Source organism: Python bivittatus, unplaced genomic scaffold, assembly GCF_059951505.1.
Source record: "Python bivittatus isolate LINGU-HERP-01145 unplaced genomic scaffold, Pbiv_v1 ctg000570_np1212, whole genome shotgun sequence".
In the NCBI taxonomy this organism is placed as follows: Eukaryota; Metazoa; Chordata; class Lepidosauria; order Squamata; family Pythonidae; genus Python; species Python bivittatus.
Window position 1 is genome coordinate 2,342,200 of NW_028277097.1, and position 133,717 is coordinate 2,475,916.

General features: G+C 38.0%; 3 protein-coding genes across 4 annotated transcripts; 2 read left to right on the forward strand and 1 right to left on the reverse strand.

The window, feature by feature from the left end:
- The first annotated feature begins 2,414 nt into the window (after positions 1-2,414).
- Positions 2,415-44,350, forward strand: ANKRD55 (ankyrin repeat domain 55). Its single transcript, XM_007441056.2, has 12 exons — positions 2,415-2,457; positions 9,141-9,263; positions 12,780-12,910; positions 13,795-13,904; positions 18,148-18,208; positions 19,251-19,379; positions 20,297-20,481; positions 22,589-22,756; positions 25,295-25,956; positions 26,983-27,084; positions 31,907-32,131; positions 44,022-44,350. The coding sequence occupies exons 1-12, from the start codon at positions 2,418-2,420 to the stop codon at positions 44,348-44,350; spliced, it is 2,265 nt and encodes a 754-aa protein (XP_007441118.2). The 5' UTR covers positions 2,415-2,417.
- Positions 44,205-88,447, forward strand: IL6ST (interleukin 6 cytokine family signal transducer). The gene is made up of 16 exons (XM_088152883.1): positions 44,205-44,362; positions 53,521-53,601; positions 54,851-55,165; positions 56,045-56,177; positions 56,579-56,739; positions 57,137-57,288; positions 59,947-60,100; positions 61,324-61,406; positions 63,116-63,335; positions 65,042-65,218; positions 67,360-67,461; positions 68,064-68,210; positions 69,403-69,543; positions 74,236-74,332; positions 75,915-75,996; positions 76,727-88,447. Exons 2-16 carry the CDS (start codon positions 53,535-53,537, stop codon positions 77,420-77,422), a joined length of 2,727 nt encoding a protein of 908 aa, XP_088009009.1. The 5' UTR covers positions 44,205-44,362; positions 53,521-53,534; the 3' UTR covers positions 77,423-88,447.
- A 1,229-nt stretch (positions 88,448-89,676) lies between these two features.
- IL31RA (interleukin 31 receptor A) lies at positions 89,677-121,369 on the reverse strand. 2 transcript variants are annotated; one of them, XM_088152885.1, is made up of 16 exons: positions 121,281-121,369; positions 114,546-114,634; positions 113,061-113,181; positions 110,148-110,299; positions 108,612-108,754; positions 106,768-106,933; positions 105,660-105,739; positions 104,363-104,579; positions 101,608-101,790; positions 98,588-98,689; positions 97,941-98,087; positions 95,376-95,516; positions 94,768-94,861; positions 93,505-93,571; positions 91,741-92,028; positions 89,677-90,763 (listed from the first exon to the last, which is right to left on the reverse strand). In XM_088152885.1, exons 2-16 carry the CDS (start codon positions 114,631-114,633, stop codon positions 90,275-90,277), a joined length of 2,478 nt encoding a protein of 825 aa, XP_088009011.1. In that variant the 5' UTR covers position 114,634; positions 121,281-121,369; the 3' UTR covers positions 89,677-90,274. The 2 variants fall into 2 exon arrangements, 1 of the variants encoding a protein (XP_088009011.1); XR_015798292.1 differs by having other exon boundaries at positions 90,624-90,763; positions 91,449-92,028.
- Positions 121,370-133,717: the final 12,348 nt, after the last annotated feature.

Below are 133,717 nucleotides of genomic sequence, written 5' to 3' on the forward strand. Positions count from 1 at the left end.
CACACACACACACACATAATAAAAAGCATATTTAATGTAGGTGAATATATATATTTAATGAATATACACATATTTAATGTAAGCAATTCTATATATATTTCTTCTGTAAACCGCACAGAGTTGCTTTCAATGAAATGGGTGGTGACAAATTAGATATATAAATTAAATAAATAAATAGAAACGCACATTTTTTTCATGAGAAATAATGCTAATATGTTACATTAGGAAAAATTGTTTGCAAACCCTGGGTTCATTCTTTTCTTGGAAAAAGAAATGAATGCAAATGTCTGAAGATACTCAGAAAAATGCATACAAATTTTTGGATGATTTTTTAAAAAAGAAATTCTCTAACTAGTATGGGAATGGCAGAAACTGAATATAAGATAATCTGAAATTGGGAAGGAAGGAAGGAAGGAAGGAAGGAAGGAAGGAAGGAAGGAAGGAAGGAAGGAAGGAAGGAAGGAAGGAAGGAAGGAAGGAAGGAAGGAAGGAAGGAAAACTGCTGTTGACCAGTTTGCCAATCCTTCATTTTCATGATGTGTTTCATGGTGCCTTACTCTTCATGTAAATATCCACACTTCACAGCATTGAAATGAACAGATTTAGAAATGATTTCTTCTTCTGTGAAAGAGGGTATAGTCTTATCATCATTCCAACTACTACCTCTACTATAAAATGCCAGGGAAAAAACTATTATTAGTATGAATAAGATTCGAGGGTTTTTTTATCTGCTGTAATATTTATAATACTTATTATGATTTATTTCGTGAGTTGCAGCTCTTCTTCCACAGTGTTTATAACATTTCAGTAGATCAAACCAAAATAAATTTAAAACTAAATAGATATGCAGTGTGATCTTATACACATTTGTATACATTTGAAATCAATGTGATTTTAGCTTAATGGGTTTATTCTAAGCATAACTAAGCCTATCAAGAGTGCTTAATTGTCTTTAGTGTTATTAGTGGAACTGTATTCAAGATATTGTATATCATTACTGTAGAAAGTAAGGGAGATGACCTTGATGAAGATATGCAGGAACTTAGGCAAAAGAGGCTGAAACGTTTTTGAACTCCAGAACAACGAGGTAACATTCAGAAGTGGCTCAGGCAGACACCTCCCTGATTCACTGAACTATATGGAGGAGGAGGAGGAGGAGGAGGAGGAGGTACAGCTCAATCAGGCTTGCAAGGTTCTGTTATTACAGCCAATCATTATAAAAGCAGTTTTAGCCTTCCTGTGGAGTCAATTTCCTAGTCTGTTCTACCTAGTGGGGCTGACATCACTGATCCTGTTTTTCACTCAGTCAAAATTCTTACCTTGTTTTCTTTTTATTGTAAAGTCTTTAATTTACAGAAGGAACTCCCAAATCTGGCTTCAGATCCATTAGAGAGGTGTGTAACTGTCTTCATTTGTTTCTACTAGAGAAGAAACCAAGTTTATAGTTCATGGACTCAACTTCCCAAGCCTCTTGGAAGCCCTGTGGAATTAGTGCCACCCTCTCTACCACAATCTCTCTACCACACCCTCTCCACAATCTCAGATCAGCACACACCCCTCCATATCTATGGAGTCTGGTCCCTGTAGTCCAGCTACTGGGGGAGCAACTGTTTGCTATTGCTTGTGCCATTGCAATACTTCTGTTCTTCTTGCGAGGTGGATAAGTGAGGACAGCTGCCACCACTGAATTGTCCCATCCCTATCCATTTACATACCACAATCTAGCCAATTTCACATCATCACCTCTTGCTTGCTGTGGCCTTCTCTGTCCCCCCCAAAAGAAAAGACAAGTACCCCTTCAGCCTGCAAAAGATGGCCTATTCTTGGAGCAACCTGTGTAGTAATGAGCAGTGGCTATTGTATATATTATATTATATATTATATTATATTATATTATATTATATTATATTATATTATATTATATTATATTATTAGATAGATAGATAGATAGATAGATAGATAGATAGATAGATAGATAGATAGATAATCTTGAGAGAGGGTTTTTACTCTTTTTGCCACCACACATACCCCATTATCTCTGTAATAACCACATTAGTATTTAAATGGCATTGCAAGCTTTGCACATGCTCGGTCTGATCTTGTGGATTCTCATTCATCCACAGAGATTGCAGTTTAAATACAGCGTTTTGAGAGCTGATGCTGTACTACCAGCAGACCCCTTCTTAAGCAAAGGAGTAAAAATGCTTGAAACTATAATGCATTAGGCTATTTGCAAGACTTCTTTTTAATTGGATCTGTTAGCCGTGGAGGATAAGGTTCCCATTTTTGTCTTTATTAGGAAGGCAGATTTAAATCAAGGAAGGAGACAGGCGACAGCAATTGCTAGACATGCGTTGTTTACTAACAAAATCTGGCTCTAGGGATTTCAAAGGCTAGGGGAAAACATGCAATCAGTCATGGATTTTAGCACTTCGTCAGTGTTTGATCGTCAGAAAGGTAAGATAGTTGTTTTTCATGCTAGGATTCATTCATGAATACATGCCTCCTATCCTGTAGTTGTATTTCATGAACACAGTACAGAAAACTCTACGTTGCATGGGGGAAATCTGGGGTAGCATGAATTTCAAGTCAGATCGTCCAATTTGGTTTTCTGGACTTGTTGATTTTTAAAGCAGGTTCTTTCTGCAGTTTGTTTTAAAAGCAGCTATTTAAGTCTACCACATAAATTGTTAATTGAAACATATGTATTATTCAGGGGGGACCTGCCTGTGCCTGACATTTGTTCTCATCTTTGATCTATGCTTTTCTGTGTCATTCAAAGCCTGTTTCCCATGTTTTGTCATAAGTAATCAATTGTGTTTCCTGATCCACCTAAATGATTATGGAACTACAAAATGAAAGTAATAGAAAAATTTGGGGCTGAAGACATTATTTTCTTCGAAGAATTATTTAAAGTGGCCATTTGGGTATGTTTGTATTAAAATACATAATTAAGATTCTTAAAATAAGCATACATACCTTTTTTTCTGAAACAATTAACATGGATGTAGTAACAATCTCTCAGGAGTGGGAGGTGATTTTTTTTCCCCAATTTTCTGCTTAAGGTCTTTATAATTGTCTACAGTAAATGTTCAATTCTATTTCTTTTTTAACTTTTCATATGACTTCTTATACTAATCAAAGGATTAGATTTCTACTATGAAAATTTTTGGTGCTACTGCTTCTAGACTCTATTAATTTAGTTGGTGATATGCGCCCTCAGGGATCCTCCAGTTCCAAGGTTACTCCACTTAATTCAGTCAAAAGGGCAATTTCATGCAAGGTTTTGGACTTGTCATGGCATGGCTAAGAGTGAAGAGCATGTTGTTCATCCATCGTCATCAATGAAGACCTCGACACCATGTTTTGTTTTGTTTTTAATTTTTATCACGTTAAGACTAGACATGGTGTGACCGAAGATGACTGATCAGGCCAATTCAGACACAAAATGTTCTCACCTATGTTAGACAGACATGTGTAAGCACTGCAGTTGTTGCACTAGTGGTGGTCTTATGCAGCTCACACTTATGTTGTGCTTCAGCAGTGCGCCTTACTTCATAAGCTTGACAGCCCTTGTGGATGAGACCATGCCAGGTAGGACAGTTTTGCGTCAGCATTTCCCAGGTGGTCATGTCTATATCAAGCGACTTCGGGGAGGCCTTAAGGTGTCTTTGAAACATTTCTTCTGCCCTCCATATGATCAGCTTTCAGCAGAGAGTTCCCCAAAAAGGAGTTGCTTGGTATGTGCTCGTCTGCCATATGAGTGACATGATCTGCCCACCAGGTCTGTGCTCTCATCAGCAATGTGTGGACTGAGGGTAGACATGCTCTAGATAAAACTTCAGTGTCTGGTACTTGTCTCACCATCTGATGCCTAATATCCTGTGAAGACAAGTCATGTGGAAATGGTTCAGCAGTCTTGCATGCCTTCGATACACAGTCCACGCTTCACAGGCATACAGAAGAATAGTAAGTACTATGGCTCTGTAGATCTTCAGTCTTGTTACTGAACTGATTCCTCGACATTCCCACACAGTGGAGCATAATCTACCGAAAGCAGAACTCATCTTTGTTATTCTGCAGTTAACTTCTGCATCAATAGCCACTGCTTGGGCGAGGGTACTGCCAAGGTAATTAAACTAGTCCACTGCCTGTAGTTTCTAACAGTGATTTTGGATTCTGTGCATGGTGCATGAGCAACAAGCTGGTGCATGACTTCAGTCTTTTGGATGTTGAGTCCAAAGTTGCCACAAGCTGTGGAGAATTCCTGACTGATATGCATCTCTGGTTCTGAGCCAGCATTCAAAGCACAGTCATCAGCAAAGAGGAAGTCTCTCAGAACAGTTTCCTTCACTTGGGTGAGAGCTTGAAGTCTCTCAGGTTGAAGAGCTTCACATCCACTCTGTATTTGAGGTTGATATCAGCATTACTATCCCGGAAGGCATCACTCAACATGGCAGTAAACATCATGCTGAACAGTGTGGGTGCAAGCACACAACCCTGTCTGACGTCTTTAGTAACTGGAAATGCCTTAGAGGATTCTCCGCACCCTGGCCATCATGCCATCACGGAACTGGCGTACCATCTGAATGAATTTGGCAAGGCAGCCAAACTTCGACATGATCCTCCATAGGCCTTGTCAGCTAGCAAGCAGGTTCTTTCTGCAGTCTGTTTTAAAAGCAGCTATTTAAGTCTACCACATAAATTGTTAATTGAAACGTGTATTATTCGGGTGGGGGGGGGCGACACCTGTCTGTGCCTGACATTTGTTCTCATCTTTGATCTATGGTTTTCTGTCCCATTCAAAGCCTGCTTCCCATGTTTTGTCATAAGTAATCAATTGTGTTTCCTGATCCAAATAAATGATTATAAAACTACAAAATAAAAGTAATAGAAAAATTTGGGGCTGAAGACATTATTTCTTTGAAAAAAATTTTTAAAGCAGCTATTTGGGTATGTTTGTATTAAAATAAGATTCTTAAAATAAGCATACATACCTTTTTTTCTGGAACAATTAACATGGATGTAGTAATAATCTCTCAGGAGTGGGAGGTGATTTTTTTTTTTTCAATTTTCTGTTTAAGGTCTTTATAATTGTCTATAGTAAATGCTCAATTCTATTTCTTTTTTAACTTTTCATATGACTTCTTATACTAATCAAAGGATTAGATTTATACTGTGAAGTAACATTACAGACTGACATTGCTCTAACTATCTTTATAATTCCCCCTTCTCCCTGCCATTTCAACATTTCTTGTTTTTATTATTTTATCTATATTCTTGTTTTTGGTGCTACTGCTTGTAGACTCTATTAATTTAGTTGCTGATATGCACCCTCAGGAATCCTCCAATTCCAAGTCTTCTCCATTTAATTTGGTCAAAAGGGCAATTTCATCAAGGTTTTGGACTTCTCATGGCTAAGAGTAAAGAACAAGTGTGCATATGAATCACTGGATCACACCAAGGTAATTACATAGACTACAATGTTAGCAGACTAGGACCTTGTCTCCAGATACAGCCAGTCACACACTAAAAGGAAATTGACAAACTTGATAAAGATTTCTCTGTTCCCAGTTTCAGAAAGGGAAGTGTCCCCATTCTTAGCAAAGACGACCATATGCAGTGTGTGTACCCAATGCACTCACTGAGTAATTAAAAGCAGCTTCTATATAATTGAAAAGCAGAGAAGAGTTCTTGGACCAGTGATGTAATTAGCAAGTGGCCCTCCACTTTTGATTTTATCAATTAAACAAACTCTCATTTTATAAATTCCCCAACTATTCAACAAAAACTTCATATAACAGAATTGGACACATGGATTAACATTTGTAAATGTTATTGTTGTTTTCTTTAAACACAAATCTCCTCTCTTGAGTATTCAAAGAGAAAGGCAAGTTAGAGAAGCCAATCTTTTGCACGGCCCACCGTCCTGCTGTACCTCATTGACTTCAATGTTTCCTTCACTGCACCCAGTTTTATGCTGGTGTTTTTTTCATGGCTCACCAATACCTGCGTATTACATGCAGTGAAGCCAGTGTAAAGCCAATGTATACAAAATAACAATATGTGGTGGCCATGCAGTTTGCATGAATTTTTTTACTGCACCCAAACTTCACTCCTATTTTATTTTATTATTTGATTTTTCTATGGCTTTTATACCACTTACTTCCTGAGGCTCTCAGTGGCTTATATCCACCAAGAATCATAAGGTTTAAAACATAAACATTGATATTGCTCAAGCAAGACATTCTCATGGTCCACTCAGACGGAGTAGGCTAATCCTCAACATCACCAAACGCTCTCCTGAAGCTCCATGTTTGATGTTATATGAATAATGGAATGACAGCGATGGGGGTATGAATAGCAATTAAGAACTTATACATCTGATTTCCATACATTCATATTAAGGGCCCCACACATCCAAAACATGTAAGACTATACAATCCAGATTCCTGACCACTGAACAAGCAGTTATACACATGGTGAGGGGGTTTTCTGAATCTTATTATGCACGAGAGCAGCAAGAACAGATTGAGCATTGAGAAAGCCATTGCCATAGCACCCTCATCGAGAGCCTGGTAGACTTACCAGCAGAGTGGCAGAGAAAAGTAACAATGATGCTTTGAACAATGTGCCAACAGGTTAGAACTATGATCTATATTTTTCTTGGAGAATAATTCCAAGTCATTGTGGAAAATATGTCAGACCCTTGGGAAAGTGAGAGGCCTAAAGCTGTCACCCACAGTGGATCTCTTCAGGTCACTCTAATCTTGTGTAGGTGTCCAAGAATGCTAAATGTGGATTCTGATTGAGTGATGTCATCCTTAATTAATCCTGCTCCCCTTTCCCTATAACGCCACAAAGGAGATATTTTTCACAGGGAATACATCTTGTGCAAAACAGCCCTTGATCTCAGAGTTTTACCTATGGTTCTGCTAGCCTTCATATCTATTTCTAAAAGGCCAGTAACTAACGTTAATAAACGATAATGGTGTCTTTGTATCCTCCTCCCCCCCTCTTTTTTTAAAGACAGATTTAACTCATTCCTCCTGTTAGGTTTAGACATTAGCTTTCTGCAAGCACCCCCTTTTTCTTTTGGACTGTTACACTGGCCAGAATTGTGTTATGGGAAGACAGGAAAACAGGAAAGCAGGAAATAGATGCATGGCCATCCTGGGGGGAGTATTATGCATGAATAGTTTTGCTTGTTCTGGTTTCCTTCTCCCTCATTAAAGAATATGTTTTTATTATTGTATTTTAATAATTATTTCTAGAGAGAATCAATCCATCTGGTACTAAGCGCTGACACTGACTTCATGGCACTAAAACAATCAGTCATTATCATTTCATTGTAAACTTCACTAAAATTAAAATTAAAAACTGTATTAGAAATTATTTTGAACTGCATTAATTAAAATAAAGAATAAACAAACTCCACTATCAGCAGCAGTGAGTTTTAATACATTCTTGTATAATTCCATCATTTCTGCACATGGAATAAATTGCTGCTAGTTGCCTAAAGGTCCAGAGTGAAGCATAGCTGGATACTTGTGTGCAAACATGCCCCTATTGCCTGATTAATGAAAGCTCCTGTCCAGTTAATTGAAGTGATAGGAGATAATTGCAATATGCTCACGATGCTGAAAATGTGTATGAAAACATGGCCTAAGAAATAGGTTGACTCCGTGGCCCACTTTAAAGAAAAACAATATATTGAAGTATCCTCTGAAGAGACATCCAGTTGAAGCCTGGTTTAAAGAAAGTAAAGTATCCAGCCATAGAAAAAGCAGAGACTATGACATAACATTCATTTGCATGGAATCTTTCTAGCTGCAGATGGGCTTATGTTCCGTGTCACAGGCATCTGCATTGTTAAAGTGGCTGAAGAACGTAGCCTCAGAACCTGGTGTTGGGTATCTCCTGTTCCACTCTATGACCATGGTCTGTGCTATGCCAAGAGGTTCCATCTCATTGCCTATGTTTTTAACGCATACAGAAACACAGTGGGAGAAGCCAACATACATAACATGCTCCCTGCAATCATAACTGTAAATTGCAATCACATAATATCCCAAGTACATAAAACATCAATGTGCATGGAGCCCTGCACAAGCAAGACATCCTTTGCAGATGGCTTCCTGAAAATGCACATTCAGTGAATATTGCCAATTGTGTAGTCCCGTTCCTTCCTCTTCCATGAGTTTATCTTTCAAGTGGAAAAGAGATAATCACATAGTACACTCTAAATATGAATATTGTTCAAAGACCACAGTACATAGGACTGGTTTTTCTCTAAAGTGAAACATTAGTTGCTAGGTTACCTTTTGATTTAATAGCAAAGAAGGCAGACCTGCCACTTTGTTCTAAAAGGAATTATCCTAAAATCTCAGAGTTCAGCAATCTTGTTGTCGATTTCCCCTATGCAGATGCTATAGAATTTGAGGATATCTCAGAGGTAAAAATCACAGGAGGAACAAACTATTGTTTGCTATCCTCCCAACTCTCTAAGCTTCTTCTTTTGCACAGGCCAGTAAAACAGCTCAAGAAGAGAACAGACACAAAGACTTAATGGAAAAAAAACCTGCTTAACCAACCAACATGTGGATGAAGATGAGATTTCTCTGAAAGAATCAAACAGGCAGAACCTGAAATATTTCTGTTTGTGGAAAAGCAGGAGACTCCAGAATGGTTCAGACTTTATTACAGCCTAGGGTGCTGAAATCCAAGTTTGAAGATCTCTGGAGTCAAATGATCATGGATTCTCCTTCCTTGTTCTTCTCACTACTGTTGGTATAGCTTCCTTCTGATCTTGGCACCTATACTACATGACCTAAATATGGGACAGAAAGGGATTCCTAAATGAAGAGGCACCTTAGCTTCATCTATAGTAGATGATTCACTGCACTTGCATGGCAGCCTTGATAGGAAATGGAACAACAGTTACCGGAATGCTACTTTGAAAGTTGATGCTTTATTGTGAAATACACTTGTATGGTTTTTTTTTTTTTCTTTAGTAATCAATAGTTATGTAAACATCTTAAATTTGAAAGGAAAACATTGTTGTTTCACTATTAAACATGGTTATTTCCTTCTTTCCAAGACAGGATTCTTCATTCTAATGTAAACTTTCATTTTCATAGGCGATTCAGCAGAAGAAATTGACCTAACTCTGGTGTATCAAGCAGCAGCTAATGGGGATATTAATACTTTAACTACTGTCATCCGTGAAGATCCTTCAATATTAGAATGCTGTGATAGTGAGGGTAAGGTAGCTGCAAATTGTAGCTAATTCCTATGATGTTATTCTTTTTAACACCACTTTTGATATTCTGTTACTGAAGAAAAGTTATTTTTTTTATTATGAGAGTCTTTTCTTTATTCACAGCATCATTGCACAATCATTTACTATATTTCCTGTCCAGCAAATGTGTTGTCAGTACAATAGATCTGAAATAATAAGTGACTGCACACTGCAATTAGGCTGAAATAACAAGGATATATCAGGATCATACTGATCCTGAAGACAAGCGAAAGACAGTATGTTAGACAGGTTGAGTCTGCTTAGTGGCAATAGGTATCTCCAGTTTTATCAGGGCCCATTATAAACTTTCTCAACTCCTCTGTGGGGGGAAAAAAACAAGGGTTTGATAATGGCTTGCACTTAGACATGCATATCTTCTCTTTAGCATCACAACCACAGGTTGTTGTTCTCTCAAATTGGGCTAGAGAAAAGGATTGGCCCCAAATCACCCAGCAAGCTCCATAACTGAGTACAGAGAACTTAGATCTCTCTGGTCCCATTCAAACACTCTAACTACTAACGTACAATGGCTCCCACTCTTGAAAAAGTATAGGAGTAGGTATGTGTTCCTTCAGAACCCTTAGGAACTGTAGTGCAGGAACTTAAATTCTTCTGTGTTTTGCATCACAACTGGCTGCTGACATGTAGAGTATCTGCACCTGTGGTAGCATGGTAGCAACGATAGCAGTGACACCTGTCAAACTGTGATACGTGACATCAGGAACTCCACTCCTGATTAGTCTAATGATATTAATGGACAGTATGCATTATTGTCCAAAGCAGGAATTGCAGCAGCAGAAATAGTCATAAGAAATGCTGGGAAGCATCTAGTTTGGACCAGCTGCTTCCAGAAAGTGAATACGAAAATGCTTTTCAGTGCCCAAAGCCAATGGGGTAGAAATTGGCAATGAGCATATTAAAAAACAGGGCCAGACGGCATTTGCAATTCTTTATTTTATGTCTAAATATTTAATGATATTTAATTTCAATAATTCCAAATGACACATTTGAAATTATATGTAATTTCATTGAACGTTGTGGGCACAGTGGGCAAAGTGGTGATATACAATTTCATGCAAGTTAGTGGAGCCAAGATTTCCAGAGTGTTTGAGGCATTTGGGGTTGAAGAACTGAGGTGTTCAGGTACATTAAGCCTGAGTTCACATCTCCTTTTAACATGGTCTGTTTTGTGGGGCAGAAAATAACCAGTTTGAAGGTCATATACAACTGAGTCACAGCTTGCTGAAAAACACTAATCAGTTAAGATGCCAAAGGAGTAAGGAGGAAAAGACACATCTCAGAGTTTTGTGGCAAGCCAAACGTCACACTTTTCAACAGATGAAGCAACTCTCCAGTAAGGAGAAATATACAATATATCTGGGCCTTATTGATGTAAAAATAATTAGGAAGAAAAAGGAGAAATTAGAAGATCTTCTGCCTCTTTTCTCATACCACAATTTGAGGTCATTCAAGAAAACAGAAAGTAGGAAACTGATTGAAGCTCCATCTGTTTTTTATGTGCATCATACACACAACACACATTAAAAACAGTTTTGATTGCATCAACACGGCTACCATCTTAAGTTTTTTTTTTAACCATGCTCTGTAGATACCCCTGAGTACTTCTGAGCTTCTGGGTCACATTTTGGAATTGCCTGGCATGCACAGGGCATATGTGATACACAAAAGAAAACTGAAGTTAAAAAAAGAAAGAAAAACAATTTTAGTACTTCCCCATATCTGAGACAGATCAAAAATCTAAGCACCAGAATAAGTAATTCCTCATGCCCACAAACGCTACTGTGTAAGATTTGTCAGCATTTTTAAAAGCCTTGCCTGAAGGGGAAAAAAGCAATTAGAACAGCATAAATAAACATAACTATGCCTCACATTTCAAAGTTTTGCTGTTGATTTATTCTGTTCACTTTCTATACAGTTTTTAGTCAGCAATCCTTACAGGCAAAGATTAGCATATTAATAGGCAAAAGATAAGAAGGAATATGTTATTTAGGACAAAGGGATGGTTTATGAGATTCTAGAGGGGAAAAAATAATGGCAAATAGCACGACAGATTGAATAGCCTGGTATAGTGGCTGTTGGTGTTGTCCAGTATCTCTGTGTTTTCAAATAGGATTTTGTGTCCAGTGTGCTTGAGAGCATGTTCAGCTACTGCAGATTTTTCTGGTTGCTGTAGTCTGCAGTGTCTTTCATGTTCTTTTATCCTGGTCTGGATGCTGCGTTTTGTGGTCCCGATGTATACTTGCCCGCAGCTGCATGGTATGCAGTATACTCCTGTGGCGATGAGGGGATCCCTTTTGTCTTTTGCTGATTTTAGCACTTGTTGTATTTTTCTGGTGGATCTGAAGATTGTTTGGAAATTGTGTTTTTCCATCAGTTTTCCCATGTGGTCTGTGATCCCTTTGATGTAGGGCAGAAATACTTTGTTGGTGGGTGGCTGTTTTTCTTCTTCAGTCTCAAGCACACTGGACACAAAATCCTATTTGAAAACACAGAGATACTGGACAACACCAACAGCCACTATACCAGGCTATACCGGGAAGCCACTGAGATTCACAAACACCAGCACAGCTTCAATAAAAAAGAGGAGAGTCTAAAAATCAACAAAACCTGGCTACCAATCCTGAAAAATACAGCCTGCAAAAGGTCAACGAACTCAGCTCAACCACCAGGATGTGTGAGCAGCTCACACAATGAACATACTAATCACCCCCAGCAGCCACTTGTTAACAACTCAATGGAAGAAAAAACCCTGCCTAATCCCCGGGAAGATACACACGTATTCTGACACCAAAACAAGCAGCCACTCGTTAACCCAAACCCCACACCCCGCTAACTCCTCCACCACACACCTCCAATCCCCCCCCTCAGATCTCTATAAATACCCACAAAAGGGTCACCTCATCCTGGGCACAGAGAAAACTGCTCCTGTCTGTGCTCCTGCTCTCTGAAGATGCCGGTCACAGATGCTGGCGAAACATTAGGAAACAAAACTTCCAGAACACGGCCACAAAGCCCGGAAGACTCACACCAGCCATTTAACAGTTCATTCATTTGATATGTATCCCATCTTTCCTTTGGATTCAACATGGCATATGTGGAACTTCGTTCTCCAATTAAACCCTCACAACAGCCCTATGAAATAGGTTAGGCTGACTATAGTGACTGGTACCAAGTCACCCCATGAATTTCTGTGGGTGAATGTGGAAATGTGGAGTTGAAACTGGGTGTCCTTTAATCTCTACCCTGCAGTTGGAATAGACTGAAAAACTGCAAGGGAGATTTGGAAACAGCATTGTAATAAAATAATCCAGATAATAACTGAGGTTGGGGTTTCTGGATGTGTAACAAGCCTTTCATCAATATAAATTCCCTTTAAAAGAAGTGCTTGATATATCACTACTGTATTTTTTGAACTAAAAAATGGTTTCCTGTTTGTATCTTTTTTTCCCTTTCCAAGGCTGTACCCCCTTGATGCATGCCATTTCAGGACGCCAACTTGATACAGTGAAATTGCTGCTAAAGATGGGAGCCAATATTAATACTCAAGATGCCCGTGGGCGCACTAGTTTATCTCTGGCAACCTATCTGGTACAGAATTTCCTTTTCTTACACATTGTTTTGGGGAAGTGTTGAGCTGAAATAGAGAAATGAACATTCTTTATTAGAGCCAGTAGTTAGGCCTAACAAAAGAAGTTACTGATTAAATAAGACATAGAAAATCATATTAAATTTTACTCAAGTTTTTTTTAAAATATAAACCACATAATCTTTTGAAGTAAAACATTCATTTTGACCAATAAAGACAACTCTGTATTTAGAGAGAGAGAGAGAGAGAGAAATATGTTTGAAAATTTCTCAGGATATGTATAATGTGCTATTTTAGTGATGGAGCTACACTGGAGGTATATTCCAATTCATTTCTTTCTCTTGGGTTGGGTGTGGAAATAATTCAGTTAATTTCTACCAGTATTGTATTGTGAACAGCACTGACTACCTAGAGGCTATAATGTCAAAAACTATCCCCCCCCCCACCAATCTTCCACTGCCTCAATGCTATCCTTCTGTGGGACAGTTAAATAAATCTACATGGAAAGAAAAGGGCAAAACCTCCCCCAGCTCATGTGCATTGCCGTACTCTGTAGCTCTGACCAGTAAGATTGTATAGGATTTTTTTTAATCCTACAGTAAAAACAACAATGAAGAAAATTTGAGAAGGATCAGCCAGCCAGCCAGCCAGCCAGCCAGCCACAATGGTATTTAGGGTATCAGCTAGGATGACAATTACCCAGTAAACAGGATATAGCCTTGGTTTGTGGGGTTACCTAGCACTGGATAATGCATTAGTTGCTTGCCATGTGTGGCACCACATAAATGTGCCCACTAATTTGGGGAAGAAGGATGGAAATTCAATGCAGAATCTTTATTTAGCCCCCAAGATTTTCAGAGTAAATGAAATTTTGTTCTATTTTCAGGGATGGCTTGAGGGTTGTGTTAGCCTGCTAAGAAATGGAGCCAGACAGAACATCCCAGATAAAAATGGAAGATTACCCCTACACGCTGCCACTGCTGACCCCAATGTCAGGTATCCTTCTTGAAACTACTCAGAGATAATTATTGAATAATGTTTCCTTGTAATTTGTAGCTTTTTTATTGTATGAGTAACAACATCTCCCCTAGGCAGTCCATACATTAGAATAGGATTAGAATTCCATTCGATTCTACCCTGTCTGTCTATCTGGGTAGCCTTTGAGAAACATGGGATAAACCTTGGCTGCAGAGTTAACATGACTGGTTTCTAAAAGCAGACTTCTTCACCCCAGAGTCCGCTGGTATGATGTCGGATTTGGAAATGTGATTTCTCCTTTGTCAGCCTAGAATATGGTGGCTCATTAGGCATTGCCCCTGCCAAAGATCAATCAAAATGTTAGTCATTATGCTTTTCTGTTAGTCTTAAGCATCCTGTGCTGTCAGTTAAATACATAAAGAATTGCAGAATTTCACAGCTATCATGTTGCTTAATTTAATAGGGGTTTGGAGCAACAGGCCTCATTTATCCTCCTTTTTCATTCAAAGAAATTTCTGAGGCTGTTAATGAGGGTATGGCCAAGAGACATCCATGTATAACCTCCATTTGTTTCACCTGTTGTTCCAATGTATAGGATTTGCATCTGCAATGTCTGCAACCTGCATCAACATGCTACCTCTGTGCACAAATCACATTTAGTAACAAACCTGGTTCTTACAAACACACAAGAGCAAATACACTTTAAATGCCTTATTTTCCCAGCTAAGGAAACAATGATGTGAGAGAGGATCAAAAAGCACTTACCCTCATTAAATATAAATGCTCTTTTTTCAACGCTGCCTCAGAAGTGATATGTGTTTTTTTATAGAGTAGAGTTCTGTTTTTGAAGGGTGAAGTAATGCAAGTTTAATTTAGAAATAAGCAGCTCTAAAAAAAGGCAGTTTTATATAGCAGCCAAAGGGTACTAAAAAGGGAGTTGAAGTCCACTCATCTTAAAGTTCCTAAGGTTGAGAAACACTGCTTTAAAGTATAGCCATTGTCTCCAATTTTCCACTGATACATATAAATATGTACATCTGTTCCCTTTTGGGGAGTTTTATTTTGTTTTGTTTTTCATTACTTTTTGTTATTGTTGCTGTGGATTTCCTCTTTGGCAGGGGCAATGCCTATGAGCCACCATATTCTAGGCTGACAAAGGAGAAATCACACTTCCAAATCCAACATAATACCAGCGGACTCTGGGGTGAAGAAGTCTGCTTTTAGAAACCAGTCATGTTAACTCTGCAGCCAAGGTTTATCCCATGTTTCTCAAAGGCTACCCAGATAGACAGACAGACAGACAGATAAGACATTAGATTATATAAAGCAGTACTCATAAAGTTTCGACCCAGAGTTCTCAGTTGAGGCACAAATGACCAGTTTTGAATTATTCTACTTTGGACACATTATACAAAAACCTAGCTCTCTAAGGTTTTTGTAACCTAGTCTCTAAGGCTGGGAAAGGTGGAAAGAAAGAGAAGACAATGACTAGCAGCAAGCAGATAGACTCAGTTACAGCAGTGATGGGTGCCCCATTGGAAGACCTGAAGGACCAGGTTAGGGACAGATTGTCATGGAGGAAATCTATCTATGTGGTCACTAAGACTTGGCACTGACTTGATGGCATGTAATCAATCACCCATAAAGTAATCAAAAAGTTGCACAAGTCCTATAATTCAGTGGATTTACTTACACACAAAGCAAAAACCAAAATCAAATTCATTTATAATTCCTATAATTATTTACTGATTTTCTTGAAGCAGGTAAGGAGTAACAGTGTTAGCCAGAGATAAGAACTTGGTGCCTTAAAGATCTTTTGGACTTGAACTCCCTTCAGTTCCAGCCAGCATGATTAAGAGCAAAAGATGTAGAAGTTACAAACCAATACGTTCCCTTTGCCTGGTATTATTTGTTTTATTCTGTGCAATTTATAACTTGAATTAGGTGTGTACATTATATGGTACATACATATACATCAAATGTTGAGAGCTATGCGCAAAAATAAGTATTCTGAGGAAACATTTTTGTGTGATTGATGAACTGATGAAAATTACATGTGCAGCGACACATGACATTTAATTCACCGTTTCCATCCACATCTCTGAAATTATCTTATTGTCAACCATTTTGTTAATTTCCTGACATCTTCATTTTTCTTTCCACATCAGTTGAACGGTACACTTTGAAGTTTTCAAGACAACCACGACAGCACTATTATTAAATAAAATGTCCATAGAAAATAGACTGGTGATATTTAGAAAAGAAATAGTAATTTGCTTTAACAGCAGAACACCAAGATCCCTGCAAAATAAAATTTCTATAATCCCCATGGTAACAGGTAAACCTCTGGTCAGAACGGAAGTATGCCAGCTGCTCATCTCTTTTTCCATCAACCCAAGTCAACAAAATTAGTTCTTCTGAATATGATCACTCCCTTACCGGAAAGTATTGCTGAAGTGCTTCTGTTCTTCAACCTATATATTTGTTTTTCTCTTTATCTCTGCTCATCCTGGCTATTACAAGTAGAAATAGGAAATCTGACTGCAGACTGGAATAACAAGGGCAGTACGGCAGTGATACGGGTGATCATGAGGTTGATAGTAATCATAATACCAATAATAATTTTTAAAAATCAGCCCTAAGACAGCCCAGACTAAATGCCAGAAAAGCTGCCCCCTGGCAACTGTATAAATTCTGCAGTTGAAGTAAATATATTTGTTTATATTTACTCTGTAATGTTTATTTTGTTTTTTATAATCATAGGGAGCCATGAAGGAGAGAGAAAACCTATAACTTGCCATTAGAAATCTTATTTCACCTCCCCTGGCTTCTGTAAATTAAAACAGACTTGAGGAAGGAGATTTTTTTTTTACTAGCATCTTGAAAAAATGCTATTTATTTATTTATTTATTTATTTATTTATTTATTTATTTCTATGGCTGCCCATCTCATATACATGACTGTGGGCAGCTGATAGTTAAAACAGGATAAAAAAAGAATGAAAATACAACCAATAATTATAAACATACATAATGTAAAAATAGCAGCCAAAAACAGTGTCCCACAATCAATATAGCCAAGAAACCCATATTATCAGGGCCCCAGGTTTGCAGCAGAACCTAGTTTTTAATGCCTTGCGAAAGGCTAGTACAGCCAGGGCAAATCTGATTGAATTTTAAAATTATTCAGGCAGCCTTCCCCATTTTGGTTCCCAATCTATGTGGTCATTCCATCTGCAGATTGTAGGCACTGAAAACTAGCATATCTGGCTCATAACAGATGGGGATATTTAAGGTTGTTTCCACAAAAGGGCTTTGCAGCAATTCATGACCAGCTCCAAACCTGTGCAATCATACAACACTTTGAGACCTGAATTAGTGTTTTTCCCACTCTGGTGTTTATTTGAAATTAGAACAAAGCTGGTGTTTTTTTTTGCAGGATTACAGCTTGCAGATGGTTTATTTTCCCATTGTCAAGAAAGAGAAGGTTGGAGACTGGTCAATAATTATCCAGAATTTCTAGGTCGAGCAATGGCTACTTGAGGAGACTGTGCACAACCACTGCCTTCAAGGCAGGCAGTCATACTCTTTCTCTCAAGGATACATTTATCACTGCCCTGACCCAATCCCCAGTCACCTCCCTGGCAGCTTTCATGTTCAGGAGGGCCAGAGATCCAGACTACAGGTGATAGAGCCAAGGCCTCAGAGGACTCTTGTCCATTTCCTTTGGACTCACCTCAGGTAACATTGCAAGATGTGATCTTAATCACCTCCTCAGGACGTGGCCAGTTAGCATCTACCTTTGAACAGATCTGAGCAATTTTAATACATGCATATTTATACACACACACACACACAAATACTTGTATAATTCAGCACATCTCAGATATCTAATATAGTGAATTGTACTCCATGAAAGTTTATGCCATAATAAATATGTTAGCCTTTAGGATAATAAAATGATTTGTTGATGTTGCAGTTAACAGACTAAAAGAATCACTGTCAAGAGTTTAACAAATGAGGGAATGCTTGCAATGGGGCTATGTTCCTTAAGCCATTAAATTGAAGGCAGTCTTATGTAAGTTCAAACATCTTGATTTAAAAAAGTAATTCTTACCATTTATGTGGTTCTGTGAATTCTAGAACCATATGTGGTAAAATAGGATACCATCTAAGAACATTTAACTGCTACTGAATTTTGTTTATAACTTATTGGATTATAACATATTCTAATGTATTGGATATAATTTTGTTCTCCATAGACTGTTATCTGTATTGCTTCAGCAGTCGGACCTAAGTGAAATTAATCATCAGGATAATGAGGTAAGCAAACAAACCTCCACCAAAATGTACTGAACTATGTAAAATTAAGGCAGATTTTAAAATGTGGCCTCTAAGACAGTGATTCATGCTAAAAGATCTAAAACCAACTCACACCATTTAGCATTCTGGTGAGCATTATTTTCTGCAGACAAATGCATCATGTAAGCAAAAAAAAAAAAAAAAAACCCAGCTGCCCTGTTTGTAATGTGTGCAGTGTGCCTTTCAGTTCCTCCTAAGCATCATTTGATAGGCAAATGAATGACAGCAGGGAGAGCAAAAGAAATAGGACAGTGGGAGAGATGGAAGAAAGAAAAAACCCTTTAGATCATGGGTGATTCACCCTTTTCTAGCAAGGAGAATCCTCTGGCTGTGATTGCTAAAAGCTGATAGCAATTTCCTACCATTTTTAAGTGGGAAACTTGAAAACCATAGTGTAAATAGGCTTATTACAGTTTAAAAAAAACAAAAAACAAAGGCACTCTCTCAGATTCCTTCTCCAAAACTGTCTCCGTTCAGTTTGCAGGCCTCAACCCCCACCCCTAAAATCTTAAGTGAGCTCTTCCACATCGGAAGGTAGCCTCTATTGTAGACAAAAACCTCTAACCCCATTTACAGGTGGAAGAGTGGACAAGAGTCCACAAAAGAGTGGGCATACAGTAATTATTTCTGCACTTGACCACTGAATGGCATTACAATAAAAGGTAATATAGAAAACAAAGTTCTGAAGGCAGAGCAACTACAGAAAGCATGAGAAACTCTACCACGCATATTTTTATCTCTACCCCATTAGAGCTATTGAAAAGAATAGAAAAATGACACACATTTTTCACAAAGCACCTGCCATGCCAAAACAGGGAGTTCTGCTTTGTTTAGCTATCTTATTCTAGATAAGATAGCATCTGAATCTTATTAAGATATCTGATAAGGTATCTATCTTAATCTAGATAAGAAAAGGGTTTTTTTCCCTCTCTATGACCAATTCTGCCTTCTAGAGAAGGTATGCGTTACCAAAAGCTCTAATGGTTTGGGTTGTGATTTTCAGGGAATGACATCACTCCATTGGGCTGCATTCCACAATCAACCTCAGCATGTTCAGACATTGCTGCATAAAGGAGCAGATCCAACTTTGGTGGACAAAGATTTTAAAACAGCTCTTCACTGGGCAGTTCAGGTATGGAACAGTTGCTAACAATGTAGTGGCAGAAGTGTCTCTTTTGTCTCCATAATGTGAAACCTTGGAAGGGGAAGGAAAAAGGACTATAATCCTAGCCACAGCAGAATCTGAAACCAGCCCAAACCAATGGGAGGAATGTACACAATGGCTAATCCAGCTGTGTCTCACGCCCATCTCACTGGGCATGGCTCATAGAGAACAGTACAAAGGCAAGTCATTCTTACCTCATTTTTTAAATTTTTGTGAAACTATTTCAACATCAATTATATTCATATCCTCACTTTAGCATGCAAAAAAGGGGTTAACCTTTGCAAGAATTGCTTTACTATATGACTATGTTTAAATTCAAGAAATGTAAAAACACTGGCTTCTGGTTGCAAAAAGAAAGGAACTGAGTGCAGCTTTCTCACTCTAGCTGAGATCTGAAATTGCAACCATGGGTCTTGGGTAAGGCTGAACTGATATTACCACATGGTGTTGTCAGGCAAATGTAAGCACACCAGGGCCCCAGATAGTCCAGGGAGATTAACATTGGCACTAACTCCCTTTCCCCCTTTTTAAAAATGTTATTAATAAATTAGGACCCAGCACTAAGAAATGTCTCATGCCATTGCCATCTCTAAACTTCTCAGCCAATTTCCAAGATAATATTCTTCTGGTTTTATTTCAGGGCCCAAAGGCCTTTTCAGAAAAGTAATATGGCTGCAGCTGAAGTCTTATTTAAATTAAACAAATTATTGAATGGGTTAAAAGCCAGGAACTTAAGGAGTAATCTTGGACAGCCCTAACAGAGCATTTTTATAGAAAGCAATGTGAGTACTTTCTGAGACACGGAGGGCAGAAGTGCTACAGACCTAGAATTTGTTTTTAGCAATGTTGGTAACGTCTTCTCTACGCGTGTGATTGCTTTTCAGAGTGGAAACCGGATCCTATGTTCCATTATCCTGAACCACCATCAAGGCCCGTCAATAATAAACTATGATGACGAGAACGGGAAGACTTGCATTCATGTTGCAGCTGCTGCAGGATACAGCGACGTTATTAGCGAGCTGGCTAAAATCCCAGAATGCAACCTGCAGGCGCTGGACGTGGATGACAGGTGACCATGGAAACAAAGAGAAAAGCTGTCTGGGGCTTTGCTTGCTTAACCCATAGTTGAAAGAGGGTTGGCTGCTTTCTAATGCCACAAGGCTCCTAATGAAAGAGCTTCTCTTTGACCTTTCTTTGTTCAGCAGCAACTAGCCAGTGGGTCCCCTAGTCTGTGTTCAGCTAAGGAAAAAATCAAATATTATCGAGAGGGATTTCTTCCTTTAAATGGTCACCTGTTTTTAATGAATGGCAGAGCTCATTACACATTACTTATTAAGTCATGATGAAGAAGGCGGCTTCTTTTGCAAAACTTGGATTACAGGGAAAGGGAAAGGCTTATATTACATTGTCTAACACTGGTGAGCCACTGGTAGACCCTTTCCAAGAACCCTCTTAAGCATTGGGAAGAAGATTTCCTTACCTGCATCCTGCTGCTTGGAAGAATTGTCAGAAAGTAAAGGGAAAAGGAATGTGAAAAAGAAAAAAAAGGAGCCTGTCAAAAGGAAGGGGGTATCTCCACCCACTTTTCACTCCAGTCCTACTCACTTTGGGTGTCAGCGCTGCTTAACCGTGTAATATCTCCCCGCACGGAAATGAGGCCTTTAACAGGAAAAAATGTTGCAGAGTAGTGCACCTGTCTAGGTCAGTGTTTCTCAACCTTGGCAACTTCAAGAGGTGTGGACTTCAACTGCCAGAATTCCTCAGCCAGCCATGGGAGTTGGTCCACCCCTCTTAAAGTTGCCAAGGTTGAGAAACTCTGGTCTAGGTGATCTTTAGCTCCAGCATTCTCATTTTAGAAATTAAACCTTGTTGTCAATTAAAGATTGTAGTACTAAAAACAACCATGAATTTTACTTCTGTGTTTCTAAAAGAAAAATCACAGGGAAACTATTGGGGATTTTGTGTGTGTGTGTGTGTATAAGAGGAAGGTTAATACTTGAACAGTAGAATGCAGGATGGTTTAATCCTTGATTTTTAAAATATTGATTTAGCAAAGTTCAAACATGTAGCATGAATTATTTGGAAACTGGGAAGCTAAGCAGGTATAGACCTGGCCATTCGCTTGGATGGAAAAACAGTGGAAGCCCTGAGAATATGATACAGAAAAAGAAATATTTTTATTTAAATTATCACACTGAAAGTTCAATGTTCAAGTATTTGCACATGTGGCAAAACATTAATATTAGTACAAAATCCTACTGGCCAATGCCAAATTATATCAGAATGAGAAGCCTCTCAACATAAGCTGTTTTACTGAACTTCAGGTTTCAAAATATGCTTAACTTTTTGAATCAGAACAACTACTTGGAGGCTATCAGAGAAAACCACTGAGGCACCTCACATGCAATTGTTAAAAAGATCTGATCTCACTGCTCCCAAGAAAACCTGTTTTATAGGTTGTGGTAAGCTGTACGGTTGCCATTTGCCTCTGACATGCCTGTGCAATGAAAGGAACTGATACCGTGCACCAAGAGCAAAATTTGAAAGAGCTTAACTTTCAGTTTAGAAATTCAGACTTGCCAGCAGTACACGATCAGGGCTGGCTGGCTTGTGATGTGGTGGCTATTCATACAATCCCCCTCTCAACCACCAACAAGGAAGCTGGGAGGCTGTTCCATCTTACCCCCACTTTAAGAAAAAAAATCTACAGTGATATGATCAAGTACAGAACCATCATGAACAGGTTCTGGTAAGCTTCCCAACTTCTATCTATTTCTACTTTTTTAAATCAATCAATCAGTGTGACATCAAGATGGAGGAAGATGGTTCTTTACCTAGAAAGAACTCATTTTTGCAGAGGAAAGGCCTCCTCAGGTCTTTGTCTTGAACTAAAGAAAAGGGTTAGTTAATCACAGCTGTCAGGAGTTTCATACAGTAACTGACATGGCTGAACGGAAGAGCGTGTTAAATCCCACGTAGGACCCAGGTCTATTTAGGGCTAAAACCAATCCCCTTGGATTTGACATGGTCAGTTAACCCCCTTTAAGAATTCTCATGACATGGTATCTCCCATCTGACCCAGTTAAGCATGTTGTGAAAACAGGAACATTGTCTTATCCAAATCTGAATTTAAACTACCCACTGCTATATGCATATTTTACTTTTTTTTTCATCAGGACACCTTTGCATTGGGCTGCAGCAGCAGGAAAAGCTGACTGTGTTAAGATTCTGCTACAGCTGGGGGTAGAGAGCAGCCCCAGGGATATCAATGAGAATACACCCCTGTCATATGCCCTGTTTTGTGGGCACACAGCATGCATTGCACTGCTCTCTCAAGAAAACAGGTAAAGTCCTGTCTTTCTCCTCCCGGCAAGCCAGACCCAAATTGCTGAATATGAGCAATCTGCAATTTATCAGATGACTGATTATGCTTTTCATTGAGGGCCATTCCAAGTAGTTATCACTTAATGTAACATGTGTGCATATTCAATGTTTTCCTATTTCTGTTTTTGAACTGGACTATCCCAGGGGTAGTCCATCATGGCTATCCCAAACTTTTTACTGCCTGGGGCAAAAGCTAAAATTCTTTTCTTTCGAAAGGAGGATTCTAGAACTGATGCACAAAACTTCTAGTTGTCACGTCTTGGGATGAGGTTCTGTTAAGTCCTTTGCGCAGAATGTTGGAATCTATACAGTATATCCTTTTTTCAAGCACCACCTTCTGTGGTTTGTTTCTTCTTTTATTCTGTATTCCATTGTTGGTACAACCACTTTTTACAGCTTTGAGCATCCAGGTACAATATAGCAGAGGTTTTCAAACTTTTTCAGGCCACAGAACCTATTAGTTTAAAAAAGATACGGAAAGCTCTAGTGATAGAAACTTGGCTGTTCCCCCCAGCCCCCAGCCCTTACTGTCTCAGAGAACCACATCAAAGTTCTGCAGAGCAGTTTGAAAAACCCTGCTATACTATATAGTATCAGTGGCTCTAAATGGAGATATGAAACCAGCCTCAGTTGATCATTATACTTAATAACTCTTTAGTGCACATTTTAAATTAGGTTCAATATAATAAATTGCAGTTTACAAAACAGAGCTTTTCCAAGAATTAAAAGCACTTTAATGAATCAATATTTGCTGGTAGATATGCATCTTACCTTTTTTCTTCGCTGGAGTACCTCGTCAAATAGATTTATTAGCCTTTAGTAGGACTTCAAAAGATTTGCAAAATTTAACTGGCAAGTGATTGGTGCAGCTAGAAAATAATATCTATACTTATGCTCTATCATTTCAGAACTAGTTCTTTGAAAAGCTATCATGTCCACATTAGTGACCGTCCACTTGTTTTGAGTATTCAGATTTGATTTGCTATACACAATGAGATTAATAATCTCACTTCAGAATGGACTGGAATTTTGTTCTGGATGAAAGCCACCATAATCACTTACCTGTTCTATTAAAAATCTAAGAATATACAGTCATCTAAGAAAATAAACTTTTTGCATCAGTTTTCCCTAACCTTCTGAATGTTAAATATGTCTCCCTCCAGTTAATAACTATAATTAGCATTATTTCCTGGGTTGTTAAATTCAACAGTAGAAATATTTAATCCACTTTTCCAAAAACACTGTTCAGGCTCAACAGTGTGGAGTTGAGCTTAGGTGCCAGATTGTTTGAGTTCACCTTCAGCCATGGAAACTCACAGGGTGACTTTGCACCAGTCATTTCCTCTCAAGCCAAACTATCTTGCAAGCTTGCTGTGAGGAATAAAATGGAGGAAGACACCTTCAGCTTATGGTGAAAAGGCACAATATAAATCTAGTTAATTGATTAAAACACATGTTGGCTACTTAGAGATTGCTTAAAAAAAAAAGATAAAACAAGAATCCCTTGCGAGCATTATATGGGTACTGTGCAATTTAAAATGTTATTGTAATCCTCTATGCAGCATCAGATTTGTATCCTGCTGCCATGTTGGTGGAGTTTTACTTTTATCTGGTAGCCACTTAGCTAGTGAGCCAGGTCCAAGTTCTGCTTACACTGAAGACTTATTTGCCCACACTCTCTCTATATGAACATTAGGTGAAAGAGTTTTGCCTCTGGTTTTGTTCCTCCTTTTGATGACTTCTCCTTTTTACTGATAATGTCTTAAAATGTATTATTTCTCTAAGTTATTTTATATTTGGTAAAGTGCTTCAAGATGCTTTTGTACAGTAAGCAATATACACATATATTTAATCATCATGATCTGTATAAGAACCTTATTGATAGATGGATTGATTTTACAACATTTATGTACTGCCCAGTTCATACTAGTCCAGGCAGTTTACAAAAGTAAAACTAAAAAATAGAAATTAGTCATATTAACCAAAACCTCAACAGCAAATATTAAAAATAAATGACAACTGATCCACAAGTCAACAAAACCCATAAATATTGGCCAAGTGCTCAATTAAATAATGCAATTTTCACTGCCTTGTGAAATCGCTAGTGGATGAGAACTGGTTATGGCTCCAAAGCAGGTTATTCCAAAGCATGGGGGTCCCTACAGAGAAGGACTTTGGGCCCAGGTCCCCCTGATCTGATGCAGGGATAGGATCCTAAGTCTTGCCTCCATACATACACAAATAGACTGGACAGGTTCCACTTGGAGGAGACAGCACTGGCACTTTGAATTGGACTTGGAAATATTTTTCCATGATTTTTTCTTACTTCTCCACTGAGCACTATTGGTACAGCACAGAATTACAGGTATGAATATAAATTAAACTGACGCTAAAGGTCTCTGGAGAAAAAATTCCATCCCTAATAACTCCAGATATTAATCTTTGGTCCTAGCAATAAAATTCTAATGTTGACACAATGTGGTTTTCTTTTCTTAAAGACCCGAGTTATTCCATCACGTTTCCTCCCAGAACAACAAATTATCGAAGAAGGAAGGGAGATTCAGTATGCTTAACCAAATCTTCTCCTCTAAAAAGAAAAAGGGGGATTGGAAGGCAAATTTGAAAGAGAAGAGTAGAGACAGATCCCAGAGGGAAGAGACCTCAGAAGTAGATGAGATTATCACCACATTTGACTGCATAATGGATTCCAGCTATAATTGTTCATCCAAGGAGTGTATGAAAGCTACTGACCTTAAGAAAAGAAATGCAGACACCAAGAAGTACCTCATTTCAGAAAATAATACACCAGATTACAATGGCTTTCCACCAATCAGAACACAAAGTCTCCCACCCATAACTGTGAGTCATTCTTTTTTAACATCTTCTCACACTACAATCTCTAGCATGAATATGGAGAGTGATTCTCACAATTTTGCAACCTGGTCTCAAAAAAGCAGAAGTGAACATGATTTATCAAGTCAAAGAAGCAGCCAACAAGCTTTGGACAGCCCTTGGAAAGTTGACAAAAACCAAACATCCAAATATAAAGACTGGACAACCATGCCTTCTGATAATAAACTGATAGATGGATTGTTCCCAAACAGATCTCATCATGTGTTATGCCCTCCACATCTTCCCCATCTGTCTAATTTGTCACCAGGTAATTTTTTTCCACACTATGTTTATTTGTCCAAAGGAATTCTGGGTATGCTGAAAATAATTGTATCACAATATATAGCAGTTTCCAGATTGAAATATCCAAGTCTTCTACATCGGACAGTGACTTTTCCCTTAAGAAATAGGAATTAACTCAGCCTCCAAAGGTGCTTATACAGTAGTTCTTTTTCAGACAACTGTCAACGATGGTCCATTTTGGTCCTTAAAACCCTATATACCTGTCCACGCATTGCACTAAGTCACCAAGAAACCATGGTTTATTCAATAAACGTTATTAGACTGGTTTATAAACTATGGATTTGCAAGCAACAAGTTGAACTACAGAATACATTGAACTAAATAAATTGCATTATAGATTAGTAGGATATATGAACTAGCCATACACTTAATGCTCTCAGAGCAGAGTTAAAATGAGAGCAGGTTGGTTTCACATGAAACTCAGATAAACTCAGTTATGTCCACTGATAAGAAATAGGATACTTAGGTTTGTTTGAAAAGAAGTGGGCAATCTCTTCTGACTGCATTTAGAGAACTGGACTAACCTTAGTGTTATTATTTTATGGTTTCAAGGTAACAGACAAAATAATTTTCTTAGATTTTTAGAATCTTTTGTTGTACAGTAACTTTGATTCCCCTATTGTGGTTCATATGATTCTTTAGTTTGTATAGGGTACAATATGAATTATTGAGCTTAATTTAAAACAAAAACAAAATCCACCTTTAGCAGGTACCCAATAATTCTAACTTTTGAATCCAGCGCTGTGTTTTACTGTACTAATGCAGGATTAAATAAACTTTTGTAATTGCTAGGAAAGTAATGTTTTGTACCGTCTAATAAGTATTCTTTATGCAGAGAGATCATACTTTGTACTAATCATATGCTAGGTGGAAGTAGAGAAAGAATACAGATTCCCCAATCTCTTCTCAGTCCCATTCATATATTGTTTTCTACGTCTTTTCAAAGGAAACTTATTTAAGTGTGCGTGTATAATATTTACTTTCTTTTTAGGGAAAAACTTTCAGCAGACAACTTTAGAACTTCCCAGAGTAAAAGACCTAACAGCTGTAAGGAACAACTTGGCCCCCATAGTAAAACACTGTGAACAGAAAGGTAAGAACGATGGCTTCTTAATTTTCCCTTAATGGAGAAAAATATATAATATAGATGATGCAAGATATAATACCTTTGCAGAGCTGCATTTTTCTGATCATTAGAAAATTGTCTATGACAGGACAGGTCTTCTGCATTTATCAGCTGCACTAACTGACCACCTCAAGCCTAAGACTATGCACTCTCAAGAGGAACCAATGTGCAGGTTGCTGTTTGCAAAGGTTTACGCAGGCTACATGTGCAGCAAATTATTGTTGTTGTTGATTCAGTCACTTCTGACTCTTCATGACCCAGTGGACATCATTTCACCATGACTGTCTGCTGGTATTTTTAAAAAATGCATGTAATCTTATGTTTGTGCCATTACTGATAATAGGTAGCTACTTTGAGTTCTGTCGGTCTCTTTTTCAATGGTCCTTGATTTGTCCAAGGTGTTCTCAACAATTTTCTCTCCCTTCCCTTTCCCATTCTTTACATGTGTGTATATTAGCTACCAATATCTTATCATTCATAGGAGGGCAATGAAAGCTCTGCAGAGACCGTTGCAATACATGTCCTTCATGTTCATTTACTACACCAGTGGTTCTTAAATCACCCCTTTTCCCAGTCTCAAATAATGTTATGACCCCCCCCCCCAAAAAAAAACAAGACTGTTGTTTTAACACAAGCTTCTTGCCAGTGGCAGATTCCCAAACTGGATCCTCAATTCATAAACAAGCAATTACAAATTGCTGTATTACTCCCAGGATATGCCCATATTACCCCTTAGGGGTAATTACCCCCAGTTTAACAACCACTGTCCTAGACATTTTACTAATTTAGTAGTAATTACAATACACAACAATACAGCATTTAATGAAAAACTTACTCCAATAATAACTATTAAATTTACAAGATATATATTATGAAGGGCACCTAGTAGCAAATATTAATAATACAATGCTAAACTATAATAATGCTAAGGTCTCTCTGTATAAATTCAGATTAATATTAATACTAAAACTACAAACTATGAAGTTTAATGAATTAAAAACTATTTGTTTCTCTTCATTTTTTGCTGGTACTGTTTTAAGTGATTCTGTGTTAGAAAACGCTACTGGCAGCATACTCTTTAATACTTCTTAAAATACCTTTAATACCTTGTAAACATTTCTTTTTGTTCCGTTTGAGAGAGGAGTTTAAAGAACTACATCATCAACTTCTTCTCATTGTTCTCTGAACTTCTCCTGACTTTCCTTTCTCTGTTCAGAGGAACTGAATTTAGCAGAACTTGGGCTTGAGGGTGACAATGCTCAGCCTCTTATCTCCAACTGATTATCAGTGTTATGCACTCATGTTATATTCTTTGACTACCATGCGCTTCTTCCACTTTTTCTTTTCTTTTTTCTTTCTTTCTCTCTCTCTCTCTCTTTTTCTTTTTCTTTTTTTATTTCTGCATTTCAGTCAAGGGCAAACATGGTCATCTTTCAAAACCCAAACAGGAATAATTTGAAATCTCCTCAAAACATTTCTGAGAATCAGTAACATTTAAAAGTTAGTGCAATTCTCTTTTATCTGTGATAACAGCCCCACAGTATCTCTCAGATCGCTCTAAAACCCCAGTCATTTCTGGAGCTGGGTAAGGAATGCATAATTGCTCACCAGTTTTGCCATCTACCCTCATTCATCTCATTTACAGTAATCTGCAATATCATTCTGTTCAGTTGCAAAATATGGGACAAATTTCTGTCTTCCTTCAGGCCCTGAGTCACATATAGTACTTCGGTTTCAAGCTCAGGGAAGTTAGAGAGAACAAAATAATTCTTCTTTAAACCTACTCGCTCCATTTCAAGGGAAACTTACCTAGGTGCCAGTTAAAGTGCCCCTTTAAATGCAAACAGCAGCTTCAGAGCGATTTTAGTTGAAAATCTGTATCAGAGATTATGAAATTAAAATTTCCCTTTCTACTCTGCATAGGCCCACAGTTGCTGTTACCGCTATTTATATAACAACATGCAGCTAATGTCACCTGGTAGTAACTATGAAGGGATTTGGGTTTTTTAGTGTAGTGGAAAATAAACAAAGTTATTTATTCCTAGGCTACTCTAGGCACATACTCACCCAGAACTGCCATTTCAGCAAATAAAATGTAATCGTTTTGCATGTGCTCAATTGCTAGAGGTATTTATTTATTTAACTCCATTTATATGGATGCCCATCTCATCAGCATGACTCTGGGCAACTAATAATTTAAAAAACACAACCAAACAACAGCATAACAATAATCGGCAACCAGGATAAAATTATAAACAAATATCCAACATCAGCATAACCATCTCATGGGCTCAGCATGGTATGGTCCCAAAAAACAGGCAACAGCACTGAAGACTGAAATACAGTAAGACAAGAATCTCAAGAAGTCAGAAATGTGAGGAAAGAATCACCACCAGGATGAGAAATATCTGAAATCTGAGCTACATGAACACTGCTGCATTGATTTAAAAAGCAACACAACACAGAACGGAATAAATAGATGGATGAAAAGATACATTCAAGTCAGAAAGCATACCTAGACTATGAAGAATAGATGAAGCCTGGGTAGGGAAAGGACAGCCAAATCCACAGGTCTGCTATGATACCCCCTTTTTAAAATCAGAGATACATTCTTAATGTAGTACACTCTTAATGTGGTAGGAACAAAAAAAAGCATGCAGAAACTTCAGAATGCCCTCCATCTTGTCCTCTCAGAACATTGATGGTATAGAAGATTGCTAGGAGACCTCTTTCTCCACCAATCCACACAGGGGAACCCATCTTGGGCCTGAGACAATTCCCAGGGACCATAGCATTAGAGAGCCTGTGAACACTACATGCTTTTACACAACTTGCTAAGTAGGTTGTTCAGCTTCAGATAGTGTTGTGACATGCAAAATGAGGCTGCAGTTAAAGCAGTTTTATTGCAATTATGTTTTATGAAGCTGCAATTAAGATATCTTCTGGCAAGAGTATCAACAGTGAATACTGAAGCAGAAAGATAAAATTAAGATCAGCAGCATCAGTTTAAATATCTGATCCTTTTAAAGGAATACCAGCTGCATGCAGTGTGTCTAGGAGAGGGGATGTGCAATCCAGATCAGGACTGTGGCAAGCAGTGAGGAGCAAAGTCTTGCATTTTCCTCCTGCTATTTTATTGCCAATTCAGAAACATAGAAAACTCTTATACTGAGCAGACACTGGTCCATCTACCTCAATGTTTATGCCCTGAAAGATAGTAAGGGGTTATAAGTCACCCTGTAATTTTCATGGCTAAGCAGATATTAGAAGGCACATCTCAGATTATGACATTTAACCCATCCACTGGATTAAAACATCCAACACTGTTCTTGAAAATTAGCCTGTTATCTGCATTTTTGATGTAATTATTAAACTGAAGTGTAGCACAGATAATCCCTTGACAAAATGTATCATCGACTTTGCATGTACTTCTCACAATTGTTATCATAGTGACAATTTTAACACACTTAGAAATTATTTCATATATTTCACAGCCAATTATGCAGCCAATTTCTTCCACTTTCACTTTCATTTCTTTTGAATGCCAGGGCTGCACTGGGATTTTCTGTATAGGCAACCAAAAAAGAAATTCATTTAGTGATTATATAATTTTTTAAAAAAATAAAAGTAATTCTAAAATAACATTGATCATACACTGTAACATCTCCAAGTGCAAAATAAACCTACCAGCTGCAGTCTGTGGATCTACAGATGTGCGCAAAATGTTGCTTTAGTATTTATATACATGCAAGTAGCAAGAACTATGATCTTCACTCACAGATTTAAAGTTCTTAACTTTCAGGAGAGAAGAGAGAGAGAGATCAAACCTTCACAAAAGAAATTAGGTCTGCAAATCAAATTAGATCTTTATTACAGTCATAGACCAGCATAAGGAAGGTGGAGTACAGTCATTAAAAAAGTATAAAGAATATATCAAAAGTGAAAAATAAAAATCTAAAAAAAATATGAAAAGCTAGAAGATATAAAAGATATATGAATTAAAAACTAAAAATGTATATAAAAAACAAAAATGTAAAAGAAGGGGTATGAGCATTAGATGGGTATATGGAAGCCAATAGTTGAGTATGGTCACCCACACTCTAGCCTCCACTTTTATGAAGCCTTCCTCTAGTTGCAGGATAGCATCAGAGGCCCAATAGGGACCTGAAGGGCTGATCTTAAAAATTGTACAAGTTCTAATGGTGCAGAATTGGACAAGGGGCCCAGCTGGCCACCACAGAGTTCTGTTATTGGCTTGGCTTCAAATAATTTGAGAGCTGCAGGTATGTAGTGGCCACCTCTTATCTTAAGGTATTTAAGGATGGCAGATGAGCTCCTCTGTGCATTTTCAGCAACATAGTCCCCATAGGCTTTCCTACTGCTGGCAAAATGAAGGACTACCCCCAGGTGTATAGGTCTGCATGGCAAAAAGTAAAACTGGTGACAAAAATAAGGACAATGACAAGCAAGAGTTATAGGAGTAGGTAGAACGCAGCACTCTTGCAGATAAGAATATGGGAACCAATTATCTAATAAGGTGGTGGGCTTCTTTAGATGTATTAAAGCAGAAGTATTAGGGAAGGGCTTTAATTTGGGGGTTGGATTTGATGGCCTAAATAGGTTCCTCCAGCTCTGTGATTCTGTGATTGCAGTGCTCTACTAAGAATGTTATATATATTTCATACAAAAATATATCCTCCCTCTTGCCTTCAGCATTGTTCACTTCAATTTACACAGCCTGTATTATCTATTATTTGTTTCTGATGTCTCTCTTTGCACTCTCTTCCAGTCCAGCTATCACCCAACCAAGCTCCTCAAGGTACCAAAGAGTTGAAGATATTGTCTTTAAATTCATTGAGAACTGGCACATCTATTTTGCCACCAACATTTGCTACCAAGTCCACAAACGCAGGACTTTCCCAGTACTCATTCTTATCACTGCAATCAACCAAGCCTCTCCGAACTAGTAAAGTCCTGCCAGCCATTCCAAGCCAGAAAGGATCCAGCTTCACAAGTGAAATGCTTGATCAATCACATTATGACTCAATCAGTGACCATTAGCCTATAAGCCCCAGGTGGTGGAAGTGAATAAAAAGCACTAAAATACTAAACACTTGCTTTCCAATCCACCGCTGGAGACTTAGCAAATTGATATTTTAAAAACTAGGGAAAAACCAACTAAAAAACAAAGAAAAGGAAATGCAACTTCACTTTGCTTCCTAGATTTGCTATAGCTGCAAAGTAGTCAGACAGTACAAGTCTAAGAAAGCCCAAGAAGTTTCTAAATATGAAGTTCCCTTATATCTGATCAGTTAAAAGTCTTTCACCTCTAAAGTGTTGCTGATTTCAGTAGAAGTTAAAATTTCTTTTCTTCTCATCACAACCTGAGTAAATAATGCTGTAACATAATGAGAATGAATGTTGCTATTTTCTCAATTCTAAATAAACACCAACTTAACATGGCTTGATATTTCATTTCTTGTGCTAGGAACTATTGGCTATTATGACCTCCATGAGTTGAAAATATTGACCACATGAAACCAAATAACAGCATTCTTCTCCCAGTAATTTTAACTGCAAAGAAATAAAATGCATAAATCAGCAAATGCATACATCCACCCATTTAGTGATTTTCCATGCAATCATTTTAAAGGATCATCAGCTACTCTTGTGTGTTATTCACAGCTACTTAATGCTCATCTGCACTTTCATGATCAAATACTGCTGCATTGTTCCTTTTGCTACAAAGACATGCAAGGCACTCTTAATTTATATATATATAGCAGTATTTGATCATGAAAGTGCAGATATATATATATATATATATATATACACACACACACACACACACACACACATACATACACACACATACACATACACACACATAATTACATATACATACATATAATTTATACACCAATATTCAGCCAACAAAGATATAAGTTTTGTCAGTAGACTTACAACTGAAAATAGACCTGATGATCATAAGAAGTGAGAAGAAAACATTTGTTACTACCCATTAAAAGTCCTATCACTTATTATTGCTTAACAGTGCAAGAATTCACTGAATTTAAAGGTTTGTTTAAACTATTCTCAAGATCAATATGTTGAGTAAAACAAACTGCTAAACACATGTTCAATATCTACCAGCATACCAGAATTTCAAATTGATGAGCTGCCACCAAGGAGAAAACCACACCCCTACCAACATTGGCAGGGCAAGCCACTGTATATAAACAGGCAGCAAACCCCACACTCCCTAGCACTGATGTTACTTAGTTGAGTAATGAAACGTCTGCAATCAAACAACCAAGCTCAGAGAGCATCAAGGACTCCACAGTTCAACCCTGAGCTACATATATTCTCTTCTATGTTCATGTGTATTAGCATTCTGATCGCTGCATTCTGCACTAGCTGAGCCTCAAGATTAAGTATAAGGATATGGCATAATATGATTGCTGGATTTCTTTGCTGGAAATTGTCTATTCTACTTTATCATTTCCCACCGATATCTTCCATTGGGCTGTACAAATCAGACCATTATATCTGCCTTGGCTTGAGACTCAACTGCTCTCCAAAAAAACAAAGTATGCACATGTGTTCTCTCTCTCACACACACGCACAGAGAGATAGTTTGTTTATACTGCATAAAAAGGGCAGTGGCCTTTTTAAGGTTCTCTGTTGCAGGCTCCAATTGGCAGGAATGTTTTAATGACTCAGTAACAGCAGGAAACTAGAGGAAATCAAGCACTGAAGTAAAATAGTGGGAGACCCATTGTTAAAGCAAAGAAGTGCTAGTCAGCCAACTGGGATTTCAGAGCCACACAGCCTGTCTTTATGATCCTGGGGCTAATTAAAAGTTGTACCGGCAAAAGGATGCATTGGTGTTCACAGAATGGGGTTTGGGAACAAGTCCCCATTGTTCATCATGGCAGATAGAATACTTGGTTCAATGAAAGAAGCATTTCAAGCTTCCAGCCAAGTAAATGAGTCTGGAAAGCCTTTCTCCTCTTCCCTTATATGAGATTGGCTGAATCCAGTTATTCCTGAGGTACCTGAACATGAATACTTTACATTAATGCATGCCATTTATCCTAGTACTGATGGCACTAAGGTGGAATTTCTTCTAGATCATAAGACATAGCCTTTTAAAAGCTTTTCTTGAGATCCAAGGATTAAATCTAGGAACTTCTGGAGGCCAAACATGCATTTTACCTTGAATTATTCTCCCATCCTTGGACAATTAGTGTAGGTTAAAACTAAAATTTATAAAAATTACAGCCCCAGTACAAAATTTGGCTTTGAAAACATATTTGAGATCTGTTAGTTAAGGACAATCTTCCGCCCCTCATAAGCTCCAGAATCCAGCAGTGGATTGACATTTAAATATTTGGCCCAAAAGACAAAGTTCTTAAAAACAGTCTTGATGTTTTGAGCTGTGGTAAACTAACAAAGCATAGACTGCTGTGTGGCTTTCCTTTGCTGATTGTGGTCCTTGGTTCCAGCTCAGATTAATTTCCTGGGAAATGCGAGTGCTTTGTTGCCAAGATCCCTGACCTTCTCATCAGCTCTGCTGAGAATGGTGATATAAATATAGATGAGTTTGGCTTGTAAACTGAAGTGGTATCTGGAAGGTCAGATGGGAAAATATTTTTGTGAATATATTACTCTTTTGGTGAGTAGACTTTGTTATTTTAAAAAAGTTTCTTCGGAAGCATTGTATTATTTTTCTGAATGCTTCTTCCCCTGAAATGCTACTGCATTTTCCTAACTAGTTCCTTGACTTTGGCACTGATAAATGATACAAAGGGTGGAATTAGAGTTACCGAGCACAGCCAGCTCAAGAAACACCTTCTCTCTGGTCCATATGCAGAAGCTAACTGGTCTGATAGGTGATAAAACAGCCATGGGATAGATGCTACTCTGCCCTTCCATAGTATGCAACATTTTAGGAACTCTGGAGAAACAGCTCAGAGGTCTCTCTTTCTCAGATAGTTTCAGTATGTTTACCCAATTTATGCCTTCAGCGTCTAGTTGCTCACCTTGCCTAATGTTAGCGCCAGTCCTACTCTGAAGGAACACAGGATTTTCAGTTTGTTTCCATTATAAAGTTAATGAGATAATGCTGGAAGGACAGTTAGTGGGGGGAAAATATTTTGCTTTTTCCCAAATCTGCAAATGTGCCATGATACCAGAAATATGTTGAGCCTGTTAAATTTATAAACCAGAAATTGAGCTTCTAGTAAGGGGGAAAAAAGGTGGTGGTGGCGGGGGGGGGGGGGAGTTCAATTACTGGAAAGAGCTATGGGTACATGAGATAAACATCTTTCTGGTTAAACCTCTTCTGTAAGTACTTATTTTCCTGTTAATGTGGCAAATATAATTTTGAAAACAAGTGCTAGTGATACATTTTGTAAAGTCTATAGTATGTTCTCCCTTTCTACTCCAAATCAGAAATTATCAAGTTTCTGGTTAGCCAAGAATAATCTCGATCTTCTGGGATATGGGTGGAAATGAAAGAGCTTCTAAATCAGTTTATCTAAAATCCAGAAAATAGTGCTAAGCAGCAGAATGCAGGCCATTGCTGGCATCTTTCTCCCTAGCCAAATTGATATCAGAAAAGACGGAAAAGCAGCAAAGGGATCCAACCCACTTGACTAAAGTTCACAATCCCCAGTACAAAGAGGGGAGATGGATCATAATTCTTTGCATATAACCATTATTTCCATAAACATATTACCTTTGACCACTATTAAATTCAAAGCTATTACTTTGGAAAATAACTTGGGGACTGATTTACTATCATATGGGGAACTATCTAATTTAACTGTTAAGGACAATCAAGTTATAAAAAAGACTTGCTTTGCATCACGGGACAGTATTTTTTCCTGGCTGATGCAAATTCTCCAGTACATACTACAAATATTGGGCAGAAATACTGAAACTATCTCTAAAAAAGAGAGACAAAGAGAGAGATGCTTTTTCTAGCCCTGGTTTGGTTTATTAATTCAAAGTTACAAGGTGTGGAATAGCATGTATAGAACTGTTAATCAGAAAGGAACAGAAATTCTTCAGTAACGCAGTGATGGTTGTAGAGCAGCTGGGACTCATTCCACCGCGTGAAACTGCTGCGCATGAAACTGCTACTGCCCTGAGACATTCTGATGGGGCAGAACTTAAGGGCTACAGTCTTTGCCTTCCTTTTAGCTGGGCAGTAGCCTGGGGAAAGCATAAGATCAACCAAGGAAAAACTACTAAATAAGTCCTACCTATCAACTTCTATCTATCAACATATCAAATGGCTGAATTCCTTCACACTCTTGGTATTGCTAGGAGATCCTCATATGGAACTCACCCTCTCATTTCTCCTCTGAGATGCTCTTTAATTTTTGTATGTACATAAATGCATAGAGCTTGGGATGTTGGGGAATATTAACTACTTACTTTACATTTGCAAGAGCAAGTCTACCCATTGTTCAAGAGCTGTGAGACTTTGCCTTATTTCCAGGTACGTAGTTTCTCTTTTCCCCTTGAAATATCATGAAACCCTGAAAAGCCATAACAATCTTGTGTATTGTATGAATTTCCTTAACTGGGCCAGTTTTGACCATTCCGAAGACTGGCAAAAATCTGATTTCTAATAGTAATAACAGTAACATAAAAACAGTCTTTTTGATGCAAAATAAACATCTTACAATATGCATGTGGAATGTTTGGTACATAACATGCACAAATGCATCAAGTTTTAAACAGAAGAAAAGTCTCTTAGCAGGAAGTTTCATTGCTATGTGGGCATAATCTATCTTTAGCATGATACTTCACACTAAAATAGGAAGAAGACTCAATGCATATTTCCTTCCTATTGACAGTGATGTCTGCATTAGTTAATGCTAGTACAATTCACCTTCACCCATATTAATGTGATCATTTATCACATTTCACTTAAGACTCGTACTGTGCTTTATAAGCACAAGGCAACTGCTGCCCCTGTGAGTCAAGAACATCCACTTCACTTCCAAAGGGGTGCCTGTTGCACACAGTTCTATGTCCTGCAATTTTTTATTTACATACTGGAGACTTCAGAGCTGTCAGACTATTGGATACTATAAAACAAGAGTAGGCAACATTCCTAGATCAGGGGACACATATGGGACTTTCAGAACATGTTGTAAATAGCCTTACAAATTGACTACCATGTAAAAAGTTTGCTTGCACACAAATTGTTATAATGGTTACGAAAATGGGGGGAAGAGGGGACCATAGGCCATTTCCAAAGATGCCTGTGGAATATATGGACCCTGAAACATTCTTGTAAATGGAGATGATACAGAAGACTAGCATTTTGCTTATGTCTTGTACCAAAAGATTTACCATAGCCAAACAGTCCAAGGTCTGTAGTACAAGAGGGACTCACAGTAAAACTATTAGGCAAAGGCATAGCCAGATCCAAGGACCAAGACAAAGTTCTAGGCTTGGAATCATGGTTCAGAGCTTAGAACACAACATTCCTAGATTCAGGAAAAGATTAGAGTTTCCAAGAAATCAGGTAAGGTTTGCAAAATAAAGCACACCATGCTACAACAGCAACAGCAACAGCAACAGCAACAGCCAGTTTGGTGTAGTGGTTAAGGCACCAGGCTAGAAACCGGGAGACTGTAACTTCTAATCCTGCCTTAGGCATGAAATCAGCTGGGTGACAATGAGCCAGTCACTTTTTCTCAGCCATAAGAAGGCAATGGCAAACCACTTCTTAAATCTTGCCAAGAAACCTGCAGGGACTTGCCCAGGCAGTTGCCAGGAGTCAACACTGATTCAAAGGCGCACACACACACAAAAAAAGAAAACTGGAAGCTGCTTCAGTGTGTGAATGCTGTTGGGAAGAGACTCAAATACTAAAAGCTTATGATCTCCCATCCAAGTGGAGCTATCACTAGTTGGAGAAAGTAACTGTTCAGAACTCCCACTACTCCAAACTCAATCACTAATCCCAAGAGACTCTTCCAAGCAACCTAGCACTCCTTTCTGCTACAACAGTAATATACTTATGAACTGGGCAGCCAAATCTGTGTTTTAGGCTCAGAATCCATGGGTGGTGTGTCTAATATTATGGGGCTTGGCTCTTCTATGCTGCTAATTCTGACACCCTCAGAATCAAGACTGATTGGTGTCTCCTCTGCTTGTTTTCTTCCTTTCTCAGATAAAGATTTGTTAGCAGAGTGCTTTGATACCTGGAGATGCTGCTTGAGTCAAGACACTTTCTAGTCAGGATGATACTTCAAACACGGCTGACACTATTCTTTATACAACATAAAGAAGGATATGGCATCATATAGAGACTTAAACACAGAATAACTTTAAACATTGCAACCAACTGACAAAACCAAACAATACACTATAGAACACAGTGAGTTCTGGGTGACAATGAGCCAGTCACTTTTTGTGAGAAGTTATTTGTTGCTTATATGACAGTGTACACACACTAGTCTAACAAGATCCATCCGAGAAGGCCACAACACCTTTGCATTATTTCAGGAGGGGAGGGTCTTTTGGAAATAGTACAAACCAGCAACAAACCAAGTGTTTTTAATCTTCCCAGTGTTTCCAGGGAAGCTTTTATTATAAAAAAATTAACAAAATTTTCTACCTTACCACTTATTACTAAGCCTATACTATCTTCCACTGTACCTATACTCACATCTACATGAATATCTTATTCCTAAACCACCCATTCTTCTTTGTTGTTTGAGTTTACAGCAAAGTCTTTAGGCACCTTTGGATTGGCTTCTGTTGTTATCAGATGATACTTCTGACAGTTAGCTTGGCGGTTCCTCAGTCTGTGCTGGGGTGAAAAAAGGAAGGTGCTTCACCAGCTGCTGGCTGGCTGCAGTATCTCAGTGTGGCTGCTGGAGTGGTGAAGCTACTGGGCTCTGCTTATCCTTTCAGCTTCTCTGCTATTACTTTGGTGAAGCCCAAGACTGCTCCTCCTTTCCCATCAGTTGTGTGTTGAGCTAACAGATGCAAAGTCTTCCTTTCTGCTCTCCCACACCACACAAATCTTCCTCCAAACACACCTATATGCTTTCTGCATTTTCCTTTATAATTAAAAGCAGGTGTGGTACAATGCCCTTCAGGCTGCCTTAAAGTCCCAGGGGAGAAAACAAAGGGAAGGAAGAGTCCATGCTGGCCACTGCAAGGCTTTCCCTTCACAGTCAACTTCTCATGAAAAAAGAATCTATAAGCATGTGGCACAGAAAGTCTTGGATAGAGAAGTAAATGTCCATGGATGCAATGGTGTATATAGCCACTACATCAGGCAACCAATAGTTTGTTCCTCTCCCAGTGCCACCTAAACCTGGAGTCTACTAAAATTCAGTGGTTCAGTGTGATAGTAGTGACACACAGAGTACCTTAATAGCTCATTATAATAGACTACTAATTCCTCTTATAAAAGCATAGAATTTCAGTTAAAACTGAAACCGATTAAATCGTGCATGTTGATTCTTTAGTCATTCTCTCAAGTTGCTCTTGCTTGCAAGAATTTATGGATGGGAAACAATCAGAATAGGAATGGCCACATGTGAATTGTACACATACCTGAATTTATCATCACTGTCTCCAGAGCTTTAGAAATTTTCTATCCAACTCTAAGTATGTGTTCTCAAAAACAATGATTTCCCAATTAGGTTAGAGCCAGTTGATATCCATAAAGCTTGCTAAATAGGGTGGGAACCCCTAAGCAATAATGACAAAAAATAGATTTAAGGGAAATATAGCAATGACTGATTCTAGACAATAGCTGCTTGGCTGGGAACATATAACTAGATGTTAATAAACAAATTGGAAACCATCAGGCCATGTTAAGCAGAAGCAGAGATAAGATGGAAGGAGGCACACTCTGACCGAGAAAAGGAAAGATCCAAGTACAACAAGCAGGACTAGGAATGGTACATAAACAAAGGGAGTACATGCTGCCAACAGCATCCAGTAAGTGAAGGAGGCAGGAAGGGGGCACCTTACTGGAATAACAGTGGGCTATCTTTTGAGTCCAGTGATAGTACACAGCTACTACAGTGTTGATAATGGACAAGGAAAACAGGGGGAAAATGCAAAAATCATAAGGAGTTTGTAGCATCTTGTGAACACAGCCAATGGGACTGAAGTTACATTACAGTAAGCTAACTGAAGTGATTTATAGGCAATGCCTAGGTGGCAGCAACCTTTAAGAGCTGTGCAGAAGAGGAAACTTCAGGTACTCTAGCCTGCACAACAATTAAAACTGCAAAGGAAGGGTCCTCAGTTGAATTCCGCCATCCCAGCTGTCGCTTCCCCAGTCTTGCACTTTCCAGAGGTGGCTCAGCTCCCATGATGCTGACTGAGAGAGCTGCACTCCAACATGCCTGGAGGAACCAATCTGAGGAGCCTCATAGACAATTTTAAACTTTTTGAACTACAGGAATTATGAAAGTCTAGTAAAAAGCTGAAGACAGTAGTGGCAGGACATGTAATCTTTAGCTTTCTGTTAGCTCTTATATAGCTATTTGTTTGGGCTTCTTGCCTCCTCACTAAGTTCTAGTCTGTTCCTTAGAAGCTAACTTGCTTCTAGGGAATCACAGAATGAGGGAGAAATGAAGCCTACTTCTTAAGTACATATATCCTAAGAACAGAGGGAAGGCTACTCTCTCCAAGAAACTTGGCCAGTTCCCAGTATGTTTCCTTCAAGGTAGCAAGACAAAGCAGCACAATATGGCACACATGGAGATGGCTGAAGATTTCATCTCAAGTTCAAGTGGTACTGGGGAAGTATATTTAAATCAAAACTTCACAATCTTTTTCGAGATAGATTATGGTGGTTATATTGGCTTTTGAGTGGCATGCCAGAGGTTATACTCCCAAAATAGTAAACTTGTTTTATTTTCATTTTAAAGTAAATTTCGTAAATGTAAATGAATTAAATAGTTAAGATGTTTACCATCATTCCCAAGAGTTGAATTTTTGTCACATTAAAAAATGAGTTTTGTTAGCTGTCCTTAGTACTTCCCAGTAGAAAAGATATACATCATATAAACCAACTAAAATGACAGCTCAATCAAAACCTTTGGAAGGGCTTTGATGGCTGCACCCAAGACTGGGGGAGAGGCACAGGCAGCCTATACATTCCCAATTTTGATGTATCTGGAAAAGTATCTTAGGAATTTATTTGGACTAGTATTTTTTATTTTAGCTAAAACATAACAGATGCCTGCAACAAATAAAAGCTGAAGATGTAATGTATTACTAGGGCCTCCAACAAGTCACATGGGGTGCCAATCATCTCCAGAAGGGGCCATGCTCTCATGAATTTTTATTTTGAAAGAAATGTTTAAAAAATGGGAAGCTGGCATACTGAAAACAAAGCACTGAGAATTATCTTTCACTTCCAGGAGTGCTTTCCTGCTCCCAAGTAGTTTTCTGAAAAATAACAGTGTGGCTGCAAAGATGAGAGTCGATGTAGAAATGGGAAGCCTCCAGTGGAAATAGGAGGAATCAGATAACATTGTGGTGAATCATTGTTTTACAACTGATAAGATCCTCATGAGACCCATCTTCTGAATGGACGAAGTCCTCCCAGCTGCTGTTTAGCCAGAGCTGCAAGTGAAACAATACTTCAGCAACACACTCAGCATTGCAATAATTCCAAAAGGACTAGGAGGCCCTGAATGAAGATAAATCCCATCTGAACAATTGAGATTAGAATTACATTTTTTAAGATTCCCTGCAATGCAACAAATGTGATATGGAAATCAGTAAGAAAATATAAGGCAGATTTTTCTGTTATGTATGACTTTTAGAAAGAAGACTACAGGGATAATTCATCATACATATATATACTATTGGCAAACTCATTTCCAGAGATGGGTATTTTCATGCCACAAAGGGTTATAGAAGAGAAAAACACTGAAGGGGACTTGAGCATCGCGTATGCTCCACGAGCATGAAATGATGCTTGACTGAGGAAAAAAAATATATAGACTAGCAGGAAGAAGTGATGGAATGAACTGTGGGTTGGCTGGTATTTCATACTGTAGCATCCCCTTCCAGGTGAGTTGATAGTTCATTGCAAGAGTAAAGAAGTGATTTGCCACTGCCTTTTTCAAGATACTTTGCAAGTTCACAGTCTAGTCTTATGGCCCTGGCATTCCCTAATGGTCTTCCCTGTCACAGGTTCTTTTTTAAACCATGTCCAAGTAGATTGACCCAGCAGAGACCCAAAAGCACTGGACCTGGGACCAGGTAGTTTATTTATATCTCATTATAAGGGCTGGAAAGTTTTTTTTTTGCAAAGCAAAGGTATTGTATAAAGTGATGTGTAAGACTTACAAATATATGGGGTCCTCCAAGACCCTCTCAGGGGTCCACAAAATCAAAATTATTTGCCAGCCTATGTTGAAAAATACATTAAAATCCCATCAAACAATCATGCAAAGTGGTGGCAGCAAATGCATCAATTTTAATTTTTAATAAAGTATTGATAAATGCAACTCATACAAACAAAAGCTCTTCTGGGGTCCTCATAATTTTTAAAAATGGGAAGGGACCATGAAAAAAAAGTTTAAGAAACACCACTCTATTCTATTACATTTCCTCTATCCTATAACCCCTTCTATCACCATTACAATTATACATCACTGTTTTCTTCTTACACAGCCTGTTCTGTCTCATTTCCTTTCTCTCTGGGATTTCTTCTGCTTTTTTTCTTCTCCATTGTTGCTTTTTAATGGCCAGCAGGTAGAGCTTTTTACACCTTTCCAAGTTGTGCTTCTCCTTGCTGGGCCTCTGTAATTTTTTTTTTTTTCCTCTCTGGACTGTCCACTCCCTCAGAAGGGAAAACACCTTTTTTCTTTTGGCTGCCACGCATTTCTGTTCACTGGTTGTTGCAGAGCGTCTGACACCTGCCCCGCCTCTCCTCCTACACCTGTGTCAAGGTTGCTGCTTTATTAGCTGACACTGGGGGAAAGGCTCAAGTGGGAGGGAAAGAAGGCAGCACAGGTGCCTCCAATTTTTTCAAGCAGCCTGCACCTCCACACCCTCCAAGCACCAACCAGGCTGGAATTTGTACGGCCGGAGCCCAGAAAGTCCGTTGGGCCTGCAGCTGCTCAGTGAGGATAGAATTTATGACTCCAGAACCTTCTGCACCGAACACACTGCAGTGGCTCTGTGGGGTTATGTCTCTTCCCCCCCGATTATGCTCCTTTATGTAAGGGGGATGATGGCTGAAACATCTGTTCCCTCTTTCTCTTGCAGTTCCTTCCTTGTTACCCCTTTTTGTTCTTTTGTCCATTTGTCACTTGTTTCTGTGAAAATATTGTGCTATATAAGGAGGTTAGTGGTACAGTATTAGTTTGCTGCAGTAAACCTTCAAAATATTGAAGAATTATATTTATTAATGCTGTAACATTTCATGTAATTACAGATCGAGTCCATTTCTCTGATTTGCCATAAATGGATTATCCCTGACCCAACGTGTTTCTTTTGCATCTATGAATCTCAGACTTCTCCCTTGCCCACTTCCTCGCCTGCTTGTGTCTCACCTTTCCGAAGGCAGCCAGACCCTTTTTTGGACATTCATAAAGCAATTCATTTCTTTCGAATGCTATTTTTATTTGCAGTTCATGCAAATTTAGCAGCTCATTTAAAATGCGATTCATTTCCTTCGAATGCTGTTTTTATTTAGAGTGTGCAAATTTAGTAGCTAAACCAAGCCAGTCCTGTAAAATCATACTGTTAATTGGAAATTAACAATCGGGCTCAAGGGCTCAGTCTTCCAATTTAAGCGCCCAAAGAGGCGAGCGCAACCTCTTTTAGCACGTGCAACGTGTATGTTACTTCAGCCGAGCCTATTACCTAACCCCCCACTCGATTAGATGGTTCGACCTCCCATGCGCAGGCGCTGTGGCTGCAAGGAAGACCCCAGTCGGGGCCCCTTCCCCTACGGCGAACCCCTCCCCCGTCGCCCCCCTTTTGGGACCCAAAGCTCGGAATCCTGGCAGCCAGAGACCCGTTACGGGAAGCACCTCCTCTCCGTTTGCCACGCCCATCGCCGCACGTGACCACCATGCCGGCCAATGGCGGCCCGAATGGGTCCCTCGCGCACGCCGTGTCGCTGCAGTTATACCCGAGAGACGGCGCCGAGACGTCTCCGCCGCTGGGCTGGAGGGCGATGGTTCGAGGCCTGCGGGTGTGGCGCAACTAGCCAGGCGGAGTGGTGAGTGGCGGAGGGGAGGCGAGGCGAGGGGTGTTGAGCGCTCGGCCCCGCTCCCCGGAGCCCGCTTCGGAAAGGGGAGCGCGAGAAGGAAGGCCGCCTGGGGCAGCCGCTGGGCCAGGCCGAAGGGAGGATTTGGCAGCTGCCCAGAGGCGGTGGAGGGGGATCCTCCCTCGACCCCCGGGGCGGGCGCTGGATCTTCTCCTCCTCCTCAGGCTCTGGGGAAAGGAAATTTCCTCTGGCCGCAGCGACGCCCGAAGGAGTTCAGAAATCTTCCTCGACGCCCGTTAGGACCGCCGGGTTCGGACTGCCTGCTACGTTTTAAAGGTTTCTTAGGTCAGTCCGTCCGAGAGCGGAGCCCATTTTCCGCTCTCCGGATCTGCCTGGTGCCGCCGTGCTTTTCAAACCATCCGCTTCTAATTGCAGCCCTGGGATCAAAAGCGGGGAGGGGGAATTTCCCAGCTTGTGTGTGTGTGTGCGCGCGCTTTTCTGATGTGCTCTATGTGTGTGTGTGAGAAAGAGGGGGGTGTTTGGGGGATTCCACCTCACACTCTTTATCTCGGGTTCGGACAGAGTTGAGCAATGGTCGTCGATCTGAACTAAATAAACAGTACTGACTCCTGGGTATGATTACGGTGACCATATTTTGTTGGAAAAACTAAAGGACAAACCTGAAAAAGGGGCAAATCTGAAAGGGGTTCTTAAGGATACAAAAATGTAATTGTATGTGTTTGTAACTTTGCTTTGCAAAGGAAAATTCAGTACCAAGGAAAACTTTACAAAAACACATATTCTAATAAATATATCTAAAAAGCTATGAAGTTACAAGAAGCAAGTATTAAAAAGGATTTCTGCAGTCCGACTGTGCACTAAGTGGTACCATTTGTACTGTAAAAGTTAAATGACTAAAAGGAGAAAAGTGAGTTTTTGAAAAATAAAGGACAGCTTTCTGAAATAAAGGACTGTCCTTTCTAATAAAGGACATATGGTCACTGTAGGTCTGATGCATGGTAGGCCTGGAAGGAGTGACTTATTGTGGATATTGAAGAGGTTCTCCTCAGTTCGCTTCTTCTTTCCTGACATCCTTTCCACCTCAGTTGTTCTGTTGAAGCAAAATAACCTACTCATTTGATCTAAAATCAGACAGGTAGCATGAATTTGTTCATGGCTCTCTGTAGCCCTGCCTGTCTTTCTGTCCTAAACTGCTTTCAAATTCTGGTTAGTCTTCTCTGGATTGTAGTTATCTGCTGCTTCCTTGTACCCATATTGTCTTGTATAAGTGGAAACCCTGAGTTGGGGCTGTATCTCATAGGACCACATGAATGCATAATGCAGGTTAGATGCACGCACTGCAGTATATCACATATAAAAGTCTGGATGTCAGAAGAAGGATGTTTCTAGAATTCGTTCCAATTACAGCCCAATGTTCCATGTTAAGGAAGCGTTGATTTTTGGGTACTGAAGCATCTGCTCATTCCTCCCAGCTATACAAGCTTTATCATCAAGAGCTATAATGTAGCTCTGTACAACGTCTGTATCATTTGTATTTCCCACCAATTAAAGTCCAGCACTTATAATTGTACTTAATCATATATTTTCTTTTTTACCTTTGTTTCTCTTCTTCCTCTTATTCTCTTCTGTCTCCCACCCTTTCCAGATTAAATTGGCTTGTAATAGTAAACTCTGTATTTTTTTCTTACATTAATGTAGGAAAATTTCATGTAAATGGCAATTATGTATTGAAATCGACAAAGAGCTTGGTAATTGGCAGTACTGTATATAATATCTACCAGTTATAATACCTTTTGAAGCACCACATATGATAGCAGTGATCAGCACTGAGGTTTAGTTTAAATAATAGTCAAACTGCATCATATGGGGAGAGTTAGTGTGCCCAATAAGGGAAATTCCACAGAAAAATTTAGTATTGTCACTTAAGGTAGTATGTGAGCATCATTTCCTTCATGCACATTTCTTGGCAGACTTGACTTGTATCTTGAGACTTCTTGAAAACAGTAAGGTTTTCTGGAATTTGATGCCTATTAACCCACTCTTAAGTTAATTCTTTTCTATAAACAGTAAAAAAAACTGTAGCAGCAGCCAAAACAATTTTCTTAAGGAAATTCCTGAATTGCTCTCAAAACACATACAAGGAAGCTTTTGTTGTTGTTGTTCCTATTTTGTTTAACATCCTGTTACCTTTTCACTGAAATTATAAACATAATATCCTTTGCAAAGTCACCCTTTCTTTCCAGCTTGAATGCCTCCAAATGTAAATATTTTGGAAAGGAAGATATCTTATAGTCATATCAGCAAAAAAAGTATTTGCAATTAAACTTATTGTAACATAGGGTTAGTATCTAGATATAGATGAAACAATTTTCATGTAACTCTTTTTAGTAAGGTAGAGAAGATAAGACTAGATTACTAGTCTCGGTCACTCCCATGCCACATCCAGCCTTCCCTACTAACTATAAGGACAATATCAGTCAGTACTGGCACATTTTGGCCAGTGTGCCACAAGTGAAATCAAAAGCCAGCTTTACCTCAAACATACTCACTCTGCTCTATGCAAGGTAGGATCTCTGATTTGGAGATAACCTTATAAACCAACAAACTGTTACCCACATTTAATGTATTTATGGATAAATGTATAAGAAATTGCTGTGGAATTGGAGGTGTTTTGGTTAGGAATGTGAATGTGCGTGTACTTTAGTATACCTATGATGTATTGTTGGCTGAGAATGAGTGATGTGCAGCAAATCGTAGTCTATATAATACAATGGGGAGTATTGATCTGAAAATCAGGATATTTCAGATGTAGCTGTATTTATTATGGAAAATGGAGATGTGTGCTCTCTGTGTATATATTGCTACAATATTTACTGAAGATGGGAAATTAGACGGAGAATTTTTAAGGCATGCAAATGCTGAGAGAAAGGTAGAAGGTAGTATGTGGTCTGTTTTGAAGAATAAATGTTTGTTGAAATAAGCAAAAATATTTATAAAAGAACTTGTTTCTGCCCACTTCATATGGAAGTGAGAATTGGATATATCAGCAGGAACATAAAAGCAAGTTGAATGCAGTTAGAAGGGGTTAGTTAAGAACATGTGGTAAAATGATGAGATATTGGTTCAGGAATGAGTCAATGTGTATTAACTACAAAAGTTAGTGACCAGTAAGAGAGAAATTTCTTTAGCTGGTTTTGTCATGTATGAGGATAAAATCATAGAGTAAATACATGAAGGATGAGAGAATGATTTGAGAAGAAGGGGAAGACTGAGAAAGTTGTGGTTTGGAGATCAAAAAAAGAGTGAGAAGTTTAAGGAACAAAATGCAATGGTAATCAGTGAATGAATGTAGTGAAAGCAATGGTGGTTTGCAAGGATAGAGAAGAATGAAGAGGTGTCATGCAAACTAGGTTTAGCTATATGTTATTTTCATGCCTCATGCCTTTAATTTTTTCCCATTCTTTTCTGTGCTTTGGATGATGTTGCTCGCCCTGAAAGGGATTAGCATGAGGGGTATATATGTATGTATATGTAAATATAATGCTCTCCCGAATCCAGTGAAGAAATGGATCAGATGCATCTAATTCTGCTTAAGATTTAGCTTTTTGAAACGTTTATACCATACTTGCTATTTGATATTAGACAAGCTAATTGCCCTACATCTGTTTCTTTTAGGTTTTAGAAATACAGGTAGTCCTTGACTTACGATCACAATAGACAAGGTGGTCGTTAAGTGAGGTGTCATTGACCACACCCAATTTTAAAGCATATTTGCAGCAGTCATTAAATGAATCACGTGGTTGTTAAGTGAATCACATGGTCGTTAAGTCAGTCACATTGATTTTGCTTGTCAGAAGTCAGCTGGGAAGGTCACAAATGACAATCATGTGACCGCAGGAAAGCAACCGTCATAAATACATGCCAGTTGCCAAAACGCCCGAATTTTGATCGTGTGACTGTGGGGATGCTGCAACGGTCATGTGAGGATCGGTCATAAGTCACTTTATTCAGCACCATCATAACTTCGAATGGTTGCTAAACAAATGGTCATAAGTTGAGGACTACCTGTAGTCAATTTACTATATCTAAGGTATCCATAGGACCTATGTATAATTCTTATAATATGCATCTTTTAAATACTAGTTTCTCTGAATATTGAGAATATGTATTCATTTCTTCAGTGGAGAGATTTTCATGTCCTTTAAAAAAAGGATTAGACATTTACATTGTCGGATAAAAATACCAGTTTCAGAACTGAGGTTGCACAGGAATCAGTAGAAACCTTTACATAATGAAAATCAGAATTTTCAGCAACTTTGGCTTGCTGAGAAGGAGCAAACATGCCAGTGCTGCTTGCTCACTACATCTGTGGGAGCTTGTTTTGTGGCTTATTTATCATGATGTGCAAAGCAGTGTCTTAACTTTACTCTAGGTTGACTCCTGGTCTGCATGTCAAGATAAACGAAAGAAAGAGCTTATGCAAGTTATTTAGCTGCTTATACTGCAGGACATAATAGTTTGCTGTGATATGAGAATGTGGTCATGTATGGTTTGCTAACTGCACAGTGGCAGATAGGAAAGGGCTCCAGAGGGTTACCACCACTGCCCAGAGGATCATTGGTTGCCCAGTGCTCTCCCCTCTTTGGAAGAACTTTATAGTTCCCGCTGCCTTAAGAAGGCTCAAAATATTCTTAAGGATCCATCCCACCCGGGACATTCTTTTTTTGAACTATTACCATCTGGCAGACGGTACAGGATAATGAAAACAAGGACCAATAGGCTGAAGAATAACTTCTATCTTAGAGCTGCAACTATACTGAATTCTGTCGTATAGTGCAGTATTAATGCAGCATCAGGGGTTGTGCAATATGGAATGTGAAGGTTGTGTTATATGTGTGTTATGTGTTTTATGTGTTTTATGGTATTTATATTTTTAAAGCTGCACTGGGGTGGCATTAATTTTGTTGTACAAGTTGTACAATGACAGTAAAGATTTCTATTCTATTCTATTCTATTCTATTCTATTCTATTCTAAAGGAATTTTATTAGAGAATAAATATACTTCACCAAACTTCATGATCCAGATGTAGTAATCCTACTACTGCTACTCCTAGAAGACAGGGAAAACTAATACTGTATTTTAATGGAGGGCTCAGTATGGTGATATGTGGCAGAAAATACCCATTGTTACAGGAAAGTAATATAGTGAAACCATGATTTAACAGAGCAGTTGGCAGAAGGGACTACCTACTATTTCCAGTTCTTTATTAAATTGCACAGTATGCAGTAGTACCTGATCCAAATTATGTCATTTGTATAGTAGATGCAAATGATGTATATTGCCATGGAAATTTGGTCGGTTGCTTGCAAAGTCTGCTGAGTTGAAGTTTTGCAGTAATGCAATTCTAGTTGAAATATCCCAGATTAACAAGTCCATATAGCTAAGAGTGCAACAGAATATTAAATGTGTTTCTTATGTTCTTAATATTAATTCTATACAATATTTATTTAGTGAATATCCCAGGTAATGTTTTTAAAAAATTGTGTATTAAAAGATTGTGCAGAGTAAAATGGATAAGGGGGCATTTTTTCATATAATATGGGCTTGTTCTGTTATTGCCCCACTTTGATTAACAAAGATGTGAATGTATTTTTTGAATTCTATGCCAAAAACTTGGAATTTTGTCATTATGCATGGGGTGGGGATGGGAATAGTCAGTTTTGGGGATGGCTGGTTCCCTAGTCTTACCTTTGACCAATATTATCTGGTCACAGGCTGCAATAATACCACCATCGCTTGGATTTTATCATATTTAATAATTGTATTTTATGCTGTATTATTTATGTTTTTATTGGTTTTAAATTGTTTGGTTGTGAACTGCCCAGAGTCCCTCCTTGTGGGGGAGTTGGGCGGTGATATAAATTTGATTTATAAATAAATAAATAAATAAATAAATAAATAAATAATTTTACTGTGTGAAGAATTATGAATTTATCAAGCCCAGGGGGAATAGCAAAAAACAATACTTGTTACTGCGGGAAGGGTAACAATATCCCAGATTTCTAGTCAGACTATAGACACATGTTCCCTTTCTTTTTATAAGATAGCTCTTTGTCATACATACATACACACACATAAGCACATAGTATTACCCTGCTGTTCTGTGTCAGAGTAAATAGTACAACTAAAATAGTTTATTTTTAAATTACTTTAAAAACCAAAGCAATTAAAGGCAAGAGATTAAAAAAGGAACTTTAGCTAAACCTAGTTTACATTAACTCCATTTGGTCTACCTCTCCATACCTTTCTATCCTTGCAAACCATCTTTGCTTCACCACATCCATACATAGCTTCATACATTGCCTTTTGTTCTTTAGGCTCTTTGTGTAATGGGAAGAATGATTACTATTCTGTGTTTAATCATTTGTTTAAAAATTAGATCATATATTTTCTTGTATGCAACATAATTTTTATTGTCCTTTTTCCCTTTTCAGCCTGTTATGTGTTTTTCATTTCTTTTTTTAATGTTAAAGCAAAACTAAAAATAATTTAATATAAATTAATAGTGATACCTTGACTGGGGCTTTTTGTGAATTCTCAGGATTTGATGAAAAGTCTGTGCAGCAAACCATTTCAACTAACATCCCATTTTGATTTCCCAGCCACATTCCTTATCAAAGCCAGCCCCCTCCCCCCTCCTCCTCCTAGCATTTTCCCACAAGTGCAGGGTCTGTTTTTTGGATCAACGAACACCATGTCACGCAATTGAATACAGCAACTGGGTAATCTTCATGTCCGCATCAATTGTGTCCTGCCACCTTTGCTTTGGTCTTCTGTGCAGGCATTTGCCATCCTCCTCCCTATTTATCTCATGTTTGTATAGCCACCCATCTCACATGATGACGGTGGGTGGCATACATAATAAAACAGTCCAAATACATAATAACCATTAAAGCAACCAATTTAAATTAGAAATATAAAAAACAAGAATAAGGTACAACAATTTGGGATTCTAGACTGCAGAGTAACTGAACATTTTTTCCTTTTCTTCTGTATTCCTGAATATTACTTACTACCAGGGACACCTGTATGAGGTAGATAGGTTCTACGGCACCTCCTTTTCTTTTTCAGCACTCTTTTCCAGCATGTATCCTGCTCCACTTTCTCAACTTCAAGCCACTCTTGTGATAATAAACCTTCAGCAGTATAAACACTTTACAGTCTAGTTCAGATTGTACTGAACAGCCCACGTTGTTCTTTATTAAAATCATAGGTCTTCAACATCCACAGCTTTCTTAGTTCATCTTGGCTGTAAGCTCCATTCCAGTTTTCATTTCCCAGAGTTGTTCTGGTAATTTAAGATGCTGACTCTATTGCCAGACCAGTAGCCCTTTTTCCTCTGGGAATTTTTCCTATGTGAAAATAATTTAAACCCCTAATCTCAGCTTCCGTTATCAACAAACTAGCAGAAAGTGTCGATTTGGATTTCTGGGTGGATACTGAGCAGGCAGTAGGGAGCCATGACTGAATGTAGGCTGTCACAAATATAATAATAAAAAACTTGGTTGATTCTGAAGGGTACTTATTTTTTTCAAATGATTATCCGTATGCACTTACTGACTCTATTTGTAAATTCACAATTGAAATATTTACAGCAATAGATTAAAACAAAAAGTACATGTTATCAAATCCCAAATCACGGTGAAGTTATCTACCAGATTGTCACATATTTCTCTTAATTTTTTTCTTCCCCGTTGAACTGTGTCGATTGCCAGATAAAGAAACGTTCTGATGAGTAGAGCAGAATAGGATGGTATGCCTTGGATTATTTAATTATTTACATATTTATTTACTTATTTGATTTATATCCTGCCCTTCATTCTCAAGGCAGCATACATAGAGCTCCACTCCCCTATTTTTCTCAAGCAACAGCTGTGTAAGATGAACTGAGAGTGAGTGGCCCATAGCACTCAGTGAGCTTCCATGGCTGAGAGTGGGTTAAAACCTGGGTCTCTTCCTGCTTCTAGTCCAACATCTTTACCACAGCACTACATATTTGCTGTTACAATGTAGGGTATTGTCAGGCAATTCAGGGATTTAAAAAAATCTTGGTAGAAGAACATTTTTAGCAGAGTTCTACTAGTTGCTGTTTTGCTCTGCATTCTCATGATTAGACATCTGTTTCACCAGATGTATTGTATAAACAGAAAATGATAGATAGATAGATAGATAGATAGATAGATAGATAGATAGATAGATAGATAGATAGATAGATATTATTTGAAGGAGTACTGTACTGTTCTTTGTGAGGGCCTGGAAGGATGAAGCCATGTTGACATAAAAAATTATATATAGGATTCCAGGTAGAAGACAGAAAATAGGGCAGATATGGAGTAGGGGAAATTGCTGAACAGTTTGACAGGTTCACACATTTTATTATATACAGACAGTCCTCTACTTATGAAGTGCAGCAGGGATTGTGGCTGCTGCCAAGTGAGGGAGGGTGCGTGAGTGGCTGGGGAGGCATGGCATGAGCACAGTGAGGTTCAGGGAGAATGTGCAGGTGGCAGGGAAGCATGGTGTGAGTGCATCAGGGCTTGGGGAGGATGCACAAATGGCAGGGTGGTGCAGCATGAGTGCAGCAAAGCTTAGGGAGGGGATGTGGGTGGCCAGTGTAGCATGAGCGCAGAGCGGCTGGGGGAGAGTGCACGGGTGGGGGAGACTTACCTGAGCGACTTACAACCTTCCATGCTGGCTTCCCCATCGACTTTGTTTGTGGGAAGCTGGCAGAGAAGGTCACAAATTGCCAACATGTGACCTTGGGACACTGCCGCTGTCATAACTGCAAGCCGGCTGCCAAGCCCCCAGATCACAATCACATGATTGCAAGGGTGCTGGGACAGCCAGAACTTTGAGGACCAGTTGTAACCACCACTCATTCAGTGTAACCTTGAATGGTCACTGAACAAGTAGTTGTTAACTGGAGACTGTGTGTGTGTTTGATTTTGTCTGAAAAGTCTTTCCTATCATGTTTAATATATTTACATAGCTGAGGCATAATTGAACCTACCCACTAGAAGATACCTTCATAAGAACAAATTACTGATTCAGCATTGTAAAAAGAGATTGCATAAAATATGTTTTACAGTGACTTGGATCAAGATGTTTTCAAAATGGGGCTTGTCAGCGCATGGTGTCTATATTCTCCTAAGCATTTACTACTTTGGAGGTAAGTCTGTAAAAACAATGAGTTGTAGATCTGTGCTGAACAGGACTGTGATTGTGTATAAATTACATTAGTGATTTTGAGTATTAGCTTGCAAGTTAGATTATAGTACAAGAATACAGGTATAAACAAAATTCTGTCCTGTATGATATAGGACTCAAAATTTTCTACTCTGATACTGTAGTGGTTTCTGGATTAGAAACTTTTGAATAGATTCTATCTCAATTTTATTTATTGAGGCAAAGTCAAATAAAATGTAACGACATGAGACAATAGCAGACTGATTAATAAATGAAATAAAGGACATTAACTGACTTAAGTCATGGCTCAGATTTAGCAAAGCTAAGGGGACGATAAAACAAAGAGTTTGGGATGTAGGTCAAAGAGTGATATAGGGCTAACCACACAGTTTTTAAAATATGGATCCCCATCACTCTCTAGTTTCTTATCTTTATTTGGAGTCTCCCAAATTAAGAACATTCTCATTGTCATGTTTTGATGAGCTGCCAACAGCAGTGATATAATAGCCTTTACAAAAACAAAAAAGACAACCAATGAAAATCTGCATCTGCCCTTGCAGATTTGATCAAGTGATTCTTTACCTTAGTCTTTCTATGCTGCTCTTACTTCAATGTCAGTAGGTCTACTCATTTTAATATGATTGCTTTGGTTATCCTTTTTTTTTTTTTTTTTGAATCTTGAAATAATATTAAAAGACCAAAGGAAATGTAACACTTGCTCGCAGCTGGTTCATTACACTCTTTAATTACTCGTCCCATTCCAATTCTGTAATAATAATACTATATTATTCTAGTTCTAGAAGAACTAGATCCTAGAAGACAGAAGAGCTTAATTCATAGCATAATGATAAATTCCAAATAGGCATTAATACAAATAGCAGTTTAAAGCCATGGATGGATGGATGGATGGATGGATGGATGGATGGATGGATGGATGGATGGATGGATGGAAGGAAGGAAAAAGGTACAAAATTCACCAATTGGCAAAGGGAATGTTCTGTTAAACTCCAGAATATTTCTTCTCAAGACCATGTAAAATTTCTGCCCCATTATGTTTTGAGAGTGACTTGACAGTTCATCCAAGACATCAGACTGCCCCTAAACAGAGAGGTTGACTTTTCTAGTGTAGTTTTCAGAAGGCTATTGCTGTTTTCTGTCTTGTTGTTGTTGTTCAAATTATAGCAATAATAGATATGTTCTTCAGTGGAAAAATAAAAATAAATTTCTCTCAGTTTCAGATGGATTTCTGAACATGTGTGGCTATATCGTCCCAGAGTCTCCAGTAGTACTGTCCACTGGTTCTAATTTTACAGCATTTTGCGTTCTCAAAGATCCTTGTCCTCCTTATGGCAGAATTCGTGCTGAACAAGTTATCTGGAAAACTAAAACTACAGTTGTCCCTAAAGAACAATATAGCATAATAAATGAAACTGTTTCTAGTGTAACATTCAGAGATACTTCTATGTTGGTTTCTCCTCTGACTTGCAACATTTTACTACCAGGGGATTTTATTCAGAACATCTATGGAATTCAAATTCAACAGGGCTGTAAGTTATGTCCTTTAATTCTTCTGTGGGTGGGAACATGGAGAAAATTCTACACTAAATGTAGAGTCTCTTGCTAGGATATATTAAATTATGTATCTTTTTAAAATCTTCCTGTTGGATGTTGTTCTTAAATTTTAGCTGTAATACTTGAATACAAAAGAGGACAAGTCAGGATAACTAATATTTGGGCAAATGTATTGACAAATGAGAAATGCTAAATAATTTTTCACATATTTGAGTACTATATAAAAATGAAAATATAATTTTTGTCCACCTACACAATCTAAGTGTGTTTCCCGAGAAAGTACTTTTAAATTGTTAAGTAAAATGCAGAATTTTCAAGTTGTCCTAGGTTTCTAGAAAAGATTGAAATACTAGTAAGGTACAAAAAGCTTTCGGGGTTATACTTGCATGTAGTTATTTTTTTTCTTCATAATTGTTAATGAAAAATCAGTAGTTTGTTAAATATTTAGCAGGGATTGGGTGTGCAATTTAATATTTTAAAAATATGGACAGTTTCCATATATTTGCTATCGTTACTCTAACTCAGCTATGCTATTAGTTATTCTGGGCTTACATAAATGAAAAGATATTCATGCAAGGATCTTTCTAGTCTCCCTTCTTTGCCTCTTCGGTTGGATCAACAGCCCAACATTGATCTTTGCTATAGGGGAAAGGAATGGGACTTGGGAATTGCAGATTATCCATAATATTCCAGGCCATGATATTTAGAAGTGATTTTAAACACTTCAGAGAGACTTGAGAAGGGTGCATGAAGGAAGAGGGGATGAAAAAATTATCTGCATAAGTATTCTTTCATTGTCACAAATTTTGGATCCATTTTGTAGCTGAATTAATTTTTGCTATGTTTTTATGCAGTTCCTCCCGAGAAGCCTACAAATTTGAGCTGCATTGTGATTCAAACACAAGTGACAGCCTTTATTCAACAATGTTCCTGGGAACCTGGAAAGGATACATTTCTAAGCACTAATTATTCTTTAAAGTCTAGATGGTAAATATATTTTAAAATGTAAAGACCGTGAGCTAATTTCTTAACTGATTTTTTAATGTGTGCGGTGAACTTTCAAGGAATTCCTAGCCTTCTCAAGCTAATGGGTTCATATGGCAAACATGAAACATTTCATGCAGCCATAAATTGTGGGATCAGTTACCCTGTGAATTGTAAGCACTTCTAACATAGCTTGTTCCAAGAAATGTTCCAATTTAAGTAAAGGGAGTACTTAATGTAATTTTAAGCTTGCTTCTTAGAGTAAATTTCATTTAGTTCTATGGAACTTACTTGTGATTAAATATGCCTCAATTATGTGTGTATGCTTGCAGATATATTAATGCTAGCATCAAGATATTAATATATTTAATGTATTAAAAACCTGCTCCCTTTCTTTACTGTAGGCCAAATAAAGAATTTCCTGATTGTATACCCCAAGACACTAATAATTCTTGTACCACTTCTTCTGTCGTCTTCTATGTCACCCTGGAAGTATGGGTGGAAGCCAAAAATGAACTTGGGGTAGCTGAATCTGACCACATTGAATTTGATCCCATAAAATATGGTAACTATGCTCATTTCCATTAATTAATGTTAGAGGACTCTCATTAATTCTTTGCCTTGGCACACAGAATCTCTTCCTCCCCTCCTCCCCCCACAAGCGGGCTAGATTCGAAGAAGAAAATGTGACTCAGAACACATGGGCCTGTTATATGTAGCATTTGTCAACAGCTCCTTGAAGCAGCTGAATATTTTCCTGGGCTCATGCAGCTGCCGCTTAGTCTCAGGAAAAGAGGCATTTGGTTAAAGGAATTGCCAGCAGGAGCTGTGACCACATTTGTGCATGCTCCATATCTCTTAAAATGTAAAGAACTATGTAGCCCTAATTCCATAACATTGGGGTTGAAATTAATTGAATCTGTGCATTCAATAATGAAACATTTTTCTCCCTTTTTTCCTAGTAAAACCTCTGCCTCCACACAAGCTGTCCCTCAATTCGGGAGAATTTCCTAGAATCCTAAAGCTGTCATGGGAAAACAGATTTAATGAATCACCACAGGAGCTGAAATACAAAATTCAATATAAGACTTCTGATAGCACTGTTTGGACTGAGGTAATCCTATAGTTATTTTTTATTATGACATTTTCTGTTTTACTGTACTTTTATTCTAAAAACTGGGACACTTGGACCATTTCAGTGGGAATTATATTGTTTTAAATAGCAAAAAGTGGACCGCCCAGAGTCACTTTTTTGTGAGATGGGCAGCATCTAAATTTGATTGATAGATAGATAGATAGATAGATAGATAGATAGATAGATAGATAGATAGATAGATAGATAGATAGATAGAGATAGATAGGCAGGCTTCGTTTACAATTTGGGAAATATCTTTAAGTAGAGGAATTGCAAACTTTATGTCATGAGATATGCTACAAAAATTAAAATTGTTATTGTAATTAAAAGCTGTCTTACAAAGTTTTGAAAGGTTTTGTAGGGTTAGTGTTAGCTTCAAAAGGATGCCAGCTTAATCCATTAATTTATTGATGTATAAACATATATAACATATGATACAGTCATGTGAAAAAGTAAGTACATCCCATTGACACTTTTCAGTTTTTCAACATATAGGTAGTCCTCAGTTAATGATGGAAATTCTGGCACTTTGGTTGCCCTTGTAAAGTGAATTACCAAGGTAATTGGTAATTCAGGGTACCAAGAAATGCCTGCTTGAGGTTGTTTTTACCAGGTATTAGAGCCAAGGTTGTATTTATTTTTTCCTCAGAAGGAAATGGTGTATCTGTTAATTTTTTGTTGAGTAAATGATTGCAAAGCCAATTTTTCATGGTGTTTTTGTTCAATTACATCATCTTTGTCTTTACTTACTGTTTGAATGAAGATAACATATTGATATGTCCACATGTGTTAAAAAAGAAAAAACTACATGCAGTGTATTTATTTTTTTCACATAACTGTAACTGCTAGGAAAATGTTGCAGTTGTATAGGTATATTCTTTTTATGCAAAATAAAAGAACACCAAAAAAATAGTCATTATATACAAAATAATAGTGTGATTTTTAAATAAAACATTAACTCTTGATCATATTAAATAATATTAATTGGTCTTTCCACTTCATCATTAGAGTGGAAAATCATAACCGGAAAATATAACCCAAGATTGGAAGTCCAGAGTGACTGTTTCTTTCCAATCTTCTTTGCTTTCCCCTTTGCAGAATAAAGTTATAATTTTTCATGCAATGTTCAACTGAAAAGTCTTTCACATTTTGAAACCGCATTGATCTCTGTAACACATATTAACATTTTTGTGAGCATCAAACCAAAATGGAATATTAATTGTACAAGCCCACATCATATAGGGGTCATTTCATATTACACTTCCATTTTGTCCCAACCCTTTTAGAACATTCTCTGAATAAGCTGATAGCTACAGCTAAGAAAAAGAAAATCTAGGAATTTTCCTTGCCTTTAAAAAGTTCTTAATATTTTTTCAATCTGTTTATCAACCTAGATATACCTCTAAGTAGATATATACATCTCAGACTAATTTTAGCTACATTTATTTTTCCCCAAGCTAAATTGAAAGTATAACCATCTATTTATATTGATGGTCAGTTGTGTTAAAATTTTGATGAATTTGAAGTTCAAGGTAAGAAAGGTTTCTTTGGAAGAATTATTCCCAAACATTTGGAAGAACTCAACATGATTAAACCATTTATTACAGATTTTCAAGATACATTAGAACCTTTGGAAGTAGGTGTGATTTACTCCAACCCTAACTCTAACCTGAGAAATATCAAACCCCTTGATACCAATAAGTTCTTGTATAGAAGATACATAACTATAAAAAAGACATCATGATATAATAATTTATGCTCAATTCCAGCTACAGGTATACCCAAGATACTTTCATTTTGATTAATAAGAGAGGCCAGTGGTTTCTATACAGTACTAAATTAAATATAAGAGGAGACAAAGACACCCCCAAGAGGTTCCATTGACATCTTGTTAAAGACATTTTGTTTGTAGTAACCCTAGCACAAGTAGAATGTCTCATGTAAAATAAAATAAGTAAAAATCAAGGAAATTCACATTTAGAGAAACCTATTTAAAAAACTGGAAGTGTGAATATCCAAGATGCTCTCATTTGCTGCTTGCAAGGTTTCTGGGTATATGGCTAAAATATTAATAATTGATTTTATGGATCTTGATCCTTTTATAAAATCAGATTGTATGGGACAAATAATGAAATATACTATTTTAATCTACATGCCAATGCAGCAGTCAATATTTTTGAATCCAGACTTAACAACGAGACTAGACAATAATTTGAACAAAGAGTAGAGCCTTTACCAGCTTTCAGAATTACAGATATATGATGTTTGAGGCTGGAAGATTATTTGGAAAGTTTTCATTATAAACTTCCAGTAATACCGGAGCAACAAAATCAAAATATCTTTAGTACCATTTTGTAGATAAGCCATACATGCAAAGAATTGCACCACAAATCCTGTCCTTGGAATGTTTTTTTAAAAAAAAAAAAGCTAAAGGAAGTTCTTCTGTTTCTCAAAAACTATCAGCCAAATTTTTGGTTTTTAATTTTTTAATCATATCCTAATATGTGCTGGTACCTGAAATTTATGAAAAATTAGAAAGTCACTATACAAATAAAGCCTTTAAAGAGCAGCATATAATGTGACAATTTTAAAATATGTGTGAATAATAGCACTTATGACATTCGGCTTTATTTTCAGATTCCACCTGAGGATACAGCTTCATTGAGAACTTCCTTTACTATCCAGGAACTAAGGCCAAATACACAGTATACGATTAGACTGTGTTATGCAGTTTATTCATCAAAGTACTGGAGCAATTGGAGTGAAGTAGTTGGATTCACTGCTGAAGACAGTAAGTAATATTTAATTGTTTGTTCACCTGGCCCCAAGATGTCAAAACATTAAATAGTTACATTGCATCTACACAAGTTACCTTTTAAGCTGAAAAAAACCTAAAAGAAGATCTATAACACCATGAACATGGGGCCTGAAAATGGGATGATAATTACTGTCAAGCATGGAAAGTCTGATACTAAGAAATCATTAATACGGTCTCTGAAATTAGTAACTATCTTTGCTTCAGCAATCCCCGTTGGTTTTGTAAAACATACAGTGGTACCTCTACTTACAAACTTAATCTGTTCCGTGACTCTGATTGCAAGTCGAGTTGGTCACAAGTCAAAGTTAATTTTCCCATAAGGTTCAATGTAATTACCGTTAATCCGTTCCGGCGTCCGCGGCCACACACCAGGGGTGGAAAAATGGCCGCTGACCACGCGGCAAGGAATAAAAATGACCGCGGACCACGTGGAATGGGCGGAAAATGGCCGTGGACCACGTGGCACGGGTGGGAAAATGGCTGCGGACCACGTGGAATGGGCGGGAAATGGCCACGGACCACGTGGAACGGGCAGAAAATGGACGCGGATCTGGTTCGTAAGTTGAGGCGAGTTCGTAAGTAGAGGTAAATTTTTGGGGCCGGAGCTGGGCATATCTCGAAAAATTCGTAAGTAGGGGCATTCGTAAGTAGAGGTACCACTGTATTCCTTTGAGGATAATGCGTTTCACATCCAATTAGAGCTTAAGGGAGGTCAGATTGACGGAGATTGAAGATTAGAAGATTGGAAAAGATGCAGAACAGATAACACAAAATCTTATACTTGAGGGGAAAAAATCAGATATTATGGATAAAATCATAGAGGCTGAGATTATATGTCTTCTGCATATTATACAGCATTTATTTTTTCATTTAGCTTGAAAACTGATACTGATAAATAATCAGCCACAGATTATACAGAGAAAAGGACTTATGGGTGAGGGGTGCTTGGTGCACAGTATTGTGGAAATCTAATACTTTGTTTTTAATTACTTTAAGTGCTGTCATAGGGTATTTAACACCCAACCGATTAAAATATGTAACCAGTATCTGGTTTTATTGCTAAACAGTCATTATAATAAAGCATATGTCAATTTGACCTAAGTCAAATTTTTAACTTTAATAAATATGCATTAAAAAGAATGAACAGTAAAGTACAACATCTAAAACTTAGATGTTTGGATTTTATTCTCTGTTAGGACCATCTAAAGGACCAGCTCTTTGGCGTAACATTAAGACTTCTGACTCAACAGGAAATTGGACTTTGAGACTTCTCTGGAAGGTAGAAAAAAGATTATACCATAAATGTCTGGCTTTTGGTGTTCTTGGCAACAATATGTATTTTTCATGATCTAAAATATTATCATATTGCAAGTAGACACAAATCTATTCATTTGGATAGATATAACAGTAAAAACAAAACATAGTTTTGCATTTGGTCTAAGGACTGTCCTTGGCTTTTGAGTGAAATGAAACTATACTCCAAAAAGTAGCTAGGGTCAGGACAGGTCTGTTTTTGATCTGATTTAATTACTCCCCATATATTTAATCATTTTCTGTCAACTATAAAAATTACAATTCAGTGACAACTTGGGTGAGGAGGGAACTGTGATAACCTCACCAAAGGCGTTCCAAGATCATGTACACCTCTCTCTAGGTGTGTGAACCTCTTCTTTAAAATATGAAGAGGTATGTAAAGTTTTCCTAGCCATTGTTGCTGTGTATTCTAAAGGGTCAAGTGGCATGCATGAATCCTTCAGTACAGATATAAGCATATATTTCACTTGGGTTGTAGCAGTCTTAAAAGGTTGTTTGAGAAATCTCTTAGAGTTTGAATCATAAGATAAAATACTCTTACTTTGAGTGAAATTTCTTGAAAAAACAATATAGGATTGATGTCAATGTTTGTTGAAGCTGGTAATGAAATCATGTTTTATCCTACTTGTACTACACTTTAGTCAATGAAATGTAGTTAAAAGCACCACAGTTAATGAAGCATAATTAGATTATGCTTTGTTTCAAGTAGATACAGATTACCCTATTGCTGCATGTAAACTTCCCTAAGACATATTAACAGTGATCAGTAAAGTCGAACGTATATCACAGCTGTTAATTTGATTCCTTTGTAAACATTCTCAAGTCATTCCTATATATTAGGAGTGTGTATTTGTAATTCTGTTTTTTGTTTTATAATTTGTTTTTTGCTAGTTTTAATTGATGCTCATATATTTATGACCATTATTTCTACTGATTACGTGTAATAAACAGATCATGAACAACAGAAAATGCCCTTTTGGGAACAAACTCTGTGTAATAGTATGTGGAAATGACCTTGGGAAACAGTGGGGAGAGCCACAGCCAGGACAACAGTCAGTTAAGAGGCAGCTGAGCCTGCAGAAGGAATGGGGGCATGGCAAACATTTCAGAAGGGACCCTCCCTAGTTTCTTGAGCTGTAAAGGTGAAGGGGAGAAATGTACTTTCAGACTTGCAAGACTCTGCTAATGTAACCTTACAGTAAAGTAGAGCTAGTACTTCTGGGTCAGCTTCTTGTCTGGACTATCTTACAAGGCTGACTTCCTGTTAAGATATTCCCATTCAATCTGTACCTCTCTCCATTTGATGTATTGAATTCTGTTCCAGTAAACAAAGTATTTGTGATTTCTTAGGTAACATTTTTCCCTTTTTTACCCTTTAGATCTTGCCTAGGTTAGAAAAATACTGGATTCATTCCACAAGCCTTTGAGGGCATTTCCAGTAAATTAAATTTTTCATGCAATAGGTCCCTGATTCTTTTCCTGGGAAATCTACTTGTAAAAGGATCTTGAGCAACAAGTTTGGGAAATGCGTAAATTATTATCTTAAATTATTATGATCCACAACTAGTTTGGAATAGAAATGCTGGGTTATATGGATCAACATCTGGATTTGTATAAAGCACTTTCTTTTATTCATATATCATCTCTAAATAAAATAAATCTACTTTTTATCAGGAGTTGAATCCTTCCGAAGCAAATGGAATAATTTTGAAATATGAAGTATTTATTTCAGGAAGACCACCACTTTCTTTTCCAACTAGATATTACACTCTGAATACCACCCAACTGACTTTAAATGTACAAAGTGGGACATATGACGTAAGCGTTACAGCATTTAACAAAGTTGGTAAATCTCCTACATCAGTTTTGTTTATTCCAGCAACTGATTCAAAAGGTAAAGCTTTTCACTTAATTTGATGAGGGGAAAAAAATTCCAGATATTAACATTACACTAGACCACTTTTGTTTTTCTTATGGGGGAAGTCCAATCTGATTGAATAATTATAGTACAACTATGTTTTGTGTTGTTTTCTGCTTTCCAAAGATCATTCCTCTGTCCAGTACTCTGCGTTGTCTTTGTTCACTATGCTAGGTCCTTACCTTGCTATTTTGTTCTGCTATTAAATAATGTACCCTATATGATAAGGGGTCTCTGCTTTTTAATATTGCCATTTTGAAGTTTAAAGTTAGTATAGTTGCTTTTTTTTTTTTTAATTCATGCTATTCTGAGTCAGTTAGCTACCTTTTCTGGTAGCTCAGTATTCAATAGTAAAGCATCATTTTATTGATCTTTCTAGGTACCGGGGTGGTATACAGCATTTCACCTTATAGTATGAGAAATGTATCATGGCTTTTGGTAGAAGTAGTATAAATGTATAACCTAGCGCCCAGTACTGTGACCCTGGCATGAGGGACAGCAGAAAGTCAGTGGAACTCAAATAAACACCAATGTTTATGGTACATTATGGTACAGGAAGGATACTAAAAGTGTGAAAATTAACAAGTCAATCTAATAGCTTATCAAAGCACTCCACCGGAAATAGCACTGAGTGGTTACATTACCCTTTATCTTTCTGTTAATTAATCTTAAATTAACCTTAGATTTATTTTAATTTAAAATTAATCTTAGATTTAATTTTATTTATTCAATTAATTTTGTTTTTGTACTGGCCCATCACTCTGTGGTCTTTTATAGAGAGTGGCCCTTTTTTCAGCCAAGAAAAAAGTTGTACTGTGAACTTCGGACTGACCTATAAAGCCATATGTTCACAAACATTCATGATTTTTCTTTAGTATGTGTAACTATTACAGTTTAATTGGAATATTTCATCTTACTACTTTTAAGTTTCCACCTCCATTTTTTCTCCATTTATATACTTACTACTTTAAGTTATTCAGACTGATTTGCTATTTAGAAAAGATTTTTCTTCTGTTTGAATTGACTGTGTTTAAAAAAAATGTCTTCAAAGATAAATAAATTTAAGGAGAAAGTTCATCTTTATTGGAACAACTTAGCTGTACCAGTTATTTTGATTGGTTCTATTAGGGAATAGATAAAGTATTCCATTTAAGTATCTTAAATACTATGCTTCTTGTATATACAAGAATCCTAATTCATATCTATTAGAATGTCTCAGTTTAACAACTGGCTTATGACATTTCTCAACATAGCTATAGGTACTCTGTACAGTACATATTAAAACTTACTTTCCATTCCTAAAATACATTTGTTGCTATAAGGGTGCTAGATACTGTCACGAGAATTGAAAAGTATTTTAAACTATTGAACATAACTTGTCAGATGAGAACAGTAAAAGTGCTTTAATTTAATATCTGATTTCTCTCTCTTGTTCTAAGCGTTAAAAAGTCCTTGAAATCCTGTTCTAGTTCTAATGTTTTCTTGATCTGTGACTATACCTCTGCTCCGCCAAACATCCATAAACTGGATTGTTTATAATATCTCTGATATTAATTATATATATATATATCAAACAAGATTCTTTAATTGAATATTTATGCTAAAGTTAGGAACTTTTTAGAATGCTAGAATCTATGCTTTATATCTCTTGCAGAATTAAAGGTATTTTTTTCTAATTTCAGCTTCTGTGAAAAATGTTGTTGCATTTCCTGAAGGTGGCAAACTCTGGGTAAATTGGACAGCTCCCAAAGAGTCAGTCAGTAAATACATAATTGAATGGCATGAAGCATGTAGCAATTTAAGCTGCACTACTGAATGGCAGCAGGAACCTGGTTCAAAACAGAGAATATTTCTAAAAGGTAACCCATAGGGAATTACCTGTTATTTATACAACACAGAGAAGAACTGTTTAGATGCATTTATTTCCTTTTAAAGTAAAACAAACTCTTATACTTTACGCACATACATACATGCCCACCAGGCTATACCTTTTGAGGTAAAATACATTATGCAATGTGCAGAAAAGAAGTAGTAGTAAACAAAAGAGGTCTGAAAAAGAAAATATATCTAAATCTGTAGGCTTACTAGGTTACCAGCCTTAGTCACCCATGGGACAAGCATTATCCTAACTAACAGCAAGAAAGTGAATTTTAGCACTTTTTAGCCAATACACCACAAGCACAAAGAAGGCATCTTCATTCTAGTCTGTGTAAGCTAGGATCTCTAACCTGGAGACTGCCTTGCAAGCCAACATACTGTTGTAGAGTGGGAAATTCTTAAGAAATTGGAAGTATTTCTGACACTTTCAGTGCCAGTCTCACAACTGCATCAATTAGCAGCAGGGGAGCAGGAATCTTCATGTTACAATTACCTTTTTCCTCAGTACAGACTTCATTCCTGAACGACGTCATCCTGACAAAACAACTAAAATGGCTTTTCTGTTGCCTGACAGAATTGTGACTTAATTATGACATAAGTATGTTCCTCTGCTGTTCAAACTTCCACTGTATGCCCTATCGCTTTGCAAGTCATTGAATCTAAAAGAAATTTCATTTTGATTCCTTACTGCAGATGCCACGTTCAGCAGCCTGATCAGAGAGAGGGCCTATAAAATAACATTAGGGGCATAATTAAATACGCTGTGTCCTAGAATTTTGTCTCTTCCTGTGGAGCAGATTTGAAGACTGATTCAGTATTTTAGAAATAAATAGGATTTTCTTGGAGCAGGCTGTTACTTAAAACTTGTTATTCATAAAGCTTGCCAGAATAAATTTTAGTTTTTAGCATGACATTCCTTTTATTTTAGCTGCTAAGTAATTTTCATTGCTGGTAAAATTCACATGGAAGATTTTTTGAACAAATATTCCCACATCCGTTCTCTGATACTGCAAAGTGATGAATCCTTGAAATCCACATTTCCAGTTAATTTCTGTTGTTGGATTTTGTTTTGTTTTATACAAAGGAACAGTATCAGTTATTAATAAACCATCAGTCCACTACAAGTAAAATTGGAGAAGTAGGAAAAATCCCAGGTGTTCGAACATTCTCTGCATTCACTGTATTTGACAAACTAAGATAAGATGATTACATTGTGAATTTTTGACGTAATTCAATCCCAGAATTTTGTTTTTAATATCAGCAGTTAGTCCTAGAATATGTATGGTAGAATTGTACTTTTGCATCAGCAGAACTCCAGCAACTGCAGCTTCTTTCTTCCATTAACCCAGAGGAGAGATTGCTTAGCGATTGAAGAGTTTCAGTGTGAAATTATAAATAATGGCATTGCTACTTTATCAAGCATCTTTTTTTATTGGCATCTTTTTTAATCCACCCCTACATTCTTATATATAGTTTAGAGGTGACCCTGCTGTTCTGATCATATTTTATTTCCTGTTTCCCCAATCTAAAGAGAAAAATTAAATCATTTATGTATTAAATGATATACCTTCCGTGATCGCTTTTTCATCAAAAGCCAGCAGTGATTTCCCACCGAATAATCTCTCTTTCTGCTTTCCATCATGCTACCTTCTTCCTGCATATCCCCGGATCTTCAGAGAAAATAGTATTGCATGAAAAAGTAATGTATTTGTCTAGTAGATGGATTAGAATGGTGCACATACCACCAGAGCTAAATTTGAAGAAATGCAAGTTGTTTTCAGGCTTTATGTACATTTATGATGATTATTCATACCCTGCCTTCCAGGATAACAATAATCCTAAATCATCTTCCAAGCAATATTAAACAACTGTAAAAAAAAAAAAAAAAAAGCGTTTTCAAGCATTTCTCGTGAAGAAGCACCCACATTAACACAACTACTTGCTGCTGTATCTAGCGGTGCCTCAGGTTGTTTTCCAGATGCATTTTAAAATAGTTTCCAAACAGTTAAGTTAAATTTCTCTCTCTGAAGGACCCTGTAGGGTTTTTTTTAACACAAAAATATGTGTTTTTATTTATTTAATTGAAAATTTGTCAATATGACCTGTAAAATTCTTTCTTTAGGAAACATAGAGCCATACAAGTGCTACATAATAACAGTGTACCCATTATATATTGGTGGTCAAGGAGAAGGAAAATCAACCCAGGCCTACCTTCAACAAGGTGGTAAGTTTACTATCACTGCAAGTGCTTCCTTGAGGATGTCATAATACAACAATTGGCTTATTATGACATTATTTATAAAACGTTGCCTAATCTTCATCATGAATTGATACCAAGGAGGAGTACAAAACAGTGAAGCTAGATGAATTGCATTAGCTGCAGTCATAAAATATGATCGTGAGAATAGAAAGAGAAAGAAATGGGATGCAGCCGCACGTGTTCAAAGAGAAGCCTGGGTGAACGGTTGATGCTCCAGGTGAGACAAGCCAGATATTAGATTGCAGGGCCTTAGGGGAATTCAGATGTAGGCCTTTACATATTAACAAAAGAACCCTGAACGGTTTGGTGGTGTCGTGGCAGCTAGTGCTGCTCCTTCAGAAAAGTTAATATAGTCCTAGTAGACTGTTCTTTAATAGCTTAACTTCAGCATTTTGCTCTAGGGTTAGGGTTAGAATCTGCAGAATCCTAAAAGCCAGCTTCAGGTAATTTCTCACTTTTTTATTCTGCATTTAAGCTGTTGTGTTCCTTACTTCATAGAACATGTTTATGAGAGAAGTAGTTGTTGATCTTCAGAAATAACTTATAAAAATACTGTTCATTAATAGTGCCTGCTAATGGACCCACTGTTCGAACAAAGAAACTTGGAAAATTTGAAGCTGTTTTAGAATGGAACTCTCTTTCAGTGGAGGAACAAAATGGGTTTATCAAAAACTACACTATTTCTTATAAAACAGTGACTGGAGTTGAAAAAGGTACTTGTATCTCTAATTTTTAGTTATTTGAATGATATGTTAGCCCGTGGTTTCAAAGTTTAAGCTTTACTTTAGCTTTACCAGATCCAGGCTGCAAAACGTACCCCCAAAAGCCACTAGATGGCAGCAAAGGGATATAGAAAGCTTACTCTGGCTGCCCTCTAGAATTTTGTGGATCTAGATTTTTGTGGATGATCCTTGTCAGTTGCATCTTGTACTCGAAGAGTCTTATGCACAAACAGCCCTGTAATATGTTGTAGCTCACAGTCACTTATGCCTTGGTCACCTCTCGTTTAGATTACTGCAGTGTGTTCTACCCTTGGAATTGCCCTTGAACAATATTTGGAAGCTTCAGCTGGTGCGAAACATGGCTGCATGGGCAGTTCATGTGCGCCCCTCAGTTGGCACACATTATACCTCTGCTCTGTGGGCTGCATTGGTTGCTAGTTTGCTTCTGGGTGCAATGCAAGATGCTGATGATGACCTATAAAGCCCTTTATGGCATGGGGCCAGGTTGTCTGAGGGACTGCCTCTCTCCAATTATGTCTAATCCCATCTGGTCCGGCAGGAGAGCCTTTTCTGTCATGGCTTCCGCTCTGTGGAACATCGTTCCCCCCCCCCTTCCTCCCCAGAGATCAGAGTAGCCCTGACCCTGTTAGCTTTTTGCAAGGCCCTGAAAACATGGTTTTGCCAACGGGTGTGGAAACCCAGGAGTGTAGTAGAGCCTGTGCAGTGGCTGTATTGACTGTGAGGATGGATGTGCTCACCTCAACTATGAATTTTGAATTTTCTGATATGGTTTTATATGGTTTAACATTATTTTTATCATTTAAATTATCCCATTGTTTTGCTGTTTTTATATTGTTTTTAACTTTATGAACTGCCCAGGGTCACATATTGAGATGGGCAGCTATATAAATTTGATTAATAAATGAATAAAATATTACATAATAATTGTAATAAATATATTTTATCCAATATATTGTGTGCATATTATATGCAGTATTATTATATTACTACAGAATATTTTGATAGAATTAATAACATTAGAAATGAAGGTTGAAATATATTGAGATCAGACCTTCCTAATCAGCAAATGTTTTTATTTAAATTAAGATCTTTGTTATTAGAGAAAACTAGTTTGGATAGATTTAATGCAAAATATTATTAATCCATTTTTTTTTCATTGTAGTTGTGCCTGTGGACCCTTCAAAAACAGAGTACTTACTGTCATCTTTATCAAGTAACACTTTGTATATGGTGCGTATGACAGCATACACTGATAGTGGAGGAACAACTGGTCCTCTTTTTACATTTTCCACAAATAGATTTGGTAAGTTTTGTATATAAATATTCCAGTTTTTGAAAGACCCAACTTGTAATGAAATACCTCCCGAGTACCCATTACAGTTCTTCCTTTTTTAGAACAGTGGAAAGTCCTATATAGCTAATTTCATTACTTAATTCTGTATTATGTTCCTTGGGAATGCGGCATAATTCACACATTATATGATTATTTTGTTTTTCATTTTGTTTTGTTTTGTTTTGTTTTTTGGTTTAGCACAATATGTGAATTTACCCATTATGGTTAGTGATATGTATGGTCCAGCCATTATGGCTTGATCAGTAAACCATGATTTAAACCACTGTTTCTCAATCTTGGCAACTTTAAGATGTGTGGACTTCAACTCCCAGAATTCCCCAGCCAGCAGGTCCACACATCTTAAAGTTGGCAAGGTTGAGAAACACTGGTTTGGAAGATCATGCAGGATAAGGGTTTATTTATTTATTTCAAATTTAAAGAGTTTTGAGCTTGAGATGCTCACTTTCAAGCTCAAAGCATTTGTTTCAAGTTCTGAATGGGTTGTTCTGACCATTCTAAAGGTCAAAACAGATGTTTTGAGCTCAAAATTGCTATTTTTGGAATGATCAGATCAATACATTTTGAAATATTTTCAAATTGATCTTCATGAAATTACTTTTTAAAGTAATTTGTCACTCTTGCCATTGTACAGGTAGTCCCTGGATTAAGAACACCTGATTTAAGGACGACCCTTAGTTAAGAGTGGAGCCTATTGTAGCAAAATTCAACTTAAATACACAATGGTTTGAGTTCATTACACAATACTTTGTTGTTGTTGTTTAGTCATTAGGTCGTGTCCGACTCTTCGTGACCCCATGAACCATATTGCGCCAGGCCTTCCTGTCCTTCACTGCCTCCCTGAGTTTGCTCAGTTTCATGCTCATTGCTTCAGTGATGCTATCTAACTATCTCATCCTCTGCCGTCCTCTTCTCCTTTTGCCTTCAATCTTTCCCAGCATCAGGGTCTTCTCCAAAGAGATCTCTCTTCGCATTAGGTGACCAAAGTATCTGAGCTTGAGCTTCATTATTGAAGCTTCCAATGAGCAATCAGGGTTGATTTCCTTTAAGATTGACTGGTTTGACCTTCTACCAGTCCAGGGGACTCTCAAGAGTCTTCTCCAGCACCACAGTTCAAAGGCATCAATTCTTCGGCGCTCAGCCTTCTTTATGGTCCAGCTCTCACAGCCATACATTACTACTGGAATAACCATAGCTTTGACTATGCGGATCTTTGTCGGCAAGGTGACGTCTCTGCTTTTTAATATGCTATCTAGGCTTGCCATAGCTTTCCTCCCAAGGAGCAAGCGTCTTTTAATTTCATGGCTGCAGTCTCCGTCTGCGGTGATCTTGGAGCCCAAATAAATGAAGTCTGTTACTGCTTCCATTTCTACCCCTTCTATTTGCCAGGAATTGATGGGTCCAGATGCCATGATCTTAGTTTTTTTAATGTTGAGTTTCAAGCCAGCTTTCGCACTCTCCTCTTTCACCCTCATCAAGAGGCTCTTTAGTTCTTCTTCACTTTCTGCCATTAGGGTGGTATCGTCTGCATATCTGAGGTTGTTGATGATTCTCCCTGCAGTCTTAATTCTGGCTTGTGATTCTTCCAGCCTGGCATTTCTCATGATGTACTCTGCATGTAGGTTAAATAAGCAGGCTGACAGTATACAGCCTTGTCATACACCTTTCCCTATTTTGAACCAATCGGTTGTTCCATGACCAGTTCTAACTTGCTTCTTGGCCCGCATACAGATTTCTCAGGAGACAGGTAAGGTGGTCTGGTACTCCCATCTCTTTAAGAATTTGCCACAGTTTGTTGTGATCCACACAATCAAAGGCTTTTGCATAGTCAATGAAGCAGAAGTAGATATTTTTCTGGAACTCTCGTGCTTTCTCCATGATCCAGCGAATGTTGGCGATTTGATCTCTAGTTCCTCTGCCTCTTCGAAACCCAGCTTGTACATCCGGTAGTTCTCGGTTCATGTATTGCTGAAGCCTAGCTTGTAGGATTTTGAGCATAATCTTGCTAGCATGCGAAATGAATGCAATTGTGCGATAGTTTGAGCATTCTTTGGCATTGCCCTTCTTTGGAATTGGAACATAAACTGACCTTTTCCAATCCCGTGGCCACTGTTGCGTTTTCCAAACTTGCTGGCATATTGAGTGCAGCACTTTAACAGCATCGTCTTTTAGTATTTTAAATAACTCAGCTGGAATACTGTCATCTCCACTAGCTTTGTTGTTAGCAATGCTTCCTAAGGCCCACTTGACTTAACTCTCTAGGATGTCTGGCTCAAGGTCAGTGATCACACCAGCGTGGACATCAGGGACATTAAGATCTTTCTTGTATAGTTCTTGTGTATTCTTGCCACCTCTTCTTAATCTCTTCTGCTTCTGTTAGGTCCCTGCCTTTTTTGTCCTTTATCATGCCCATCTTTGCACTAAACGTTCCTTTGATATCACCAATTTTCTTGAAGAGATCTCTAATCTTCCCCATTCTATTGTTTTCCTCGATTTCTTTGCATTGTTCATTTAAGAAGGCCTTCTTATCTCTCCTTGCTATTCTCTGGAAATCTGCATTCAGTTGCTTATATCTTTCCCTTTCACCCTTGTTTTTCGCATTCCTTCTTTCCACAGCTATTTGTAAAGCCTCATCAGACAGCCATTTTGCTTTCTTGCATTTCTTTTTCTTTGGGATGGTTTTAGTTGCTGCCTCCTGTACAATGTTACGGACCTCCGTCCATAGTTCTTCAGGCACTCTGTCTACCAAATCTAATCCTCTAAATCTATTCATCACCTTCACTGTGTACTCACAAGGAATATGATCTAAGTCATACCTGAGTGGTCTAGTGGTTTTCCCTACATTCTTCAATTTAAGCCTACATTTTGCAGTAAGAAGCTCATGATCTGAGCCACAGTCAGCTCCTGGTCTTGTTTTTGCTGTCTGTATAGAGCTTCTCCATCTTTGGCTGCAAAGTATATAATCAATCTGGTTTCGGTATTGACCATCTGGTGATGTCCATGTGTAGAGTCGTCTCTTGTGTTGTTGGAAAAGAGTGTTTGCTATGACTAGCTTGTTCTCTTGACAGAACTCTGTTAGCCTTTGTCCTGCTTCATTTTGTACTCCAAGGCCAAACTTGCCTGTTATTCCAATTACTCCTTGACTTCCTACTTTAGCATTCCAATCCCCTATGATGAAAAGGACATCTTTTTGGTGCTAGTTCTAGAAGGTGTTGTAGGTCTTCATAGAAGCGGTCAACTTCAGCTTCTTCAGCATCAGTGGTTGGGGCATAGACTTGGATGACTGTGATATTGAATGGTTTGCCTTGGATACGCACTGAGATCATTTTGTCGTTTTTGAGGTTGTACCCCATTACTGCCTTTCCCACTCTCTTATTGACTATGAGTGCAACTCCATTTCTTCCAAGGGTTTCTTGCCCACAGTAGTAGATATAATGGTCACCCGAATTAAATTCACCCATTCCCGTCCATTTCAGTTCGCTGATTCCCAAGATGTCGATGTTCAATCTTGTCATCTCATGTTTGACCACATCCAGCTTGCCTTGGTTCATAGATCTTACATTCCAGGTACCTATACAATATTGTTCTTTACAGCATCGGACCTTCTTTTCGCTTCCAGATACATCCACAGCTGAACGTCCTTTCGGCTTTGGCCCAGCCGCTTCACTCTTTCTGGAGCTACTTGGAATTGCCCTCTGCTCTTCCCCAGTAGCTTATTGGGCACCTTCCGACCTGAGGGGCTCATCTTCCGGCGTCATATCTTTTAGCCTTTTAACATTGTCCATGGGGTTTTCTTGGCAAGGATACTGGAGTGGGTTGCCATTTCCTTCTCCAGTGGACCACATTTTGTCAGAACTCTCTGTCATGACCTGTCCGTCTTGGGTGGCCCTGCACGGTATAGCTCATGGCTTCACTGAGTTACGCAAGCCCCTTCGCCACGACAAGGCAGTGATCCATGAAGGGGTACACACAATACTAGTTATCCAGTATTATACAATAATTCTGTTCCAGCTTACATACAAATTTGACTTGAGGACAGACCTTGGGAACAGAACTCGTTCTTAAAACTGGGAACTACCTGTATTTCGCATATTATCTACATGTACTGGAGACAGGGTTTCTCAGTGACTGCAAGGAAGTCTCTTCTTGCCCTCATTGATGACTTCCACTGACAGGCATACACTTTTTATTCAAGCACAATTTGGGCTACTGAACCGATTCATTCTGTGTCTCAATCTTAGACATATTTGTTGTTTTTAGCTAGGTGCCTTTTTTAGTATCTCTCCTATACATGATCTGTATGTGGTAGAGGTGTTCTGTGGATTGATTTTATCTCTCTCCTAGTGTGTGTGAGAGGATGGATTGGTTTGGCCTGCCAACCACTTTAGGAAATTTTTTAATGAAAAGTCAGCACATAAATTTAATAAAAATGTATATTGGATGACTTACTGTTCTGCATCATATCTTCTTGATCACTTCAACTCATTTTCAAAGCAGAGGACATATCCAACATTAATAGGAATTGCCTTTGTTATTTCCATTGTCACTGAATGGATTTTAAATTTTTAAAATTATTTTGTGGTAAACTAATAATCAGACATTTGAAGAAAATATGCTGATTTCTTTTTGTGTTTTATGTTTCAGAGGATGGGGAAATTGAAGCAATAGTTGTTCCTGTCTGTTTAGCATTTCTGCTATTTACTTTATTGGGTGTGTTATTTTGCTTCAACAAACGAGATATGTAAGTATCCTTAGGGTGCTGTCTTGTGTACCACTGCATATTCATGCAGAAAGTCAACTGTGTGTCATTCTTGATTGAGCACAGGGAGGGCTGCAATGGTGTTTGAGCAGTGGGTTAGAGGCAACATTTTAGAATCAAATCAAGTAGAGAAATATAAAATAAAGTGATAGGATAACATGAAATTTCTAATTATTTAATTAAATTATTGTTTAATCAATCAATAATTGAATATATTAATTATAAATTATATAAATGATTTAATTATATAATTATTTGTTTATATACATTTGTTTTATTTTTTTCCTCCTGCATAATTAATTTTCTGTAAATAAACATATTTCTTAACACCCCTTCTCCTGAAAAATAAGGGGTTTATAAAGGGGGATGAGTAGTAAAATAGTGCATATTTCCTTTTTTTAATCTTGCCTTATCCAGATATCACTTTGGCTGATAGCAAAAGAGGTCATATGTCTGTCAGATACAAACTTTAGTGTGGATCTCACTCCACTCAATTGTTGCTGCTGCTTTGGCAGCAATTAACCTCTCCTGAGGGAGGGATTTCTGCAGTAGTGAAAGCTTTGTCCCTCATTCAGGGAAAACGCATGTAGGCGTATGTAGGTACAATCCTGTGAAAAAGAATTCAGTCCCTTTTATTTTCTGAATGTTTACCTATGTTTGCCACTGAATCTTGTCAGAGTGTTATGCTCATTTTAGTTTTGAGTGAAGAAATAACACCATCGTTTGGAGCTTGTTTCGTTTATTTTGCAAATAGTCATCTAGCGTGCCATGGGCCAGTGTCAAAAACTATACAGAGTTTTGGAATGACTGGTTAAAGTTTGGGCCTAAACCCTGTCAAAATACTGTTGTAAGACCTGAGACAAGCATTTCATGCTAGAACCTATTCGAAAGTTACTAAGTTGAAGCCACTTGCTATGGAGGATTGGGCCAAAATCCCTACACCGCAACATGGGAGACTGGTTTACCTATTACAGAAAGTCCTTGGTTGCAGTTATTGCAGCAAAACAACAAATTACTCATCTAAGAGGATGGTTATTTTTTAGAGAGACATATCACATGTTGGATAACTTTGTTTAGGAAATAAATGAATGACACACCAAAGTTTGGTGTTACTTGTTCACTCAGACTCCTTCTATATTTCACTCAAACCCTTGTGAAGCTGAAATAGTATTCAGTTGCAACACCAATTCAGAAAAATCCAAAATAGAATAAATGTTTTTCACAGAAATATATACAAGTTGAGTAGCTTTTACATGTTTGAAGGCTATTTTGTCATTTCCTCAAAATAAAAGGAATACTGAAATATTCTTCTGAGGGAAGGAGAGTGATACTAGTTTGTCAGATCCAGCCAGAGATCTGGAAAATATATTGCCCCTTTTTCTCTTCATAATCATTATCCTCATTTGCCTGCAGTCATTAGTACATATTAATATATGTGTCTGCATGTACATATGATAGTTTAAGGTTGTCTGTTAGATTTATATTCCACCTTTTCTTCAATTCAAGGTTGCATACATAACACTTCTTCTTCCAATTTTTTGCTTTTTTTTATTTTTTTCCCCAGGATTAAGAAACACATCTGGCCTAATGTGCCTGATCCTTCAAAGAGTGTGATTGCTCAGTGGTCACCACAAACACCAGCTAAGGTAAAAGGAAGAAACAAAGTAAGATTGTAAGCTAATTAACAAAAGCATAAAAAAAGAATGGGAGAGGCAATTTTTACTATTAGCTCCCCATGTAATGTCCTTCATTGTTCTAAGCAGCTCCCCCCAACTCCCTGGGGCCAATTTATAGAGAGTTGGCAGAGTTGCTTGGGGAAATTGAAAAACAGCAAAATATCTCCTCCTTCCCCATTCTGTCAGCCTACATGCTTCTTTGAATCAAAAGGTTTTCATGGAGAAAAGAGTCTGTTGCATTTAATGAAGGATTTGATTGGAATCCAGGCCAAATTTTCAACTAAATGCAGAAATGGAAATGTTTTCATATATGGTATATATTTAAAAAAAACAATCCTAATATGTTAGAAGCTTCAGCATATAATAACCTTATTTAAAAGAATCAAAAGAACACATTTTACATCTGCAGAATTTTCAGGCATGTACAAAGAATAATGCAGAAGTTCTGGTATGACTTTAGTATGCGAAATGTTTCTTTCTCAAATAGTGTATTATAGTAATGTGATTTAAGTGAGATAGAGACAAAGGTGAAAGGCCAAGGAGCACAACATTAATTTACTACTTGAAGAAGCTTGACTTTCTGACAGAAAGAAAGGAATGATGAATGCAGACTAAAGATAACACCAAATGAATGTAGATTTGACTTAAAATCAAGTTGCATCGCAGCTAGTTATAATGAGATTTTTGTCTTTTTTTTTAGCATTTTAATTCAAAAGAGGAGATCTATCCAGAGGGCAGTTTTACTGATGTCAGTGTTGTAGAAATTGAAGCTGAGGACAAGAAATCCCTTTCAGAACAAGATCTGAAGCCTTTTGACTTGCTTAGAAAAGAGAAGAATGCCTCAGAAGGTCACAGCAGTGGTATAGGAGGTTCATCCTGCATGTCTTCTCCTCGACAAAGTGTTTCGGATAGTGACGAAGGGGAACCTGCTCAGAACACTTCCAGCACTGTGCAGTACTCAACTGTAATACCCAGTGGCTATCGGGATCAGATACCTTCAGTGCAAGTCTTTGCCAGGTCTGAATCTACACAACCTCTCTTAGATTCAGAAGAGAGACCAGAGGATCAACAGATGCTTGGAAATGACAGCTCAACACCCAAGCATCGCTATTTCAAACAAAATGGTAGCTGGGATGACACAGCCACAGATTTTGAAAAAGCGAAGCAGATTTCTCCAATAAGTGAGGAAGATACTGCTGGGCTTTCAGCATCACAAATGGGTGGATCTGGCCCAGAAACAGATGAACAGGGAATGGTCTTAGTAGGCACATTTGCTCCCAGCCTAATGGAACAGGCTGCACAGCTTGAAAATAACACAATAGATGTAACAAATGAAGAGATGTCCAAAAGCTACCTTCCACAGACTGTAAGGCAGGGTGGTTATATGCCCCAGTGAAAAGAAGAGAGACTGTTATGCCATTGTACTGATAAGTTGAATTGTTTTTAAAATCTTGCTTCAGGTGAAAAATCAAGCTCATTTATGGAAGCCAATGTGGACAACATGGGATTTCGGAAATTTGAATAGACTTTTAATTGGAAATTTCCAGACTTACACTGAATTTTTCCTTCAAGCACTACATATATTCAACTTTGGAGACATGTTTATTACATTTCAGTTTTGTCCTGGGCATTCCACTTTGTTTTTAATGTAGCATATAAGGCTTCATTCATTTTCATAAAGATATAGGCCAGGAGTTGATGATTGCGAATACTTCCCTGCAGTTAAGACTATAAGAGGTTAAACAGTACGTTATGAATGTTCCATTTGTGATAATCTAGCACCAACTTTTCAAAAATAGTGTTTTAACTACAGTGAGAGTTATCCAGAGGTAAACAATTTACTGCCTATCTGGTCAAATGTAATTGCTTAAGGCAGAATATAAACATTTCATGGTTCTTAACATATCCCCATAATTAACTAACTAGAAATGTTTCATTTGCTTGGGGGCCTTCTCTGCCCCTAGCATGCTGCTTGTGTCAGCTGCATTAATTGAATGCATTATTTACCAGCTATTTGAATTATGATTATGTCAAAATGTTGACTGCCAATATTTCATGTTGACTTTTGACTGCCAGTATTTCATGCCTTTTGTATCTTGCAATTTGAGCCATATCTACAGAAATGTAAATACTATATTTGGGACTCAATCCTATAAAGTTAAATCTGTGTGTATGCTTATTTTTTATTACCATATGATCAGAATTAGAGGACAGTTGTTATTAAAGAGGAATGAATGCTGTTCTTTTGCTAACTGCTAAAATGCCAGGTTCTGGTATTCCTTCCTGTCTGTATTTATGAAGGCTACCATTATGTATAGAAACAGCACAGCTGGGTTGTTGAGGAAACCATGCTGAGTCATAGTCTTCATATTTTGCAGTTTTGTTCTCTCTGACCTATGAAGGAATTTATTTCCTGAAAATATCAGATCTTTTGGTTCATACAAATTTATTAATAATCTGTTTCTTTTCCCACAATGCATTAATAGCCTGAATGTGATTTTGATGCAGTCCAGGAACACTAAAATTGTATAAGAATTAAAGTTTATTTGATCATTTCTTAACAATTTCAGTATGTGTATATATTGAAACTTTAGTGGCAAGAGATCATCACCCTGATCATTTTCATGATCATCTTTTGTTTCTGAGGAGGTGCTACCAAGCGGTAGTTGACATTTATGCAGGAGACAAGATGGTGAGTTATATACCATAAGCTCAAAATGCAACCACAAATATCTTTTAATTATTTTCAAAGTGTTTCATCTAGGAATTGATTCTGAACACAGGTGCATTGCCATAGCCTTTTATGGCCTTATTTTACTCTGCTTTTTCTGCATGTGTTATAGTAATATTTTCATGCTTAGAAATGAAGTGAATGCCAGCCTATTTCATCAACAGTCTATTATGATTTGGCTCTTCACAGTTTGTCTTCTCTTTTCCAGGAATGTAAATCATTTTTGAAACTTAACAGCTTAATGCCTATTCATTGAAATTATCCTACACTAAACCCTAGAAAATGAGTGGAAATTGTTCATTGACAAAAACAGAGTAAATTGTAAACATAAGCCATGATGGAAGGGTCACTCTTTAATAGGCCAGGCTATCTTTTTCTACAAAAAGTCGTCATAATAGAATATCTTATCTCTTTCAGAGTTGTCCTCAAGTTTCCAAGCGTAATGGAAAAACTCAAGTCCCTATCTTATCTGGCCACTAGGGTAGTTGGTTCATTGTTTTGTGTCTCCTTACAGCAGATTAAATGTTATTACTGCAGGTGAAAAACTCCTATTAAAGTTTTAACAGTGCTTCTCAACTGCTTATGTGAACCTCTATTGTTGAAAGCTTTGCAGTCTACCATGTAAACAAGCTATTTTGAATATGTTTCCTCTTAAGTATAGCAGATAAAAGCCACTGATTCATTTTATAATTCCTACATTCTAATTGTGGAATGGATAGAGTGTTCATTGACATTTAGCTTTTGTTGTTCAGTCGTTAAGTCGTGTCCGACTCTTCGTGACCCCATGAAGCATATCGCGCCAGGCCTTCCTGTCCTTCACTGCCTCCCTGAGTTTGCTCAGTTTCATGCTCATTGCTTCAGTGATGCTATCTAACCATCTCATCCTCTGCCATCCTCATCTCCTTTTGCCTTCAGTCTTTCCCAGCATCAGGGTCTTTTCCAAAGAGTCCTCTCTTCACATTAGGTGACCAAAGTATCTGAGCTTGAGCTTCATTATCAGTACTTCCAGTGAGCAATCAGGGTTGATTTCCTTTAAGATTGACTGGTTTGACCTCCTAGCAGTCTAGGGGACTCTTAAGAGTCTTCTCCAGCACCACAGTTCAAAGGTATAAATTGTTCGGCGTTCAGCCTTCTTTATGGTCCAGCTCTCACAGCCATACATTGCTACTGGAAAAACCATAGCTTTGACTATGCGGATCTTTGTCGGCAAGGTGATGTCTCTGCTTTTTAATATGCTATCTAGGTTTGCCATAGCTTTCCTCCCAAGGAGCAAGGGTCTTTTAATTTCGTGGCTACAGTCTCCGTCTGCGGTGATCTTGGAGCCCAAATAAATGAAGTCTGTTACTGCTTCCATTTCTACCCCTTCTATTTGCCAGGAATTGATGGGTCCAAATGCCATGATCTTAGTTTTTTTAATGTTGAGTTTCAAGCCAGCTTTCGCACTCTCCTCTTTCACCCTCATCAAGAGGCTCTTTAGTTCTTCTTCACTTTCTGCCATTAGGGTGGTATCATCTGCATATCTGAGGTTGTTGATGTTTCTCCCTGCAATCTTAATTCAGGCTTGTGATTCTTCCAGCCTGGCATTTCTCATGATGTACTCTGCACATACGTTAAATAAGCAGGGTGACGGTATACAGCCTGGTCGTACTCCTTTCCCTATTTTGAACCAGTCAGTTGTTCCATGACCGGTTCTAACTGTTGCTTCTTGGCCCGCATACAGATTTCTCAGGAGACAGGTAAGATGGTCTGGTACCCCCATCTCTTTAAGAATTTGCCAGAGTTTGTTGTGAAGGCTTTTGCATAGTCAATGAAGCAGAAGTAGATGTTTTTCTGGAACTCTCGTGCTTTCTCCATGATCCAGCGAATGTTGGCAATTTGATTTCTAGTTCCTAGTTCCTCTGCCTCTTGGAAACGCAGCTTGTACATCTGGTAGTTCTCGGTTACGTACTGCTGAAGCCTAGCTTGTAGGATTTTGAGCATAACTTTGCTAGCATGTGAAATGAGTGCAATTGTGCGATAGTTTGAGCATTCTTTGGCATTGCCCTTCTTTGGAATTGGAACGTAAACTGACCTTTTCCAATCCCGTGGCCACTGTTGCGTTTTCCAAACTTGCTGGCATATTGAGTGCAGCACTTTAACAGCATCGTCTTTTAGTATTTTAAATAACTCAGCTGGAATATTGTCATCTCCACTAGCTTTGTTGTTAGCAATGCTTCCTAAGGCCCACTTGACTTCACTCTCTAGGATGTGTGGCTCAAGGTCAGTGGCCACACCAGCATGGACATCAGGGACATTAAGATCTTTCTTGTATAGTTCTTGTGTATTCTTGCCACCTCTTCTTAATCTCTTCTGCTTCTGTTAAGTCCCTGCCTTTTTTGTCCTTTATCATGCCCATCTTTGCACTAAACGTTCCTTTGATATCACCAATTTTCTTGAAGAGATCTCTAGTCTTCCCCATTCTATTGTTTTCCTCGATTTCATGGCTCATGGCTTCACTGAGTTATGCAAGCCCCTTCGCCAAGGCAAGGCAGTGATCCATGAAGGGGTGACATTTAGCACCACTGTCTAAATTATAAATTTTCCAGAAGCTACAGCTGGCACAGAATGCAGTGGCGTGGACAGTTCTGAATGCCCCTGGGGGGGGGCCATATAATACCTCTGTTACGCGAGCTGCATTGGTTGCTGGTTTGCTTCCAGGTCCAATTCAAGGTGTTGGTTATTACCTTTTAAAGCCCTTCATGGCACGGGACCAGGTTATCTGAGGAGCCGTCTCCCCGTTATATCAGCCCACCCCACTCGGTCTGGCAGAAGGGGCATGTTGCAGACCCCACCGGTCAAGGAATTTTGACTGGTCAGGACTAGGAGGAGGGCCTTTTCTCCCGTGGCCCCTGGTCTGAAGAACAACTTACCACCCAAGGTGTGGTGTGCCCCCACTCACATGGCCTTCAAGAAGAGCGTGAAATCTTGGCTATTGGCCGGAGGGGGGCTTGCACCAGTGGAATTGGCTTATGGGGTAATTGATTCTACCCCCCCCCCCCATCATCTTGAATATTTTTATGTGTAGGATCTTTTTATATAGTCTGACTTTTTAACTAATTAATGTGGGTATTTATATTTTTAATTGTTTTTGGGTTTTACTTTAACTGAACCACCCAGACTCACCCTCCAGGGGAGATGGGCAGCATACAATTTTAATAAATAAAATTAGGAGAATGTTATATTGCACAGGGATATTCAAAAAACAAATTACGCCACAACAATGTAACTTCACATATAGGAGAACTGTATTATTACTTCCTTATTTCTCCAGCCTTCTGACCACCTGCATTAGCCTCACATATTTTAGGTGGAAAGCGTTTGCATAATCTTTACTTAGAGTATACAATATCACTGCTAACATACTGAGCACTTCTCAAGTTCAGTATAATTACCTTAATCTGGAAAATTAGTAGAACATTGTAGAAGTGCCTCAAAAAGCCCTACTGGCAAAGGGATAGAAAAAGGTTTGGCTTTGTTTATTTGTTTTAAGTACCAGCTTTCAAACTGGCTTAATTTTTTTTTGAATTGGCCTTCATGTTTTCCCAAAGAGGCTTTCAACCTAAGTGAAGACTTGGTATATTGGGCTTTGTTTTCTAAAGATAGATTCCCCCATGGAAAGATTTGACCCTGGAAGCAGGGACAGCCTCAGTTCCTTCCTCCAACTCCAATGAGTTTTTCCTGACCTCCAAAGGAGAAAACTCATCAGTCTTATGACTCCTGGTGGACCAGTGTTTTTCAAACTTGGCAACTTCAAGATGAGAGGAATGCTGGTTGGGAATTCTGTAGTTGGGGAATTCTGTAGTTGAAGTCCATTCAGCTTAAAGTTGCCAAGTTTGAAAAACACTGTCACAGAAGACATAAGATTTCAGCATAAATATATTTTTACAAATTTGATTTATTAGTCATACATCAAGCTCCAATTTCTTCATTACTATCCACCTGTCATGCCAATTTTTTTTAAATGAAGCTTTAACTCCAATGATGGAATTAGAACACATTTTACCTTTTTATTGCAATTTATATCCTCATGGTATGTTCATAGAATCATAGGTACCTTGGAGGTGGTCTAGTCCAACCCCCTGCCCAAGACAAGAGTCCTCATAACATCTTGGACAAATGGTTGTCCAATCTTTTCTTGAAAACTTCCAGCAATGGAGCACCAACAACTCTGGGAGGCAAGCTGTTCCTCTGCTTAATAGTTTTCACTGTCAGGAAATTCCTCCTTATTTCCAGGTTGGAACTTCCACCCATTACTTCTTGTCCTACCCTCAGGTGCTATGGAGAATAAATTGATGCCCTCTTCTCTGTGGCAGCCCTTCAAATATTGGAAGATTGTTATCATGTCTCCCCTCAGTCTTCTCTTTGTACATTGCCCTTGGGTTTTTCCATAACTCTGAACGTGCATTCAAGTCTACTTGGCATTCAGTTGTGCTGAATAAAATCCCTCGAATAAACTGAATGTAGGATTGTTTTAAAGCTGCAATCTCACGTAACTGAATAAATTAGGTACAGAATAAGATTATGATATAACATTGTTTTAACTGAAGTTCAAAGTAATTCTGTACCTTGGGTTATTTAAATACAATTAAGAATCAAGGATTCTGGGTTTATTTTTATCACATCTAAAATAAAGTAATTGACATGATAAGGAAGATATTTATTTTGTCTTTTGAGATTTATAATCACAGCTTACTTCCATATCCAGAGGAATGCTGCTCTTGATATGCCTTAAACATAAGGGGAGGTTAGAGGGAAAGGAAGAAAATTACAAGAAAAGTTACAAAAAGGTGACTTAAGGGTCTTCTGCTTCTTTGTTCTGACCTTTTCCTCGGGTGAAATAACAATTTTACTTAAATGTTGGTATATATCAAAGTGGATATTCATAAATGTAGAGGCTGTGTAAATAAATAAGCTGCTTACTTACAGAAATGTCCATTAAGAATGAAAAAAAAATCTAAGTCTGTGATGAGCTGTTTTTTGTGTGTATTGTGGACACCATCTTGGCTTTTTTGACCACAACCTGTGGACAACCCTGCTGTGATGACTATGGATCTATTAATGGTTTGCTATGTAATTGGTCACTATAGCTAATTAAAAATAAGAGGCTATTTGTGGCATCATTATGAAATATCCCAGCGTCACTATGCCTCATTAAAATTGGTGTCCCTCCATTGGGCCCTTTTTAGCTAAATCCTAAAATGGCAGCTCAGTAACTCTCCTTTTTGTCCAATTCCTGACTGTAAAAAATATAAGGAAAAGAAGATTTGATTACTGTAAACTCTGTAATTGAGCATGTATGTTAAGGAAATCATGAAATGCTCATTCTGCACAATACGACAAAGTAACATTTAGACTATAGACCTTTGCAAACTATTTGGGTAGATGCCTGCCTTGATTAACATGCCTTCCTCAGGCCCACTTCCTATTTTATTGTTTCTAATCACTGGAGACATCGCTAACCAACTGGTGTCATAAACTAAAAACTTTGATTGATTGATACTTATGATTACTTCTTGGTCCTCCTATGTAACACATTTCTTCTCACTGTAAAAGGGAATGCCTTTATACCCTGCTCTTAACTGAAAAACATAAAACCAAAACGTAGATTTCTCTTAAAAATAGTTCTTATGAAAGAAGCCAAAGCCAGAAGGGAAGTTTGCTTTGTTCAAGAAATGGGGTGGGGTTGGCATGATGTGAAAAGACTATGACAGGACTCAAGGCATATTTTATAGAAGTTCATAAACAGCAGTTGCATTTATCAAATACAGTTGAAGAGAATTCAGGTCTAGATTTAGGCTAAGGTGATAGGAAATTATGCACTGAGTTTCAAAAGTGCTATATTTGAGTTTCAGTTCAGAGTTAATCGGTTTATTGTGCAACTTATTGCAAGTAGTCATGATGTTTCATAGTACATTGTTATCTTTATATCTGAGCATTTACAACAGCCAAAGTCCTCTACTTTCGCGATATGTGAAAGAGCAAATGTGTATTTTGCACGTTCCTTTCATCTGCTGGTGCTACCAAGAAGAGTTCACGGTGCCATTGCTAGACATTGCTGCTTTGTCTTTTTAACAGTTTCAACAGACACACGATGCTGATTGAATCTCCATCCGTGGATGGGGGAGAACAGCTCTTTATAAGTGGCCTAACATACAACGCTTTATAAGTTGTCTTCTGATAGCTAAGAAAGTAAGAGCTAAATTAGAGGAAAAGCAAAACACAACTCAGTGAATAAGGCAATCCTGCTGCTGCTGCTGCAATGAAGATGTACCCATTCAGCTTTTATTTGATCTGAGAAATCCGCACATACTCTACCTGTTGCAGGTCATCATAGTCAATTCATTTTGTATTATGTACCAGTAATCAAAACATAGATGAGCCTTTGACCTTTCCATAAACCTGTCGTGATACCCCTTCCTCATTGTGCGATTGCATGTTTGTTACTATCTAAATGTGAAAACACTTGTTAGCGTTTGTATTTATAGGTTTCAATGTCTTTTCCTTGAATTGCTGTTTGCATATTGCTTTGAAGCCCATCTATAAACAATTATAAAATTATTTTAAAAAAGAGCCATTATGTTGTTTGTTTTTGTTGGCATTGTTTGGCTATAAAGATAATGTTATGTATTTTCCTGTTTAGATGCTTTGTTACACTAATACAGTAATGATTGATCTCACCTTGTTTGTGAATTAGTTCATCAGTGGGAGGGATTAAGCTCACATGCATATATCAAGATACATTATTTTAGAAGCTGGAAAAGCTTCAACATCTAAAAAATAATTTCCAAAACTTCTTTGTATAATATCCAAATGCTGCAAAATCCACTGACTACACCATATGACAAAGTTATTAAATTATTTTGTACCACTTCCCATTTAAAAAGAAACTGGGGTTTATTGTTTAAACAATTGGTTAAAACATATTAAAACGTTTTACAAAATAAAACAGTCACTGAAGTAAAAACTGCAATTTTTTTTTTTAAGCAACATTTAGCACATTATCAAAAGGCCTGGGAGAATGAAAATAGTTTTTGCCTGGCATAGTCCTACTGAACTTGGCTAAGAGGACATTGCAAATTCAATAGATTATCAATGAAAAGGATAATTTTTAGGGTTTTAAAAATTGTCATTTTGCTTCAAAACATGGGGAAAAAAGAAATTGAAAATAGAAAAAAGTTAACAAAGGAAAATAATATACATGTATAAGAGATATAATATACCTAAGAAAAATACATTTCTTTTTCAACAATGAATTAACCATGACCACACAGAATATTGCTAAAGTTCAAAAGTGGAGACTATGCAACATTTCATCAAGGCAAAATTTTAAATTAGGTATGGCAGCTTTTCACTGAACTATATCCACCTGTTTAGCCCTAGTCCAAGCTTAATAAATCCAGACTTCTTCATAAATGAATAAATTCCAAATCTTTATAGTTCGTGTTACATTAACATTACATTACACTTCACATTAACATCTTTAAAACTTTCCCCATATTAACAAACTTAGAAATACTAAGCCAAAATTGATTGACAACCAGATTGACTGGCTGGCTGGCTGGCTGGCTGGCTGTCATTTTCAACTCCTAGCAACTGCATAGATTTTCTCCATGACGATATATCCCTAATCTGGTCTTTCAGGTCTTCCAATGGTGCACCCATCTCCACTGTAACTTGACTCCATCATCTTCTCTTTCCTTCCCCGTTTCCCACTGTTAGGCCATTTACAAAGAAGTCTTTGCATAATGTCTCCAAAGTAGGATAATTTGAGCCTACTGTAGTCATTTATGCCTTGAGTGAGAACTCTGCCTTGATTTGTTTGATGATCCATCCATTGCTTTGTTTTCTTGGGTGTCCATGGTATTTTCAGGAATCTTCTCCAACCTCACAGTTCAAAAGTGTCAATACTCTTCCTATCCTGTTTCTTCAAAGTCCAACTTTTGCTTCCATAGAGCATCACAGGGAATACCATGGCTTGCATGATTCTGATTTTTGTAGGTATAGAGACATCACAGCATTTGAATATCTTTTCCAAGGCCTTCATGGCTGCTCTCCTAAATGCTAATCTGCAGTATATTTCTTGAATCCTCATTCCTTTACTGTTGATGGTTGATCCTAGAAGGCAAAAGCTATCCACCACTTCTATATCTTCAGTGTCAATTCTAAGGCTGTTGTCATTAGTTTGATCTTCTTTAATTTAATCTTGGTCCCATTTTTGCTTCTTGACATTTATTACTAGAACTTGCAGATCCTTTGCATATTTGGCTATCAGGGAAGTGTCATCACCATAGTGCAGTTTATTGATGTTTCTTCCTCCAATGTTAAAACCATGCTCTTTTTCTTCTAATTCAGCTTCCTTTAATATATATTCAGTATATAGGTTGAATAAATAAGAGGAGAATACGCAGCCTTGTCTCACTTCTTTGCCAGCCTGGAGCCGATCTGTTTCACCATATTCTCTCCATACTGGGATAATCACAGAGGAAGTCCAAAATATGTGCCCTTTCCACCATTGTTCACTTCCAACCCTTCCTAAATATCTTCTAGGGATGTGCAACACATTAAAAAATGTCCCACTCAGTTAAAAACAACTTAAGATCAAAAGATTCAACAGTTGTTGATTTTGTTGCATGTTTTCATTATACTCTTTAATTATCTATAAACTGTAGGTTTGGGATGAAATAATACTTGTTTCCAGTGAGAATTTTAAAATTTCAAACACCGTTACTTGCTCCAGTCCAAATTGTATGGGCAAAAGAGATTTTAATACAATATATAACTATTCAACAATTGTGAATGACATAACCTCAATATTCCTAATGAGCCTAGCAACATGGAATATTTATAAGGCACTACTGTATTGTTCAATATTTTGCAAGGAGTTAATGCCACATCCTATTTCTCAGCTAAAAAATTATCTTGCTTCATTTTATATTACTGCTAAGAAGGCAAAAACATGACTTCACTTGTAATCCTAGAATAAAACATACAAGGTTAGAAGCAGTTTCATACTTTAATAATAGTAGTGGAGGAGAAAAGGGCATTAAATGACAATATTTTGTCTACTACTCAAAAGTTACAAATTTTAGAAACAGCTGATCTTCATCCCACCCTGATGATGATCCAAAAGGTTTTAAAAACTTGGCTTTTCTCCCAGATCTTGAGGTAGGCTGTTTGTGGAGCCCTGTGGGTGATGTTTCTTGTTAAAGAGAGAGTTCTTATCTGGATATCTGAGATTTCTTTGTTGTGTTTGTTGCTGCTGCTGCTGTTTTATGTCCTTATTTGATATAAGATGCCTAGAGTCACCTTAGAGTCAGGCAGTCTTTAAATCTCCGACATAAATTGCCCCCGGAGGTGAGACAGGCCCCCTCACTCCAGGCCTTTCGGAGGGATTTGAAGACCTGGCTTTGCCATCTGGCCTGGAGCGGGGAGGGAGGATATCAGAAATGGGGTTGGCTGGCCCCTTAGCGGCCTGGTGTGGCCCCTATCAGCCTCTTGGGTTTTTTAGCCTTTTTATCTTTGTAATGTCTGGTTTTTATAACTTTTAATTGTATTTCTGATTTTAGTTTGTTGTAAGCCACCCAGAGTCCCCCGTTGTGGGGAGATGGGCGGGGACAAGTCTATTAAATAAATAAAATAAATAAATAAATGTGTACCAAAACAAGTGTGTGTCTTCAGTCAATGCTATGTATGAAAACATAGCATTTAAAGATGCAAACTATAGCCCTTATTGCCATATTTATTCCCAAACTGGGCTATGGTACAGATTACTGTTATTTGTGTGGCATAAGGACTTGAATTACTGTGATTCATCAAAGATCCAGTGGAGGATCTGGGTGGCTGAATAGATTAACTTCAGCGTCTACATCTATTCAGTGGATTATTGAATCTACATAATTCTGAGTTTAGTATTTAAGGACTACCCAATTTACGCAGGGAAAATATGAAAACTGCATGTGACCTCTTCTCTAGCTACCATTAAGGAATACTGTACTTAGATCTGAAGGAAAGTTATTTGCTAAAGAAGATTCCTAATGCTGCCCCTTTGTATGCACCAAATCCATATTTTGCTTACACAAAAACCATAAGGGAGGAACCCATTTAGTTCCTCAATGTCAGTCAAAGGAGAAAAAAGATAAAATGCATCTGGTCAAAACCAGCATTTCTGTGCTCAACAAAAAATGACAGGGGTATGTAATCTAAAATAGTACATGAATCTCTCTTTGGCAGATGGCAACGATATTTCACTCGCCACATTGAACATTTCTGCAGTGCTTTGTGTAGTCAGCTTCTGTGGGATGAAGAATTCAGATGTTACCCTTTCTCCTCATATCAGGAACAAAGTCAAATTTATCACATGGTTACAATTCTCTAGATCTGAAGGCTGTTAACAGATCCTGACATTCGATGCATCTAACAGTGCAGTAAGCAATGTGCAAAATAAGGAAGTGCTTTGACAAGCTGAAAACAGACACAGGGTCTTTATGGCAAAATAGGATGCTAACCTCTTGGTTGTAAAAGCAACATTCTCTTCATAGCTTCTAATACTCCTATCACCTCATCACAACCCTTTGCAGGATTTTTTTCCCCCAGTCTTTCTCTTCCAAGAAAATCTAGTTCATCTCAACACTGGGTAGACTATGAAATAGTTTTACTGATAGAATGGCATCTATAACATAGCTTTTGAGAACCACCTATTCAGGCAAAGTATCATGGCATTAATAGAAACAACTATCACCCCAGAAATTTTGAACTTTGACATTATAGAGCATATGAACTCTTTAAAGGATGTTACAAAACTTTTTAAAGTGGCCTTTTTACTCTTACACTCTTAGATTAAAAATATTTTCAGCCATTGAATATACAAAGCCTATTTATATATAAAAATATTTATTTATACATCACCTTTATACCAACCTTCATAACAAATTCAATTTAATTTTGATTGACAATTATATCACTTCATTTTCCCCTCCATGTGTAACATACATGAGATGTATGATTACTAGACTAGAATAATGAGACAAAGATTTAACAAGACATGACTTTGACTGTACTTGTGACAAAAGCATATTCAACAAATATAATACTTTGAAACAATTGGTGAACTGGGAGAAGTATATCTTCAGCTCTTTGGGTCAGGTAAGCAGGGGATAAATGCAACAGAAAGTAAGGACATATGAATACTATTTAACTCATAATGATGCTGCATTTTCTTCTACATCTAATGTTTCTCCACTTTTTCTATTCAGTTTATCATTATATTTTATTAGGAAACAGAGCAAGTGAGAAACATGACACCCTGATGTAAGTATTTTATATCTCCTAATAAATCTGGAACAAAATTTATCAACCATTAACAACAGTTGAAAAAACATGCAGTTCTTACGTGATCAATATTTAGTAAAACAGCAGCTGTGACAAGTGGTCATTCAACATAGGATGTCCCATAGGATTTTTTTTTTAAGTATTTTGCAATTAATACTTTGTGAATAATTTAACTGCATCCGTTGCTATATAAGGATGTCCAGTGCTATTTGGTATGTAACAGGCCAAGGGAACATGCTGGGTTTCAGTTTCTTTTGTATTTTGTTCTACATTCTCACAATCCAGGAACTCTCTTGTACAAACTGAGTTTTTCAAATATGGATTAAATTCAGTTCTCTCCTTTAAATTTACCTGATGTGGCATTTCTTCATTTACATAACTTTCGGAATCCCTGGTCACAGCTGGAAGTATTTGATTCTTGGAGTCATCCTTCAAAGATGACACTGGAAGAAAACACTCTAGAGCTTTGTATTCTCCAGTGCAAAAAGTCTCTTGACCAGCAACCATAATTTTTGCAGTAACATCTGCTTGTTTGAAGCAGTCTTCAGGATTCAGCAACGGTAACTCATTCTCACTGCAAGTATCTGTTTTCAAAATATTGATGTCATCCTCAGAAGGTGAGTTGCCCAGTATGATTTTCTGTTGGAGACAGGAAAAATACAGATTTGAAGAATTGAAGCTTCCTTTACTAGTGAAAATTTAACTTCCTTATTTTCAGTTTCAGTTAAGAATGTAAAGTGGGTATTAACATGCAATGTAAACTTCTTGAATAATGTCATGTCTACCAAAATTATGTGAACCAAACTATCAGTGAAACTTCCATGTGTTACGTGCAGTATCTTAATTGAACTGTGCAGGTGCAAAATATGCACTAAATCAATGTCATCAAAACAAAAAACAAAAAAGCGAAGGTCCTAATTTAATTTTCAAAATTGTTCAGACAGTTCTTCGCAGAGAAACTGTATCAGACATGACAATCTCAATCTACTGGAGGCCTAAAACTGCCATTAGTGTCCTATAGGCTGTTCTCAGAAGCAATAGGGTTCATTGTTCTCCTCCGGAAGGGTGTACACTGGTCACTGCATGCCCACTGCTCATTTCTTGTCCTTCAGAGACAATAGGCATAACAGGGCTGCATTTTCCTCATCATCTAAAGTTTCTTAATCCACTTTTTTCATTCAGCTAATCATTATATTTTATTAGGAAACACAGCAAGCAAAAAACATGACACCCTGATGTGAGTATTTTATATCTCCTAATAATCAAATCTGGAACAAAATGTATCAACCACTTTGCAATAGTTGAAAAAACATGCAGTTCTTACATGGTCACTATTTAGTACAACAGCAGCTGCAACGAGTGGTCATTCAGCATAGGATGTCCCATAGGATTTTTTTTTTAAAGTATCTTGCAATTTATGCTTTGAGAATTTAATTAACTGTATCCAGTGCTATATAAGGATGTCCAGTGCTATTTGGTATGTAACAGGCCAAGGGAACATGCTGGGTTTCAGTTTCTTTTGTATTTTGTTCTACATTCTCACAATCCAGGAACTCTCTTGTACAAACTGAGTTTTTCAAATATGGATTAAATTCAGTTCTCTCCTTTAAATTTACCTGATGTGGCATTTCTTCATTTACATAACTTTCGGAATCCCTGGTCACAGCTGGAAGTATTTGATTCTTGGAGTCATCCTTCAAAGATGACACTGGAAGAAAACACTCTAGAGCTTTGTATTCTCCAGTGCAAAAAGTCTCTTGACCAGCAACCATAATTTTTGCAGTAACATCTGCTTGTTTGAAGCAGTCTTCAGGATTCAGCAACGGTAACTCATTCTCACTGCAAGTATCTGTTTTCAAAATATTGATGTCATCCTCAGAAGGTGAGTTGCCCAGTATGATTTTCTGTTGGAGACAGGAAAAATACAGATTTGAAGAATTGAAGCTTCCTTTACTAGTGAAAATTTAACTTCCTTATTTTCAATTTTAGTTAAGTGATTAACATTAACACAAGATACTGCAAGCTAAACTGTGTATTAACATGCAATGTAAACTTCTTGAATAATATCATCTATCAAAATTACGTGAACCAAACCATCAGTGAACCTCCATGTGTACATATAGCATCTTAACTGAACTGTGCAGTTGTAAAACATGCACTAAATCAAAACAAAAAAGCGAAGGTCCTAATTTATTTTTCAAAATTGTTCAGGCAGTTGTTTGCAGAGACTGTATCAGACATGACAATCTCAATCTACTGGAGGCCTAAAGTTGCCATTTGTGCCCTATAGGCTGTTCTCAGAAACAATAGGGTTAATTGTTCCCCTCTGGAAATATGGGCACTGCTCACTGCATGCCCATTGCTCATTTCCTGTTGTTCAGAGATAACGGTTGCCTTCTGAGAGAGATGGGCAGCATATAAAGTTAATAATAAAAAAAATAATAATAAATAGGCAAGGGGAACAAAGGTTCTTGTTCCCTTTACTTGCAGGACAATAACCAGCAACAACCAGCTACTGCTAGAAGAAAGAATGGGCTGATAAGTACCAGCTTGGTTGAGAGGAATGGAAGGAACCATCACCAAGCGAGATGTAGATGAAAAAAAGAAAAGAAAAACAGGCAATTCTACTGCTGTCACTGTCCACATGGATGTGGCAACAGCAGAAAGAAGAGTAGCTACTCATAGGCTTGCTTGTCTATCCTATGAGCCATTGCTTCTTCATTCAGTCAAGCAAGAAACTTTTGGTAGGTTCTACCAGCCAGTCCCTCTGCCCTCTAATTGCTTACTTAATATGGTTATTCATTCAGGTGCTCACCAGCTTCAGTATGCAATTTACTGTAGCTGCAGTGGCCAGAAAGAAGATACTACAAGCTCACTCTTTGAGTCTAAAGACAAGTTGCATTTTCAGAGGGAAGGTAAGGGAGAGAAAGAAGGATGGGCGATGGCAGCATCACCCAGGACAACCAATGCAACGGGTAGGGGCTACTCCCTCAATGGATCCAATCTCATGGCTGCTGCCACCCAGAAATGGTGGCTGCTGCTGCACATCTCAAGGGCTGACAAGGAACTTTTTTGGGCTAACAGACTATGATAGTTATGGCAAAAAAATGAATTGGGAGGCTCATCATTTACAGCTAGGTCACTTAGCTATTTTTGCTATGCAAAATTGCACCTTTTTTTTAAATCATAAGATTACCCCCAATAATAGTGAATCTGAGCTTTCTGAGATGAAAAAAGTTCGAAAAGCAAAGTCCGTGGCTGCTATATTCTTCTTCTCCATAACCACAAGAAGATTCAAGTTGCATTAAGCCTGGGGAAAATTCTGAGCCATCACAGTAATTTTTCCACAACCTGGTTGCTCAGCAAAGATCAGTCCTTACCTGAGATGCAGCAGGACAACTTGCTATTACAGGACGTGGTATCTGAGGCCAGCAAATCCTTTTCATCCTGACAAAACAAAAGCAAAGTGATTTAGTTCTCCAATACTTGCATTTGGTGACATCTCAGGAAAGGTCAACTTCCTTAAATTAAAATAAGCTCTTTCCTTTCATTATCTAGGATCACTGATTCATTTATGTATTTTATCATTACAGTGTTAGGTTGTGAAAACTCGCTCATCATAAGGATAAGACCTCTGTCTTCCTATTCCAGTGGCTCATTTTCATACATCTAATAGTAGAGTAAGTTACAGCCCAATAATATACATGTCTACTTAGAAACAAGTCTCATTCAGTGAAAGGCTCCAAGCCAGATAAAACAATCCACTCTAAGGAGAGGGAAAACAAAGAACTTTCTCCCTCCCAAGGATGGCAGAGAATATGGGTAGTTACCATCAGGGGGCAAAGAACATTGCATAGCTGAGAAATGGATTTTTGCTTTGGGGAATTTTTCTTTTGAGATGGAAATATTTTGAGACATATTTTAGCACTTGGAATTATTGAAATATTTGGAGCGTTGAGACTATTTTGAGGGAACTTTGGATACTGGTATTCCCTGCTTGATACAGAATATATACAGTTGTTGTTTAAGTGTGGGGAAAATGCATACAATTGCCCAACATTTCAAAGATGTTTCAGTAACTTCAGGGCAGTGTGCCAGTGGATATGGAGGGGAACACTTTTCCTGGTCCTTGCTTAAAGCTAGTTCCTAAAACTGTGTTGTATATAACCTGTGAGACTGTAAAACTCTATCCTTGGGCAAGGGAAGCTGTTGTGCCCCCTTACCAGGATGATATGCTTGGGAAATATAAAGAACTGCATCATCCAAAGCTTCTTAATTGAAAGCTGCAGCAATCTGAAGAATAATGAAAACTTTAGATTATGTTAAGAAGGAGCTTCATGTAACCAATGAAAGGGGGAAAGGCAAAGGAGATTGGACTGTGATTTGCAACAAGCCTTGTCACATGACCTCAGTTTAACCCAGCAATTTAAGCATTGTTCACTTCACAAAGTGAGACATGGGAAAAACAATCTCAACACCCTCACAGATGAACTCTCTTGGAGGAAAAGTCAAAAAAAGGCCAACAGCCTTGAACTGCTGGAAACTGAGGTTATGTGCTAGCCAAAGCAAGAACTTGCATGGACCTGGACAACATTACTGATTATTGACATTTCATTTTCAATCATTTTTTAAAAAATACTCACATTTGATATTTTACAGCCCATAATAGTCCAACAATTAATAGGCATGACATGAATATTCCAATGGAAACAGTTATAAAGACAATGTCTGTTATACCTAGAGGAGGGAGGAAGAAGAGCAAGCAAATTAAAATGTCAAATTCCAAATATTTAAGTCAAGAGTTCCTAATGACATTTCATACCTAGGGGTCAATGAAATTAGTGGGACTCATTCCATGAGGTTGCAGCCAGAAAGAGAGAAGTACACATCTGTGGTAATAGCTGAGCTAAAGATACAGCAATTTCTGACTTCTCCTTACTATGAACTGTTTCAGATGGTTATCATGACTAAAACAATTTTAACTACTCTACAGATTCTTTAGAGCTCATTAAGAAGCAACACATTAAGAAATGCTGCTGTTTAATGTTTTTATTATCTTTCTCCATTCCATATAGTGAAGCACTACCAGATCTAGCACAGTGTCTTTTTCATTTGTAGGCTAGAAGATTAGCACTGTCTCATTTTCACTCATCTAGAAGTCATTGGGTTCTTTCTGGTTAAAAACAGTACAAAAATGTCTTAAGAAAAAATGATATATGAAGAGAAAAGCTATTTGTTTTGAATAACTTACTAAATAGCTTAGTAACAAAGTAAGTTTCTTTTCCAGTTTGTCCTCCAGCAGTGGTGTTTGCCCTAATCTGAGCTCTGTACCTGGTGTTGGATTGCAAGGATTTAAGTTGGTACTGCAGGACACTGCCATTCACCGTTTCTTCTATTAAGATATAAATGGAAGGTTAAATGGTTATCTCATCCAACATAGAACATCTGCCATTCCTTCAAGCCTCTTTCATCATTCATTCATTCATTCATTCCAAGTGCTTTTATGCCACTTCAGATTCTAAGTGAATTATAATAAAAGGAGGGGAACAACCTCAGCAATTACTTCTATAAACTCTTTCTATAGGCCATTTCCTTTCTCATTTTTCTTTCTTTTTACCACCCCTCCCTGAAACATGACTGAACAGTTCTTAAGCACAGAGTTAATCAACAGGGGCGCAGTGTGAGGCATAGCGTCTGGCTTCACAACTATTGAAAAGAGCAGCTCACGTATTTGTCTAGAGGACAGGTTAGAAAAGCATATTGTCAGCACCTAAGAACTGTAGGTAATTTCCTATTGAGTTTATACTGGAGCAGGATATTCACAACTGCTGTCCATTCAGCCAATCTACCATGATATCTAATTGGAAGATGCAACCCCCACCCCCGTTTTAAAAAAATTATTATATTTATACCCTGGCTTTCTACTGAATTGAACATGTTCAATAGCATCCCTCAGACTGACTGATAAGATTTCCCCAGGGATATTTTATTTCCCAATAGGCATTTGCAAGATAAGATAGTTTCAGAAAATCATGATTTAGCTAGTTTCTTGTCATTCAGCTATTGGATCACTGGGGAGATGGATTCAGCCATTGTTAGGGCTACCAGATTTGGACTGAAAAATCCAGGCAGCCATTAGATAGCAGCAAAAAGATTCAGAAAAATAAATACAATTACCTATGTGATTTTCTGATCTGCTGACTCAGAGATGGAAATATTGTTGGTTTGTCAATACTGTGTGATTGAGCAAAGTGACAATTGAGGCACTTTCACACAGTGCTGCACTACTCCAGCATTAACTCTGCACTTCTGCATCCTTATCTGACAACTGATCTTAACTTTTTCTGGCCCAGCTATGACATATCTAATCTTCTTTCTAATCTGAAGCTCTGCAGAGCTTGTAAGTGGTCCATTTTCAGCTTCAGCTGATCTAGCATTCTGCTTACAGGCCCTTAATATGGAATGTGGCTTGATCCTTCTTCCTTTACAACAACCTCTCTGATTTTCATATATGACAAAATCCAGATCATCTTGCTGATTCTGCTTTAAAATACATCTGAGATTGCCTATGTTATTCATAGAACTGCATGCTGATCTGTATGTAGACCCTTGTAATTTTCAGGTACACAGCACCTAGGGGAAGGGAGTTGGGGTAAAATTGTCTTCACCTTCAAACTACTTGGTTTTTTCCCTGCAGTAATGGGGCTGCTAATTATTTGTTTTTGTTTTGTGTGGAGTGGCAGGTTGAGTGGATTGTTGTTGCTCCAAAACCATCTCACCATCATCATATATACACCTGAAAAGTCCTCTTCCCAATGCTCCAGAATGGGAACGCAAAGCTCAGTTTTCTTGATACATACTACAGAATCAGAAACTACTTAGAATGGCTACCACCGTAACTGTAAGCACAATTCTGACTATTTTTAGAGTCAATAATCTACTTATTAAACTGATTGGGTTATCCTTATACAACTCCAACATAGCAACATCATGTCTAGGAGCCAGTGACAGGCTTTATTCTCCCTCTGTTCTTTAAAATTAACGTAATGTCTGCTTTATTCAAGAGCAAGAGAGATTCAAGCTTGTGATACAATGTCTGTTTGTAGAAATTGTTTAGTAAGGATCTCCCTTTCTGCTGCACTCAAGTCATTGCAATAACATGCAACCATGTTGCATCTATTATAAACGCTGTGAGCCATCTGAAACCTACGACTTTGAACAGACTAGGGTATCGCAGGAACTCAGCTTGACAAATGGCAGCCTCCTATAATTGTTTTTTACTGGGCATTCCCGGAAGAAGCAGCCAATCAACAGGGTAAAATAATGCCACAACTGTAAAGCACATCATTGTATGCTGACATTATTATAAGGCCAGGTATTTTTCAGCAGAAGTTCTCAAATTGTCATTTCAAGCAAACTAGGACCATCTCTATGTAACAACAAACACCTTTCCTACCAGCTTTAGAGAATGTTTAGGAAACCAAAGAAATCAGGAAATATATTAAAGAAGCAAAGAATGTAAGACTAAAAAGAACTGGAATAGGCTGACTCAAATTATTCCAGGCTGTCATCTATCCTAATGGGGTAGGTATACAGCCTCTTCTGCATTATGTTCAGTAGAGACAAGAGAGCACAGTAGAATTCCATCTCTAGAACAGGGTTAGGGTTAGGCAATTAAACAAAGACATAACAGTTGAAGTTACTTAAAGCAGTCGACACCAAGTTTAAATAAAGGCTACCTCAGACGAAGAAAGCATACCTCTGAAGTTAAAGCATTGGCAACAGCTCTTCTTTTGTTTCATGCTTGTATACATACCCAATTGTTTTCCATCTTCTGCTTTATACAATATAGTATAGTTAATAATTACACCATTTCTTTCTGATTTTGGAATTTCTTCCCATTTTATGATGGCATCATTTTTACCAGGATTTTTCACTTCAGCATTAGGACCTATAGATGGGACTAAATCATACAGAGTAACTTTAACAGTTTCAAAGCATCATAGCAGTTGATTAGGAAATAGCTCTTCCAACAAGAAATGGCCATGTGGATCATGGAAGGAGTTTTGATACTTTGGAAATGGAATGTATCATATATAAACAGAACAAGATGGGCCACTGGCCTAGGAAGATATTACTAATATCTATGTAAAGAGAGACTAAAATGCCAGGGCTTTGGGGAGAATTTTTGCCAATAGGTAGTTGATATTGAAATGTGACAGGTAGGTCTCATATATGATGGAGATAACAATTTCTACTGCCTACTAAAGCTTTGATTGCAAAATGATCCTCCAGTATTTTCAAAGAGGTAAGCAAGTTCAGATTTCCTTTGTACTTGTTAACCCCTTATTATAAATTGGAAAAAGACATTTCTGCTGAATAATGTATCCTCCATGCTAGCTACTTAGCTAAAGTTGTAATGAGTTCAGTCCCTATCAGTCCAGGACCACTGTTTATACGTACTTCCTTCATAAAAGTAGATATTGGTAGAACTCGGCATTTTTATTTCACCTTTATGCAGAGGGTATACTGAAAAATGATAGCATGTATGGCGTTTAAAGATTCCTGGAAGAAAACAAAAGTAATAGAATATTACCCTTCTTTCAAGGTTGTTCGCAAGAATCCTATTAAATGCTACTTATATGCTACACTGCCAAAAAAGGCAGAAAAATAAAACATGAGAGTGAAGGCTTCAAACTCTTGGTAAGAATTTTACTTTTGTACTGTACTTAATAAATATTCCCAAATCCAGGGGGCATCCATGGGGGGGGGGGAATCAAAAAAGTCAAGATGGCAGCCATGACTGTGTAATTAAAACCCTGGCTTTTTTTTACATGCACCATACTATGCACCATAGCATGTAAAAAAGAGGAGAAATTCAATCATACAATTGCAACCACCATCTTGTGAAATTTTTCACCCCTCCTGCCAATGCCCCTGCCCAACTCTGTTACGCTTTGCCTCTGTATTACATCTGCCACACAGATAAGTTAACATACCAATCTAGCATAGGCAATGCTTTACAAATATTCATTTCCCTGCTGGACTGGGTGGAACTACAGTATGCAGTTTAAAACCTACTCCTAAACTAGATTGCTACATTTGGGACTATCTTTATATTCTTACTATTGTGCATATAGTATGCATTTATCTCACGTATATACTGTTTTCCAAAACTTGCTGTTCTCAAATTACCAACCAACATATAAGCAGAAATCACAGAAATGATATAAACAAGAGTCACTCCTCGTGAGATGGGCGGTGTCCAAATTTGAAATATAAATAAATAAATAAAATATAAGGAAGGCTAAAATCTTTAAAGCACAAAAAGCTTTCCACAGTAGCTGCAATTAAACTAAAAGCATTTAAAACTGGGACAAAACCAGGTCAGAAGCTTCTGCTATCAGCTTCTGAAGAATCAACAACAGTGTGAGAAAATGCTTGCCCCATCTTTCCCCTTGAACTAATTAAGGCCAATGCCTTCTGAGGAAAGTGAATCCCAAGCCAAAGACACCATCAACAGGCTCAGAATTCTTCTGTTTTTGATTGATTTTTAAGAGCACTTTTGGAACTGCTGAACTATCTTGGCAGGAGAGCAGAACATAATTACACGAAGCAGAACATTCAAAACAGCCATTCCTTTATGCCAAAAATGTTGTGTGCATACTGAATTACATAACTCAGCTTCAGCAGCAATGGAAGACAATCTAATCAATCATTTGTTTACTGAAAAAGACAGTCCTGTTATTTGGCAAGTCAAATTCTGCATATTTAAGAGAGACTGGCAAAGGCAGCAGATGGAAAAGGAAACGTCTTGCCTATAAGGCAAGAGAGGAAGAAAGTATATTGCCAGAGATCACAAGTTTAGTGATGTTGCTTTCTTTAGTTCTAGAATTTAAATCCCCCTTTCTAAAATATTTGAGAGACTGTGACTCATAGACAAACACTGAAGCATCAATAAATATACAATAAAATGAAATAGCCCTAACATGCAGAAATGATTAAGCTGATGATATGTATTATTTGTAGCTAGGCGTGGATATTATTGTGCCTTGTTATATAAATGCATTCTGTGCTCATCACAATAATGATACTTTTCAAAGCATACAACAACTGAGGGTGGATTACTCTCGAAAACTTCAAAGTTCTGAAGCATTCTCCTTTGCTTAAGTAACACTCAGAGATCTTCGTAAATAACACTAAGCACACACAAAATCTATATAAATGGTGACCAACTAAAGCACGTACAGTGGTACCTCGGGTTACGAACGCCTCTGTTAACGAACTTTTTGGGTTACGACCAGCTCCGGCCGCAAAAATTTACCTCGGTTTGCGAACTCCGCCTTGGGGTACGAACAGGATACGTGGTCTTTTTCCCTCCCGTGACACGGTCCGCGGCCATTTTTCCGCCCCTGACATGTGGTCCATGGCCATTTTCCGCCATGACACGTGGTTGTAGGGAGGGGGACTCTCCCTCCAAGCAATAGCTGCCTCCCTGTCCTCCACGCCAGAACGGATTAACGGTAATTACATTGAACCTTATGGGGAAATTTCATCCGGGTTGCGACCAATTCGGGTTGCGACCAGAGTCACGGAACGAATTAAATTCGTAACCCGAGGTTCCACTGTATACTGTGGTAAAATGTTGAATAAAGCTGGAGAAATGGATGGAGTCATGGAGAAATCTTAAGAGGTGCCAGTGGTGGTGGTAGGATAGTGGTACCATGTGGTCTGCTATGAGGAATGAATATTTATCAAAAGAAGCAAAACTAGCTGTATATAAGAATGTGCTTCTATCCACTTGCATGCACGTTGAATGTAAAAGGAAGTTGAATGCAGTAGGAATGGGGTACTTAAGATATGCATGTGGTAAAGTAGGACACAATGGGGACAAGACTACACAAATGATGAATGAATGTGGGAGTGAGGTCAAATAGGACTGAACAGCATGAAAATACATTCAGATGGTTTCGTCCGAGAGACATGAGTGAGGACCGAATTGCAAAGCGGTCCATCAGTCAAGAGAAAGGGGAAAGCATAGAAAGTTGTAGCTGCAATTGAGAAGAGCCTCAATAAAAGATTAGCAAGAAGTTTAAAGAACAAAAGGCAGAGGAAGGACGTGGCGAAAGTAAGTATAATTTGCAAATATGGAGCAGCATAGTGGATGACATTGGTGTAAACTAGACATAGCTATATTTATTTTTATTTTTCTTATCTCATGCTTTTAATTTATCTGGCTTAGTATTTCTTACTCCTTTTCTGTGCTTGTCCTAAAATTGCTTACTCTAAAAAAAAAAATAACACAAAGGATATGTATGTACACTGCTAATTCCCAAATAAATCTCTCAATGTAATGTCCATTTTTAATAAAAGAAAAATAGAGAGGGGAGATAGGACATAACTGAAAAACATACTGTAGGTAAAAAGACAATACTTAGAATCACTCCCACACATAGTGTATGTAATTAGCCTTAAAAACATACCTTTGGGGGAAGTCCATTCTGTGATATTTGTTATTCTATCCCAAGATCGCTTGTCTGGGTCTGTCTCCAGTTCATCGTACCATTCTATAATATAACCATTTATTTCTGAATCTGTTGGATCCCATGTCAAAATCATTTCCTCTCCTGAAGGAGAAGCCTTCAGACTAGCAATTCTTTGATGTTCTAAGAGAATAATTGTCCATGTTAACCAGGTAAAATAGATCAGCAATTTAAGCAGTGATTACAACTGACAATGCTCGGCAGGGATGATTTACAGCAAAAGAAATCAGTAAATTACAGTATGGTAATATATATTTTAAAATATTGAGAAAGGGTTTCATGTGTTTCCTGACAGAAGATGTGGCAACGTAAACTGGAATACCTATATATTATCAATCCAGGGTGCAAAAATAAACAGTGAATAGTAGTGAAATGTTCAAATTACAGAGAAGTGTCTCACTGGGACATTCCTTTCTCTAAATGCTCAAGACTACACTTATCTAATGGGATGGAAACACCTATGCATACAGAATTTATGCCAAATCCTGGTGTCGCAAACAGTCCCAGAGTTAAGAATGGAAATGCAAAAAAATTCAGCTCAGCTAATCTCCCAAATGAGGACATTAAGCTATCGCATATCTCTCAGGCACAAGTTTTTAAGACACAAGTGTCTGTTAGCCACTTTACTGCTTTAGTACTTAATGCAAACTCTTTGGCCACTCACCTGTTCACTGGTAAGCAGGAACAGGCACAAATTTGTAAATGATCTTTTTCCTAGAGGTTTTGTGGATCATAACACTGAGGCACACAAAACAACATAGGACTTGCTCCAACCTCCTCCCAAATGAAACATCACATCTGTTGCAAATCCTGCAAAGGGAGCCAAGTCCTTTCTAATGACACAGGAAGAAACAACTGAAAAGATAGCAAGAGGGACACCAACTATCTTGCCCTTCTTGAGGAAGAGGAGTAAGATGATTATCAGAAGAACTTCAACTCCAGATAAGCAACCTTCTTTTGTGGTGTAGTCACAGTGATAGGAAAATAACAAGCTGGCCTGGCTGAAAGAGAATGCACTCTCTATCATACTAATGGTGAAACATGAACTGAAGGGCATACTTGATTTGCAAAACTAAATGGGGTGCATTTACTCCTCATTTATCCAGAAGGATGTACTAGAGTCCATATTACAATGAAGATAGTCTAGAGAGACCAGCACACTTTTTGTCCTACACAGAGAATGTAACACTGAACAAGTACCAACCCATGGGGAAAAAAGGGCATAAAAGACTTGGACATAAAAGTAAAGTATTCTTAGTTGCTAAAAAGTGTAAAGCACCATTCCTTGTCATCCTGTGAGAAAAGAAAAAAATATTTCTAATACTAATTCTGGCTTCAGTGAGATGAAGTCTCTATCTGGGCAGATGCCAACCCAGTAGCAAGGTGCTCAAATAAGTGGATTAAGCAACACGTAGACACTTCAGGTAGGAACCCAAGATTTGGAGGTAGGGTTTCAAGATGTAAAGGATAGGTTTGGCGGGGGGGAGTAACAATGTCATTGGAATATGAAGAATAGCCTACAACTGGCAGATAAAATACTGACATACTGACAGGAAGAAAAGTTTTGGTCTAAAAGAAAAGGAATAGGGCAAGATTGGCAAAAGATTCTAATCCAGGAGGTGGAATTACACTGGCAAAACATTTACAGATATTAGAGACTGTCCTTTCTCAGGAAAGCTAATCTTTGCCACCCAGATTGCTCACATAATCACTTCAAGGTGATGCTCCAGATCAGAATAGAACTGTTATATCTCAATGATATACAATGATATCATGCTAAACTTTATTCTACAGCAAATTATTTGACTAAAGAAATCACATCCTGTATTGCATCCTTTAACTAAGACTTAGATCTCTTTTTACAAAATGGCAAACTCTGCATAAGCCTCTTACATCTATAGTTCCCCTGAGATAATTACCACCACACCTTTCTATGGGAGTGGCATAGAAGCCCCAGTAAATAAATAAATACTTTTATTTTATTTTATTATTTTTGGTGCCTTCGAGTCATTGTTGACTCCTGGTGACTGCATGGACTAGTCCCTGCAGTTTTCCTGGCAAGGTTTTTCAAAAGTGGTTTGCCATTGCCTGCTTCCTAGGGCTGAGTGAGAGGGACTGGCCCAAGGGCACGCAGCTGGCTTTGTGCCTAAGGTGGGAGTAGAACTCACGGTCTCCCAGTTTCTAAGCTGGTGCCTTAACCATTACACCAAACTGGCTGTCTTATTATACATGCGCACACGCACGCGCACACACACATACTCCTGAATTTTGCCCACATCCCTGATTTATACGACGCAACTTTATTCTCACCTGTCTTTGCTTATATATACATATTTAAATCTATGTAAGAAAGCTTAGAGGCCATTTTCATCTAACAAAAGGCCCAAAGACCAGTTGTTATTTCTTCTTTCATAAGATACCTTATGATTTGATCTCAGAGCTGGAGGAAGTTTCTTACCATAGCATATATAACTGTAATAGCAAAGTTGTTTGGTAATATTCTCCTCTAATAAAGAATCTATATATTTAGCAGGCCCTTCCAAATTTCTCTCGCTCTCAGATGCTCTGCAACAAAGCACCAGTATTTGCTCTTTGGCAAATAAGTAGTAATGCAGTATACAGTATAAACAAAAACAAAAACAAACCCTTTCTATGTCTTTGTGTATATATTGTGTGTGTATTTGTATAAACGTACCCACACTTTCTTCTCCTATTGATGGAATTCTAATAGTAGCTTCAGGAGAATCTCCAGCGCTGTTATGAGCAATAACACTGATTTCACAGGCTTCCCCCATCAGGTTGAAAATTACAGACTCATTCTGATTGTATTTTAATTCAGTAGTGTTGTTTTCCATGATGTACTTTACTGTATAGCCAACTATTATTCCTGAAGATGGGAATTCTTTATGTTCCTGGTCAGTTCATGATAGCAATTAAGAAGACAAATGATTAAACATGTATAGGACATCCTCAAAACGTAATGCGTGAATAATACACACAATAGTAAAGGAGGCACTTGAGAAATATTCCCGTGTTAGCTACAGAGTTATAGTTATTCATAGTCCCAGACGATTTTGCACCATAAAAATGTGTAAATGATTAAAACACATTTAAACAGTAAAATTACAGAATTGTTAAAACCTAAATAGTTAAGCAGTAGAAATTAAAAGGTCAGCATGTTTTTTTTCCTCCAATGCCTTTTGGAAGTCAATTTAGATCCCATGAAAGCTTCCTTTGGAAGAATTATGCAAAGCACCAGAATCTTATGTTCGTTCACAAGGAGTCAACTTCTGCAGCAACTTGAAGAGGTTTTCCAATGATGCCCATCTGTATGGGTCTCAGACGTATATCATTTCATATAACCACAGCTTCACCAGCTTTCAGGATTAGTAGCCATCCTGCATTCTCATCAGCAATTGCAGAAAAGCTGTATAATCTCTAAACAACATTAATCAGTGTGGGGTTTTTTAAAACTTACTTTTATTTGAACACAATTTTATCTTAGGTTTTTTAGCCTAAAACATGATGCTGTAAATATCAGCATTTCATTTTAAGAAATTTTAATAACCAGGATTCTTCAACCTGATATCAGACTTGAAGCTACAGTAAAGAACCTTGGAAACCATATATATAATCTTTATCTTTCCTGTTTCTCAGCAAAAAGAAAAAAGCTGTACATTTCTATGTTTAATTAATGCCCTCTTAGATAAACACTTCTTTATTAATGCCCTCTTAAATAAACACTTCTTTATTCTTGAAAAAACTAATAATTTGTTGAAAGGAATTTAGCATAAGAAACTTAAATGCAGTTCTTTTCCAAAGTCAATGGATATAAATTATGCTTTCACTGGAAAAGTCAGTCCAGACGAAGAGAGAACCTAGATTTTGACAGTTTAAAGCTTCTACTATATAGCTATTAAAATCTACTGAGAAATAAACCAGTACATTCATAAAAAGAAATTGGAATCTTTAAATATCCTAATGTTTGTTACCTTCCGCAGAAGATGCACACTTCTGTTTCCATTAGGATGAAAAGTTTCAATTACTCTCCATAAGTCTACTTTCAAAGGAGCTATTAAAAACAAATGAAACAGAATTTTAAAATATGAAAACAAAATGCATAAACATCCTATTCTTACAGATCACTAAGACAGCTGCCTCTGCCCTTTTGTAGGTTAACTAATGGTTAGTCTTCTCTAGCAGCAAACAGACATTTGACTTAACAGTAACACAATGACACCCAATTCTTTATTGTCCTTCCCAAATGGGCAGTTTCAGCTGTATTCTAATAATTGGGTATGTCAGGGCATCATGACTGAAAAGCTGGAAATGCTTAATCCAATTAAAAGAGGTTAAAGATATCAACTGCAATCATATCATCAAAGATATCAACTGCAATCATATCATCAAAGCCCTGCCATGCACGCAACACATGTTAAAAATAAGCAGGGCTTCCTTTCAAGATCAATGTCACTCCTTCAAGATAGGCCAGGTCAGGAAACAAACACCACAAGAAATACTAGAACTCTACTTTACTGATATAGGCTACAAAAACAGAATCTTGAAAACTGGTGGTATCTCCCCTTCACTTCCTTTCATACCAAGAAGAATCAAGGCAGGACCACTTTAAGTCTCTTTCTCACGCTTTCTTCTTTTCTCATACTGAGCCCATGTTTTCCTAATGGTCTCTGCATACCTTCTCCAAGGTCATCTCTGTGCTCCTCTGCTGGTTGAGATAGAGCTGCCTCTGTCACCAGCCAAACAAGTTGCTCTAAAGGAAGGCAGCTGGGAAGAAGTGCTCATGGGAGAAGCAGATGACCGTAGGCTTTAGAACGTACCCTACAACTCCATTTTTAGCTGGAACAAATGCTTGCAAAGAACAAGAGCCACCTGTACTATTTATATTTTCTTCTCCTACAACCCAACTAAACTAAATGAGTTCCCTGTATAAACGTTGCTGAAACAATATATGTGCCATTATTTCTGCGGCTTTTAAAATAAAGCTTATAGTTCTAACTTTAACCTTTATTAACCATGACTAAACATTTTTAATTCTGCAAATTAAATCTCTATGCCAAACTTAGCTCTGTTTCTACTTACCTTGTTCTTCTGTTCTGTTTGTTGCTTTTTTGCTCCATTCACTCCAGAATCTTGACTCATTAACCTTGCATCGAACAACAACTGTATAATTTGTAAAATTCCATAGGCCAGTGAGATTTGAACATTTTTCTCTTTCATAGCTACCCATCTGGACATTGATAACTGACTAAAAGTAAACAGAATTGTTGTTTCAATAACCACAGTAAAAAGAATCAATGAAAAGTTGTAAATTAGGGTTATCATGCATCCAGATAGGCAGATGTTGTTGTTTGATGATTTGATGGTGGTGGTGGTGGTGGTGGTATTATTATTATTATTATTATTATTATTATTATTATTCGTGCCAAATCAACTTGGTTTCTATTTTATGACAGAATGATCCCTTTAACTGATAATGGAAATGCAGTAGACATTGTGCACCTTGATTTTAGCAAAGCATTCTGTGAAGTTCCCATAAGATTTAGTAAAGTAGATGACAAGATGTCAGCTGGATTATGCTACCATTAAATGGATACAGAGCTGGTTGATCAATCACGCCCAACAAGTGTGCAGGATGTGCATCAAAGTGAAAGGAACTGCAGGGCTCCGCTCTAGATCCTGTAATAGTTCACATATGTATAAATGATTTGGGTAATGGTTTAGAAAATACTATGATCAAATCTGCAGATGACACAGTGGTAAGGTGAAGAACAAACAGAGGACAGTATCAAGATTTAGGAGAATCTTTACAAGCCAGAATATGGGGCAAAAGCCAGCAAGGTAAATTTCAGCAGGGACAAGTCCTACATCTGGATAGGAAAATTAAAGGATTTAGTATAGGAATGGGAGGGAACATACTGGGCATCAGTATTCAGAAAAAATACCTGGATGCCTTGGAAGATCACAAGCTGTACATGAGGCAGTGTTTTGCAAATTCAGCTGTAAAATAACCCAAATGCAATCCTAGGCTACATAAACAGGAAGAATAGTATAAAGACAAAGAGAAGTTACTATTTCTCTCTATTCTGCGCTAATCAGTCCACACTCCAAATACTAGGTCCAATTCTAGGCATCACATTTTAGGAAGGACACTGACAAACAGTAACATGACCAGAGGAGAGCAACCATGATGAGCATCAGTTGGAAGCAATGGGCATATTTAGCTTGGGGAAGAGAAGACTGCAGGCAGACACGACAGCTGTCTTCAAGTATCTCAAGCACTATGATGAAGAAGACATAGGAGAATTATTCAGAGTTATTCCAGGAGGCAGGATAAGAAAAAATGGATCTAAATTACAAGAAAGTAGATTTCAGTTGGATATCAGGAAAAATTTCCTAAAGGTGTTTGAATAAAGGCTGGATGGCCATCTTTTGGGGATGCTGTAATAGTGGATACCTGCACTGGGCAGACAGATGGACTAAATAATTTCCAAGGTCGGTTCCAACCTTTACATTCTATGATATTATAGTTTCCATCTTACTACCATAAGCATATTGTTACATCAGGGTAATCACAAATGTTAAACCATGAATGTCTCCTCTTCTAATATTTGAGTAGAGTTGACCTTCATTCAAAGGCATCAGAAGGGGGCAAAGAAAGAAATGCTTACACATTCATCATGATACACTTGTGCCAAATATTATGATGCAAAATGATGCAAGTACATACATTATCTCATTTGACTTGTTCAGGACACCACTACCTTCACTCTCACTTTGAAATGAAATTAGGGCACTTGGGAGCCTCATTTTCAATGCCATCATCTAAGGGACGGCTTGCAGTTATTATAAGCGTGTCATGAACAACTTCTTACTCCATTTTTAACTGATTTGTTAGAACTTATATCAATTAAAATTTGGCTTACTGAAATATTTTTTGTTGTGGCTTGGTATTGAATCTGGCACGTAACAGGATCAAAACTTTTGTCATCGTTATGTCTTTCCCAGCAAACCTTTAGCATTCCCTTCATCCCTTCTACTTTCATTATGGAAGGAGGACCAGGTTTCACTAGAATTAAGATATGAGTTGGTAAGCTTTCAGAGGTTAGCATACAATGTTAACTATTTTCAGTGACAGAAAACATGCATTTAGGACAAAAAGGAGTCAATGACTGTGCCAAGCAACCCAAGGTCTGTAGCAATCATTCCTAAGAACCACACAAAGTGCCCAAATTCACCTAGTACAAAGCTGCATCAACTAAAAATTGCAATAACTTTATCTGTAGTTCTGCCCAGTATGTTTGACAAATCTTATTCCAGATATTCATAGAGAAAACCCATTCAAATCCATAGTTAGATCCCACTCAGAATTTTAGAAACCAACTGGGTGCACAGATATCTAGGAATAGATTGTCATGCATCATCCCAGCAGCATCTACAGAAAGGGATGGAATAAAAATTGGCAAGATTATGGACGGAGTATTGCAATGCAAACCCTGTCCCATTTGAACGCGCAGATGATGCCTATACAGAAGAGGCAGGACTCGCATCACAAACTCCTTTTGTGGATGCTGTTGCATCAACCACTTCATTTCACAATGACAACAAAAGAAGCTCTTGCTGTTCATTTGCTATCAAATCCTTCTAAGAGGACATAGCAAGAAATAAATCTGAAATATTTTGAACATCACATCTGTACGCTGTCACTAAATTATGAACCTAACTGAGGCATAGCAACTTGAATTATAGTAAGCTAATTTATGTTCAGAGTTAAGAGGTACCATTACATCAGTACTCTCATCCAGAGCACACACTTATATATTTTGGGGACCCTAAATATATGATAGATAAATGGTCTGAGATCATTTTCATTGGGTTAATAAAAAGATCTGCATGCGCAGTATAGGTTTGCCCACATTACACCTCTGTTGTGCAAGCTGCACTGGCTCCCAGTTTCCTTCCAGGTGCTGGCTATCACCTTTAAAGCCCTACATGGCATGGGACCTGGTTATTTGCAGGACTACCTCTCCCTGAGAGTATCTGTCTATCCTACCAGATTGGATAGGGTAGGCACACTCCAGGTCCCTTCCCTGAAACCTTGCCATCTAGTGGGACCTCGGAAGCAAGCCTTTTCTGTGGTTGCCCCTACCTTATGGAACACCCTCCCCTGGGTGATTCAGCAGACCCCCACCCTTTTAGCCTTTCAGAAGGCCATCAAGACCTGGCTTTTTACCCAGGCGCTGGGATCGAATGAGGATATCTGGAGCTGATTCTGGGGCATCCTAAGGAGATGACTGAGGTGCTGGGTTTTGGTTCTTGGTTTTATGGTTTATGATTTGTGATTTTATAGTTATTGGTTTTATTGTCGTGAGCCACCCACAGCTGTGTTTAAGATGGGTGGCCATACAAATCTTTTACACAAACAAATACAAAATCTACTATTAAGCAAACAGTTGACTTACATATCTCTCGCAAATGTAGGAGAGTCTGGTGGGATGCTACTTCTCCAAAATTATTTTTTGCTGTGACTTGTATACGATAAGAACCATCTGGAACGTTGTACACTGAACATAAACCATTTTTCATTTCACAGGTATAATCCTTACTTTTATACCTTTTATTGAAAAAAAATCAAAAGTAGATGATTGTTTAAAAAAATTCTTAATTAAAAAAAAAGTGGTTAAGAATTTTACCCTGAACCCATCATAGAACTTATTAGACTTGACACAATTTAAGAAAAAAAATAGGCAAATTTTCCCCTTCATCACTGATATGACAAAACCCCATGGGTTTAAAATAAGTAAAGCACATGCTTTTCTCCCATAAAAAGTAATACCCCCCCAAATCTGCTGAGGCCAAAGTAGATATTATAACTAATCAGGATCATGTTATCTTGCCTAAGACAGATCTGCAGTTGGTTATGAAAAGCAAGCTCTCAACAAAGTCAAACACAATGAATCCAACAGCATATCAGGGAGAAAAGGAGGCAAGACCAGCATGGACAACTAGTGAGGACGCTGAGCCAGCAAACAGGAATTGAAGACTTTAAGACTCATCTTCCCATTATCAGATATGTTTAACTCATGAGGAGGGACTTCCTGAGTACAGCATTACGCACAAGTTCTATTTCTCAAGTAGGCATTTTGTCTGGCCACCACTGGAGTTTGTATCCTCTGGCACCTTCACTCCTTAGAGATAAGTAGGACTCAGCCAATAGTTCCATGGGAGAGTGGAAGGTTCCTGCCACCTGAGATTTCTCTAACAGAAACAAAACTCTATTACATGTAAGTAATGCATCTCACAACAAGAGGGTTTTAACTCTTCTTCCAAAAGGAATCCTCCAGGGACAATATGACATGCACACAGGATTTTTTTTCCTTTTTATTAACTGGTAGTCCCCACACAATTTCTATGAAGATTAGACAAGAAATACCAACATTTTGTTAAAGAACAAGAGTGAGGAATCAGGCAGAGGTGAATAGATGATATTGATCCAAGAAACAATATGGAAAAAAACAGTCCCATTCCCTTTTCCAGACAATCAGGAGGAGTCTGGCTGCACCTTTTCTGACTAACAATTTCTATTAAAAAGCATAAGCTTTTGTGAGGTGCAGCTCACTTCATCAGCTGCACAGAGAAGTTAGACTGATGTAGGATTTATACTGGGATGAGCCACTCTATGCAGCTGATGAAGTGAGCTACAACTCCTTTGGGAGAAACAGACTTTGAACCTAATGGCATGGAATAATTATCATCCAGTTGCCCAAACTCATCTGGGGGGAAAATATAAGAGTTGGAGTTAAGACACTCTTGGAGGAAACTGGCTTTTTTGGACCAATCCAGTCTGGGTTCAGGCTTAAGGGCCAAAGTAGCCTCGGTTACTCTGATAGGTGACCTATATAAGGAAAGGGATGGGGGCGGGGGAGTGCAATCTGCTATTTATTCTGGGGCTCCTGCTCTTCTTCACTTCCATTGTCTGTAATATTATTAGACTGTCTCTGAAAATTAAGGTGTTATTGGGGGGGACCACAAGGCACTAGGTCTCCAGTACAACTTCATATCTATATTTATTTATAAAGTAAGCAGATAAATACAATATAAAGCTGCTGGAAGAAATCATCACATGATAGCGAGTACAGAATCATCAGTGTGATGACTGATACCTCTATTTTTGTAAAGAGTATGGGCAACTGGATGTGCAAAACATCCAGTACATACAGTAACAGGCTGTGCAAAACATGGAGCAATGTCTAGATGCAGTGGTGGACTGGATAGGAGCTAATAAATTTGAATCCAGGTCAGACAGAGGTCCTACAGGTGAATGGGGCTGGGTAAGGTTGCACTTCCCTCTGAAAGGACAGAACAGTGACCTGGGAGTGGTTACAGAACATTCACTGTCACTATTGGTCAAGTCTCTATGAGGCAAGAAGCACCTTTCCCCATTTTGGCATGTCAGCTACAGTTCTTCCTAGACAGATCAGTGCAATTTTGATCTTTCTGCATATAACACATCCTCTAAATATTCACATAGCATGAGCCAGAAAGCAGACTTTTTTTGTTCTGGTATTTGTTGTGTACAATATGTCTCCCAGTAGAGCTAAAGAACACAGCAACATGTGTTTGGTGCATGCTGAAACCATTACTATTCTCTCAACTGTTGACATGATGTCAAATATTATAGTAGTATTGATGAGGGGATCCAAGAGATTCATGATACCAACCATCTCACTAGTAATCAGTTTTAATATATTACCATGCTTAAAGTTCTATAAGTTTTATTGCGTGGTAAATTATGCACCAGACATTTTAAAGTTATACTCTGCTAGGACTGCATGACAAATGGTAGAAAATAATAAAATGTATACCATAAGCAAACCAAATCAGTCAGTTATTTATTTGTTATTTATAAATAATTCACATTTCTAACGCATCAATGATTCTGAGTGGTGTCCAGAATTAAAAACAAGGATATTAAACAGAACAGAAAAGGAAAATGGTCACCCCAGTGGAACAAACATCTGCTAAAACCTGTAAAACCCTTACAGAGGGACCCCATGTCCCACCCCAGTCCAAAGCCTGGGGAAAGAGCCAGGTCTTCAAGGCACATTTAAAGGAGAGCAGGGTTGGGGATCTTCAAATCTCTGGGAAGATGGGTTCCAAAAGGCAGCCTCTCTGACAGAGGACGTGCTTCCTGAGTCTCACCAGATGACATTGTTTAATGGATGGGATCTGGAGCATGCCAATTTCGTCTGATCTTACAGGACAGGCAGCAGCAATGAAGGAGAGACAGCCTCTCAAATAAGTAGTCCCTATACCATGTAGGTGATGGTAGTCAGTTGGTTCTACTTCTTGATCACTATCCAATTGCCACTTACCAAGAAGTGTTGATAATGTATGTTGTATCACTGGATGTTTCTTTTCCAGAGGTCCAGCTGCAACTAAGAGTACCATTGTAATCATAAATGCAAGAAATGTTTTCAGGTTTCTGTGGCAAGGCTGTAATCAAGTGAAACAAAAGAACAGTTGTTATCAGGCATTTATAAATTTAATTTAATTTATTAGATTAATAGCCCTCTAAATGCTAAACGCTCAAGTATTTCCATGTGGAGCTTCCTTCATTTTATCTTCAAACAACAGCCTGTGAGGTATGTTGGGCGAGAGGAGGACTGGCCCAGAGTCATTCAGTAAATTTCCATGATTGAGGGGAGACTCCCCAGTCCTAGTCTTTAACCATCACATCACATTGGCTCCTTTCATTTGTAAAGAGAGGGTTGTATTTAATAAATATGACTACCTTTTATATTATAACTCCTACTATAACCCCATTATTTTTACTAGGAAATAATATTTTCCAAGCCAACCAACAGCTATCAAGACTTAGCTATGTTCCATTAACGAGGATAAAGGCCATACAAAGGATCCACACATATTGTACACAAAAAACATTTTTCATTGTGCCAAAGAAAATCTTCCTTCTGCCCCAGTTAGCTTCAGGAAAGAAGTTCCAAATAGCAAAAATATTCTTAGTCTTTACCAAGAATTCAATTAAGTAAAATTGCAAAGATTTAAACTGTTTACAAGTACAGTAGTCCTCGTTTAGCAACCACAAGTGGGACTGGCAACTTGGTTGCTAAGTGACACAGTTGCTAAGTGGAAAATCACATGACTGCAACTGTGCTCCTTTTCCCCCCTCCCCTGCCCTTTGGAATGCTGACTTGGGCACCGGGTTAATTAGCAAGAAGGGAATTAATGTTTGCATATACATTCATTGGAGAGGAAGGGATTACAAGACACAAAGCAGGCACACAATGGAGAATACACATTGAAAGGAATCTGCTAGCGCTCCCCTCCCCACCAGCCCCAAACCATACAGGAGGCACACAAACGCTGAAGGTGTGAAACTGATGCGTCTTGTCAGTTACTGGCACAGCTGTGGCTAATTAAAGTCACAGCTGAGCTTGTTAACTTGCAGCTTGCACCTTTTGGGGAAGTACTGCACTGCACAGAAAAGCAGCTCAGGAAGAGATTGGAGAAAGCAACTCAAGAAGCCATCGCTTGTTAAGCAATCTCTCTACTCTTTGAGTCGTAAATGTGGGCCTTGGTCACAAAGTTATTTTTTCAGCAACATTGTAACTTCAAACGGTCGCTGCCCGAGGCAGTCGGTAAGTGAGGACTACTATCGTTATTAATAACCACCTGTATTATTAGCCTCACTCACTGCTAGAAAGATAAACCACCGACTTTTATACTGCCTGCTACTAACAGTTCTTAAAAGCAAGTTCACCAAATGTAATTGTTTTATCCAAATTTGTTTAGCATTGCAACCCAGTGGCAAGAACTGGGCAAAAGGTTCCACTTACCAGTTAAGCAGAAATTGCAAAGCATTGTCAAGATCCAAAGCAAAGAAAGGAATGCTTTATTTTGGGTCATTTTGGGAAGGCTGGACATTCTGTAACAAAATGTAAGGATTGCTTGTTAGCTTGTTTTGCACAAAATGTCAGTAATTCTCTGCTTTCTGTGTTCATAAAACCCAAGCAAAAACCAAATATTTATAACACAAGCATAAAACATAAGATAGTATACTATATATATATACATAATAAACCCAGATAGTTCTGATCCAGAAAAAATGTTTCTTGTTCATAGGTTGGAGTAATTCTCCTGTAGTATTTACTATATATTTTTATTGGTGAGTACAATTAAATATTAGAATGAAAATCAAGTAGTTTAATATGGCATATTGTCTTAACTGAATTTCCAGTTGTAGCAAATGGGAAGGAAAAGGAAATACTGTGTCTCACTTTTCAGCAAGAGAATAATTTGGTATTAATACCATGTATTTCAAGCCCAAAAACGGATAAAGAGCTCTGATTATGAATTAATCTTCTTCCTCACAGGAATGAAAATACAGTTTGCTTCCTATGGTCTTTTAGAGCATTTAAAGACAAGTGTATTATTCTAGAGGTGAGTCATTAGAAGAAATCAGGACGTTCTCATGGTTGCTGTCCTCCTGAGAACAGAACTTCTGGTTTAACTTCTTGGCCAACATGTTTACCAAATCTTCTACAATAAGTGTGATTAAAAAATTATGCAATTTGAAGCAATCAGATCAGCTGTCTGCAAATTAATGCACTGCTCTTTGGCAGGCATTTCAGCCTGTCTATAGATCCAGATCAGACCTATCCATGTCTGTGGGGCTTTTCAAAGTGCAAAGGGACAGCCATATAAATTTGACAAATAAACAAACAAATAAAAGACTTCTGTTTTTAAGAGGCTCATCTCCTTAACAAAATGGCTCTTTCCTCTACTGTATAGTCCTTAATTTTTTTTTCTGCTTTGTCCTCTTTGTTGGAAATTAGTCAGGCAGGGAAAAAGTTCATTCCAGGAACCCAAATAAAAGCATTCATATTATATCACTGTTAATTCTCTGTCTGAAAACACCTGGCAAAACATACTCTTCCCCCTATTCAAACCCTAATTACAAATTAGTCCCCTATGAAATTACTCTTACTGTTAGGGTGTCTGTCCTAATTCAGCCAGAATCTCCCTGCAGCTTAAGGCCATTAGTCTGCATTTTGAAATTCTTACATGAACATTGCTGAGACCTGCAAGGTAAAAGTCAGAAGACCCCAAACCTCCTTTCCTAGAAACCTTCGGGTATTCACACCCTGCTCTTGCCTCCTGCTTCAGGGTAGCAGCTTGCTAGTTCCCACTGCTACCATCTGTCTTCCAAGGGGCCCTTCCCCTGGCATCCACCCCCTACCCCAGTACATGTAAGAGAAAAAGCTCGCACACCCTACGATACTTTTCTGATTATTAAAAATCAAAACATAAACATTGAATTATTTTCTATAGTGCTACCTGCTGGCTCTGTAGCATGAATGTGGGGCATCTAGAGGAATAACCCCTTCCTTCCACTCCCCTGGAAACAGACCAATGCTACAGAGCATAAAATCAAACTTGTTTTAAGATAACTTTTTTAAAAACAGCTTTAAATATTAAAATGCAGATATTGAATTTGAAAGGAAACAATTACAGAGCTCCCCAGACCATGCCATACAGCAATTGACTGATTAGTTAAATAAAAAGAAAAATCCAAAAGTACATACAATCCTCCTGAAATACAATACTCCAACATAAGGTGGCTGTAGTCTGCCATAAATGCAGCACTGTTTACCAGGATCTCCAAGAAAATACTGGAGGGGTATCAAACCACCATTACAGATCACAAGAAATTCCCCAAAATGAGCATAGCCTGAGATCTGAGAGGCGAGATTAAACACTCTATTCGGTCCCTGGTACAGAAACATTCAATTCAATTCAATTCATTCAATATGATGCCACCGATGCTTCAACCAACATAAAAAACCTGAGACTTGGCACCACACAGCTAACAGAAATATGTTTTTTAAATCTAGCATAAATTTCTAGCTGTACACTTTACTTATTTCTACAAAAATAGAAAACCCCTGAAGCAAATGTTCCTCTGCTTCCATTCCAATACTGTACATTACTTGAAGGCTACTGAGGAAATGGAACACCCTGCTCTTTAACAGCCTCTCTCCATCAGTTTGCTGGGCTCTGTCCCTTGGTTCAAAAAGACCAATATTTAGCTGTGTCCTACAGGCAGAGGGACTGGGATAACCTGACTCTGGATGTGACCAAGAACCCAAACTCTCAGGGACTGGAACGTGCCCCTGAGCTTGCCAGTTACAATAACTTGCACTCTGGAGTGAAAGGAATTGGCTGTGGCCCTCTTCAAATATAATTTGTCTATAAGACATAGGGTAAGTGTCAGAAGACACCATAAAGACCCTTGTAGCCTACAAGAGAGCTGTTTCTTTCAAGCCTTTTCTAAAGTTTGAAAGCCTCATGCAAATTGTTCTGGGGCTGAAAAAGTGGGGGGGGGGGGAATCTGTCTTTTGGATAGGGTATTTGGATTTGCATGTGTATTGGGATGGGGGGTGAGTTGCCTTTTGCAAGCTGCTTTGAAGACCATTCAGTTAAAAGTTCGTGTTTCCAAAATCAGTAAACAGAATTTTCTATAGGTTATTAGAACATGCTGAGGTCCCGTTAACTATTGCAACTTGCAGAAATTAATTACTTTTAAAGAAATTCTGTCCAGCAGTTAGAACTTTTTATGCAAGCTTGATTGCTAACAATAATCTATCCTTGTTTCCGGTGTCCTTCAATAATACTGAAGCTTATAGTCACAAGTAAACAAATGAATACTTTCACAGAATTAGGCACTGATTTTTCCCAGAAAATACATACAAGAAACACTATTGTCTCTTAAGAAGCCTCAGCCCTTTTTGTCCTTTTTCAGGTAGTTTTTATCCACATCTTTCAGAAGGTGCATTGTTTCCAAATCCTTGGGAAATAAAACTAATTGATATTAATACAATATAAGGCTTCTGAATTGCTTAATTCTGCAGTGTCTTCCAGAAATGGAACAACAGCTATAATTATTACTTTAACCATCATTTCAAATCAGAATTATTACAGATTTTACTTTACAAACTCCAAACCATAATTTCCAATACTGATTTGCCACATAAAAACAAACCATGATTTGTCAATTGTGATATTGTGCCTAATTATTTATTTCAACTTATTTGCACTGTACTGTACTTTAGTATACAAGTTACCAAAGTGGCTTATCTCAGAAAAATAAAAATATATGCATAATAAAACATACTAATGTCTTAGAAAGTTGTAATATAAAATATTTTTCCCATTACAGCAGCACCAGAAGAAACTAAGAAAGGTTTACCGAAATTCTCCTCTAAGAGAATGTCATGATTTGACATGAAATCAGCAATTAAGTCAAGTTTCACTTTAAAAGGAACTCAAATCAGACATAAGAAATCGCCAAGGGTGTCTATTTGTAGACATTATTATATGTTTTAAAAACAAAAGTACTTTCCATATCCAAAATAAAAACAGCTTGCTGGCATGCTGCTGGGGAATTCTGAGAGTTGAAGTCCACACATCTTAAAATTGCCAAGTTTGAAAAACACTGTTCTAAACTAATAGTAACTTCAGTTGTAGGAGCCCCTTTTAATACACCTTTTTTTTTTCTTGTATAAAAAAGGGCAAGTGGCTTAGTGGAAAAGAAATACATAAACTTGGTAATTTTTATTATATTTCTGCTAGCTAGAAAGAATTGTTACTAGCTACCAAGTTCAGACATAGTTTAATAATAGCTGGTCATATACTCTTTTCAAGCATTTATAAAAACCCCAAACATTCTTTATTTCTAGTACAAAAACCTGCATCCCTGATGCTGCAGGAACCAAGTTATAAGTGGTATGGGCAGCCCTAGCTCAAGGTTCTGTAATGGGACCCCCGCAGTAAAGCTGTCCCCAGAGTGACAGAGAGAAGAGGGTCTTTTTGGTCCTGGAAGAACCATGAGCCACTTCTCCCCCTATTTCTTCTGCCACCTGGGGCTTGCCTAGAGAAGTGGGAAGAATGACTTTTTGACCCAGAGGGATCCCTGGCTCTCCTCCTGGCCTTGAGAATCAGTGGGCGGGACCAGGGGCTGTGCCTGCAGGACTTCAGGAGACCAATGAGGCAGATCAGGCCAAACTGATCTCCAAACACTACCCTGCAGACTGTTTGGCATGACTTGTGCCAGCCAAAAGGAAAATTGCTCCTTTGGAAGCCAAACAAGAAAAGACGGGTAGAGGCTGTTTTTGTGATGGGCTGGGATTGTGTTGAGGACAACAGTCTGCATTCATGTCCTCAACAAATGGTTAGTGTTAAAAGAAAATTTTTATAAAATGATGTACTGCTGGTATTTAGCTCCTGATAAGTTATTAAAAATGTATACTAGTATAACAAATGTTTGTGGAAATGTTCACAGGGTGAAAAAACCTTTTATCATCTTTGGTGGACTTGTGAAAAGGCTAAAAAATTTTGGGACCAGGTATGTATTGCGATTCAAAAGATTCTTAAAGTGAATATTAAAAAAAAAACAGAATTGTTCCTGCTGGGTTTGATGGAGAAAGGACTGGAGAAACAATATGGAACTTTGCTTCTATACATGACCACAGCTGCAAGACTGTTATACGTGCAAAGATGGAAAGACTCACAAATACCTACAAGAAGAATGGACTATCAAACTAATGGACTTGGCTCAAATGATGAAGCTAACAGCTTTAATAAGAGACAATACCGTTTCTAAATTTGTCTCCTCTTGGCAACCCTTCCTAGATTATGTGCTTGGGTTGGGAAAAAATGAAGCTTTGATTGTGGGATTTAATGATTAGATGGTTTGTGTTGATAGAAATAATGTGAATTTGGATTAATTAGTGGTAAGAGATTAACTTTTTTTAAAATTTGTACTCATATCTGTATTGGAGATAGTCGGAAGTCACTTTCCGTTTCATCTTTCTACTCGATCTCACTATTTTAGTTTTTGTCTTTTTCTTTTAGTTCTATCTTCTTTCCTTTCTATACTTTCTGATTTGGATTTTAACTGTACTTTTTATATATTTTAATAAAAGTTTTAATAAAAAAACAAACAAATGGTTAGTGGAGTATCTGTGCTGGGTCGAGCAGGACATAGGGATGGCTTTCACTGCCATGTCCTGTAACGCTCTTTTTTAAAAAACTCTCATGCCTCAACTATAATTCCTATTTGAAGGAAACTCCCTCATAGGGAGACTGGGTTTTGTATGAGCTAACTTTGAGTAGATCAGTGTACAAGCATCTTGGCCAGTGTGGCAAAACTCTGCGCTATCACTTGTTTTATAAGCCTCTGCTGACAGAGAGCTGGGCAATTTGTTGATACAAATATGTGTTGAAATATTTGCCCTACATTTATACTTACAAGTCTAATGCTAGTCAAATAACTGTAATAAACCTGTATTATTTTGGCCTCCAAATCTAGTCCTTATCAGTTCTTCCATCTATTTGTTTTATGGGTAAATACATTTAAAGCAGAAATGAATAATCAGAAAAAATGATCGCATATACAAGATTTATATTTACTTTATAAAATGATTTAATGTGTCTATTTTCCCCACAACTATAGCACTGAGTACTAAGTGCCAGTGTGCACTCTGTAATTCAAAGATCTTTACCAATAACTTCTTCTGGAGAATTTAAACATTATTTAAAATACTGCTTTTTATTGAAATAAAGAGTATTGAAAAATGCTGAATAAAAGGTTACACATTATTCAGTGATTCTTGAATTGACCTGGAATGGCCTTAAAATTATCTGAATTGTTTCAAAAAGTAATCACCAAATTAATGGAATATAGAAACAAGCTTACGAAAAAGCTCTTACAGCACCCTTCTTCTATGCAAAGGGCCTCCAGATGTGTTGGACTATAACTCCCAAAATTCCCACCCATGAGAAGTTTATGGGGAATATAGTCCAAATATCCCATTCTTCCCAGCTGAATTCCCTTTCCAAATTTGTGGAATGCATCCTGCGAGATAACCAAGGGACAAACACACACACTTGGGCAGCTCAGACCAAAGCCAAATTTAAGCCTCATTTTTCAAAATATCCTTTGGGCTGCAATTTTAAAAGGTTTCAAAGGGGTTCTTATACACATCCTCAGTAGATACCTCAAGAACCCACTTTTAAAGAAAACACTCGCTACCGCCTTAAATGCCAAGATTGAGAAATACAATGCTTCCAGACTAAAATTAAACTGAAAATACTCTTTCTCAGTCTCGTCCAGGAAGAGGTAGAGGGAGGGAGAAAGAAAAGGAAAGCCCCCGGGAGCGGAGGAGCAAGATTATCCTCCGTTCCTCCAAAAGAGATTACATTCGAGGGAACCTGAGCAAGAAGCAGAAGGAAAACGCAGAAAGGGAGACTGCAAAGAAAGGGAAACGAAAGAAAAGACCGAGGGGGGATGGCTGGGAGGGGGGCATTAAGCAGCTGGCAGGAAATGAGCAAGAATTACTTAGAAAAGCTGAAAGTTAGTCAAGGAAAGGGACCAGGGTCCAGCGCGCAGAGGCCGACGGCGGGAGGCTTCGCTTGCCAGACGCGTAAGAGGAGCGCGAGGCTCAGGCGGAAGATCCCCCTGCCCGGATAGCCAGCCGGCCACCAGCACCATCCCGGTCTCGGCTGCTCACCTCCAGCCAACGCAGAACCGACTTCAGCCCGCTCGGCCGACCGGCGATTGACTGAGCCGCCGACGCGAGGCTTTCCCAACACGTCTGAGGTCACGCCTCTGGGCTTACCCACTTGCGGAGCCACCCTGTTTTTTCCGCTCCTTCCAGGCGCTTTCCTGTCCTTAAACGTCCCCCCAGCTTTGCCCACAGTGTGCCGGTCAGCTACGTTGGGGTTCCGTTCGCAGATCTTCTGACCGGGAAGGCTGGCAAAACGCCTCGAATATATCTCATTGGATGTCCAGAGGCTCCAGACACCTCACTAAGGGGAGATGTGCTAAGACATTTCAGAGATTATACTGTGAGAAGTCACCAAGTCCTGTTGGCATCCACCGGAAAGTTCTTAAAAATACTCCAATGTGACAGTGCTGCACTGCTAGAAAAAGATGTGGAACTTGTCACCGCCAGAAAACAGGGAGGTAGCAAAGGTAACACCAATTTTTAAAAAAGGACCCAAGGAAAGTATAGGCCAGTCAGTTTAATATATAGTTCACACAAATGGCTTTAAACCATAAACAAATAAATCCTTGATTTCTTTGCATTGTTCATTTAAGAAGGCCTTCTTATCTCTCCTTGCTATTCTCTGGAAATCTGCATTCAGTTGCTTATATCTTTCCCTTTCACCCTTGCTTTTCGCATTCCTTCTTTCCACAGCTATTTGTAAAGCCTCATCAGACAGCCATTTTGCTTTCTTGCATTTCTTTTTCTTTGGGATGGTTTTACTTGCTGCCTCCTGTACAATGTTACGGACCTCCGTCCATAGTTCTTCAGGCACTCTGTCTACCAAATCTAATCCTCTAAATCTATTCATCACCTTCACTGTGTACTCACAAGGAATATGATCTAAGTCATACCTGAGTGGTCTAGTGGTTTTCCCTACATTCTTCAATTTAAGCCTACATTTTGCAGTAAGGAGCTCATGATCTGAGCCACAGTCAGCTCCTGGTCTTGTTTTTGCTGTCTGTATAGAGCTTCTCCATCTTTGGCTGCAAAGTATATAATCAATCTGGTTTCGGTATTGACCATCTGGTGATGTCCATGTGTAGAGTCATCTCTTGTGTGTTGGAAAAGAGTGTTTGCTATGACTAGCTTGTTCTCTTGACAGAACTCTATTAGCCTTTGCCCTGCTTCATTTTGTACTCCAAGGCCAAACGTGCCTGTTATTCCGATTACTCCTTGACTTCCTACTTTAGCATTCCAATCCCCTATGGTGAAAAGGACATCTTTTTTTGGTGCTAGTTCTAGAAGGTGTTGTAGGTCTTCATAGAAGTGGTCAACTTCAGCTTCTTCAGCATCAGTGGTTGGGGCATAGACTTGGATGACTGTGATGTTGAATGGTTTGCCTTGGATACGCACTGAGATCATTTTGTCATTTTTGAGGTTGTACCCCATTACTGCCTTTCCCACTCTCTTATTGACTATGAGGGCTACTCCATTTCTTCTAAGGGTTTCTTGCCCACAGTAGTAGATATAATGGTCATCTTAATTAAATTCACCCATTCCCATCCATTTTAATTCGCTGATTCCCAAGATGTCAACGTTTAGCCTTGTCATCTCATGTTTGACCACATCCAGCTTGCCTTGGTTCATAGATCTTACATTCCAGCTTCCTATACAATATTGTTCTTTACAGCATTGGACCTTCTTTTCGTTTCCAGTTACATCCACAGCTGAACATCCTTTCGGCTTTGGCCCAGCCGCTTCACTCTTTCTGGCACTACTTGGAATTGCCCTCCGCTCTTCCTCAGTAGCATATTGGACACCTTCTGACCTGAGGGGCTCATCTTCCGGCGTCATATCTTTTAGCCTTTTGACATTGTCCATGAGGTTTTCTTGGCAAGGATACTGGAGTGGGTTGCCATTTCCTTCTCCAGTGGACCACATTTTGTCAGAACTCTCTGTTATGACCTGTCCATCTTGGGTGGCCCTGCATGGCATAGCTCATGGCTTCATTGAGTTACACAAGCCCCTTTGCCACAAAGGGCCTTGTGTAGAAGGGGGAACTGGGAATCCTTCCACATAAAAATCTACTTATGATTATCTTAAGCTTTGTTTGCATTAGTAATGTTACTGGAAAAACAAAAAAGAATCGTTTTATTGTTGCTAATGTTAAATAATTGGGAATTCTTGTGGATTTATTGTCAAACACAAATTGACTAGAAGGCTGAGATCTGTCTTATGGCCAGTAGGTATCTAACAGTTTGAATCAGAACTGCAGAGGAAAGAGGCTAACATTTTCTGTTTCCACAGCAGTTTCATCTTTTTACAGTATGATAAGAGGGAAGCAGAAGAGTTCAGAGAAGTGGAAATGGCACTGTAAAGCAAAGCTTTCTCCAAATTAAGCTCAATTCCTGGTGAATACATAAATTTTTGTGGCATAAGTTGGATGTAATTCTAGGCACCTCTCAAATATAAGAGCAGAAATTTAATTTAAGATATTAAATAATTAATGTAATTATTTAAATTAAACTTATTTAATTTATCATTATAATTTTCAAAAGTTTTAAAATTTATTTAATTTATAATTTATATTTATATTTATAAATAAAATCTTACAATTAATTAAATAATACATTAACATCTCAAATATAAGAGCAGAGACTTAATGTGTTGTGTTAATCCAACTGTTGTGCCTTGTAAGCCATAATTTATGATTTAGTATTGTGTGTCCCCACTCAGTTCCAATTTCCTCAACAAATTATAGTTAAACAAACTTAATCAGCATGTGTGAATTCACTCTACAGTTGAGTTCATGACATGCTAACTCTCTGAAGCAAGTTAGTAGGAATGTACAGACTGCTATCTAACCTTTGGTCATGGATAGATCCTTAATGAAGCTTGAGGCTAAGTTATTACAAATTCAGAGTGACACCATTTTCTTTTGCAGGATCAAGGATTTTAAACCTGGAAATTTATGGTGGAAAAAAAATCCAAATATTTCTTGATCCAAAAGGATGTTGGGGAATAGAATTAGGAAACGTAAAGGTTTGGAGAGTTATTGATAGCCAACACTAGCCTACATATATAAAGCCATTTTGGATTGGTGACCATATTCAGATTACTAACTATTGCTTGAAGCAAACCATAGCTCCAAAATGTTCCAGGGTTATCACTACGTAAACATAAAATCTATATGCAGGACTGCAGAGAATAAACACAGAATATCTATGTCATTTTACTTCAAAATAATATATATATGATCAACATACAATAGCTCTATGGAAAAATAGAAAAGCAGCCATGATGGGTCCAGCATATCTGTGAAACCAGCTTAAGAAATTGCATATTAATTCAGGACTTTTCTGGATTGGCTTCTGATGTGTTAATTTATTCATGCAGTCCTTACAATACCCTTGCACAATTTGCACAATTCACAAAATATCTTCCACTATCAGACAGTGCTACCATTACATTCTACCAGAAGTATCTAATGTGCAAATATGGTAACTCAGCTTTCATTCAGTTCCAATGGGAATTGCTGCTCAGAAAATATTATGAACTCATATCATAGCTTTTAAAGCTTTCCATAATAGTGATGTGGTGAGTTTTCAAGAGAACAAGTAAACAGCAAAGTTGCTGATTCTATGGAACACTCCCGAAGATAATTATATTTCAAAAGAATTCAATTAATCATTACAAGGATCATAAGATAGTCTTCTTCAGCCTGGGGCTCTCCAGATGTGATTCATTTCAACTACAAAATCCTCCAATAATAGGAGAGTTTAAATCCAGTTACTCTAAAAAGCACTAGGCTAGAGAAAGCTTTCAGAAAGTATTCAGTTCTGGTTTTAAAAAATGCATCTCAATCTATTATAGGCTGAATTTCTTTGCAAAATACAGTCTACAAAATTATCAGGATAAGATGTTAAAATGTTTTTGTTGGATTTGCAAAGACTTAAATCATCCAGCACAATTTTCTTTTATGGATGAATTAATGTATGAGTGTGTGTGTGTGCATGCATGTGTGTGTGTGTGTGTGTGTTTATCATTGATTGTGTGTGTGTGTGTATGTGTGTGTATATATCATTGATTGTGTATATAATCACAATCAAATCACAAATATATATAATTGATTGTATACATTTAAACGTTTGCAATCTTTTTGCAGAGAGAGAAGATTCAAATTTACGCCAAAATTATTCTCATAAACTAATTCATTTATCACATTTTAATTCTGACCTTCAACCAGAGTTCAAAGGAATATAGATACCATTATCATATTTTGTTAGATCATATTTTATTCTAATTACCACACTACAAAGTGGGAGAGCTGACAGCCCTGTGTTGTTAAATATTTTTATGAATGACTAGGATGGTCTTTGATAGGTTCTTTGTTTCTGCTCCCATGTCCTCCAGAGTTGTTTTTGGAGATCAAGTCTGGAGTATTGCACAATTCTATTGTGTACATCTTACAATGTTTTGAGGATAATTTACTGTTAATGCTTCTTTCTATACTCAATTTAATATATTAAATTGATTTACCCAAACATGAACTGACAAGTGGCAACTTTGTGTTGTGTAGCAGTTGTGCCTGTTCCTTAATCAGGAGGCTCTACTCTCAGTTACCCATGCCGTGGTCACCTCCTGAATGGACTACTGTAACACCCTCTACATGGGGCTGCACTTGAAGAGCATCTGGAAGCTTCAACTGGTACAGAAAACAGCAGCACAGGCAGTTATGTATACTCCTAGAATGGCCATGTTACATCTCTGCTCCATGAGCTGCATGGCTGCAGGTCTGCTTCTGGGTTCAATTCAAGGTGCTGCTTTTGACCTTTAAAACCCTACGTGGTGTGGAGCTGGGTTAGTTGAGGGACCACCTCTCCCTGGCTACATCTACTCATGACAAATAAATAAATAAAATTACACTTTTCCAATGGTTTTTTACTTTAGACTGAATTATGCATAAATCTGAATTAAGGATTGTTCAACCAGTTTGTTTTTGTCATAATGAACTGGATCCACATAATACACTAAACAGTAAACCAAGATTTGTAAACTGTAACAACCAAGTTCACACTATACACTGAGCCAAAATGTAATACAATCATATTATGGCAGTGTGATATACAGTGGTACCTCAGTTCACGAACTTCATTCGTTCCACGACTCTGGTCGCGACCCGAATTGGTCGCATCCCGAATCAAATTTCCCCATAAGGTTCAATGTAATTACGGTTAATCTGAACCATATGTTTTTTTTTTTAAAACCGCAAAAATATGAAACAAAATACAGTATGAAGAGAGAGAACGCTAACCTTGCTCGACGTGACTTCTGGCGTGGAGGACAGGAAGGCGGGTGGGGAGGCAGTTATTGCTTGGAGGGAGAGTCCCCCTCTCTACAGGAAGCCGTGACCATGTGTCACAGGAGGGAAAATGGCCGCGGATCCTGTTCATCACCCGATCCGGCGTTCACGAATGGAGGCAAAATTTTGCGAACGGAGCTGTCCGTGACCTGAATTGGTCGTGAACAGAAGCGTTCGTGAACCGAGGTACCACTGTAGTTTCCTTACTGCTAACAAGAGTTTGTTTGTGCAATTCTTTATATAATTTCAAAATACTGTTAAACAAAAGTAGCACTTTTTCACAGAATGCTATTGGATACACGGGGGCATAGTAATCAGATTTAAAATAATACAGTTTTCTTATTACAGTGTCTACGGCAATATGAAATGTGTGTACAGGTGGACTTTGAGTTACAACGATTCGTTCAGCGACTGAAGTTATGGCAGTGCTGAATGAATGGTACTTATGCCTGGTCCCCAAAGTTATAGCCGTTGCAGTGCCCCTGCTGTCACATGATAAAAATTTGGGCACTTGGCAGCTTGCCCACACTTATGACCAGAGGGGCACTTCAACTCACCCCTATCTCGCCCCCATTTCTGCCCTTTGGGCTGCCCTGCACAGTGGCAATCCTTGGCAGTGGCGGCAGTGGAACTAGGGCTGAAGCAGAGGCCTGGGGCCTTCAGCACTCTCAACCGGCCACCACTGCCCCTGGGACTTCTACTTCAACCTAGTGCCATTGCCCCCGCCACCAAGGAATGCCACATCAAGCCCCATGCCATGGCCAGCCACCCCAGCACCACAGGGCTCCTCTGGCCCTGCCAGCCTTGCCGCCCCCAGCTGACCTTTGCCATCTTCCTCCCACTGCCGATGAGGTGTACCTGGCCCAGCCGTACACGAGGCAGCTACTGGCCAAGCCAGGCCTCCTTGCTGAGGCTGCTTGCTGTTCTCGTGATGCTTCGGAAGGCTTTGAGGCCTTCATGAGAAGTCCGCGCAGGCCGTTCTCCAAATTGCCTGGGCTGTTCTCACGATGCTTTGGAAAGCTTTCAGAAAGCAAGGCCAGCAAAGGGCAGGGCAGCAGGGCTAGCAGAGACAGCAGAGCTCAGGGTGGCCAAAATGGCAGAGTTGGGGGGGGGGGTAGGTGGGTGCAGGAAGTTGAAGAGGAGACAGTCCCTTACCTTACCTTACTGGGAGGGACCAAGCCAGGAGTGACTCGGATCTGGTGGGTACTTGCCTATGACTGATGGGTTAATGACGGTAATGAGGAGTGTTGGGATTGCCATCGCTAAGCGATGCGGTCACATGATATTGCACTTTATGACTGCATTGCTTAGCGACGGAAATTCCAGTCCCAATTTCATCATAAGTGGAGAACTACCTGTATTTGATGTAGTTTTACAGGGGTCATATTTCACATGTAAATTAATTATAGTGCAGTATTTCTATTTTATTGTTTATTTTTTAAAAGTTCTAAGCTTTTGAGCTACTTTTGGTTTCACTGATTCAGGGAGTGATCCTTAGTGTTGCTTATCAAAACAAACTGTATTTATGGAGGACTTCCCTATTCTAATTCCATAACCTCATTTACCCACATCGATCTTCTGCACTGTTCTACATAAGACATCGTTCTTCAGCGGAGAGATCAGGACCCACTAATGTAGGTGTTTCAGAAGTGGTTTGCCACTGCCTGCTTCCTAGGGATGAGAAAACCGGGCCCGAGGTCGCTCGGCTGGCTTTATGCCTAAGCCAGGATTAGAACTCACAATCTCCCAGTTTCTAGCCTCATGCCTTAACCACCACACCAAACTGGCTCTCATCTTGCCTTGCTACAGCTATGCACTATCACCACAGCACCAGTCAAGGGCTCCTCCATTTGCTACGCCCCTTCGCCAACCTTGGCTAGTGCTCAGTGTCACCCAGCCTAAGGACCCTGAATACAAGTATTGTACTTCAGTAGTTACAGATTTTCTTTATCTCAGCTTTATTATTTATATATTGCATCTTTCCCTCAAAAAAATAGCACTGAAAGCAGCCAAAGAAAGTAAAATACAGAATAAATTAATTAAAACCACATAATATAAATTAGTAATATGTTAAATATTAATCAGCTATTGAAAGACTAATTTAGTTTGTTCTCTTACAGTGTAATAGACTACATTGCCTTTTAGACCTACTATATGCTGTCTTCACCCGTAAATGGTTGCTAATAGTTATTGATGAAAGGGGTAATATGTATTTTTATTGGTCAATGACTGAAATAAATATGATGATGATGATATGCTGTAGCACGGGATATTTAAAATTATTTGAGGATGTGGACATTTCTGAGTAGGTATTATACAAACTAATTGAGAAAGATAGCAATTGTTCTTATTGTGTATTGATGAAAATTGGAGTTTGTTACACTAAAAGGAAAAGTTTAAATACTATATAATAGCATTTATTGAAAGGAGTTCCACTGTAATTTGCTATGCAATATTTAGGAGAATATAAAATTAAGAGCAATAATTGGCAATTTTAAATGACCTCAAATGTTTGGGGGAATTCACATGAAGTCCTCATTAAATGGGTGCACATTTTACCTTTATCTACTTATTCATTTCTCACTGGCCTTCCATTTAGAAAGTAGCACTTGGATCCATTTGTGCTTAGTACTGTTCTCGGAATTCTAATTAATTTAATAGTACAGACTGTAAATTGATCCATGGTGACTTGTATGTGGAAAGCCAGTTATCCCTTATTGTCCCAGCTTATGTAATAATAACTGTGAATATATTTCATTTGCCGCCCCCTCCTTATACATGAACATTGTATAACATTGATACACATAATGGTTGGAAGTGGCCTTTGTAAACTAAAAGTTGAGTGCAGCCTCTTCTCTTGAGTTAGAGTGAACTTTGTTTTAAAGGGGAAAAGGTGCAAACAATAATTGCCATTTCTCATAGCAAAAGTAAGGATTGAAAGATTGCAGCATAACAGAAGCTGCTTTCCCATTTAATAAAAAAAAAATTAAAATCAAATGTATTGTACTGAACTAATTCACACAAAAAATATCCAGTACATACATATAATAGAATTAATGGAGTAATATAACTTCAAACATAATGTTATAATTTTTAAAAGGGGACAAACATGTTTTTATAAACAGCTCCAAAATCTTTCACCATATTGCTTGAGGCTTCTTTGCCTCTTTAAAAACAAACGCTGTCTTGATCCAAATACTGGGGATATAGTCATGAACATATTTATATTTAATAAATATTGATTGATTGATTTTATAAAACTAATTTATATACCTACTATCTACCAGGAGGAACTTGATTCATAGTCCTATTAACAACTCAACGGATGTTGGCCCAAAATGTAACAACAGGAGAAGATAAAACCATATTAATGTTCCAGTTCCTGAGTTGCATCTCTAGCAGCAACCACCCTTTATCATTCTCTAAGGCATCCAATATACATAAAGTAGTTATTTATTATATAACCTCATTTTAAAAGTCTAACTTTACATAGCATTGCTATCTCCAATTGTCTGCTTCAGCAGTAAGAGCGGAATTAGGCTTTTACCCTCTAAATAGCCATTCAATGACCAAAGTTTTTACGTATTGGTTGAAGATTCAAACAATGGACCCCAATAGACTTCCTAGAATTTGCCTAACAGAGCAGCTAAGTATGTCGCAGCTTAACACGTGGATTCGTCAACTTTATGATATCTCACGTCATGGGTTCTCTATTCAGCACCTACTACTTAGGGCCCCCTAAGCAAGGGAAATTTTCAAGCAGAGAGTTATGGACATAAGTGCCCAAACTGACTTGGAACTTATAGCCAAAAATAGATCTTTAAGGTGGTTGGCTACTAACAAAATAAATTTTCAACCTGAAAAATACCTATTTATGAGTTTGCCTCAATTTCTAAGAAGAGCTTTTACCAGAACAAGATTTGAGCTGTTGGACTCAATGGCCAAATATGGACGTTTCCACAATATTCCATTTCACGAAAGAACCTGTATATGCGGTTCACCTGATATCGAAAATATTTTCCATATTCTGTTTAGTTGTCAATTATATGCATCCATCAGGCTTAAATACTTATTCCCATTTCTGGAAAGAACAGAGTACCGGGACCCGAATTTCAGACTGTCTTATTTTCTCCAGGGTACCAATACATATATTGTATGCAGAACTGCCATATTTATACTGAAGGCTGGGGCTTTAAGATCCCATTATATAGAACAAATTGGGGTATCCTGTAAAGGTGATTTCCTTATCTGATAATTGTCTCCTTGTATTGTGATTTTATGTATCCTTTTATAGTTCTGCATATGCTTTGTTTATATTTTTATCTTGTGGTATTGATAAGGTCAATTGACTAATCAATAAAATCTAATCTAATCTATCTCCAATTTTATGCCCCCAAAACCTGTGAGGTAGATTGGGCTGAGAATTACTGACTGGCCCAAAGTCACCCAGTGATGTTCCACAGCTGAGGATGGATATGAACCTCGGTTTGTCTGGCCCTAATATAATACCCTCACCATTACATCACACAGGTTAAGAATTCTGGGATCCGAAATCTGATGCAGAAAGGTGATCTTTGTATTTTTCCCCCCAAAGAGTAAATTCAGAGCAGTTCCAAAATTCTTACTCAATGCTGAGTCAATGAAAATTAAAGGAAAGATAAGAAATAGCTGAATAGCTTTAATGGTGGTGGCCAGGACCATCATCGTGAAGCTATGTTGATAAAAGTATGTAAAAATTGTTTATACTCTTTTCATATGGAGAGGTTTTTAAAAATTGTATTAAGGCATCAGTTTAAACAGTTCTGTCCTGGGTAAAAACTCAGGGCAAGGGCTATGACAAACACTTATTGGGATGTGTAGTTGAAAATCTATTTTCAGCAGGAAAACATTATGAAGTAGGCAATCTGAGATCCGAGGTAACTTATCTGGACACTTTTCAGTCTGGTTTATGGTACTGAGATGGTATTGATTGTACTTGTTGATGACCTCTGGTGGATTTGGGATGGGAGGAGTGCATCCATCCCTGATTTCTCAACAGCATTCAATACCATTGTGAATGCAATGTATGCTTGTGGACTGGCTTAGGGGGTTGGGAGTGGAGGTATAGTGTTGCAATGATTCTCCTCCTCCTCCTTTGGGGGTTGATTCCAGTTCGTGTTGGGGAGAAAAATCTAATCCCATACCCTTGCTTTGCAGGATGCCTCAGGGCTCTACTCTCTCCAGCTTTAGTTTAACATCCATATGAAGCTGCTGGGTGAGGTTCAGCATGCTGTTGATACTGTAACTGTATATTGCTGTTCCTGGCTGACCCAAGTGCCACCATCAAGGTCCATTCCCAGTGTCTGGGGGCTGTGGGGGCCTGGATGGGGAAGGACAGGCTTTGGCTTAACCCTAGCAAGACTTGAATGACTATGGGTTTGGGGTCCTTCTCAACCTAGTTCTGGAGATTTTCCACCATTGGCTCTGAAGAGTTTGCATTCCCCCACTCAAAACTGGTGCATAATTTGGGAGTCCTCTTGGACTTTCAGCTCCTGCTTAAGGAGGCGATAGCCATGGCCAGGAGGAGCTTTGTACATTTCCATCATGTGCCAATTGCACCCATTCCTGCATTGGCAGGCTTTGCTTACCATCATTTGCAGATCAGTCACCTCCCAGCTCAATTATTCCAACATGCTCTACACAGGGCTACCCTTAAAGACCATCCAGAAGCTGCAATGTTGTTTCTTCATTTGTCCCCACCCCCCACCCAGATGCGCATGCTCACAATCTTAAATCAGTTTATTTATCTTCCACAAACTGAAAAAAGACAAACAACCCTAATGAAATGAAAGATACACAAACTTTCATATGCAAATGCTGAGTACTGCATGATACAATCCAGAGCTCAAGAAAATGCTTAACTCTTAGATAGGGAAACTGGTGCCTAGTTCTCTAAAACATCTATAATCCCTTCTCACTGGTCATGCTAACCAGAATCAAAGGAAACTGCATTAGCATCCAAATAACCTGTAACACATCAGTTTGCCTATTCCTGCCTTTTTATATATGTCAAGCTGTAGTTTATCTTTCAAGAGACCCAAACATTTCAGATCCCTTTTAGATCTCCAACCTCATACCTCCCTGTTTCAAAGTGCTTGGGTATGGCTATAACCCCAAGAATTCCACCTGGCAGGTAGTCACACTATCACCTGTTCTTAAATGTGGAGATGTAGCCTCCACCTGAAATTGGTGTGGAACAGAACAAGAAAATCCCATTATCCAGGAATGAGTTTTCAAACAAATGCTTCCAGATTTCCCCTTTTAACCAGATTCAAGTGGTTCTGGGGTATGTGGTGCTAAAGACAAAACCTCTGGAGTAAAAGGAAAAAAGGCAATCTAAGAAAAACTTTAGAAAATAGGTTAGCTGCTTCACTGAAAACGTCATACCAAAGTTAGCAATCATTAACCTGAGCAAATAAAGAAATGTAAAACTATCAAAACTGAGCAAAGCAGCACTGAAAAAGAAAAAATAAAGATTGCCTTATGCTCTACTTGTAGGTTTCCTGCCAATTTTACCTTACTAGTTCCAGTTCTCCCAGGACCTCTTGGGCTTTGGGCCTGGATTCCTAGGCCTAATTAGCTAAACTCCATTTTTTAATCTTTGCTTCTGAGGACTCTCAACCAAGACTGGTAAGGACAAACTAGGTTCTCATTTCCTCTTATTAAGAATTACACCCTTCCCCCTCTCACTAGAAAAGGACATAGACTGTTAAGTCCTCAGCTGGCAAGCAGCCCACTCACTACAAGTCACCAATTACCACGAATCTTCTCCATAAGTCTACTTCATCTTCTCACATATGTGAAAAATCTCTCTACATCTTTTTCAAGTGCTCTGCCTCAGATACATCAATTTACTGAAAAATGATCTGTGTCCCTGAAGAATCAACAGAGTCCACTGCAGTGGTGAGCCACTTCAGTGCATCAAATTATTGCCTGGAGATTCTATAACGATCATTTCAAAAATTTAGCCTTCAACTTAAATCTACCAGTTATTAAAAAATACCTGAATAATTCCTGTCCAGAAAGCAATTTAAGCCTATGCAAAGCTTGTAGACCT

What these genes read in the sequence shown, in the direction of transcription:
- IL31RA (XM_088152885.1), bottom strand. Translation starts at nt 114,633, where the DNA reads ATGTCCAGCCTTCCCAAAATGACCCAAAATAAAGCATTCCTTTCTTTG. An exon ending in TGGGCTGTAAAATATCAAAT is followed by an intron (nt 93,572 to 94,767) that starts GTGAGTATTTTT and finishes TTGTTTTGTCAG; the next exon opens with GATGAAAAGGATTTGCTGGC. An exon ending in ATGAAGAAATGCCACATCAG is followed by an intron (nt 90,764 to 91,740) that starts GTAAATTTAAAG and finishes TGTCTCCAACAG; the next exon opens with AAAATCATACTGGGCAACTC.
- IL6ST (XM_088152883.1), top strand. Translation starts at nt 53,535, where the DNA reads ATGTTTTCAAAATGGGGCTTGTCAGCGCATGGTGTCTATATTCTCCTA. An exon ending in ATTTGATCCCATAAAATATG is followed by an intron (nt 56,740 to 57,136) that starts GTAACTATGCTC and finishes CTTTTTTCCTAG; the next exon opens with TAAAACCTCTGCCTCCACAC. An exon ending in TCCAGCAACTGATTCAAAAG is followed by an intron (nt 63,336 to 65,041) that starts GTAAAGCTTTTC and finishes TTCTAATTTCAG; the next exon opens with CTTCTGTGAAAAATGTTGTT.
- ANKRD55 (XM_007441056.2), top strand. Translation starts at nt 2,418, where the DNA reads ATGGATTTTAGCACTTCGTCAGTGTTTGATCGTCAGAAAG. An exon ending in CTCTTCACTGGGCAGTTCAG is followed by an intron (nt 19,380 to 20,296) that starts GTATGGAACAGT and finishes ATTGCTTTTCAG; the next exon opens with AGTGGAAACCGGATCCTATG. An exon ending in AAAACACTGTGAACAGAAAG is followed by an intron (nt 27,085 to 31,906) that starts GTAAGAACGATG and finishes ACTCTCTTCCAG; the next exon opens with TCCAGCTATCACCCAACCAA.